At 36.9% G+C, this 144,179-nt stretch overlaps 1 protein-coding gene and 1 pseudogene across 1 annotated transcript; one reads left to right on the forward strand and one right to left on the reverse strand.

Moving 5' to 3' along the window:
* Nucleotides 1-31,611: 31,611 nt before the first annotated feature.
* Nucleotides 31,612-97,509, reverse strand: SYT10 (synaptotagmin 10). The gene is made up of 7 exons (XM_003277808.3): nucleotides 97,059-97,509; nucleotides 83,759-84,116; nucleotides 63,687-64,254; nucleotides 42,536-42,656; nucleotides 39,732-39,903; nucleotides 37,223-37,352; nucleotides 31,612-34,260 (listed from the first exon to the last, which is right to left on the reverse strand). Exons 1-7 carry the CDS (start codon nucleotides 97,207-97,209, stop codon nucleotides 34,189-34,191), a joined length of 1,572 nt encoding a protein of 523 aa, XP_003277856.1. The 5' UTR covers nucleotides 97,210-97,509; the 3' UTR covers nucleotides 31,612-34,188.
* A 14,518-nt stretch (nucleotides 97,510-112,027) lies between these two features.
* On the forward strand, nucleotides 112,028-113,136 carry LOC100581554 (annotated as a pseudogene).
* The last annotated feature ends 31,043 nt before the right edge of the window (nucleotides 113,137-144,179 follow it).

A 144,179-nucleotide genomic window follows, 5' to 3' on the forward strand; every position in this document is an offset into this window, starting at 1 on the left:
AAAGTGGCCAACTGGGCATGCTTTTGACATGTCCTCCTGGTGAATGAAAGTCCCAAGGCAACCCCTGGAGAGTGGAAGTTTGAAGGCAACCCCTGGAGAGTGGAAGTTTGAAGGCAACCCCTGGAGAGTGGAAGTTTGAAGGCAACCCCTGGAGAGTGGAAGTTTGAAGGCAACCCCCCGGAGGTGAGAGTGCTGTGGTGGGTGTGCTTTGGTGTGCAAAGCAACTGTCAAGTCTCAAGGACAGACCTGTCTTGGAGCAGTTTCCCTCTTTCCTGCCCTGGCTCAATTTCCCCTCTTACCTTATAAAAATATCCACTTTCTGCTCCAAAGGTGAAGTGGTACATTTAAAGGCAGGACATTTTGTGCCCCTTCCTCCAAGTTAGCTTCAGAATAAATTCATATTTTTTGCACGAGACCTCTGTCTTGTTAATTGGACTCTACATGCAGTGAGCAACTAACTTGCATTTTGGTTACATTCAAACATCAAAAACTTGCATTGCAGGAAATGTCTGGTAAGGGAGATGAGAAAGAATATATTTGCATTTTTAAAGGGCTAAGTAGGAAGTGGGGAACCAGAAAACAAGAAGAGAAGAGAAAGCAAATAATAATTAAACCACATCTTAGAAAAATGAGGGATACTCAGTTACATGAATAGGTTAAAATGTATGCAGTTTTCCCAAGAGCCACAAATAAAGTTACAATTAGCAGCCAACAGTTAGCAGATATCTTCCCTGAAGAATTCATCTAGGGAAAATCTAGTTTTGAGATCCTATGGATATAGATCAACTCTGTCTTTGAAAAGGTACATCTGTAATATCAAAGTTAGACCTCATTCTATTCTGCTGATGGATCTGTCAAACATAATTTCTCATCTAAATTGAGACACTTGAGAGTGAAGGGTGCCCTGTAAATAAACACACAACAGTCACAGTCATATCCCAATGCTGTCTCAAGGCATATAGGGCCATCACACCAATAGAAATTCTCATATTATGCATGGTTCTATTACCACCTGTGTGAACCCAACGTATCTGAGACAGGTATCCATCAATTTATGAAGTTTATTTTGCCAAGGTTAAGGAGGTGTCTGTGACACAGCCTCAGGAGATTCTGATGACATGTGCCCAAGGTGGTCGTGGCACAGCTTGGTTTTATACATTGTAGGGAGACAAGAGACATCAATCAATACGTGAAGATGTACTTTGGTTTGGTCCAAAAAGGCAGGACAACTTGAAGCTGGGTTGGAGGGGGTGCTTCCAGGTCATACGTAGATAAGAGACAAAGGTTGTATTCTTTTGGGCTTTGATTAGCCTTTCACTAAATATGCAATTTACATGTGAGAAAGGGTTAGAGTAATGTCACTTATGTCTTAGTCTGGCTCAGTGAATCTGCATTTTTACATAAACAATAGGGCAGAGGAAGCAATGATACACATTCGTCTCAGGTGAGCACAGGGATGACTTTGAGTTCTGTCCTTTGTCCCGCACCTGTGAAGATAAGCTAACAATTGACATCACAAGGGTGAAGTCCAGCAGAACTGTTTTAGGGTAAAGATCTTGAGGCCCACAAGGAATTTCCTTGTGGGTTAATTGTGAGGGAGGTATGTAGCTTTTTAAATCTTTGTAGCTATCTTATTTAGAATAAAATGGGAGGCAGGTTTGCCTGATGCAACTCCCAGCTTGACTTTCCCTTTGGCTTAGTGATTTTGGGGCCCTGAGATTTATTGTCCTTTGATATCCGAATCCTTCTTTATTTCTTTTCTCTCTTCCTCCCTGCTTTCTTCTTCTTCCTCCTCGTCCTCCTTCTTCCCTTTTTCCTCTCTCTATTTCTCTCCTTTTGCTTCTTTCTTGTCTAGAGTCTAGACTAGATACCATATTGGGAGGTTTTCAAAAAAGAAACTCTTTTTTTTATTTGAAGAAACAGTAGAATACTGTCTTTTACTTATTCCACATACAACTATGTTATAGAAATAAAGGAAAATATATAATTATTTTAAGTATTTTCCTTTCATTTCTACTTCTATTGCATCCCTAAACTCCTTCTCCCTTTTGCTCTGGGTTCACAGTCATATTTTTGTGCCTATAAGACCCTCAATATGCTAGGTATAGCAGAAGAGAGACTGCAAGAATCTGAGAGGTTCTGATCATCAACATAAGAAATGGCAAAAAAGGACTTAGAGATTGGAAGAGTTTAGTCTGACAGGGGAAAGGGAAGTAAGAAGAAAGTCAGGAGTTCTGTTAAACTTTGCAAATAGAAAGGTTTAAGAGATGTGGGTAGTTACTTTTGAAAGTGAAACTTTGAGGGAGTTAGGAAAGTTTTACTCTCTGACATGCAAATTAATTCTAATACATCTTTAGGTGAACTGCAATAAGTGCCAGCAATATTCTCATTGTTTTATGAAGCTGGAGTTCTACATTTTTTTTTTGATTGTAAGAAGTAGCACTAGTTTTACTAGATATACCTACTAAGCACATATCAAATAACAGGCATTCAATTTGGAGAAGTAATGGTGAATAAAGCATACGTAACAGATGATGCTTGTGGAATGAATGAACAATGAATGCATAAATCAATGATCATACTTGAAAAGTCAGAAAGTTTTTCTCCTCTGAACAGTCTGAGGGCAAGTGGCATACCTCAGCCCTTTATCCCTAAATATTGTAATGTGTATTTTTGTCAGAGTAAAAAAATCATATAGTTTTAATTACTCTTTTAATCAATGTGATGGCTTTCTAGAGCGAATGTGGGGAGATTCAGAACTGGGTGGTTGCTATTGTTTTCCTGAGAGTTGTTTATTAATAATGTATTTTCTCATACAGATATGACCAGAACAATACACTGGGCATATGCCTATGTGCCCCTTCCTTACCTCTCCAGAAATCACAATTTGCCGGAGATCAACCTCTCACGTTCATCATATTGTTTCAAATGTGCTAGTGGTATGAGCAGACTATGAAAATAGTTCACAAAATTTTTTTCCTCATGTGATATTAATAATAGTAGTGGTTCCCTTCAAATCGCAACTCCTTCTAGCAGAAATATGCTCTCATTAAGCTATTCTCCACAAGTTAATTACCTCCTGTATCCAGTTCATCACAACTGCCACTCATTCCCATTAGCAACCCCTACTGTGTTCTCCTGGGCCTGGGAATTCTGTTCTCTACTCTCTTCCCCTCTCTTATACATGGGTCACTAGGGTATTGCCGGAACATTGTTCTCCCTACATTTCTCATGTATTAACTTTAGTCACATTTTTACAGTTTCTATTTTCCTACTTTCCAACATTGTGTTAATTATTCCTTCACTTTCTTTTTTATCTCAGTTCTGATTTTGACTCTTGTTCATTCTCTTTTATTTTTCCTTGCTTATGCCTATGCAGTTTTCAAGAAAGGTGTTTAATATTAAATCCCTGAGGACACCAATGTATTGTTTACCAGCTCTTCTGAGAAGTTTTTCCAAATCTCAGAGGACTCCACTGGTGCTTCAGGAAAACAGGAGGAGGCCTGGAAGGACTGAAGTTTGTGTGAGTTTCCAAAGGTACCTTACAGGAGAATTTGCAAACTCATTACTGGCAGGTCAAATCTAAGCTGCAAGACTGACATTTCTTCTTTTTTCTTTTCTTTTTTTTTTTTTTTTTTGAGACAGAGTCTCGCTCTGTCGCCCAGGCTGGAGTACAGTGGCGCAATCTCGGTTCACTGCAAGCTCTGCCTCCCGGGTTCACGCCATTCTCCTGCCTCAGCCTCTCCGAGTAGCTGGGACTACAGGCGCCCGCCACCACGCCCGGCTGATTTTTTGTATTTTTAGTAGAGACGGGGTTTCACCGTGGTCTCGATCTCCTGACCTCGTGATCCGCCCGCCTCGGCCTCCCAAAGTGCTGGGATTAAAAGCGTGAGCCACCGCGCCCAGCCTCTTCTTTTTTCTTTTAAAAAAATTGGCCCACACAGTAACTTAAACAATTTTCAATTAGTTTCCAGCATTTAACATAGAGATTTTGGCTTCTCTTTAAAATATGTATCTGTAATCCTGCAGGGTAGCAATAAGCGGCAGCTGAGAAGCTCCTGACCTCTTTAGATGGGGTATATAATTCGGAGTTTGCCACAGTCTCCATCAGACCCATTTAAATCATTTCTATTCCCTTCCTGACCCCTGTAGTCAGTTGAGTTTTTCGCATTTGTATTAAGGCCTTAGGAGCAGCCTGTTTCGAGAGGTGGTGAACACAAAGAACCCACAGTATTTCCACTGCGCTCCTTTGCCTTGCTCCCTACTGTTTGGTGATATTTTGTTGAAAATGACTGACTGACTGAGATATCCAAAATCACGGTGATACCATAATTTTATAAATCTCTGAAAACTCAGCAGACTTAGTGTGGAATCTGCAATCCTTTCAGCCCTCGACATTAAGAGTTGTGAGGGAGGAAGCAGTGGTCTGGCTTAGGCACAGTATTCTCGCATGAGGCCAGGGCCAGACTCAAACACTTGACTTTACAGTCTGGGTTAAAACTCTTCTTGGACTCTGGTTGCATTTGAGGAACATCACAACTCCTTGTTAGGTGCCCTCTGCCTCCTCACTTCCCGCATTGCAGCTCCAGGATAATTTCATACCCCCCTATCCCGTGCACTTCACTTCACGCAGACCTCCAGGCTGCCTTCAGATTTTTGGCATCTATGTAAAATGCTTGGAAGCAGCCTGTTTGGGGAGGTGGAGAACAGGGTTATGTCAAGGTAATAATTTATCCTAAAAGGACATAGACCCCAGAGCAGGTTCCTCCAGGACATAAGTCTCTTCCCTGCCTCAGAGACTGGCATTTGCTGTCTGTCTTCTTTCATTTTTTAGCTCATCTCTTGAATTGTTCTTTTCATCTTTTAGGTCTCAGCTGAAATGTGTGGTCCCCCAAAAGATATGCTCTGCTTATCTTATTCAAAATAGGCCCACTCGTTTACTCTTCATCAAATCACCTTATTTTCATCATAGCATTTATCATGATCTTTTATTATATTCTTTGTTTTTCTTCCTCAGACAGGAATGTAAACTGATGACAGTGACCTTGTCTGCCCACTTAGTTATCTATTTCTACCACCTAAGCAGTGTCTGGCTCATAGCAGTCATTTGACAAAGATAATAGAATAAATAAATGAGGACTGGCTGGGCATGGTGGCTTACACCTATAATCCCATCATTTGGGGAGGCTAAGATGGAAGTATTGCTTAAGGTCAGGAGTTTGAGACCAGCCTGGGACACATAGTGAGATGCCGCTCTCTACAAAAAATAAAATAATTAACTAAGCATGGTGGCATGTGCCTATAGTCCTAGCTACTTGGGAGAATTGCTTGAACCCAGGAGTTTAAGGGTGCGATGAGGTATGGTCATGCCACTGCAGTCCAGCCTGGGTGACAGAACAAGACCTGCCTCTTAACAACAACGACAACAAAAAGTGGACCACATGTTGAATCCCTTTTGTGCCTTTGGTATTTCTGCTTCCAATTATATAGTTTCTAGAGACAAATGATACTATTGGAGTATATTAATTATTTTCACCATACATATAAATTAACTTAAGAGTGCCAAAGTATCAAAGAAGACTATAATTTACTGTAATCAAATACTGATATACTTTCCTTAAAATATGAATCAACAGTGCCATCTACTCCAATTTCTAGTAATCTTCTCCCTTGACTCCTTTTGGAGGTGTTAATAAGTTTAAAAACAGGAGAGTACACCCCTCATGCTAAAAAAAGACCCAAAAAACTAGGTATTGATGGAACATATCTCAAAATAATAAGAGCTATTTATGACAAATCCACAGAAAATATCATACTGAATAGGCAAAAGCTGGAAGCATTCTCTTTGAAAACTGGCACAACACAAGGATGCCCTCTCTCACCACTCCTATTCAACACAGTACTGGAAGTTCTGGCCAGGGCAATCAGGCAAGAGAAAGAAATAAAGCATATTCAAATAGGAAGAGAGGAAGTCAAATTATCTCTGTTTGCAGATGACATGATTGTATATTTAGAAAACTCCATCGTCTCAGTCCAAAAACTCCTTAAGCTGATAAGCAACTTCAGCAAAGTCTCAGGATACAAAATCAGCATGCAGAAATCACAAGCATTCCTATACATCAATAATAGACAAACAGAGAGCCAAATCATGAGCAAACTTCCATTCACAATTGCTACAAACAGAGTAAAATACCAAGGAATACAACTTACAAGGGATGTGAAGGACCTCTTCAAGGAGAACTACAAACCACTGCTCAAGGAAATAAGGGAGGATACAAACAAATGGAAAAACATTCCATGCTCATGGATAGGAAGAATCAATATTGTGAAAACGGCCATACTGCCCAAAGTAATTTGTAGATTCAATGCCATCCCCATCAAGCTACCATTGACTTTCTTCACAGAATTGGAAAAAAAATACTTTAAATTTCATATGGCATCAAAGAAGAGCCTGTATAGCCAAGACAATCCTAAGCAAAAAGAACAAAGCTGGAGGCATCACGCTACCTGACTTCAAACTATACTACAAGACTACAGTAACCAAAACAGCATGGTACTTGTACTAAAACATATATACATATAAATGGAACAGAACAGAGGCCTCAGAAATAGCATCACACATCTACAACCACCCGATCTTTGATAAACCTGACAAAAGCAAGCAATGGGGAAAGGATTTCCTATTTAATAAATGGTGTTGGGAAAAACTGGCTAGCCATATGCAGAAAACTGAAACTGGACCCCTTCCTTACACCTTACACAAAAATTAACTCAAGATGGATTAAAGACTCAAATGTAAGACCTAAAACCGTAAAAACCCTAGAAGAAAACCTAGGCAATACCATTCAGGACATAGGCATGGGCAAAGACTTCATGACTAAAACACCAAAAGCAACAGCAACAAAAGCCAAAATTGACAAATGGGATGTAATTGACTAAAGAGCTTCTGCCCAGCAAAAGAAACTATCATCAGAGTGAACAGGCAACCTACAGAATGGGAGAAAATTTTTGCAATCCATCCATCTGATAAAGGTCTAATATCCAGAATCTACAAGGAATTTAAACAAATTTACAAGAAAAACAACCCCAACAAAAAGTGGGTGAAGGGTAGGGAAAACAGACACTTCTCAAAAGAAGACATTTATGCGCCCAACAAACATATGAACAAAAGTTCATCATCACTGGTCATTAGAGAAATGCAAATCAAAACCACAATGAGATACCATCTCACACCAGTTAGAATGGTGATCATTAACAAGTCAGGAAACAACAGGTGCTGGAGAGGATGTGGAGAAATAGGAACGCTTTTACACTGTTGGTGGGACTGTAAACTAGTTCAACCATGGTGGAAGTCGGTGTGGCGATTCCTCAGGGATCTAGAACTAGAAATACCATTTGACCCAGCCATCCCATTAATGGGTATATACCCAAAGGATTAGAAATCATTTTACTATAAAGACACATGCGCATGTATGTTTATTGCAGCACTATTCACAGTAACAAAGACTTGGAACCAATCCAAATGCCCATCAATGTTAGACTGGATAAAGAAAATGTGGCACATATACACCATGGGATGCTATGCAGCCATAAAAAGAATGAGTTCATGTCGTTTTCAGGGACATGGATGAAGCTGGAAACCATCATTCTCAGCAAACTAACACAGGAACAGAAAACCAAACACTGCATGTTCTCACTCATTAAGTGGGAGTTGAACAATGAGAATATATATGGGCACAGAAAGGGGAACATCACACACCGGGACCTGTCAGAGGGTGGGGGGCAAGGGGAGGGATAGCATTAGGAGAAATACCTAATGTAGATGATGGGTTGATGGGTGCAGCAAACTACCATGGCAGATGTATAACCATGTAACAAACCTGAACATTCTGCACATGTATCCTAGAACTGAAAGTATTATTAAATAAAATAATAAAAGGAAGAAGCTGGCTAAAACCCACAGAAACCAAGATGGTGACGAGAGTGACCTTTGGTCGTCCTCACTGCTACAGTCCTACCAATGCCATGACAGTTTACAAATGCCATTGCAATGTCAGGAAGTTACCCTATATGGTCTAAAAAGGGGAGGCATGAATAATCCACCCTTGTTAGCATATAATTAGGAAATAACCATAAAAATGGGCAACCAACAGCCGTGCCTATGGAGTAGCCATTCTTTATTCCTTTACTTTCTTAATAAACTTGGTTTCACTTAAAATAAATAAATAAATAGGTAAATAAATATTGCCATCTTCCAAAGTTTTTGTTCCACTGAAAACACTTGAGAAAAAACTGTAAGAGTTTGGGATATTCTCATTTCAAAAATTTATCATTGGTTTTAAGTTTCTTCGAAGCATGTTTTCCCCTATTGTTTCCACCTGAATTTGAATATTCCAGAATTCCTTAAGAGAATTATATAGTTAGGAAAATCCATCAGTACTCTAAACTTAAAAACAAAGACGAAAAAAAAATACATGCTGGCCATATATCCATATAAATGTATGTATTTCAACTTATCTGTGATTTTTATTTCTTTGCCTTAATAATAGACATTGGTATAATTAAAAAAAACAGGAGAGTAAACTTTTTGGATAAGGTTATGTCAAGGCAATTTAATTTGAAGCATATTTATTTGAGGCATACGAGACTGTGTTCATCACATGAACTGTATAATTATCAAATAGGTTTTAATATCGAACTAAAATTATTTTAATGCAATGTACTCTTTGTGATGATAATAGCTTTATTTCCTTGTTGTCATAGGCATTTTTCACTCTATAATTCTCACTTATTTATTTTGAAAAACTAACCAATTTGACTTTCAGAGAATGTAGTGGCTCTTGGAATTTACATCTTTATATTTCTCCAAGCATAAAATCTGAAGTCATTCAATGCCTGCTGGAGGTGTGGACATAGTCCAAATTTCAGTATAAATCCTAGCATAAGGCAAAAGAACTGTGAGAATCCATGTGTATTAGGCCATTCTTGCATTGCTATAAAGAAATACCGGAGACTGGGTAATTTTTAAGAAGAGATTTAATTGGCTCAAGGTTCTGCAGGCTGTACAAGAAGCATAGTGCTGGCATCTGTTTCTGGGGAGGACTCAGGAAGCTTACAATCATGACGGAAGGTGAAAGGGGAGCAGGCATCTCACATGGCTGGAGCAGGAGCAAGGGGTGGGGGAGATGCCACACACTTTTAAACAACCAGATCTTCTGTGAACTCAAAGCGAGAACTCACTCACGACCAATGGGATAGTGACAAGCCATTCATGAGGGAACTGTCCCCATGATTCAAACACCTTCCACTGGGGCACCACCTTTCAATACTGGAAACCACATTTCAACGTGAGATTTGGAGAGGACACATATTCAAACCATATCACCATGGCAGTTGCATATCCACTCAGTAGGCCCAGAGATTCCCAACCATAATGATGAGCTTTGCTGCCCATGAGGTCATAGAGCACATCTGTAGTCAGTCAGGCTCTTACTGGCTGTTAGCCTTTTTGGACCCTCCATTTGTTGCTTTCCCCACCATTGTTCTAGATCTTGTCCTTTACTCTTGTTTATATTAATGTACAACTTATTCTATCCCCCTTTGGACACGCACCATGTATATGAAAAAGATTGGTTCTAAACACATTGGTCCTTTCATTGTGTTTCCTGTGATTTTAGTCACTGCATCATGCTTTGGATTTCTTTTACAAATAAGCCCAAATGAAAAACACAGATATCATTGCATTTATATGATTCACTTTGATTTTTGAGTCTCATTTAGAAATAGAGCTTTGACATTTTTAGGTGTTCTTATTTTGATGATAGTTCTCTTGGTGAGTTACTCCATAGTTACCTCACCTCTTATTGAGATATCCTTCTCGTTTCTAACTTTCTTAGGCCCACAGAAATGTCATTAGTATCTTTATTTATACTCACAGCATTGTCCAGTACCAGTTCCACAGGGGATCTGATCTAAAATCTAGCCAAATACCAGTGATATCCTATCTCAAACTATCGATTTTCCCTGACTTCATTATGATTACCTTTGATTTCCAGTTTTAGCAAATCTCTATTCTCTGTGGTAGTGCTGACTACCAAGCTGAGAGGGTTATTTCTGTGATTAAAATTTCATGGTTTCTTGCATCTAAATTCTTTGCTAGAGAGAACATTGAGTATTCTCTGGAAGGAAAAGAAACACAGCATAACAATTTTTTGTTGCAGAAATTTACCATTACAAATTCTAGGGAGTGCCCTTTCATGAGTTCTCTCCAGGAGAAATCAAATAATGGTAATAAGCTGCACAGCAAGGTTTTGACAACGTATGTTTATAATAATAAAACAATACATTTTGCATATACAGAATAATATTTTATCCAGATTTTTATTTCCAGGACCAAATAGAAAATAAAACATTTGAAACAATTAAAACAAGAACATTCTATGAAAAATTGAGTCCTACATTGTGCTATTTCTGGTCCCTCTATGGTTTATTGACCCTGCTAATATAATCATGTTTTTTTAGCATTACAAAAATAAGCCATTTTTTGTGCAATTAAGAATTTAGAGGGCTATTATAAATTGAACTAATAATCCTCAATTTTCAAATCAAAGCAACAATAATTTCTTATAATCCTGATGTGTGGCTAATTCTATGTTATATACTCTAAAGAAATACATGGTCTTTGTTGCTGCAAATTTTATAACTTTGACAAGAAAGCAAGTAGAGAAGTCATACACACACACACACACACACATATAAATAAAGTTCTTATTTTATAGCATAAAAACAGCAAAATTAAAAATATTCTGCATGCTGGAATCCTATAGAGACATTAATGGAGGGGTGTGAGATTTTTTTGGCCTTAGAGTATAGGAGTTAAGTTAATGGGTGGGTGAAGAAGGAAGAGCAGAGGACACAGTTCCTTTCACCCAGGACTGTAGACCTTTGTCTAACCCTCAAATTTTGTTGGACAAACTCTCTGTGATATGTATAGTGTTCTCTTGAGAGCTGTAGGATTTTAAGTTTCTTGTTTTCCTTAGAAATGGACGGGCTTCCTGAGGTGATTTATGCCAAGTGAATTAGACCAAGTTCAGCGATGTTCAATTTTGCCACACGTGTAGACACAGCCATAGCTCTGGAAGTTATTTAGATTTTGTGTCAATAATAGGAGGTTAACTGGTAAGGTCACTTTGTGACTCAGAATAGAAAGACAAAATGTTCTGAACTGGATAATAAAATACAGCTGGACATGTGACCAAGATTGTTCTTGGGTACTGACATCTGAAACATTTTTTGTAATATTGGAGAAAAGCAACAACATCGTATGGTGAAATACGCCACAGATAAGATTTAACATCTGATGTTGCCATTGTCTGCTTATAGCACACATCTGACTTCAAGTAGCTGCAAACAAGAGGAGATTTTGGGAATTGAATAGAGATATTACAGATCCAGTGTCTTCTGGGTAGTCAGAAAACCACTATTTTAGGCTCTTGAATTTTGCTTTTTTTTTTTTAACCAAAATTTTAGGAGCTAAAGACACCTTCCTCGTACTGCAGTGCAGCTAAGAAAGAAAATAAAAAATAGAAAGGAAGAGATACAAAGAGGATGGAGCTAGAGACAGACAGAGATATAGAGACAGAGAGAAACAGGGAGAATAAGACCAAGGGAAAGACAGAGACTGGATGATACATATGTATGGGCTGTCAGCTCCCTTCCTGAACCTAAACCTAATACTCAGTTCTATGAACTGAATTGAGTTCCATCTCCCCTAAATTCATATGTTGAGGCCCTAACCCCCATTGTGATTATAGTTGGAGACAGGGCCTTTAAGGAGGTAATTGAGGTTAAATGAGGTCTCAAGTTGGAGCACAAATCCATTAGAACTGATGTCCTTTGTCTAGAAGAAGAGGAAGAGACACCAGGAGTCTATTTCTCTGCACAAGCACAGAGGAAAGGCCACATGAGGACACAGGGAGGAGGCGGCAGTCTGAAAGCCAAGAGGAAAGGCCCACCCTGAAACCTACCCTGCTGCTACCTTGCTCCTTGGACTTGTAGCCTCTAGAACTGCGAGAAAATCAATGTCTATTGTTTCAGCCATCCAGTTTGTGGTAAAGTATTTTGTCATGTCAGCCTAACCAGACTGATATACTCACTATGCCAGTAAAGGAACAGTGCAACTACCTCATCCTTGAATAGCCAAGCCATTTTCTCTGCCAAAAGGGGAACGAGGAGTACATCTCGGGTTGTGTCTAAGTGAGTTTGAGGGGCCATCACATTGGAGTTGGCTCCAACTTTGCTAGCATAAAATAAAAGTGTTAGATGATCCAGCAGCTCAGGAAGACCTTCAACTGCATCCCCATCCGAAATCAGTTACAGAGACTTTCCTTAACGTTAATTCTATTACGTGTCTAATCTCAAAGACTGCAAGTCAGTTGGTGGTGGTTGGAATATATCAGTAGAGGTCCAAGCAGCAGTACAGGATAGGTAGAAGCATTGCCTGTCGGGTGATGTGTAACTCAGTTTAGGTTTGGCTGTGATCTAAGGGAAGCCCTCTAATCAGCCTGAAGCTTAACTGCTGGAGATGGGTTAATTGATGGGCAGGACGCTTGGAAGAGTGGGAAGGGCAGACTTCCCCTACTGCCAGGTCTTTGGATAAAATGCTCCATCAGCAGGATCCTTCGCTTTATAATTCCTCATTCCTGACCATATGATTTATTTGTGGCCAGCCTTCTAATCCTGCACTCAACTCTCGTACCACCCAGTCTACAGAAACTTGTAGTCTCATAGGATATGAAGTGCCATGAAGTTCTTCCTCAATTTGACTATGTCCTCTCCGTGCCTCAATGAGCACGGCTTTTGAAACAAAAAGGCCAAGAAGCAACTCTTGTTTTCCTCTGTTATATTCCTCCCCTGAGAAAATAAGCATGGAAAATCCAGCTGCTTTGACTGTAGCAACTGGAAGAAGAAAGGGATGGAGTTAATTCCAAGGAGGAAGAGAGAAAACGGGATCATATTGGTAAATATCTAAAAATATTATTCTTTCATACTTGTTATGCCACCTGCTATACACATGCATGTAAATTGTCATAAGCTCCGCTTTCTAGCTCCTTAAAGAGGAATTTAGAGAACCAGTGTCCAATAGGTGCTACTACAGATATGTCACACAGACTTAAGCCGTGGAGAAAGAAGTAATGTCATTAGATCAGTGGTTACATATTTTCAGGTGTTAGAGTCCTGTCTCATTTAATGAGAAAGAATGAGGGATGCTAGATGTTCTGCAATATTTAGGGCAGTCTGCACAAGAAAGAATTGTTCAGCATTCTGCATGACTTTCATATCTTAATAATTAAAAATTTAAAAAATTGTTCAAATAGACAAAAATTCTATTTGTGGCGTACAGCATAGTGTTCAGATATACGCACATATTGTGAAATGACTAAACCAAGCTAATTAACATGCATTATCTCACATACTTATCTTTTTTGTGGTTAGAACACAAAAATGACTCCAGTAATTTTCAAGTATAAAATATATTGTCATTAACTATAGTCACCCTAATGTACAATAGGTCTCTTGAATTTATTCCTCCCGTTTAAGTGAAAATTTGTGTCCTTTCACTAACATCTCCACCATTCCCCAAATCGCAGACTCTGGTATGCATCATTCTACTCCCTACTTCTATGAGTTTGGCTATTTTGTATTCCACATATAGGTGAGATCATGTGGTCTTTGTCTTTCTGTGCCTGGCTTGTTTCACTCAACATAATGCCCTCTACATTCATCCATGTTGTCACAAATGACAGGATTTACTTTTTTTTTTAAGGCTGGATAGTATTCCATTGTGAATATACGGCATTAAAAAAATCTGTTTAATCATTGATGGCTACTTCAGTGGTTTCCATGTCTTTGCTATTGTGAATAATGCTACAGTGAACACGGGAGTGCAGATGTATCTTCAACATATCAATTCCAATTCTTTCATATGTGTTTACCAGAAGCGGGATTGCTGCATCACATGGTAATTCTATTTTTAGATTTTTGGGGGAACCTCTATACTGTTTTCCACAATGGCGGCACTAATTTACACTCTCACCAACAGGATACAAGAGTTCCTTTTTCTCCACATTTTTGTCGAAACTTCTCTTTTGTCTTTTTGATAGTAGTCATTCTAACAAGTGTTAAGTGATATCTCACTGGTTTTAATTTGCATTCCCCTGATTAGTGATGTTGAGCTTTTCTTCATATACCTGTTGTCCATCTGCAAATCTTTTGAGAAGTGTCTATTTAGGACCTTTGCCCATTTTTAAATTGGGTTTTTTGTTTTCTTGCTATTGAATTACTGAATTCCTTATGTATTTTGGATATTAACCCTTTATCAGATGTACTGTTTGCAAGTAGTTTCTCTCATTCAGTAGCTTGTGTCTTTACTCTGTTGATTATTTCCTTGGCTGCGCAGAAGCTTTTTAGTTTGATGTAGTCCAATTTGACTATTTTTGCTTTTGTTGTCTGTGCTTTTGGGGCCGTATACAAAATTATTGCCAAGACTAATGTCATAGAGCTTTCCCTCTATATTTTCTTCTAGCAGTTTTACAGTTTCAGTTCTTAAGTCTTTATTTTGAATTGATATTTGTATATGCTGTGAGATAAGGCTCTAAATTGTCCCAACCTATTGGCTAAGGTACAAATGAGGCAGAGGTTTCGGGCAGAAGTTCAGTTAAGTAACAAACATTTGGCTGGAGTTTTTTTTGTTGCTGCTTCCCTTGAGAAGCTCAGAGCATAGCCTTTGTTTGGTACCCTCCGCATGCAGGTTAGCAGTTATCTAACAGCCTAACTCATATAACTTTTCATATCCAGAGTGAAAAAAATCACATTACATAAAGTGATTTTGAAGTGTTTAGTCATTGCTTTCATGATATGGGTACAATTTATGAGAGTATGCACATGATTCATTTAGCCAAAATGGATTGTACAAATTGACTTTTATCAAAAACAACTTAAAAGAATTGGTTAATGGAAGACTGTATGATACCTTAGCTGAAGAGTCTCCATTTATGGTGGAGGTACATACCACTTTATCCAAAGTTAAGTGAAATCAAGTAACAGAAAATGAAAATTCATACTTTACATTAGAGAGTTTGTTTTTCAGATCTGCCCACAGGGCACAGGGGTGGTCCTTGGGGATGAAGTGACTCATGCACCCAACCATAACTAAAAGCTGTTAATCTTTCTTCTTTTCCAGAAAACTGTTAACTTTTTTAGAGAATTAAAGGACAGTTCAACTTGTTGGATAATGCAATTCAATACAATAAAAGCTTCCCAGGAGCTTCCCACAGCTGTCACCCCAAGAGATCAAGAAAGCATGCTCCCTGCCATATCACAAAGAACCAAGCATCCTTTCCAGACTTCAGCAGCCCTGGGGAACTGAGAGCCCACCACCCTCCAGAGTCTGCTGGGGTAAAAATCTGCTGCTTGGCATTCCTGCTATTCTCAGACCTATATTCATCCAACCACTCCCGAGTGTTTCTCATAATGCCCTGGGGCTCCTCTCCACTCATCCGGTTTCTTACTCCCCTTACACTCCTCTAAACCCTTTCACTGTGCTATTTGGTATTCCTGATCTATGATCAGGAAATTCTTACATAGTCTCAGCTTCTTCCACATATTTGCCTTAACCAGACCTCCTCCTGCAGAATTCTCAAGCAGAAGTTGCTCATTTACTCACCTCTGGCCAGGTCATGTGAACCATGCAGGCTATTAATGACTTGACCACTTGTCTGAAATGGTGTTCTCCCATCTACCTGACATTCTCGTGTGTGTGTCTTGTACCTTTTCTCATCCCCAACTGTTCCATTTTAAAATCCCCAGTGCATTTCATTGAAAGGCCATAACTGTCTATATTTCTTGTTGACTTAAATAGCCTATTGGGATAATTGTTTTATTTTTATGCTGTAGCTCCTCAGCACCAGTCTTAACTCATGTAGCTTTCTCATAACTACTTCAGAATTGTACTCTTCATCTGCAAAGACCTAATCCCTTTCCTTCTTTCCCCGTTATTCTTAGCAAACGATTTGGACTTTCATATTTATCTATTTGACATAGATATTTAGATGTCTCAGTCGCTTCAAACTCAGTATGTAGAAAAATATCTTTTGAACTCTCCTCCTCCATCAAAAGTGCCCCTCCTATCCCTTGAGCCCAGGAGTTCGAGGCTGTCTGCAGTGAGCTATGATCATGCTACTTTTCTCCAGCCAGGGTGACAGAGTGAGACCTTGTCTCTATAAATAGATAAATAAATAAATACCCCTCTTTCAGTGTTCTCTGTCCCTCTCTCACTGTTGCACACCTCTGATCTAGTCACTCAAAACTTTAAAATTGTAAACTTGAAATGTTCCTGTCTGCAGGCATCCCATTGCCCCTATTGGAAAGGTCATCTTCTTGGTAGTCATATCACTACATGGGCAGGCTCCTACCTATTTCTCTCCAGCCTCATCTTGGGCTAGCTGCTCCTCACTCTGTGAATCTTTTTGTTCCACTCATAGTCACCATCTTTCATTTCTTCTAATGCACTCAGTGTCTTTGCACAGGCAGTTTTCTCTGTTTACCACTATACCAGCTAGTTAGCTTACCCTTTTCATTCTTCATGCCCCGCTAAAATACCCTTTCCTCCAATGAAACCTCCACTGACCAAGCTCTCTACAAGACTAGGTTAAGTCCTCCTATGATAGAATATGATAAAAAGTTGCATGTCTCAATTAGAATGATTGATTATTAATATTGATTTCCTACCCTCGAAGTAAGCTTCATAGCACCAGGGTCTGGGAACATTGGATTCACCTATACAGATTTTCAATAACATCCATGGAAAAAAGAAACAGATGACTTTGAATCAGTCTGGTCACTGTGTTTTAGAAAGTGTAAGATTCTCCTACCCCCTCCTTTCTTATCCTTGGAATCCTTCCCTTGCGACCTTCCTTCACAACTGCCATTCTTCCTTCTCCACTAAGAACACTGAAGCATGCAGAAAGGGAGAAATTAGCATGGGAAAAGTAACATCATGCTTGTGTGGTGTTGGAAGTAACAGTGAAATAAGGACAGTATGATGATACGAGAAAGGGGACGGAATTTCTGGAGCAATGTCTTTACATGGGTGAGCATAAAAGCACAATGTTATTTTTCCCATCTTAGTTTCTCTTAAAAATCTATAAAATAATATTTTGATACAATTATTTTCTGAAATGTGATTTTTAAAATGCAGTATGTCATAATTTATTCTGGCAAAGTCATATTGTTGAAAATATATACTGTGTATCTAATAGTATTTGCTATAAATATGTAGGGTTTTCTACTTGTTTATATTAACTAATATTTAATCCTATGTTATCTTTTTATATAATGTACTGTTTTTAGTGGTTTCTTGTTGTTTTCCTTCTTTTTGTGTTTTTTTCTTTTTGCTATCTATTTTGTTTTTAACCTCTATTAACTTAGTATATTCATTGTTTTCATTGTAGATATATGCTTTTAGGTAAATATAGTGTAACTATTATTTTAAAAAAATATTAGTGCCAATTAGCCACCCATGTATTATAATAAATTCAACCCCCTTTCTTTTCTTCCATCTCTTCACTCATTTCATATTTGCTTTTTTGGTGAGGAAATCTAGAATTTTAGTTCATGTTATCATTTCATACTTTTTATATTATGTTTTCTTTTTCAAGATTTTTCTACTATATTTTGTAGTAAATTAGTATTTATTTGAACAATTTCTATTTCAGTAGTTTTATTTCATAGAGAAAATTTCTTTATATGATGACTTTTCTATTATTAAAATCTTTGTTTTTTTATTCTTTTCTCATTTTGTTGAATTACTTCTTCAATTATCTTGCATTTAGCGTATGGTATACTATACTCTGAACACTTGCACATTTAAAAATATATTTTCTTATTCTTATAGTTGAATGCAAATTTAGCCTTGTGTAGAATTCTTTCGTTATATCTGTTTTTTATAACACAGTAACAACAAAAATAACATTGAAAATTTTCAGAATATATGACATTAAATACATTAGAAATTAATGTAATTAAGGACTGATTGCCAATTTCATGATAGAACTGTTACTAATAATTATAATTATATAATTATAATTAAAATGAAATTATCTAATCACTTACAACAGGTTAAACAAATAGAACACACCAGAAATTAATAGCAAACTATATTTATTCAGGCAACCACGTTTATGTTTAAGAAAGATAGGCCAGATGTGGTGGCTCAAGCCTGTGATCCCAGCATTTTGGGAGGCCAAGACTGGGGGATTGCTTGAGCCCAGGAGTTTGAGGCCAGCCTGGGCAATATAGTAGGACCACATCTCTACAGTTTTTTTTTTTTTCAATTAATTAGGCATGATGGCACCTGCCTGAAGTCCCAGCTACTTGGGAGGCTGAGGCAGAAGTGAGTTGTGACTGTGTCACTGCCTCCAGCCTGAGCAAAAGAACAAGACTCTGTCTCAAAAGGAAAAGAGAAAGATAGTATATTTTATTGTGAATACACTCCATAAAAGGAGAATTTTTTCAAAGTATTAGTTCATAAGCTGTTCCTACAAAATTGTGCAAATTCAAAATAGGATTATAAGGATTAGAATGCTGTATGACATTGGTAATTATATTCTTGTTGGCTTATTTAGTAGTTTCTGATGGAAATATGGATGTACAAATAAATGACAGCTGTCAGTTCAGGTAAGACGGCTGAATATAAAAATTTATTTAAAAAGAGATTCTTAAATTTTATTGTTCTGAAAAGACAGCTGAAAACAGTATCGATAGTTTCTCAGAATGAATCTTTAACAAATCAACATTCATTTGAAATAAAATCTGTGCTTATATTGAAGGCATTTACATAGGTTTGCATTTTAGTAGAGATGTAGAAAATACATGTTTTGGATTGAACAATGGTGAGGCTTCGTAAGCAGTGAAACAATTCCAAAATGTTCCAAACTTTAAGTTTATTTTTTTTTTTTTGAAACGGAGTTTCACTCCTGTTGCCCAGGCTGGAGTGCAATGGTGCAATCTCGGCTCACCACCAGCTCTGCCTCCTGGGTTCAAGCGATTCTCCTGCCTCAGCCTCCTGAGTAGCTAGGACTAGAGGTGCATGCCACCACGCCAGCTAATTTTTGTATTTGTAGTAGAGACAGGGTTTCACCATGTTGGCCAGGATGGTCTTGATCTCTTGACCTTGTGATCCGCCTGCCTTGGCCTCCCAAAGTGCTGGGATTACAGGAGTGAACCACTGCACCCAACCCATTTTTTCTCTTTTTAACAGAATTAATTAAGTACATTTGATTCACTGATCTAGTTTTGTAAACTGAGATGTGATACGTAAAATATAACAAGGTAGATGTTAATTATATCAAAAATGGACCTCACTTTTATAGAATTGTGTTCATCATAATGTTTGGTTTGTAGACAAATTATTTTCATTGGTCCATGTAAAGAAAGTCCTCTTTTGGCCGGGCGCAGTGGCTCACGCCTTTAATCCCAGCACTTTGGGAGGTCGAGGCGGGCGGATCACGAGGTCAGGAGATCGAGACCATCCTGGCTAACATGGTGAAACCCCGTCTCTACTAAAAATACAAAAAAAAAAAAAAAAAAAAATCAGCCGGGCGTGGTGGTGGCAGGTGCCTGTAGTCCCAGCTACTCAGGAGGCTGAGGCAGGTGGATGGCGTGAACCCGGGAGGCAGAGCTTGCAGTGAGCCAAGATCGTGCCACTGCACTCCAGCCTGAGTGACAGAGCAAGACTCCGTCTCAAAAAAAAAAAAAAAAAGAAAGTCCTCTTTTATTTTATGTACACAGATAAGAGTGTACGTATGTATTTGTAAATATAAAGAGCAACCATGAACTCAAACCTTAATAATTAACTATACTGTAGCACATGCCTGTAATCCCAGCTGATTGGGAGGCTGAGGCACGAAGAATCGTTTAAACTTGGGAGGCGGAGGTTGCAGTGAACCCATTGTGGCACTGCACTCCAGCCTGGGTGACAAAGCGAGCATCTGTCTCAAAATAATAATAATAAAAATCTAGACCATTCTAGTTATTTGTATGAATATATTTATTCATCTTCATTCTATCATTCCAGCTACCACCTCCAAATAAACTCTGTCCTTAATTTTATGTCTATCATTTTCTTGCTCTATTTTTGATAACAGCATTATTCAAATATTTGTATAGGAAACAATTTACATATATATATAATTAGTGTTGTATTCACATGGTTATACAACTATCACCACAATCAATTTTAGAACATTTTTATCACCTCAAAAGGTAACGCTATATCCTTTGCAGTCATCCTCAATCTTCTCATCTACTGCAACCCCAGGCAACCACAAATCTACACCCTGTCTCAATGGATTTGCCTATTCTGTATATGATATTTCATATAAATACAATCCTAAAAATATGTTGTCTTTTGTAACCAGTTTCTTTCACTTAGCATAATATTTTCAAGCTTTGCATGTTGTGGCATGTCCCAGTATTTATTCTAAATAATATATTCCATTGCATGAATGTACCGTATTTGAGTTATCCATTCGCCAGTTGTTGGGCATTTAGATTGTTTCCTTTTTTTGACTATTATCAATAATGAAGGTATGAACATTCATGTACACCAGGGGTCCCCAACCCCCAGGGTACAGACTGGTACCAATTCATGGCCCATTAGTAACCAGGGTGCACAGCAGGAGGTGAGTAGCAGGCAAACAGCATTACTGCCTGAGCTCCACCTCCTGTCAGATCAGTGGCAGCATTAGATGCGCATATGAGCTCAAACCTTATTGTTAACTGCACATGTGAGGGATCTAGCTTTCATCCTCCTTATGAGAGTCTATTGCCTGGTGATTTGAGGTGAAATGGTTTCATCCTGAAACCATTCCCATCCCAGTCTGTGGAAAAATTGTTTTCCACGAAACCAGTCCCTGGTGCCAAAAAGATTAGGGACTGCTGATGTACACTTTCTTTGGTGGACATATGTTTTTATTTCTCTAAGGTGTATATTTAGGAGTGGAATTGCTGGTCATATGTAAATTTATGTGTAACATTCCTACCAACAATTTATGAGGTTTCAAATTTCCCCATATAGATGTCAATGCTTGTTATTATCTTTTTAATTATAGGCATTTTAGTGGTTGTGAAGTAGCTACTCATTGTGGTTTTGATTTCCCTGGTGACTGATAATGCTGAACATCTTTTCATGTGCTTATTGGTCTTTTGTATCTCTTTTTAGAGAAATGTCTTTTCAGATCTCTTACCTATTTAAAAATTGGATTCTTTGTCTTTTTATTATTGAATTACAGAGGTTCTTTGTATATCGAGACACAAGTCTCTAATAAGATATATGACTTACATATAATTTCTCCCATTTGGTGGGATGTCTTTTCACTTTCTTGATGGTGTCCTTTGAAGCACAAATGATTTTAATTTTAATGAAGTCCAATTTATCTATTATTTCTTTGAAATTATCGCCAAATTCAAGGTCATGAAGATTTACGCTTATGTATCCTTCTAAGAGTTTTATCATTTTAGTTTTTACATGTAGGTCTTTGATTCACTTTGAATGAATTATTGTTTATGGTGTGAGGTAGGGGTCCAACTTCATTTATTTGGATGTGAATATCTAATTATCCTAGCATCATTTGTTGAAAAGATTATTGTTTCCCCATTTAATTGTTTGACGCCCATGTTAAAAAATGATTGACCATAAATGTGAAAGTTTTTTCCTGAATTCTCAATTTTCTTCCATTGATTTATATGCCTATTCTTGTTCTATTATCAGTCTTTATTCTCTTGCTCTTTCAAATTAGTTTATGTGTAGTTTTTGTTTGCAGTGACACACTATTCTTTAGAGATTTAAAAAAAATTGTATTAAGGTATACCTATACATATTCTTTAGGGAGAGTGTTTTCAGTCAACATTTTCTAAGATTTATTAAGAGTTTAAATTAAGGCCAGGCACGGTGGCTCATGCCTGTAATCCCAGCACTTTGAAAGGCTGAGGTGGGCGGATAACTTGAGGTCAGGAATTTGAGACCAGCCTGGTGAACATGGAGAAACCCCATCTCTACTAAAAATACAAAAAATTAGCTGGGTGTGGTGGTGGGCACCTGTAATCCCAGGTACTCGGGAGGCTGAGGCAGGTGAATTGCTTGAACCCAGAAGGTGGAGGTTGTGGTGAGCCGGAATCACGCCACTGCACTCCAGCCTGGGTGACAGAGTGAGACTCCATTTAAAAAGAAAAAAAAAGAATTTAAATTAAGATTTATCCATGTTGTAGGTAGAAATAATTAAGTGATTCCACTATCATTTAATATTTTGTTGTTGAATATACCACACTTTCTTTATCCATCACTCTTTTTATTGGCATGTGAGTCATTTGTTCTCTCTCTTCCTTGATTTTGTGCAGTTTTCCTATTAAAATTTGGTGTGTATCTCCTAATTCACATGGTTGAAAGTTTCTCTGGGTATAGACTTGGGAGTGGAATTGCTCCTTCCCATATATGCGAAAGTTTAATAGATACTTCCAAATTGTTTTCTTAATATCACTCTCCTAATAGAAATGTATTAGAAAGTCTATCGGTTTACCACCTTTTTGGAGTTAGTGTTGTGAGACTTTGTGACATTGTCAATTAATATTATATATTGTTCTCATTGTAACCCTGATTTGCATTTCCTTGATTCTTAATGAGATGGAGTACTTCTTTATGTGTTTACTGCCCATAAGCATTCCCTCCTCCATTAAAACCTTTCATGTGTTTTGCTCACTTTATACTGGGTTACTTAAGCTCTTCTTATTGATTTGTAAGATTTGTTTACATAACATGCTATGGACTCTTTATCAGTTATATGAGTTGTTAATATCTTATCCTCAATTTGTAGCTTGTTTTCACCCTTTTTTTGTTTTTAAATTTTTTCTAATTTTTAATTTTTTAGAGATGGGGTTCTCAATCTGTTGCCCAGGCTGGAGTGCAGTGGCATGATCATAGCTCACTGCATCCTTAACTCCTGGGCTCAAGCAATCCTCTCCTTAGCCTCCTGAGTAGCTGGGACTACAGGCCCAAGCCACCACATCTGGCTGCTTTTTTACTGTAAATGTTTGTTTTGATAATGACAAGTTGTTTATTTAATGTAACAGTATTCATCAGCCTTGTTCAATGTAGAACACATTTTGTGTGTTAAGAAACCATTTCCTCTTTCTAAATTATTTATACTTTACAATAGAATTTTGAAAAATTTAACTTGACATTTGAATGCCATTCGAAGTTGAATTTAGTATGTAGACTGAAAAAAGGATCATGTTTATATTTTTCCCATTTAAAAATCCTGCAGTTATTAAATAGTTCCATTGTTTTCTCACAGCTTAATGTGTCCCCTCTGTTATAGATCTAATTTCCATATCTATGTGGCATGTTTTTACTCTCTTTGTCAATTTGCCTAACTTCATACTGTACCACACTGTTTTGATGACTGTAGCTTCAGGATAAGACTTTTTTTTTTTCTTAGGTGAAATCTCAACTCCTCTTCTTCATTTTCAGCAGAATGTCTGCTCATAGACCTTTGCTTTTCCATATCATGAGGTCAGGAGATCGAGACCACGGTGAAACACCGTCTCTACTAAAAAAACACAAAAAATTAGCCGGGCGTGGTGGTGGGTGCCTGTAGTCCCAGCTACTCGGAGAGGCTGAGGCAGGAGAATGGCGTGAACCCGGGAGGCGGAGCTTGCAGTGAGCCGAGATTGCGCCACTGCACTCCAGCCTGGGCGACAGAGCGAGACTCTGTCTCAAAAAAAAAAAAAAAAAAAAAAAAAAAAAGAATCATTTTGTTAGGTTCCATTAAAACAAAAATGAACAGAAAACTCGTTGCAGTTTTAATTAGAGTTGCTTTGAAACTCTGAGTTGTTTTGCAGTCCATTTGGAGGAAATTTAAATCTTTACTTTTGTGTGTTTCTATAATTGTCTTTGGTCAGTTCTAAGAAACTAGAAAGTTTTGGCCAGGTGTGCCTGCTCCAAGGTCACAAAGATATCCTGCTTTGTCATCCAGAAGATTTATATATCCATTTAAGTGGATATATAAATGGATATCTTAAGGCTTAAATGGATATCTTAAGGCTTAAGATATCCATTTAAGTGTGATGTAGATGAAGTTAATTTTTATGTATAATAAGAGGTAGGGGTCAAATTTTATTTTCTTATGTATTTCAGTTGTTCCACTACCACTCTTTTTTCTTTTTAAGATCCATGTAGGGTTTTTGAGTAAAAGTATGGGATGCTCAGAGATGCATTTTCTGGAGATGGAGCTGTATAGTGGAGAATGAGTGGACTTTAAGAGAATCTAGAGATTTGTAAACCAATTAGCAAGATTTATAAAATGCAGAAAATAGGTTTCATGGCCTGAGCTACGGTAGTGGCAATGGGAGAGATTTTTTTTAATTGAATACGATTAACAGGAGTCTATAGAACTTGAGCCTATTGACTAGGCTCCTTCTCTACTCTTCATTGCTTTTTTTTTTTTTTTTTTTTTTAATCCAGGTCAGGGTCAATTTGGCATTTATTCCCTTCTTAGCTACTTCATCTGCACAAACACCTATCTTATGGCTTTAAAAAACATCCCATCTGTGGGTTCTTCCTATTAATGATGGGAATGAAGTCAGTGCAAAAACTATTACCAACTATAGTTTTGCAGAATATTTTACATATTACAAGATGGCACATACATGAAGTGGTAGGTCAGGCAGAAATAACTAATCTCAATTTATAGATGAGTAGAGTTAAGTGTTGATGAGGTTTATGTAACTTTCATCTTAGTGATTTATCTAAAGAGGCAAATTACCTTTAAATCTTATTTTGTTTCATAGTTTGAAGGCAACTAAAAAGCAACAGGTCATAAAATGTGCATGTAGTTTGAGGGCCAGAGACCTAGATCTGAGGCCCAGCTCCATAGTCTACTACAAGACCCTGGGCTTTCATTTCATCTCTGTTAACCATGATTAGCTTATCTGTTAAATGGGTGGATGAAATCCACATGCCTTGTGGTAAGAATTAAGAAACAGTGTACGTAAAAGTATTTTAAAACTGTATCGGTATGAGTTGTTATATTTCATGCCTTGTAGAGAATAAAAACCCTGATTTAGGAATGAGTTTGCCATGTTTGCCAGGTTGTGCTCTGCCATTAACTACAGGTGTATCCACTTAATCAATCTAAGCCTCAGTTCCTCCATCTTTAAAATGTTCACAATAGGCCGGGCCACTGTAATCCCAGCACTTTGGGAGGCCGAGGCGGGCAGATCATGAGGTCAGAAGATCAAGACCATCCTGGCTAACACTGTGAAACCCAGTCTCTACTAAAAATACAAAAAATTAGCCAGGCTTGGTGGCGGGCGCCTGTAGTCCCAGCTACCCGGGAGGCTGAGGCAGGAGAACGGCATGAACCCGGGAGGCAGAGTTTGCAGTGAGCCGAGATCACACCACTGCACTCCAGCCTGGGTGAAAGAGCGAGACTCCTTCTCAAAAAAAAAAAAAAAAAAAATAGTCACAATAATACATCGCAGACATTTTGTACACAGAGATTAGGATTACGAGAGGTAATGAGCACAGTGCTTGGTGCATAGCACATATTCTGTATATTTTAGGTGACATGTCCAATAAAAAACAATTTCTCCTTTAATTCTCAACTCTAGCTTTCAATTTTAGCTTCTGGTTGAGTTAACTTTGTACCTATTAGTGCTACTTATGCCTTGTTATTTACTAATTAGAGGTGGTTAGAATTGTGTTCCTGGAAGCACCATTTACATAGACCACAGGCTGTTCTCTTCCTCCTGGAGATGTACAATTTTGTGGCCTGTTTGTGCCTTGTGTTCTCGGTATGATTTTTATCTATTAGCTCCTTCACTTTTTGGGTTGAGTTTCTGTTATTGACTCAGGTCTAGCTTCCCATTTAAGGTAAGGTTTTGACTCATGTATGTTCTAAAATTAATAAAAAAAGTACTTGCTTATGAAAATGCACACAACCTAATCAGTCTCACTAAATGCATCCATAGTGAGAATGAATTCATTTCTGTTCACATAATTTATACTCATAGTCGGAACTTGATTTTTTTTCACTTGGAGAAATTTTTTTTTTTTAATTCTAACTATAGCATGAAAATGGAAACTGCTTGTCAAGTGTCCTATTCGTGGTTTCTGTTTAGATTTTTGGTTTTATTCTCTGTGAACATTACCGGATACAAGTGGATAGAATCAAAACTATTCAAATGTAGCACAACAAGGGATTTTTAAACAACAGCATAAATAATGGGTTATCCATGAAAAGGATTTTTTTCTGCTTCTTTCAGACACACTGGTGGGTGACAGTCAAAATCATCCTGGAAATTGTCAGGATAAGAACTTGTGCTTTTCAGGGGAAGACAACTTTTGTTTAAACTTTGCTTTACATTTCATCACACATATATTTCAATATGTACTTTTTATTTATATATATTGTATAAATGTCCTTTATAGATTATAACCTAACATTTTGACATCTGCTTTGAAGAAGTTTGAGATATGCATATATGGAAAATTTATCTGCATTAAAAAACAAAATAAAAACCTCTAAAAATAAATAAGGAAGAAAATCCTAATGGAAGAATGGGAAAAGACTTAATGAAATCCAAATTGCCAATCATTATGTAAAATATGACCAATCCCACTAGAAAAAAAGGAAATAGAAATTAAAACTTTTTTCATGTTCAAATTGGAAGATTCAAATAATAATGCCAATTGTGGATGAGGGTACTTGGAAGCTCTCATATATTGTTAGTGGGAATATAAATTTTAAACCAGTGTGAATATGAACACTTCCTGGGGAGAAATTTGGGAATACTACTAAGAAAATCTTTAAAAGTGGCAATCTGGCTACTTTTTTAAAACAGCAACTTAGATTTCATTCAGGCTCTTCATACTGTTTGGATATAGAGATTTCAACAAGGCCAGACAGGTCAGATCATTGAGTTTTTATCCTGCCTCATTCTGGGAAGAGGCATATATATATATATATATATACACATATTTGTTTGTTTGTTTCTTTTTTTGAGATGGAGTTTCACTCTTTGCTCTTGTTGCCCAGGCTGGAGTACAGTGGTGCAATCTTGGCTCACTGCAACCTCTGCCTCCTGGGTTCAAGTGATTCTCCTGCCTCAGCCTCCCAAGTAGTTGGGAATACAGGCGTCCACCACCATGCCTGGTTAATTTTTTGTAGTTTTAGTAGACGGGGTTTCACCATGTTGGCCAGGCTGGACTTGAACTCCTGGCCTCAGGTGATCCACCTGCCTCAGCCTCCCAAAGTGCTGGGATTACAGGCATGAGCCACCACGCCTGGCCATATATATATATATATATTTTTAAAATAAACAATGACTCTAGGTATAGAACATCTTATTTGCAAACAGTTATGATTTTCTTTGAGTCAGTGCCCTGTTTACTGTCTAAAACTAGTAGCTATGCCTATACTCTTGATGAAAATGTTTTGAAAATTGGAGGCAAAGCACAAGAAGACAAATGACCCAGCAAAATATCTGATACACCCCTACTGCTGAATCACCTGCTAAGGTATTTCTAGGGGCTTGGAATTTTTTGGGGGAGCTAAAACAAATTTAGCTAATGTGTGTAAATGGCATTTGCCGCTTTTAACACTTGAGTCATGATTGTTTCATTGCTTCTTGTGGAAATAATCAAAAAATTTAAATGAATAATTTTGTGATAAAAATGGAATATATTACAGAAGACCTTTAACATATATTCAGTGCCTGAATTATTGGATTATTGATAAATATGTCATTCTGCACTACTAGTGAGTGCCACAAATAATGTCTATTAAAGAAAACCTTAATAATATAAAGGTCACAAAATTAAATCTGGAAAAGATATTTTCTATAAACACAGACAAAAATAATTTATAATCACTTTATTTCTTTTTCAAAGTACATATGAAACAGAGTAAAATTATATTTCAAATGCTTTCCATTTTCTTTTACAAAAGTAATCATAAACTGTATACTTCATAACAGCTTTGAGGTTTAATTGTTACGTAATTCATCTGAACCTGACAAATATAGTCACACGTTCTAAAGAAGACATTGTAAAAATACTGCATTGTGTAACATCTTTTAAAGGTGGTTGCAAAAACACTTGTTCTAAGTAATACAATTATATGCTGTCAAGTTTCACAAATGACTGTTTACCATGTACAAAAGCCAGAAACACAAATTTCAAAAGATTTTAAAATTTCTGTTCTATAATATGGAAATCAAAGATATTGATTTGAACAATGGCCAAGTATTAAATCACAAAATTCAGCTGAAAAGTCACCTTATGAACAAAGACTAAAGGTACAAACAAATCAGATATAATGGATCCGAATAATTTGATGTTGTATGTGAAATGACGAATTTTAGTGGTTCCTGGCAGTTTAGAATAATTGGCAACATCTCGGACTATTCGTTAGTGGACTCATCACATTTACAGTGTGAGGCATTTCTTTTCGACTTTGACTTCTTTTTCCTGAAATAAAGGTTTTGCTTCATTGTCCATAATTTCTCCATATTTTGCAGGTGAATCCAATCCCTTCTGTCAGTTGGAAAGGTCAATAACAAGTTAATGTGAATGACACCACTTGGGCTGGACTTTTTGTCTACAAAACAAACTATAAATGCAAATATTTTGCATATTAGAGTCAGTCTACCTGCTTCTTATTTAGACAGTGATAATTTTTTTTTTTTTTTTTTTTTTTGAGACGGAGTTTTGCTCTTGTTGCCCAGGCTGGAGTGCAATGGCACGATCTCGGCTCACCGCAACCTCCGCCTCCCGGGTTCAAGTGATTCTCCTGCCTCAGCCCCCCGAGAAGCTGCGATTACAGGCACGCACCACCACGCCCGGCTAATTTTGTATTTTTAGTAGAGATGAGGTTTCTCCATGTTGGTCAGGCTGGTCTCGAACTCCCAACCTCAGGTGATCCGCCCACCTCGGCCTCCCAAAGTGCTGGGATTACAGGCGTGAGCCACTGTGCCTGGCCTATATACAGTGATGAAATTTATGAAGCTATTCACACTGGAGATTACTGTGTTCTTTAAGTGGAAAGTTTCAAGGGTATTTTTAAAGAAAAACCAAAATTATAATGAAACTCACAAATTGATCTATATAAATATAAATAGAACAAATCATGCAATTTTTGTACAGAATAATTTAATGACCAGTTTGTACATAACCTAGGGATTATAGGTTGTTTGGGGTCCACAAACTTTATTCTATGGAAAAATCATAGCCGAATATAATTCATATATTGATGCTCAGATTAGGACAATTAAAAAAAAACAATTTTGAAAGAGATGATGAAATAAACATCTAATGCATTAACCTTCCAACACTGAGATTTATTTCTCTTAACACTTTTGGCTTATATCTATAATATTCATTAATATCTAATAAATTATTTTTGAGGGAACAAAAACATGAAATTGAGTAACTGAAATCCACCACACTGTGCAGTAAATAAGGGGATCTGTATACATACAACAGATCACACTTACAGCAAAATTTCAGGAGAAAATGGCTTATTTTTCCCCTATGCCTGACAAGATCAGGCATCACTTTGCTCTTTGGAGAGGGCTCTCATGGTACAGGTGAGTTTAGAAGAAATTATTGTCAGTTTGAGATAAAAATATTTCCATACAAACGTATCTAGCAATAGCAAGTCATTTCTAGTGTCTCAGCATAGAATCATCCTAATAATTCCTCCTGGCAGGAGTGTATTTAAATCATTTCAGGCATGAAAAAGGCTACCGTTTCTCTTAAACATTGTCTACTTATTTTTCAATCACCACTTCTAGTATTCAAAATGTTTGCATTCAGTAAACTGTTAAGTCACACTTCCACTTCAGCCTTTAATTTAGTGCTTTATTCTTCTAAGTCTCTGTAGCACGATGTTATTGTGCCATCAAATCATACCCTGGTTTCTTATGATGAACAGGATGAAAGTGAAAATAACCTTTTACTTTGATGAGAAGACACTTGAACTGAGTATTAATTAACTGCCACTGTTCAAATACACATCTTTTTGGTTAACTGTTAATGGTAGATGACAACTAATTACTAATACATCTTTTATTACATTACCATTCACTTTAACAGAATATTGAGTAATAAAACATAAAATTCTTACCTAAAAGGGTGTCACTGAATAATGTATTGGAAACAACATTTAGTTTAATTAGCTGTTTCTCATATAAAATATAAACTCATTCTTTTCTTCGAAATAATGGGTCTTTACAGCAGGTTCAGATGAATCATATCCTGAGCCATGTCACTGAGTTAACGATTAAATGCTCTGTCATAGGTTTTTTGGGAACAATATTAAATCATATACATTTCTCTAAAAGTTAAAACACATGTCTTTTGATTTTGCATCTCAATATCGTATTTCCATATGCTTTAACTTCTTTGCTCAACTGTCATTTAATTATTTTACTTTCATTCTTTGTATCATTTCTCACTGACAGCAATACATTTTTAGCCTAAAGTTTATAAAAATTTAGATCAAGTAGTGTACCTCCAAACAACTAGAGTAGCTTCAAGAACAAGTGAAGAAAAATCTGCATTTTCTTTTTATTGAGTAGAGGTCAAATGATGTTCTCAAATCCTTAACAACTCCAGGTGTTTTTATTAACAGGCAATTAAATTACCTGGTAAGTATTACAACTAAGGTGGCAAAAAAAATCCGACCAAATTCTATAAAAATATACGTTCTTAAATAATTTCAAGTACTCTTTTTGAGGAGGTGAAGAAATTACCACATGTTCAATGTTAAGATTTAGTGTTCCTTTATTTGTAATAGTCTTTGGCTCTTTTGGTAACTGATCCTCAAATAAGTTATATATTTTCTTATGGATAGTAAAAGTTGACCACAGGGTTGGAAGTTTGGCTTTTTCAATTTTCCAGTAATTAATCATTAAATGAATTCTTTAGGAGGTTGATACCTCATCATTGAGTTGCAAAATTTTCAAATAATAAACATTAGAGGAGAATAAACACAGTTGGGAATGTCAATTAAATATCACCACCAAATAGGTTCAAATATATTTGCTTTTATTTATCAAAAACCTGAGTCAGTATTGATCAGTTGTGATCTCCCTGCAGTAACTACAATGTGCACACACTTCCCAAAACTGCATAAGAAAGTGAGTGCTTGGCTCTGCTTTCCTGTCTTTATTCCCCTAGCACTAATCCTCACGATATTTGTTGCTGAACTGTGAATATATTCAATATGGAAATTTTTACATGTTAAATGAAGTATCAAAAACACAGGGTTGGCCTGACAAAAACAATTGTTGGGAAAAATATTATTAGGAAACCAGTGTGAAAAAAACAGTGTTCTGAGTTTTATGAAAAGATATACTTCACAAACATGAGTGTTCTTTTCATATTCAATTCCCTCACCTCCCGATTGCCTGGTGAATCCGGTAAAAACAACAACAAATCCCTCTCCGAAAACTAAAAAGAATATCAATGTTATTATGCTAATGAATCAACCCTTACTCTTTTTTTCCCAGACTTATATTTCGTGAGTCCCTGAAGAAGTCCCTGAACTTAGATGTTCATTATATACCTGAACTACAACTTCATAATGTGTCAGTATTGTCATTAAAATGTGATGTCCCACACAAATGAGAGGAGATTTGTAATATCAAACCTTACTTTAAATACTGAAACTAAAAATATTTCATCTTCAGTTACAAGCAGAAAGATGGTAAGTTATGTGTATATGAATGTGTGGGCTGTGTAGAGTGAGGGTGTGTTATATTAAAAGTGTTAGGATTACATTTTAATAATATGAACTGTCATTTTTAACAATCATGCCTTATTAATCTGAGCATAAACCTACCTCCTGAATTACATGAAAGATGAGTTGTGGTGAATTTCCTCTCCCTGATCTCTTTCTCAGGATTAACACATATCCTTGCATGAAGAGTTTATTCTAACTTCAAGGAAACGTTTAAAAAATTATTTTAAAAACTTATTTTAATCTACAATTCCCATATTAGAGTCTTCTGATTGGCCAATGGTTCACATTTTTTCATCACAAGCATTGGCTTTTTCTCCTTAGGGAGTAAAGAAAAGTGAGTTTCTAAGAATCAACAAAAAGTCCTTAAAATGTGTTTTTGGGTGAAAATAATTATACTCACTTAGGAAACGTAATTGCTAATTTACTTTAAGCTGCAGTTATATCTACTAATAAAACAATTGTCTCCAAAAATGTCATTCTATTAATAGTATAACTTTTTGTCTTCCTATTTGAAAAGTTTTATTTCCCAATAAAACAAATGATTTCAAAATGCAAGTGTCATCTTTCATTTTACCTATAGCAAATAATTCTTCTAGGCTTGACAAGGTAGCCACATGTTTTCAAACAGCTTTCTTCTATTATTTTCAATGAGAAAATGTTAGCTAGGAGTACCTGTTTTCCTTAGGGTGGTATAAGCATTTTTGAAAAATCTGAGGCAGAACTGTGTTTGCCTTTAAAATGTTAACATGCAAAATATTTACCTCTTAATTAATAGTAATGCCATCACTATAAGAGATGTCAACAAAATTTCAAGGCTTTTAAAACTTTTTTTTACTATTTAGAAATAATGAGAGTTTACAAAAATAAAAATTTCATAACCGCTGATAAAATTTTCTCATCCAGGTAAATATGTTTTTATTTTCTTGCCTTTTTTTTTAAAAAAAAAAACACTAATTTTGAAATAAGCTTGAAATATTTACTATCTATACCACACATCTCAAAAGTAAGGTTGGGGTAATTCAGTATAGATACCTTCCAACAGGGCCTGAAAATGGGACGAAATATGTTGACCTGATTTCAAAGAAAGTTCTGTCTTGTAAAAACACTTGCATAGTTTTTACATGTAGTGGCCTGAACCTTGATCCTTATGAAGGCAAATGCCTTTCATGCAAGGACTGGAGGCCTGGGCCTTTAGAATTAATTTGTTTATTATTATTAAGCATTGAAGTTGTATTATTAATATTTATAGGATATTTCTATATGTTGCTGAAAATAAATCATCCTTTCTTTAAGAAAATACTCAATTCCAACGATTAGCTTCTGACTGGGTTTAAGAGTCACCATTACTGTGTACAATCTAAACGATGATGAACACAGACAGTGTTGTTCCTTTGGTGTCTGTTAGTATGGTCTATCAGAAATACAGGATCTATATGATAGCTTCAAGTCACAAAAAATACATGTCACAGTACTCGAGAACCTTATGAACAAAAAAATGAACTTCTGATTCTGTTCACTTAGAAATACTAATGCTACATTTGAGATGAAGATTATTCGAATTTTAAAAATATCAGTTAAACAGTGCAACAGATATTTGAGCCAACGTTACAGCAAAACAGCATAAAATGGTAGCCACGACGGCTCAGCCTCCGTTTTTCAGCCAATAAGTGTTACTTCTTAAATTTATATTCAAAATGATTCTTTAAATTTACAGCTTTGTCTGTGTATTTTAAAGAACAAGCTTGACAGACAAAGTTTTGAGTTTAGCAGAGCCAAACCTCACCAAGAAAGTAATTTTCTGAGAATGAAAGAAAAGTATTATCAGATAAGGAACATTAATTTGATTGCGCAAGGATTTAATGTTGTGTAAGTTAAGTTCAAAATCTCCTTTTAAGTTTATATAGAACCAAGTGCACAACTAGAAATGAACACAGTATAACAAAATCAAACCCACACATATATGACATGTGCTACTTTATCCAATAGCAGCATAAACTACATTTAATTTTAGGTAAGTATGAACTGTTTAAAAAAACATTTCTTATGCAAAGAATTACAACATAGTAAAACACTCTTTGTGCTAACAGGCATTCGACACGAAGGCTAAAATGCCTTATGCAACTAAGGACTATATGTATTCAAGTAAAATGTATTGATGTTCAAAGTTAAAAAATCGACAATAAAAGTAAATAAAAAAGTGCACATCAGGTTTGTTCATTACTACAGATATACTTTAAATGAGGAAACCAAACCTTCCACATTTTTTTTCTGATTCAATGAGCACGTGATCCTGGGTTTTTAATATCATGGTCTCATTTTGGAGGCATTATGGTGTGGAAGGTGGTTTAGGAGAAGGGCAGGATCCTTGACTATCAAAACTGGTTGCCCGGCCAGGTAACTGAAAGACAAAAATTTCATAATATATGATCTAGTACAGAAACAGAACATAGTGGTTAGTTGTTGCTCCGTTTTAATAGTGAATATTCAACCATAATATGCGAATCTCTGAAGAAAAGAAATACATAACTCCCTTTGCCCTTCAGAACTTACCTTCTCTGCTACCATGAGGGGACACAGATGTCTCATAGAATGTAGGCAGAGCATGGTACACAGAGGTACATGGAGCAGCCCTGCGTGGACAACTATTTATGACTGCAGAATAATTTCAAATTTTACAACAGAGTTTTAGCTCTTTTCTATAAGAAATAAATGGTTTACTTCAGTAAACCATTCATCTCGGCTCACTGCAACCTCTGCCTCCTGGGTTTAAGCGATTCACTTGCCTCGGCCTCCCGAGTAGCTTGGAGTCCAGGTGCCCACCACCACACCTGGCTAATTTTTGTATTTTTAGTAGAGATGGGGTTTCACCATATTGGCCAGGCTGGTTTACTTTGGTGAGGGGCAATTTCTAGGAAAGAGCATAAGAGGTTCCAAACACAAGAGACTGCATTCCACTTGCTCTAAGGCAGGAGCTGATCATGGAGGCAGTTAATGAGATGAGAACTGCGTTTGGCAGATGGGAACCCCAAGTGACAGAGATACTTTCCCATGATCCTTAAATGCCTGTGTGTGTTTAAAAAGTTTAATTACAACAAAACGAATGATTATCTAGATAAAAGGAACCTGATTTTCTTTTTCTTTTCTTCTTTTTTTTTCTTTTTTGAGATGGAGTCTCACTCTTGTTGCCCAGGCTGGAGTGTAGTGGTGCGATCTCAGCTCACTGCAACCTCCACCTCCTGGGTTTAAGCAATTCTCCTGCCTCAGCCTCCCAAGTAGCTGGGACTACAGGCGCCCGCCACCAAGTCTGGCTAATTTTTGTATTTTTAGTAGAAATGGGGTTTCACCATGTTGGCCAGGCTGGTCTTGAACTCCTGACCTCAAGTGATCCACCCGCCTCAGCCTCCCAAAGTGCTGGGATTACAGGCGTGAGCCACCACGCCCGGTGGAGGAACCTGATTTTCTACATGATACTTTAGTCTTTGTTGTACCAATGGACACAACTCTCGGATAACTGTTCCCTACTCGTATTTATGCCTTCTGTGACAATAACATATAAATTACATACTTAATTTTCCTATAATGCACAATCCAGCTAGTTCTTAGGTCCCTAGTCCGTATATTCTGTTTGACCAGTGAATGTAGGAGCAGGGGTTAAAAGGAGCTATTTTGCTGGAGAATGTACATTTACACAATCTTGTTCTCAATAACTATCTGGGATCTTTTTCTGATGACTCTATTGTAGCTTATATATATAACTTCCTGTATATTCAGTTATGTATATAACTTCCTGTATATTCAGTTATGTATATAACTTCCTGTATATTCAGTTATGACAAAAGTGTCTACACATTCTCAAACACAAACGTGTGCCTATTACACAATTCCCTTTCATCAGAGAAATGTAAAGCTGCTTACTAAGCACTAATAAATAATTAATATGCCTTGGGTCATAAAGCACCTTTCTCTCATTCCTTGAGAGTTCTTGCTCACATTATCTCACTTCTCCCTGCATCATCCCTGTGAAGCCGGTAGAGGCATGCAGTTCTATTTTTGTTAAACATGGAGAAGTGTAGTTGGAGACGGAGTGAACAGGCTGCTCAGAAGTAGACAGTCAGAGAAACAAAATTAGAATCCACCTCTCCATTCAGAGTGAGTTCCTGCCCAACATGGCTTTACTCTCCTTTTCAGATTTTTGGAATTAATATTCACTTTTCATACTTAAGATCAGAACCAGGAAAATAATGCTAATTATACAATAAGCAGTAAAGTGTACTTTAGACAACATTCACTGTTGAAACAAATAATAACTTTCCAAGCCGTGAGCTACTCAGAGAATATACGTCTATACTTATAAAGTTCTAGGGGAAAACACCAAGTGACTGGGTATCTGTGTGTGTGTGTGTGTGTTTGTAGATGCATTTGTGTGTGTGTGTCTGTCTTTCATGATTTATACTAAATTATGAAGTCAGATAAAGACTTGACGTATTCACATATAAACAGATATTGACGATGACAGTTCACCTGTGTGAGCATGCAATGCTCATTTGGTGTTCATCCTATTTCCCTATGTCCTGAGTAACACAGCCAAGGTCACTTTTTTTGTGACTAAACTGAGATTAGAACCTCGTCCCACTGATAGTTAGTCAATTATACTGCACAGCCTCTCCCATTCAATCCAGTCCCTAGTGCCAGAACAAGAAGCACTAAGCACTTAACATTCAGCATTTCTTTAGTTTTACTCTGAGTTTACCACTATTTCAGAGTCACAGCAGAAACACAGAGGGTAAAGTAACTTGCCCAAGGTTTCACAGTAAGCAGTCACACAGCAAAGCCAGGCCTTGAACTCGACTAAACTGACATCTCAATATTTTAAAAATCTGTGGGCAACTTTACTTTCTGACCAGAGCTGAGGGAGACATATCTTTCTCCTTACACAGAAAAGTTATATTAGCTGACAGCACCTTTATTTAGGGATTGTTGAACACTCTAGGTAAGGTGGCTTTTTTTTATGGAAGAGAAGGACAAAAATGCAGTTTCCAGTTAGTAATAAACTTACTAGATTGCTCCAGCACTCATTGATGTAAGTTTTCAGGCTATGCAAAAAAAAAAAAAAAAAAAAAAAGACTTGCAAATTGCTTACTGTCCAAAAGAATATGAAGCCCAGAAAATGTAGTGTTTTTTAAAATCCAAGAAGGCACACAGAACTTTGAATATTAAATGTTAGAGAATGTGGGACAAAAGCAAGAACAATCTTTTCTATTTTTTTTTAACAAGGGTGAATACATAAAATATCAGATAAAGGTTAGCAGATAAATAATATTTAAGTAAAAGAGACAACAAAAAGGAACTCACAAGCTTACCTCCAGCAACGGGTGCCAGTGCGTTATTGGTTTTCGATGATAGGCCAGCATTTCATTCCAGTGGTCTCGCCCAAGACCTTCAGCATCCAGTCCTGTTCTGCACACTCCTATGACCTCGTTGTGTCCTACCCTATGATTTTTGGAATATTATATTTTCATTTCCAACATTCAAAGATAAAGGGGGTTTCACAAATATTAGTAGAATTTTAAAAATATGATGAAAACATTAGATTCTGTAATTTTGCAGATTATACTACTTCAGACCGAATGAAATCTCTGAAGTAAATCAACATTTACTAAACAGTATCAACATTCAAAAAATGAATGTGTATAAGAGGCACCCACAAACCATTTCGGTGCTTTGTAGTTTAAGCACATTTCATCATAATAAAAATGGCATGAATGAGAAATACCAGTAGGTCCTTACCTATATGGTGAGTGTCTTTCTTGGAAGCAGTCTTATTTAATACAAGTCATGTAAAACAAATCTTGTTCTTTCCACAAAGCTTAATGTTTTATAATGATGTTTAGATTTCTCACCAAGAAATACAGTACCAATTTTCTTTAATTGACTCTAAATGATATGTCAGTGTGTTACCACTTGTATTACAATTAAATAGGGCAGGCTTATGTTCAGTTGCGTGGCATGTGATTTATTTTTGCATAACAGAAAACATACTGGACAACATTTGTATTTTCTGTTCAGGTCCTGCTTTCATAGCAATGAATCAAGATGATAATAATAACAGTTAATATTTTTGAGAGCTTATTATGTGCCAGTGTTCTAGGTAGTTTAAATGTACTGACCCAATTAATTCTCCCACCATGACCATGAATATCATTATTATCATTCTCTCATTTTACAAATAAGCTAAATGCCCCGAAGGTTAGGAGCTGGCCTGACTTTACACACTTAGTAAGAGGCAGAGGCAGGAGCTGAATCAAAGGAGTTGTTGACTCAAGGGCACTTGTGGTTAAGGTGCTTCTCAAGAATGGAATGTCATTGAAAGGAGTTTCAATTTTGACAGACATCTCCAAAGATACTTTTGAGATGATTTTAGAACAATTTCATTACTTTTTTTTCCCATCATTGATGTAGATATGTATATGTAGTATTATTTTCTTTAATATGAAATTTCCCAAACAAGCATGTTTTTAGGTACAAAAATTTTGTCTTCCTGTGTATATCTTGTAGCATCCATTTCCCTAAAATTGCCCGAGTGACAAATGCTCAGTTGTATCTACCTGCATTTATTGCTGTGAGAAATCAATAGGGGTAATTGGCAAAGCAGAATAGGGCTCTTGATGAAAACATCTGCAACTTTTTTAGTTTGAAATTTCAGTGGATTCAAGAGTTCTCTCTCTCTTTCTAAATAGTAGTCACAAGTTAAATTTTTTTTAAAATTATAAATTCATTTCTAGTAGACAGTGCTTGCAAATGTTATTTTTCAGTGTTTTTCCCCCTAGCTCTAAGCCAGAGGAGAGCACATTAATTTCTCTCAGTTATAGGGTCCTGGTGATGATACTATAAAATGGACACTTCGCATGTGTTTGTGTGTTTTAGAACAAAATAAATTTACTAAGGTACTGTTTATGTGCTGATAATTTTGTAGGTTAAAAACACAAGTATTCATTTCCAAAAATTTTATAAATATAAAAGGCCAAATAATAAGAGGAAGTATATACTAAGGCCCAAATAAGAGACATAAACCATTGATGGGACAAGAGTTCAGAGGAAGAAGAGGATTGGTCAGCAAAGCAAGACTTACGGAGGTGCTGACATAAGCCAGGCTGTGGGGTGTTGGTGGGACAAGATATACAAAGCTGGAGGACAGTCCAGGCAACGGGGAGAGAGGGAGGGCAAAGGTAAGAGCTACAGTGGGAAGGATCTTCAGAGCTGCATAGGGGAGGTTGCAATGTTTTCATGAAAGCAGGAGTGACTCAAAGAGTGTGATCTGGAAGAACTATCCATAAAGCAATGCTTTAAGATTGATGTGAAGGCATCAAAGCTGTGTCCTTATGACTGCTCATTCACTTTCCACTCTTACTCCTCGTTGTTCACAGTTCTATATGACAAAGTTTTACAAATGGGAAAAGTGATTCTCAAAGTGATTATGTAACGTGTCCTCTCATGCAGCTAGTTGATGATAGAGCTCGGGTAAGCATCATGATATTTATATTCCAGCCTAGTTGGTAAAACAAATTCTGTTGATTATAATCTCTGTTGTTACTGTAAAAAGACTCCAGAATAGCGCTTTCTTGAATATGTTCTATACTACTTCTGGACCCATTCTTTCACCAGTCCCAGGTGAATTTTAATTTAAAGATGACTTCTCTTGGAAATGAAAATCCAGAACTATAACACAGAAAACAATGAATTTTGAAGGAATCCTTATTCCCTCCTCCAATTTAAATTAAAACTGTTGTAGCAGTAAATGACCTGAAAAGCTGAGTTTGGCCTGTGCATGAAGACATGGCTGCTCTTCAGTGAGAAGAGAGACACACATACCTATCGTAATCCATGACCGCAATGGAGAGGCTGACCTGGTCCACGTTCTCTGGAGGGATGTCAAAAATAATGGCCTCATTGTACACGGGGTTTAGAGTGTTTTTCTTTGTAGTTGTTTTCCTCTTTTTTAATCTTCGACCTTCACACATCAGGGACACTTTGACATAAGGATCTAGGAATAAGAAGACAACTTTACTAAAATAAAAGGAATAGTACAAAGCATACATAAAACTGCAGTTTATTTTTAGTAAATAAGACCTATAGTACTAAGGCCTATATTAAGACCTTTAGTATTACCAATTTTAAATTGGTCTCCAAAAAAAAGAGTAATTGTAGTAAGGTTAGTTTCTTTCAAAATGGTCTAGAGTAAGAAGATCAAAACTTGTGAAAGACTTAGCAACACTGTACCTAGACAGATAGAGACGATCACAATAAGCAGAAATTAGAAAGCAAAAGCTATACTTGGAATTTCCTTCAATTACTGGAAAAGAACCTAAAATTAAAAATATCATTTGCTTGATAAGGAACTTGGATGGAAAAAAATGATACTTACAAGTGACTTATTGCATGCACAACAGTAAATGATAAAAGGGGGGATATTTGGTTTAAAGATGGCCACAAAAAGAAGGCTCCTGATATGACATTGTCTACATCATGCCAATTACAGGGGAAAAATTTAGTTGGGCTACATTTTTACAGGCCAAAGGGATCAGATAATTGATAACAAGTTCTGCTACAGCTGACTTGATATCTATCCTATTACCCTTACCATCTTAAATTGTAAAACTGCTATAGTATTATAGAAAATTATATGATGGTTATACAAAATTTCCAACAAGCCTTACTTTTGCACCTTTTATTCAAAGCAGGCACGGTTTTGGGAGGTGATACTGACATTGGGTTGAGTACACTAGATAGTTAAACAATCGGTGTCTGCTATCTTAATTTTTTTTTTCATTCTGACCATCCTCTAACCGTAGCACCAATTTTTTTTCCTATTTCCATAGTAATACATTTTATTTCCATAGAATAAACCAAAATGATGGCAATATTAATTTATTTGAGCACGTGAATCCTTCTTAAACTCTTGAAATGTGTATCTCTGTATTTCCAAAGTATTCCCATCAAGAAGCAAGGTATTCGTGGCTGGAAATACGGTATGTAGAGGAAAACAAGATAACAGGGTAATGTTAGTGTCTGTTTCCTATTTATTTTTAAATTTTTAAACAGTAGGAAGTACGTCCTAAGGAGAAGCTCATTTCTGTGATGCAGCTTTGTGTTTACGACCACAGGCCTAGGCCTTCTAATGAACAGTGAGAAGAGAGGCATGGATTACCCTTTGTAACTCCCGTCACGTCTCTGACTACATTTTTCTGCTTGTGACAAGGATAATTTACTGGCTCTTTAGTTGATTCACAACCCTGTTGTGAGGATTAATGAGGAGGTGCTCTCAAAGCATGCGCTCCTCCGATGAAAAGTTTCATATAAATAAAATGTAATCTTGCACTTAATTATAACTTTGATGTTGTTTTCTTGACTCAAAATTTGATCTCTTTTCATACACAGTAAAAAAGAGTAGAATAAACAATTTGCAGAGTACAGTTTATTTTAAATTCTTCAACATTTACTGACCCAAGACTTTTTCACCAAAATTAATGTAGAATTTACTCGTTCTACTTTCACATACACACGGTGTATCGCAAATTTTAAAAAACGAACATCATGACATAGTTCAAAAATCCATGATAGACAGAGATACAATAAGTAGTGTCTCTCCCATTTGTCTTCATCCCTTAGTTTTCGTATATCACTTCAGTATTTTTAATACGGATATTAGCAATATGAATATATATTCCAAATTTCCCCATTCTTACACAGAAGGGTGCATAATATTCATAGTAATTTTTTACCTCCTTTTAAAAATTCACTTGTACATCCTGGAGCTATTTCCACACCAGAACTTACAGTTCCCTTATGTTTTTTTGTGATGCAAATTTAGATTTTGTTGTTGTTCTGCAAAACCACAAATTATAGATCTTCCCCAAATGTCATCCTTTATTTCCACCACTATTTCTTATTTCTGTTTAATACAACAAATACCTACCAGTCTCCCTACTGTTCCCTTACCATTTTTCTTCCACAGAGCTGTGCCGGTGTTTACGTATTAAGTTCTAAATAACTACCCAGAACTGCAGTGAATTAAATAAAAGGATGAAGAAGCATGATGTGTCTTTATCTTTTTATCAAAGTTAGCACAAGAAGAATTTCCTTCAAGAATTTCTTTCAGAATCTTCAAGAAGCATTAATTTATTTTATTATTTATTTCAGACCCTACAGATGCACAAATTTTTAGTTAGGTGGCAAAAATGCAAATGCAAATGGTAGTCATGGAACATGGCTGTTTCTCTGCAGATCAGGTGAGGGGAATAAGTTCAGACTAAATATATCTTCACATGGCCTCACTCATGGCTTAAGCCTAAGAATCTTCCTTTATAAACAACTGACTAGCTGAAAGTAGGGGAGTAGATGGTAAATTATGTATCTTTGAGACGGTACTAAATTGATAGTGGAAGAAATAGAAACAAGAACCCAAATTCAGATCTATTTGATAACAGCTTTCAAAAATTTCATAATGATAATGTAAATAAAAGAGGTGAATTGGAACATGTAGATGTGTAATCTTTTTTTTTCTTTTGTAGTACCCCCATTATAGACAAATAATTCAGTAGTCATGTATCATTTTAGATGCATGAAATATTTTACTTGGGATTGTGCCCTCGGTCCTATGGCCGTTGTGTGCATACCTGATGAGCCAGTAATATCCATCGCCTTCAGATTCCTGCACTTAATGACTGTCAATGTCATACGCCCGGCCGTCGGCAAGTAACAAAGGGAAAACATGATTTCACCCAGGTCTATACTTTCCTAGAAAGGCAATCGGAATGTCAGCAATTTCAAACATTGAAGGGTGAAAACCAAAAATAATGAAAGACGTTGAATACAAAATCACTTTAGTAGAATACTGGAATGTCATTTTAAATTGTTTTATTGAGGATAATACAGATAACATTGCAAGAAAGCTATTCTGAATGCAGTAAGCAAAAAGAGTGTATCCCAGCTGCTTATTTGCTATCTCCACTTGTATTTACAACAAGAATCTCAAACTTAACATAGTCAAAATCAGACTACTGATTCCACCCATGCCCCATCATCTTCCAAAACTGATTCTTCTGTCAGTGTTTCCATAATCAACAAACGGCATCACAATTCACCCAAAGGCTGAAGCCAAAAACCCAGTGGTGACTATTATTCTTTTATCCTCACCCTATGAGCAACCCATGGGCAAGTCCTGTCTACACTGTCTACAAAACATATCCCAAATCAGTGACTTTCTTTTCAGCTCTACTACTGCCATTCAAGCCACCATCACCGCTTGTCAGGATTACCTCACTAGCCTCTAAAACCAAACTCTCATTCCAGAAGTTAATCTTCAAACAGCAAAGTGATCATTTATGAAATGCAAATCTCTTGCTTAAAACTGTTTAAGGGATCACAACTGTAGTGGAATAAAATCCAAACTCCTTACCCTGGCATATAAGTGGAATAACTTCAAGTCCTGGTGTGCTTGGGACATTCCCGGTTTATACCTATTATTATGGTGTAATTATTAAGAACATCCCCGTCCACATTTGTTTTTTGAGACAGAGTCTCGCTCTGTTGCCCAGGCTGGAGTGCAGTGTTATGACCTCGGCTCAGTGCAGCCTCCACCTCTGTTCAAGCGATTCTCCTGTCTCAGCCACCTGAGTAGCTGGGATTACAGGCAATGCAACACCACATCTGGCTAATTTTTGTATTTTTAGTTTTGACTGTTGGCCAGTCTGCTCTCAAACTGTTGACCTCAAGTGATGTGCCCACCTCAGCCTTCCAATCTGTCCACATTTAAATGTGTCTTTGTTTGGCTAATACATTAGAACATCACACACATAAGGTTTATGTCATCTGGGCCCTACCTTTCTCTCCAACATTTTCTCATTCCTTTCCCCTCCGAGGTCGGATGCAGACACAAATGTCTTTCTGTGTGTGTGTGTGCATGTGTGTGCGTTACTCAAACAAATGAAGTTTGTTCCTGCTCTGGGGCCTCTGTGTGTTTTTTTTCCCTTTGACTAGTACTTCTTTCTCTTAAATCTTTATATGGCTGACTTCTTACCACGCAGAACTCAACTCAAAGAGCATCTCTGCAGTGGGGTCTTCTCCCATCATTCATTCTGAGACTGCACATCCTTCATATCCTATACTCACCCCACTCCCAGACCCTTCACATATTTTTTGTAGTATTTATTGTCTGATATCATCTTTTACATTCTTTTTTGTTTGTTTCCCTGACTCCCAGATATAACACCCAGGAGAGCAGGGTTTTTGGCTGTCTTACTTTCTACAATGTACTGAAATGCATGGTGCATAGCTGATACATATCAGTACATATTTTTTGAAGAACTGAATACATTATTTAATTAATCTGGATAAAACTTGACCTGTTTTTTTTTCATTTTTATAAAGCAGAACTGTCCACAGTACCCTGATATCGATTTATATGTGGTCTTTGACTGCAGAGGTGGTGGACAAATGAAAATGAATGTGGATAATGGACAATTTAGGATGCTCCTTAAAGAGTTGTTTACAGGATTCAATGAAATCATGCCTGGTAAGAAATTTGTGGCAGGTTTACTTCTGGGGGAAATAACTCGCTGATTATGCTCTCAGGTCCACAGAGCTGGGGTCTTAAACATTTTTCATGATACACTATTGACATCTATTGGGCTCACTCATATAGCTCAGGTTCTGATTGACATGATTCTCATTTCTTTATTCATGGTCTAGAAGTTGTACAGACCAGTAATTCAGAGAAAAAACTAATTAAATTTGTGTTCGACCCCCAGTTTTCTACTTTCTAAAAGTGAGGTCCTGGGAAATTCAATTAAGTTTTTAATCTCCAAAATTTCATTTTCAACTTGAGAATAAGGCTCACTTCACAAGGGTTGTAAGCATTAAAGGAGATAATGTAAATAAAGCATAAGGCACTTTATGCAGTGTTTGGCATGTGATAAGGAATGATGTTTTGTTCACTACTGTATTGCTAGCACATGCAGCAGTGCCTTAGATAGGCATTCAGTAAGTACTGGATAAATGAAAAGCTTAATAATGGAAGTGATTAGTATTGCAAGAATATTAGTAAACAAAAACTATTTTGAAAGAAAGGTATATCCAACTGGGTGTCCTTTGGGCTAGTGGATTGCTGTAGACCAAAAATTGTGAGGGGTGAGGAAAAACAGAAAGAGCACAGCCTCCTGCTGAAGAAGGAACATCCTTCTCTTCCTTCTAACATGTTTTTTTTATTTTTTGAGACAGGGACTCTTACTCTGTCACCCAGGCTGGAGGGCAGTAGTGCAACCACGGCTCATGGCAGGCTGAACTTCTGGGGCTCAGGCGAACCTCCCACCACAGCCTAGCTGGGATTATAGGCATGTACCACCAAGCCTGGCTAATTTTGGTATTTTTGTAGAGACAGGGTTTCACCATGTTGGCCAGGCTGGTCTTGAACTCCTGGGCTTAAGCATCTACCTGCCTTGGCCTCCCAAAGTGCTGGGGTTACAGGCGGGTCCAATCTCACACATGCAGTGTGGAGATGGGGAAATTAATAGCAGTAAGTCTAGTGAAGACAGCAAGAAAAAATAGCTACAAAGACACAAAACTGCTTAAAAAAAGAAGCAAATATTCTAAAAAGAATAGCAAATTGGAATCATTTTGTATTAGGGGTATTAAACAATAATAGTGCCTCAGTAACTTAAACTCAATATTTTATTACAGACTTGAACAGTAATTAATATTTAAAGTAATGACCTGAGTCATCAAGATAAGGAAATATACCCTATATGTTCTGTTCAAGAAAATAGAGACACGTACACTATTTTTCAGGATTATTTTTATCCAAAATGCTTAAAATGTTTAAAGTGGTATTATAATTTCAGCTTAAAATGAGTAAGGCTTTGAGGTTCTGAAATTGTGGGTAGTCTCATTTTTCTACAATTTTATATAAACATGAGTTTCCCATATCAACCTCTGAAAAATTCTTGTATTTTGGGGCAAATAACCATTTGAAAGCCTGTTACAAAGTCTAGGATGCAGTGTTCCACAAAATTTATTTCCAGTAAGAAGACTTTTATTCCATTCTCATACACACTAATTTATTTGGCTGAACAATCACAATAATAATCTTCAGAGTTCCTACTTGGAAAAGGGGCATATGAAAAAAGGGCAACACTGAAGCTGGCTCAGAGGTTCTAAATTTGATTTCTTCATGCTGGCTCCACCAGAATGGAGCTGGGTAGATAAAGACCATTTTTTGATGATCAGCTATAGTCAACCTCACAGACTGAGTCACAGTTATAAAGTTTGTTCCGTGTAGTCTCTTTCCAAAATAAAAGTCACTGGAAAGATAAATTGACATGCAAATATTTGTACTGCACATCCTATTACAGGACTAATAGTAAAATCAAGCTGTAGCAATGGAGTGTAAGAGATGGAGAGAAGGCAGATTAAAGGCTCCATAACTACAAGGTTTATGAACCAAGAGAAGTATTCCTGGAGGGAAATAATCATTAGGTTGGGCTTAAAGAATTAACCAGATGGGATTTCACAGGGTGATGAGGAATAATGCTGTATGTGAGTACTATGATTATTCTCAGAAATAAAAATGGTCAGTGTGCATTGAGAAATAGGGAGTTTGGAAACATGTTAGAGGACAGTTAGGCTTGATGTAGTTGTTTGATGTCTTCTATGGGCAAGGTGTTGGTGACATGAAAGGGTGGGAGCTTGGCAGAGTGGAAAGGGTGTAGGTTCCTGGGTCAAAAAAACTGGAGTTAAAAATACCAAATCTTCCGCGTTCTATTCCCAAGCACGCGGCAAAAATACTTGACCTCTCTGAGCTTGAGTTTAATTGCAAATAAAATGGAGACTATAATAAGTAACTCGAAAGGTAGATATCAAACATGTAAAGTGCCTGGTGTAAACAGGTACTCAAAAACAATAATGATGTTAATGAAAATAATATTTGAAAAAAAAATTTCTTTATCTTGAGTAGGCTAGATTAGGATGAAAAAAGACATAAGAGAGAGAGGTCATTGAAGTAAAGTTGGTGTGGGAAGATGTTGGCTGAGGGAAAGTTTGAATTCAGTGATATATTAGGAAGTAAGAATCATTAACACGTATTGAAAAAAACTAAACAAACAATTGGTTGCTGTGGTGATAGCAGTCATCACATCAACTTAGCACCTTAAATGCAGCCTGTCTTCCACATTTCCTTGGTGGTAAGAAAACAGATGGTTTTCTTCCCACTGTTAAAAGTGAGATGCAGAACTAGATCAAATGAGCTTCTTCATCAAGTTACTAGTCCTTCATCCACCTGCCCACACAATAAGCTACAACAAAATACAGACCCAGAGTGGGTCTACTGGATTCAAACTACTGTAAAATGTATTTCTCCCTGACCTACACTTCTCATTCACCTGAGAAAATCATGGAATTTAACCTTGAACAATCTACTTAACCTCACTTGACCTCAATTTCCTTGGCATAACATGAGGTGCTCAAAGAGGTGAGCTAATTTATTTTCCAGCTCTAAAATTGTGTAATTTTAAGCACCGGTAAAAAATGAGAACTAAATAACACATATAGTTTAGGCACGTTGGAGAATGTGTGGTCAAGCCCTTTCAGGCCTTGTTTGCTATAGCCCTGGCGGAGCCTCCTTGAAAAGACCACAGTCACTGATGTGAATAGATAAATTTAAAGGTCAAGAACAAGTGGTCCTAAAAAGTGGCTACCATTTAAACTTCCAGATGATATGCTAGAGGAGGAAGGATGCAATCCTCAAGGCTGACAGTATCAGGCTTGAACTAGTTGGGGATTCATGAGGAAAGGCCATACAGGATAATAAATGTGCAATGTCATTTCTGTTATCTTCTGGCTCTGCTAAAATTCTCAAGAGTATTATCTGATGTGTGGTGAACACTCAGGATACACAATATGAAGTCCAAACTATTTGACATGACACATGTGGCCCCTACTAATCTGGTCTCTACCTTTTTTTTTCTGCCTTCATCTCACAAATTTTTTGTTATGCTCCCACAACCCAAAAACTCTGCCCTCCATATATATAAAATAAGTAATTTGCAAGGTAGATATCCAACATGTAAAGTGCCTGGTGTAAACATATTATATATATATGTATGTATATATGCATATGTATACACACACACACACACACATAATGATGTCTGGTCAATCTCTAAACTTTCATTCATTCATTAGCACGGTCATGTCTACTGAGTGCATAAAAAATGCCAGGCACTCTTCCAGTCATTGAAGAAACACTGATAACTAAGACACAATTTTTCTCCTCCTAGGGCTTATATGTGATTTTGGACAAGTTACTTAACCTTGAAGAACACCACACAATTAATTAGGGGACAAGCTTTGATGATAACACAGGTCTGCATAATTTTAAATTACGTTTTTTTGTTTGTTTGTTTTTTTGAGACGGAGTCTCCCTCTGTTGCCCAGGCTGGAGTGCGGTGGCAAGATCTCAGCTCACTGCAACCTCTGCCTCCTGGGTTCAAGCAATTCTCCTGCCTCAGCCTCCTGAGTAGCTGGAATTATAGGCACGTGCCACCATGCCTAGCAAATTTTTGTATTTTTAGTAGAGACGGGGTTTCGCCATGTTGGCCAGACTGGTCTTGAACTCCTGACTTTAGGTGATCTGCCCACCTTGGCCTCCCAAACTGCTAAGATTACAGGCATGAGCCAACGCCTGGCTGCTTATTTTTTTATTTTATTTTTTATCTTGTGTTGTAAATGTTTTCTAGAGAGATACTTGGATTTTAATTATGGGAAGAGCGATGAAAGATATTTGATTCTTTCCATGACGATCTAGGAGGGCATTAGAGGTGGGTGACAACGTAAATGAAGAAAGATGAGTAAAGGCAAAGGGAATTAGAAACAGAGGGGTCAGCTTATAGGGAGGCTGTGAGGGGAGGCTTAGAGTGCTCAATGAAAGCACGGGCTCTGGCAAAGCCAGAGTATGATTTGAACGGCAACACAGTGGCCTTATTCTAAATGGCCTCTCCTCAGAAGCCCATAATCAAATCACCTCTGACTGTCTCTGCAGTCAGGATGAGATCCATTTTTATGGCTAATAACAATTACGTGGAGGGGTTGCAGTTATATTTAAAAGGGATAAATACAAGGACAATATATGTCAGAGTGCAGTTTGCAGCCTGACACACAGTAGGTGCCAGAAAACATACTACTTTTCTTTTTTGCTCAAAACCATGTTTCTGAGGTCAGTGATTATCATAAGGTGAATGTGCATACAAAAGCTTACTAAATGAGTAAATAAATAATAAGGTATCGGGCCAGGTCATGACTTCTGTTAGTTGCAGGAGAGGCAGTGAAAGCTACCAGCAACCAGAAAACAAGTGACAAAGACACTTTTTACGGGTGTTGTGGTTTGTGTGAACAAAATTTCCTGAAATTGTGCAAGTGCTTGCCCACATAGGATGACCTTGAGAATACAATAAACCAGTCATAACAGTTTTGAGCCATTTAAAGATACATGCAAGGTTTGGGGAGCTACAGTTAGAAGATACTTATCTATTAGTTTTATTGGACCTTATTTCTCTATAGATCTCTCTAGTCTTGTGTGATATGGGATTATGTTTGCTGTAATTCTATAGCACAATAAAATTTCAGAATCAAACGTATTCCTAAGGTCTGAAAATTGCTCTTTTTCCTTACATATCTGGTAATTTTCCTCAAACAGCCAGCACATGCAGTCTAGTGACTCTAGATGGCAAATGGGAGGGAGGAAGAAGCAATTTGATGGAGTACAATTAGGAAATGTAATTAACATGGTAACCCTTTTCCAGTTTCTAGCCCACTTTCCCCTTTTCTTTCAAAGAACCACAACTTTTGCACAACATGCCCTCCCCGCCTTTCCTCTTCCTCCCAGTGATTCTGATTCAATCAGGTTTCACTGTGTTCCATAGAGGTCAGGGAAGAAACAGGAAAAGGAGGCTTCTATCACAAAACCTAGTGAGAGTCCTGGATTTTTACATCATATTTTCATTATTCACTCTTTTCTGCCTTCTCTACTTGAAGATAAAATGGTCACCAGGTGCCTTTCAGCAGGACTTCCTTGTATTTCTGCACAAAAGAAGGAATGAATTTTACACTAAGCACATAATCTTAAGCATTGTGCTCGGCCATGGCACTAAATCCAGGTGAAGCATAGCTGAGGTCAGGGCAGGAACGGGCCAGAGAACATGGCTGCGTTAGAGGCAGGATAATTACAAAACCCCTCTGGGCATTAAGCGATTAACAGCAACAACCCAGAGCTAGTATTGCCAGGACACTGTTTAAGAGTGCCCATGTTTCTGCTCAATGGGAGATCCATTTTCAGTTCCCTTCCAAATGCGAAATAACTACTAGTTTGGTGCAAAAATAATTGTGGTTTTTGCCATTAAAAAAAAAAAATTGCAAAAACCACAATTACTTTTGCACCAACCTCATAGATGCCAGAATGGTTTAGCTCTTGTCCTATCCAGCACAACCATGGACTTTAGCTACCAGGAGCCACAAAGTGACAGAGCTGAGGCTTTAAAACAATCCTTCCTTGATTTAACTTTAATTTAATTTTAATCAAGTCTCAAAATTAGCTGTGTAATGAAGACAGTGAAGTAAGAGGGAACAGCCCAACATAGATACTGAGATGAGCAACTTGAGACACAAAAAGAGGATACAAATTTCATAACAACTCTTCCCTTCATCATACTGGTTAAGAGATAATCATAAGCTTCTGGGTGCAAAAAACCAGAGACTTATTCTCAAACTTCCATCATCATTTACAGATAGGGGCATGAAAACCTGTGCAATAAACTATATACAACTCTCCTTAGAGTGTTCGATGCTTTTAAATATCTTTACAAAATTCTTAATTAAAGGAGTCCCTGTAAGAATTGCTGTATATAGACACCTAGACGGGATGAACTTGGCTTCACTATTTTAGAGTCTATCTTAAATTGATTGAAATTGTTCCACTTCTTGCTCTCAAAGTTTCTTCTCCACGTAATAGCCACACATCTTACTGATTCTAAGGACGTCTATGGCTCACTTCTCAACAAAAGCCATCAATAGCCTCAGATGTCACTCAGAATAAAACCCAAAGCTCTTTCCATGGCCTGAAGACTCTAGATGACCCGACCCTCGGCTATCTCTCTGATTTCATCTCCCATCACTCTCATCAGAGAGTTCTTATCTGAGCACTCTATCTAGGGTGGCCCCAACTCCACTACCACTGCCTACTTCCTGCCCTGCCTCATGTTTCATAGAGTACATGCCTTCATTCATGTGCATATTGTATATTTCCTTCATTATTATCTGTCTTCTTTTCTAGAATGTTGGCCTTACAGAAAAGGAACACTTTATGTCCTAAGATGCTGGGAAGAGTGTCTGGTAAACAGGAGAACTAAACAAAAGTTTGCTGGGTTGACGGGTGTAAGATCCTTGCTCCTTTCTATATAAGCAGATTGTACGTTACAACATTAGCAGTCTACTGTTATGATAACAGTGTGTTTGGGCACAATTTCCTGTGTCCAGTTATCTACACTCTTCTGTAGACTGGTATTTGATAGATGCCAGCTTCCTTTTACTTACCGTAGGGTGTGAGATGATAGATATTGAAAAATCTAAAGCACTGTAAAAGCATGAATACAATGGACATCCAGTCAGTAAGGTCTCTGGTTTACTGAATTAAATGTGCAGGACTTAATGCAATACATGTGATGGCATAGTCTTGTATAATATTGTCACATTTGGTTCTATTTTTAAGATTTAGGAAAAGAGTTAAGGCATCAGCATCTCTCATTCATTTTTTCAAAATATGAGGGTAATACATTTAAGAAATCTAAATATTAGGGCAAGAACTCTAGGACGTGGAAGTAGCTGGGATATGAGCAGTCGAGTGGATGACAAGAAGGTGTTTTCTCTATGTGCAACGTGATAGCATGTCGGGGATAACTGACAATTAGAAACTTTAAATTTACAAACATTTTACATTTATTATCTAATTTTACTTTCAAAATATTCCTGTTGGGTTGATATTATTATAAACCTCTTTTTGTGGATGAAGAAACAATTTCAGAAATGTTAAGCAACTTATTGTAAGTGATACAGCTAAAGGTAACCATCCCGGGATTCTAATGAAAGTATACTCATTAGCATTTTAATTCCTGTACTTTCCTGCTTCACTCTGTGGCTTTATCTAATAGAAATAGTGCTTACACGGGCACAGTGGCTCACGCCTGTAATCCCAGCACTTTGGGAGGCCGAGGCGGGCGGATCACGAGGTCAGGAGATCGAGACCATCCTGGCTAACATGGTGAAACCCTGTCTCTACTAAAAATACAAAAAAATTAGCCAGGCGTGGTGGTGGGCGCCTGTAGTCCCAGGTACTTGGGAGGCTGAGGCAGGAGAACGGGGTGAAGCCGGGGGGCGGAGCTTGCAGTGAGCTGAGATCCCGCCACTGCACTGCATCCTGGGCGACAGAGTGAAACTCCGTTTCAAAACAAACAAACCAACAAAACAAAACAAAACAAAAAAAGAAACAGTGCCTACAATTTTAGTGGCCAGAAAAACAAAATTGTTTTTGTGGTCTTAGATTTCAAAGCCAGCAGATAAAGTACTATATTTCTTTGAAAAAATTTTTTAGAAATTAGAAAATCAGATACTTGATTTATAGCAAACTGCTTAATGCAGCCTGTTATAGAGGAGGAGAATTATTCTGAACATTTACATTTAAAAAGCATCTGCATATTCTTGTCACTCTATAAGGGTGTGTTAATAACTAATAATAGTTATACTGGTTAAATGCAAGGAAGAAATAGAACAACTTTAAACAGCATCTTTGGAACTACATACAAGAGGCCCAGCTATGTTGCTGGAGCGTTATGGAGCTAAATAGCTTCTCTTTATTTCCTACAACCTTCAAGCATTAAAATATACCAGGACACAGCTGATAGAATAATAAACCAAATATGGATTTTTTGTTAATTCCATCTAAGAGAGAAAAACTGCCTGGACGTTTTCTGAAATAACATTGAATCCAACTGATTTTTAAAACAAGGAAAAGAGAAGCATTGCTTAGTTCTCTATGCATATCAGTCACAGTTTTACAAGACAGATTTGACAGGATTATAAGTTTTAAAGGCCTTATGCATATGTTTTTGCCACAAGTGTTATGTTACAAATTTCTGTAATTCAAACTATATTAGCTTTGGCAATTCCAATTCTGTAAGCCAATAGTTGGACTTCTGTGTTTCACAAGAAAATTCATTTCTTTTCCTTCCTCTTTAGTGTATTTCAAGTATGGTAAAACTCTAATATCATGCAGGGCGAACAACTGAACTAGGAATGAAAGATTTAAAACCTAGTTCTGGCTCTTCTACTAATCAGCTTTGTGAATTTTAATTATTTTCTTAACATTCTTGGGCTTCAGTTTTCTAAACTATAAAAAGAAAGGATTAAACTTGGACTCTCTACCAATTCTAAAATAATGATTATGTGATCTAGACATGAGACTCTCAAAATCCTGCCCAGAATATACCCATGAACTTTTAAGGTAGTATGAAAAGACTTCTGACCTATTACAAATCTTACATACTTTACTCTGAGAACAAGATCTCAGGTCATGATTTAAGATATTGATTTTATTTATATACAATTATATAATTTGGGTATTTGATTGTTCAACCTGAAAGCAACAAATTGGAGCAGTAAGGAATGCAGGAAGCATGCAGACTTATAACAGAGATGAGATATTTTAAATATAAGAGAGCATTGGACAGAAATGAAAATCTGCTTTTTAAGTTTATATAATTAATGGTCACAAAGATCACTACTGTTAATAAAAGAATAATTTACATTCAGAATATTCTAATTAAAAAGCAGAAACATCTGTGGCATTTTATAAGTATTTATATTTTAAATTTCTAAGGTAAGAAACTGGGAACATAAAAATATGTTTTGGAACCTATAAAATTAACAGAGCTATTTTTTCCAGGCTACTCTTAATAAATGAAATATAATCTGTGTCTGAAATCTTAATTCTAAGAGGCAGAAATTCTTACTTTTTCAATTGCAATGAAATGTGGAGTTCCACTTTTTTTTTTTTTTTTTTTTTTTTTGAGATGGAGTCTCGCTCTGTTGCCAGGCTGGAGTGCAGTGGCGCGATCTTGGCTCACTGCAACCTCTGCCTCCTGGGTTCAAGCAATTCTCCTGCCTCAGCTTCCCAAATAGCTGGGACTAGTAAAGACGAGGTTTCACCATGTTGGCCAGGATGGTCTCAATCTCTTGACCTCATGATCTGCCCGCCTTGGCCTCCCAAAGTGCTGGGATTACAGGCGTGAGCCACCGTGCTGGGCCCAGAATTCCACATTAAGGAGATCCTTTGAAGTTCTTTATGTAATAAAGAGTAGAGTGTTTTAGCAATGATCATGGCTGTTTCTAACTTTCTGTGGTTGAAGCCGTGTCTTATCATCAGCCTTTGAAGGACTAATTTGATTTCTCCTAAGGTAATGCGCACGTAGATACACAGTCAGATACACAGCATGGTCCAGAAAGGTTATAGGAAATTAACCTGTTTGTAATTAGGAAACATTTTCTTTCTTTAGAGAATCAGTGAGGGATCCAGCAGGAAACAGATGGCACATACAAATCAGAGTAATTCCAGAGGGCTTCATGAAGGGCTATTCACAGAGATGTGAGCTGGGAGGAGGAACCACAAGAGACAGCTACCCTGGAGTGGTAACAGCAGAGGCTGTCATGACCACTAAGACTTAAAGAGCAAATGGGGACAGTTACCTGGATTCAGAAAGAAAGTGGTCAGAAGAAAAGCCTGCTTTGAGAAAAACTGCACCCTCAGATGAAGGGCATAGACAGCCTGGGGTTTTCGTGCAGGGGAAGAGAGCAATGGATAGAAATATATTTCCCAAGGTCATTCTTCCGCCCTAATATTTCTTGCCAGTTACATTACAACTATTGGCTTACAATAGGAGAGTGGCAGAAATGAGTAGGGAAAGTTAGAACTAACTGCCAGTTCATAAAGAATAGGTAGAGTCAGAAATTGGAAGGGATGGGAAGGATAGGCAGTGGAATAGGGTGTTGTTCAGGGGGGTGATACCCAGAGTGGAAGTGGAGAGAAATGAAGATGCCAAAATCCTCAATGAATGTGTGAAAAATAATTGGGATACTGTCTCCAGGTCGGAGATGAGGTCCAGGCCAGATGGCATTATGAGTATACACATCATACATTATAAAAAGAAGCAATAGTATCAGGCCGGGCGCGGTGGCTCACGCCTGTAATCCCAGCACTTTGGGAGGCCGAGGCGGGCGGATCATGAGGTCAGGAGATCGAGACCATCTTGGCTAACACAGTGAAACCCCATCTCTACTAAAAATACAAAAAATTAGCCGAGCATGGTGGCGGGCGCCTGTAGTCCCAGCTACTCGGGAGGCTGAGGCAGGAGAATGGCATGAACCCTGGGAGGCGGAGGTTGCAGTGAGCCGAGATCACGCCACTGCACTCCAGCCTGGGCGACAGACTGAGACTCGGTTTCAAAAAAAAAAAAAAAAAAAAAGCTGTAGTATCTACTCACTGAATGACAGCACACAGTATTAAAGGAACTCTGAAAACTTTCCGACTTGAACAGAAAAATGTAACACTTAAAATTATGCCTTATGATACTACTACTATGATATAATTTTTAGCATCAAGGTCTTTATTCCTATTTAATATGATAGCTATCTAAACAATAACGAAAAACCTACCATAAAATATATCCTATGGCATATATGGAACGTTTACAAATATCTGACTGTGCTAATCACTTATGTTATTTAGTCCTAACAAACTATGGTTAGCCTTCTCATAATTCCCATTTTACAGATACTATAATTAACACTTAGAGAGATTTAGTAACTTGGTCAAGCCATACACAGATAAGTGACACAGCAGGAATATAAAGCAATGTGGGTTTGTTACAGAGACTTCAGTGCTTCATTAAGCACTTAGAGGCTACATTGCCTCTAACTACAGACACAGAGAAGTCTCAAGGATATAGTGGGGAAGCTAGATGGGAGTTTTAATCTTTACCAGTACAACCATGTAGGAATTTAAATGGGAAATTATGTACATGTGATGAATTTAGGCAAAACATCATCCTTTTGCTTTCCAAACAACCCCAAATATTATGACTAAAATACGGTTGGGAGCTATTCCTTAAGGGGCTGATTGATACTCATTTTTGAATGACACCCTTTCAATGAGTCTAAATATCATACTGTGCTTACCCAGCAATTCTAGATTTATCTAAAAAGTATGGCATCAATGCTGAATTACATTTAAAACTGGTGGCACAAATTTAAGTTTCAGATTTGCATTAACTTTGACTTTTTTATTCTGTAAAACAGAAGCCTGTAATCAATGTTACAGGAAGCTGCTGTTTAAACTGCTAATAAAAGGCTAATATGATAATTGTTGTGGGCTATTTCATAGCCGCTTACCTACAGTCTTTCCCATGAAAGTAAAAGTAGTCAAAACACACTGATTAGACAACAAAACCTTGTTCTCTAAATGTGCATAGATGTGATCTAACATGAAAATAACAATAAATTATGATGATTTACTTAATATTATTCATGAGACAAAGCTCCTTTAAGTTGGCTGGCTGAGTTAGGCAGATATTAAGGCCAAGAAAAATCATACTTTGGGAACTGAACTCTCATGGTCTTATGATAGTATATGAAGGACTCTACTATTTTTAAACTGAAGTTAAATTTAATTTTAAATTAACATAGATGCTTCCTATCAATTCTAGCAAGGTAAAAGACCTTACATACAGGTTCATGGAATTTACTTTCACCATTTGAGTTAATCTATAATCAGTTACTGGTGGCCCATAAGCAGATGTGTAATCTGTGACACACCAAGGCCAGGTTTATTGCAGAGATGAAACAGAAAACTAGGAATGTTCATAGAGGAGCAGATGTGGGTTCATTGTCCCAACCTGCAGGTTGGTAGCCACAGTACTGTCTGTTACACCCCAGGAGACCTGGTAAGACAGACAGCCCCTGACCAGAAAGGTTAGCTACCTACTGTCCCACTTTCCATCATACCCTTTTCCTTAAAATAAAACTGGAATTTTGCCACTCTTTAAAATGTTATTAGCTGACACATATTTCATAGTGAATGAACTTTAGAAGATAATTCATTGATAGCTAAATGCGAAAAATATATAGTATTATTCTGATCCTATGATTGATCCAGGATGATTGGGGGTAGAATTAAAAAGACATCTCTAGATTAAAAAGAATTTTAAATATTAAAAAATTTTAGTAATGTGTAAGATGTTATTTCAAACTGAAGCTCAGCAGGTACATCCAATACTCTGGATTGCTGACACAATGAATACGACAGTTCCTTTGTACCTGTCCTGTCAAGGTCTACTCTTTCAAACAATACCAGACAGATGCTTAGTTAGAATATAATAGATTCATTTTATACCTGTAACCAGGTCAATGTGATATACACAAGCAACTTCCTTACTTGCAAGAATTTTAAAGTGTGTAGAACACAGTTGGTGCAAAAAAAAATTTTCATTGAATAGGTAAGTAAATAAATAAATATGCAAATGAAGGTAGTTCTGTTAAAAAAAGGAAATCTTTTCCTTGTCTACCTATATTTTCAATGGCTTCTTGAGTATGCATAGGAAAACTACATTTAAATATTCAAAATACATTAGTCTTGGTCGGGTGTGGTGGCTCACGCCTGTAATCCCAACACTTTGGGAGGCTGAGGCAGGCAGATCACTTGAGGTCAGGAGTTCGAGACCAGCCTGGCTAACATGGTGAAACCCCATCTCCACTAAAAATACAAAAATTAGCTGGGCATGGTGGCACACGCTGTAATACCAGCTAATCAGGAGGCTGAGGCAGGAGAATTGCTAGAACTTGGGGAAGTGGAGGCTGCAGTGAGCCGAGACCACACCACTACACTCCAGCTTGAGGGATAGAGCGAGATTCTGTCTCAAAAAAAAAAAAAAAATAGTCTTTATAGTGATTGACTTTCTAACAAAATTCAACATGATGTTATGCAAAATAGCTTAAACATAAAATGTATATAAAGCCACATGCTGCAAATCATTCTTTTTCTATAGTCATTCATCCAGTTTCTACCATATATTCATTCTATCCAGTTGCCAATAGGTGACTCCTACTACTAAATTCCTGTGTGTCTTTACATAGACTTTTTTGTATATATAACTGAATATGAATATATATTTCTCCTTTACATTTCAGAAATAGCAGCATAGGGTATACACTGTTTTTTAATAGGATTATTCCTTATGCTGGAGATGTTTCTGTGCTAGTATTAGAGGTGGCTGGCTTGCCAGATATGTGATATACAGCAGGGTGATTGCTAAAGTGAAAACTAAATTTTTGCACAGAATAAAGATTCACCTTTATTGTTTCTTTTGTCAGTATCAAATTGCAAAACAATTGCTACTTCCTAAAAAATATTAATCCTTCATATATAATTTATTATTAATGAAATCATAAATGCAAAATATATGCCTCTTGTTTCAACCTGATAACATTTTTGTTAATAAATTTAAAATGTTCCTGCTTGATTTCATGTATATATGGGTGCCATGCCCTGAATATTAAAAAGAATTTGTCTAAAAAAAGTAGTTAACATTAACAAAGTACACCTAAGCATATCCTTGTTTACTTGCAATCAATAGGGTACGACATCATATTGTTTTTTCCTCTGGTAGTGGTAGATCTGTATTTATACATCTCTACACTTAATCTCATAAGAAAATTTGCTATGTTATTTATTCAAAAAGCATTTATTCATTAACCACTAAGCACTCATATTATGTAAGGGATGCAAGAGATATACAAGATAGTTTCTGCTTTCCAGAAGCTCAGAGTCTAGTGGCAGACATAAGACAAATACCTGCAGAATGTTTAAATTAAGTGCAGCAGACAATGCTTCCATTAGCATATATGAGCTTCTTTCCATTCTCATTGTCACCAGCCTCAGTAGGCTTTGTCCATTTCATCTAGTCTGTGGTGTTAGATTCCTACCTGAGCACTACATTTCACAATCTCCCACTTTGATCCATTGTACACGTGGCTTGCCATATGAGATAATGGCTTCAGTGATTTCACTCTTCTAACAAAAAACAAAATAAATAGAAACTCCCATGACATTAAATGTCCTCTTGATTATAGATTAAATATACCATTCTGGTTTGGGTTCCCTTTAGTCTCTTCATTTCACATTCACAGTTTACTTTTCTGCCCCCTGAAAACATGCTACAGTCTTGATTTATTTCCTTTTCCTCATGCTGTTTTTTTCTTCAAGAATCATCCAACTCTTTTCTTCAAAATTCTGTCATCATGGAAAGGCAATCTGAAATGTTTTCCTATGGGATATAGTCTGTACCAAAAAGTGTGTGTGTAGACAAGACCACATTTGTGGGGGCTATCAGGAAACGATTATATAATTTACACTGAGGCATATACTTTATTTCTTTGTTATTTGTCTCCTTTGTTAAAGTCCTTGAGTAAAACTTGTATTTTACTAGTGTTTCTTTCAATTTTAGAACTAAACTTTGTTCATAGAAAGTTCTCAGTAAATATTTATGTAATAAAATTAAAGTTATTTGAACCAAATGCTGTAGAACAGAAAATTTTAGAGAACGAACTGTTCTAGGAAGATTTTTTTGGATAAGACCTTGCACAGGCCTTTGGACCTGTGGAAAAAAGTATGACAGAGACACTGTAATGAAAATTTGTAGGAATGAGACACTTAAGACCCTTAAAAACAACAATCACAAAAGCTGCTAGTCTGATTTTCATGGAGTCTTATTTTCTACAATTATGAGATATAATTATATAATTAGCATGAAGAAGGAAAAAGCCATGGCATTGACAACAATATGATAATAAAGCAGGTCTTAATGATTCTGAGAAGAATCATTAAAAATTAAAGATACACCAGCTAGTGCTTTTCAAACTGATAGCAAAATGGCATTTTTTTCCCCAGTAAATTTTGGTCTAAATTACATTGGAGATTTGCAATTATATAAAGGTACTCTTTAAAAATCTCATAAATGATTATTTCAAATAAAAACTTTAGTTATAAGAGTTCTTACAATTATAAAGTTATAAGAATTATAAGAATATTTATATTTGTCATCATTGCATCATTGTCTCTTAATCTGATACATTTTTTTTTTTTTTGAGACAGAGTCTCACTCTGTTGCCCAGGCTGGTGTGCAGTGGCACCATCTTGGTTCACTGTAGCCTCCACCTCCCAGTTCAAATGATTCTCCTGCCTCAGCCTCCCAAATAGCTGGGACTACAGCTGCGTGCCACCATGCCCAGCTAATTTTTTATTTTTATTAGAGATGGGGCTTTACTCACCATGTTAGCCAAGCTGGTCTCAAAATCCCGACCTCAGGTGATCCACCCATCTCGGTCTCCCAGAGTGCTGGGATTACAGGCATGAGCCACCGTGCCCGGCCGATAGCCTTTTAATCCAGTATTTATTTTATTTGTTACATAAACTCTTTTATATCTGTGTCTGCATAGTTTGATTTGCCTTTGTAGGTTTCCACAGGACTTAAACAAGTGAGAGCATATACTACATTTCTTTTTATTTATTTCTTCTTATTCTCCATTTTTCTAGAAGACTCAATAATTTCTGCACGAAATTCTTAAAAATTAATGACGTGTGAATAGAAAAAGAAAGTTTCTTAATGAAATTTCCACCTACATCATTTTTTTTCATTTTTACCAATAAGAAGATGTAACATTGCTTAATGATTTTTCAAAGGCTGAACAGAAATTTTAATTAAATACTACCCTAACCATAACATTTGGCCACATAGTCTAGAAATTCAGGTTTCATTACTATGTTCCCAAATAAAAACCCAGAAGCAATATTCTGAACAATGTGTGGTTCAAAGTTCTAGTTAAAAGAGAATGCCCTTTTATTAGAATAATCTAAAAATACATTTTATTTTCTGCCTACTTCTTTTTATATTCAGAATTCTGAAATGAGAATGTCTGCAGATATGACAGGTGGAATAAAGGTAGCCCCAAAGATAGGCTTGCCCTAATTCCTGGAATCTGTGAATAATATTACTTAAATGGCAAAAGGGGCTTTGTGGATGTGATTAAGATTACGGATTTTGAGATGGGGAGATTTTCCTAGATTACCCACTGGGCCCAGTATAAGGCAGTGAATGCCTGTGGCCTCTAGAATCAGGAAAATGCAAGAAAATGGGTCTCCCCAAGAGCCTGCAGAAAAGAATGCAGCCTTGTCAACCACATTCATTTTATTTAAGTTAGTAAGATCCATGTCAGATTTTTATTTTTATTTTTATTTATTTTTTTGAGACGGAGTCTCGCTCTGTCGCCCAGGCTGGAGTGCAGTGGCTGCGATCTTGGCTCACTGTGACCTCCGCCTCCCGGGTTCAAGCAATTCTCTGGCTTCAGCCTCCCAAGTAGCTGGGATTACGGGCATGTGACACCATGTCTGGCTAATTTTTTGTATTTTTAGTAGAGACGGGGTTTCACCATGCTGGCCAGGCTGGTCTTGAACTCTTGACCTCGTGATCCACCCACCTCGGCCTCCCGAAGTGTTGGGAATTACACGCGTGAGCCACTGCACCTGGCCCCATGTCAGGTTTCTAATCAAACTGTAAAATGTTTGTGGAAGACTAAATTTGCGGTAATTTCTAACCAAACTGTAGAAGATTTCTAACCAAACTGTAAAATGTTTGTGTAAGCTAAATTTGTGGTAATTTTTATAACAGCAATAAAAACTAATATACAAGGCACATGGGAGAGTTGAAAATAAATTTAAGTAATTTATTAATATTTACCAAACAATGAATAAACATTATTAGCAATGAGAAACTACAGTTTCCACAAGGAACTCCTGCTTTTTTCTAAGTAGAACCAGTTTGGAAAACGTATGAATGTTAAAAAAAAAAAGTCATTGTCAATCTCCTAGTTGGTTATACCAATTTTTAGATTTTATTGGCAGATTATTTACCTCTGAGCCTGAATATATGTACAGAACATACTTCACTTTTTTATAGAAATGTTTTTGTTGCAATCCTAGCACTTAGAGCATGCCAAGCATATATAGGTAAATATTTGTTGAATAAATAAAAAGTAATAATAAGACTGAGGAATCAAGAAAAATAATCTAACAATTAATTGCCATCTGCCTTTGTAGAATTCTAGAAGGTGTTATTTTTAAAAACAATAAAAATTAGTATTCATCATATTTTCCCTGTGGGAATATAGGTAATAAAATGAACACAAATGTGAAATCAAAAGAGCCCCACTGTGCATTTGAAATATGAGCCACTTTCAAAATTCCTTCTTTGTTCACTAATAGATATCGCAATAGAGATTATGACACAAAAATCCAACAACTAAAAATGTTATAATGCTGGAATACATATTGAACTGGCAGCATAAATTTTTAAATTAATTTATCCACGTAATTTACAATGACAATATAATTATCCCACATACTGACTGTAATTAGTAAAACATTCATAACTGGAAAAACACAAAAGGAGATATTTTGAATTAAAAAAGTATGCTTATATTTTAAATAATCCCTTGTCTCTGTTCAAAACTTCCACATTCTAAACTTGTAAGTTGTGATACAGCTCAAACAAAAGACGGTTAATATGTAAAAACAACCTGATGGTAAAAAATTAAATGTCCCCATTTAAAAACTAATAAACTAACGAAAACAATCTAACTTAAGAGATCACTTCTCTAATTCCACTTCTATAATTCTATACCGGACAAATAATCTTGAAAAAAAAAAACAGATTTACAAAAAAAGAACACAATTTTTCATATAACAAAATTTATCCCTAACTTAAATGTCTAACAGTAAGAAAATGGTTAAGTAAATGGATCATGTATTTCAATATCATGCACTAAAACAAATATAGAATGAAAGAAAATTGGCATGAAAAAATTAAACTTAGTATGGTCTTAATATTCTAAAATATGCATAGCAAAAAGTTGGAAGGCAATATGCCAAAATATTAAATATAATTGGTAGCATTGTAGATTATTTTAATTTTATGCTATGTGTTTTTACTCTGTTTTTTAAATTTTCAATACTAAAGTTGGTATTATTTTATAATCAGAAAGTGTTTTGTAATGAAAAAGAAAAGTTTTAATGTAAACAATGATTACTTCTTGATCACTGATCATTTCATACATTGTAATTGTGTGTGAAAGCTTCTGAAGTAATGGGTTGTTTCCGATCAAACCAAGGACTTTTCCAAATAGCATCAAAGTACATTTTAGGTTTGATCTGATGAATTATCTTAAACAATGAAATCATTATTCTTAAAGAGTGAAATAATTTCTAAAATAATGAAATTAACAAAATTACCTTAAATAATGAAAGTCAATACTAACTTTGAGGAAACTGGGTGCTGCAGATAGGATATTTATATTACAGATGAAGAGTTTAAAGGAGAAATAGCCTACCGGTTCTGCTAATTTATAAGAGCTATGTTTTTTTATTTACACAATCACTAGGGTTACCAATATATTCAGCATTAGGTGCCTGAATTATTATTAGTAGAAATGAAACCCTACCTTTGCAGGATCTTAGACATAAATTCCATAACTCTGTAAGACTTATTCCGGCAATTTGGGTAATAATTAGTCACATATCATTGTAAGTCAAATAAAAAACAATATATTGGTGGAATTACTACTTACTGTGGTAGCACAATGAATATCTTTCCATACTGTGGCTTCCCTGGAGAGATCAGAGACTTCAAACAAATTATCAAGAATCACTTCCCCAATCATGTCATGTCTAGAAAATCTGTCAAAATCATACACACTGAAATGTAGTTTTCGGTTGCTTAGTTGATCATATGCTACAGGAAATTGAAAAGTTTCATCAAATAGAGGATTTAAAGTCTTTCTGTGCACGCGGGTCTGAAATTTCTTTTTCCTGTCTGGAAGAAGATACATCTTCACATAAGGGTCAGAAGTTCCCGTGAAGTCTTTAGCAGGGAGATCTAAAGCTTTGATGATGTTAACAACTAGAAGTTCATTTTCATAATCATACTGGAGGGTAAAGTTAAGTTTCCCACAGATTTTGACATCTTCTTTTTGGCTGCCCTCAGAGTCAACTGATCTCTGTTTGTAGAGTTCTGGCTTTATCCTCCCAATGCTGGTAGTTGTTCCTCCTCGTTGTAAAACAGGTTCTGTGCCCATGCTAAAGTCAACACTGGAAACCTGCATTTGCCTCGGCAGGTGTCTTCGGAAGGAATTGTGGCTGAACACACACACATATACACAAAATCATTGAGGGAGATCATTTCGATGAGAATGTTATGCAGCGTCATATAAACTCTCCCCCACCCCCAGAATAGTGAAAAGATATCTATATCTACATAGATAGACACATACATATAATCAAAGAGGTACTTTTGAAAAAATAAAGAAGTACAATATTCAAAGAGAAGTCTCCTAAAATTCCAGAACACCGGAAACACTTCAATGTTCTTTTTGTTTGTTTGTTTTGTTTTGTTTTGTTTTGATTTTTTGAGACAGGGTCTTGTTCTGTCACCCCAGCTGGAGTACAGTAGTGCTGTTACAGCTCACTGTAGCTTAAAACTCCTGACCTCAAGCCATCCTCTGGCCTCCGCCTCCTGAGTAGCTGGGACTACAGGCGTGCGCCACCACACCTGCCCAGTTAATTTTTAAATTTTTTGTAGAGACAGAGTCTTGCTATGTTGCCCAGGCTGGTCTTGAACTTCTGGGCTCATGCAATCCTCTCACCTCAGTCTCCCAAAGTGCTGGGATAACACAAGTGAGCCACAGCACGTGGCTGGCCAATGTTAATTTTCATATGCTTTTGGAATTTTGTACTCTCAATCATAAGCACGTAATTAAAAACAATTCTAAAGAAACATGATTAGCAAAAAAATTCAATATTCCACAGAAAATTGTGAATGTTATCTATCATCTGGGTCTATCTAGATGTAAGTATTATACAGACAAATTCATTCAGATGTCTGGTTTCTTTTCATCTGGATATTTGAGTCTCATAAATTTCACATTTTAGTGACTATAGTATTAAAATTAAAAACATGTTATAGGTCCATATTTTCTTATAATGAGTTGCTTCTAACTCTTAATCTAACTAAATGAATATTTACTTTTAAAAAGAATATATAGTTGTGGCAGCCAAAAATGAGTACATTTTCTTTTTTTCAACATGCTGTGGTCTTCAGAAACTCTAAGGATAAAAACAAATGTAGAATTTTAGAATTTGAGCCCAACAAAACAAGTTTTTTAAAAATTCAGACTGAATTTCCTATAGTCACTATTACTACTCATCTAGTCAACATTTCCAGAATATTAAATATATAAGCTTACTAATGTCTTCTACATGTGACTTGCATTAAAGATCTGCTTCTTTTATACTTCCTCCATGCTTTCTGGCATGAACTGTGCCAACCTACCCATCTCCTCAAATCTTAGTTCCAGGTCTTTTGTTGTATTTCTTGTCAGTCTGTCCATCAGACTAATCATCAGTTCTTGGACTATAATTATTGTCTTGAATCTGATGGCTTCTCAGATAAATCCCAGCTACATAAACTTCTAGTCTTGTATCTCTAAATTTCTAAGGAAGATTTCTAAACAGATGTCTTCATTTCTCCCCAAATGCAAGCAAACTCATCATTTTCTCCCTTTTGCTTGCAAATCGGTTCTTTATCCCACAATCTCTGACAATAGCACTAATATTTTTTATCAGTCACTCATGCTTCCAAGAATGAAGTATGCTTTGAATCATTCTCCCTTTACCCGTAGGATTTACTCAGTTTTCTAAATCCTGTTGCTTTTCCTTTGAAACATCTCATATAGTTGTTCATTCCACTCCTTTTCCATTGCTATGGAGTCCAGATCCTTATCTCCATATATTTTGCTTTCTCTAGTCACCTTCAACTGGCTTTTTGTTTTCCTTCCAGCTCTGTCTTATACTTAATACCCAGTCAGTACACCCTCAGAACACTGATTTCAAAATACTTTATTCACTTCTGTTGTCTATTGCAGCAGGTCTACACCTGTTACAGCACTAAGTAATATGGATGACATTGCATGATTAATATTTGATTCACTGATGCACACATGAAGCTCGATTTCTTTTCTTTTGAAATGGGTTCTCACTCTGTCACCCAGGCTGGAGTGCAGTGACACAATCTTGGCTCACTGCAACCTCGACCTCCCAGGTTGAGGCGATTCTCCTGCCTCAGGCTCCCAAGTAGCTGAGATTAGAGGCTCCTGCCACCGCACCTGGTTAATTTTTGTATTTTTGGTAGAGATGGGGTTTCACCATGTTGGCCAGGCGGGTCTCGAACTCCTGACCTTAAGTGATCTGCCCACCTCCACCTCCCAAAGTGCTGGGATTACAGGCGTGAGAAGACTGATTTCTTTTCTTTTCTTTTTTTTGAGATGGAGTCTTGCTCTGTCGCCCAGGCTGGAGTGCAGTGGCGTGATCTTGGCTCACTGCAAGCTCCACTTCCCGGGTTCACGCCATTCTCCTCCCTCAGCCTTCCGAGTAGCTGGGACTACAGGTGCCTGCCACCACGCCCGGCTAATTTTTTGGTATTTTTAGTAGAGATGGGGTTTCACCATTTAGTAGAGATGGGGTTAGCCAGGATGGTCTCGATCTCCTGACCTCAAAGAAAAGTTTACAAATTAGTGACCATCCAGAAGTGAGATGCCTGGGCACAATACCATTTGAGAAGTAGTGACAGGAGCTGAGGATGTTGAACCTAGAAAGGAGAAGCAGTTGAAGAATAGGGTAAAGATGGATTAAGGCTAGCTGTCTTCTAATGCTCGAAGGACTGTCATGACAGCATTTAGGAATTTATGGAAGGTGCAGGAAGATAAACTTTAGCTTAATATAAAGGAACGTTTAAAATAATCTGGAGCTATCCAACACAGTGAAGTAGTGAACTTCTTCAAGCTGGAAATGTAGAACAAAGGTTAGATGCTGAAGAAAAATATTTCTGCCTCAAGTACGATTTTGGCTTCAAGTCTAGCATCTCACTTGAGGCAGGAAACATTAAGTGTTTTCTAACCTTAAGTTTATTCTGTGATTCTCTGTCATTCTATAGTCCTTCAGTAATTTTACGGGCCTAAATGTTTACAACGCAGCATCAATATTATGTGCATTAATAAAATGGAACTTGTTAAAATCAGAATTATAATCTAAAGTGTTGCCAAGTTCATTCTCTTATGTTTAATTTGCTTATTTACTTTAACTGGACTGAACTGTTGATCAGTAATTCAAAAAACACCATAAGAAATGCTTAGGGCTGTATTGAAACTAATTCAACCTCTCTGTATGGTCCCCTTTCATACAGATAAGGAAAACAAACCGAAATGAGCTGTGAGAGTATCAGTAGCTCTGCTTGTTTCTACTGTACTTCTCAAACATTTGTTTAAAGGACCTATAGTTCAGTACATATATTGCAAATTAAAGACTCAAACTAGTAAAGTGGTGGAAAGGTGTCACAGGTGAAAGTAAACCGCAGTGTTTTTGAAAGTTCTCGTCCTCTACATTCTGCTCAGCTTCACCCCCAGAATGAGAAGTTTTTAGTGTGCTGTCACAGAGAATTACATGGATAAAAGGAGAAAGCCTATGGAAAAATGATATTCCAATATCAGATTAGTGCTAAAGTATGCCAAAAATTAGAATATGAAAAAAAAATGTCCAATACAATTTGGAAGAAAATTAAAAAGAATAATAAAAGATAGGAAAAATATGGAAATATACACTACAACATTTTCACAATAAAAAGTTAGGATGCCTTTGCTCTTCAGATGTTGCCAGTAAAAGCTAACATAGGAGTACTTACGATGTTGCAGGTATGGGTGTAAATTCTTTATCAATTCAACTGAGCCTCATGTAAGCCAATCAGGTACTTACTATTATGTTCCCAAATGAGGACACTGAGGCACAGAGAAGTGAGTAATGTATTCAAAGTCTTGCTGGTAAGCAGGTGCTAAAATTAAAATTTCACTGAGGCAGTCTGGGTCTAGTGGCCACACCCCTAACCACCATGCTATATATACACTGTCATATTAATGGTTATCCTATTTGATTAAATTACTTCAAAAATCAATAATTCTACTAAATAACCATATAAAATATTAAAGTATCATTTTATATGCTTTTAAATGTTTTCCACTTAAATATTATATATAACATAATTATGTAATCCACTAAGATCTAAAGTTTATTTGGTTAAGATAGCTTGATATCTTAGAGTTTTTGGAGGTGCTTTTAACTTATTTGACTTGTTACCAAAAATTGGAAGGGAGCACAAATGTTTAATTTGTAAATGAAATTATGATCAGACCATTGTGTACAAAATTCTTATCGAGTTTATGGTTATGATACATTTTATCGGAAATGACATATTTTGAAAATGGCAGCAAAGTAAAATTTGTGGGGTGATTTGTGGTATATCACTGATTAAAAATGACTATTTTGAAATTTGACTATAATTGAAAAACCGTTACTATATAGAGAAACATACTAGAACTACTTTATCTCAAGTGAGAGAATTAGCCCCTAATTGAAACTACACTGACTTTATGACTCAATATTTTAGTTTCTGTATCTAAGTGAGTATACATGTAAAAAAGTCTTTGCTAACTTAAATCTTGAAGTGATTTGTTTCTTCAGATATATGCCACTCTAATGCATTAGGCATGACATGAAATGTATTTTGACCTTGAATCTACCCCAGATGTGAAAGATCAGGAGCTTAAATTAGGGTTAGCAAAGGTCAGAGAGAATTTATGAAAATAAAAGGAATATAAAAAGGAATATAAATGGTATGCATTACCATGAAATATTAAAAGGGTCTAGTATAATCTAGTTTGCATATTCAATATTCTTAAGATATTTAGGATATTTTATTGAATAGAAAATCTAACATTCTTGCTAAAATCACTTTCAGTTATGCAACAAGCTTTTGATTTTTGGGAGCAAAACCCCTAAGAAGTTAATTCTTTATTTTTGTATGGATTTATTCCATCATTTCACACTCCCTTGTGCTTTTCAGTATTATAAAACTTCAATTTTCTATCCTCTGTGCCAAAATTAGTAATTTCTTCTTTATGACTCTGATTATATTTTTGTAGCTGTAAAGTCCCTTTGAGAATAAAAAAGTAGTAACATTTTTGTTCTAGTAAGTCAGTGTCCTAATTATAGGGTAAATAGCACATATTCTAAGTCACAGTTTAGCTAGTCAGTTAAGACAAGCTTTAATTATTACAATGTTAAACTATTGCCATGACAACACAGATCTTCTTTTTCTTCTGGCTTTTTTTTTTTTCTCTTTTAGAATGACAGTGATTAGTGGCTATATAGTCTTAACACAAATATCCAACCAATCACAGTGCAAGTCATTTGACTGTTACTAACCCCATTCTTATCCTTCAAATCTAGTATTAGGTTGGTGCAAAAGTATTTTTTGCTGTTGAAAGCAATGGCAAAAACCGCAATTACTTTTGCACCAACCTGCAGCTGCGGGTCCTGACTGTTAGAAGGAAAACTAACGAACAGAAAGGACATCCACACCAAAACCCGATCTGTACGTCACCATCATCAAAGACCAAAGGTAGATAAAACCACAAAGATGGGGAAAAAACAGAGAAGAAAAGCTGAAAATTCTAAAAATCAGAGCACCTCTCCCCCTCCAAAGGAATGCAGCTCCTTGCCAGCAACACAACAAAGCTGGATGGAGAAAGATTTGGACGAGTTGAGAGAAGAAGGCTTCAGACGATCAAACTTCTCCGAGCTAAAGGAGGAAGTTCGAACCCATCGCAAAGAAACTAAAAACCTTGGAAAAAGATTAGACGAATGGCTAACTAGAATAACCAGTGTAGAGAAGTCCTTAAATGACCTGATGGAGCTGAAAACCAAGGCACGAGAACTACGTGACAAACGCACAAGCCTCAGTAGCCGATGTGATCAACTGGAAGAAAGGGTATCAGTGATTGAAGATCAAACTGATGAAATGAAGCGAGAAGAGAAGTTTAGAGAAAAAAGAGTAAAAAGAAATGAACAAAGCCTCCAAGAAATACGGGACTATGTGAAAAGACCAACTCTACGTCTCACCGGTGTACCTGAAAGTGACGCGGAGAATGGAACCAAGTTGGAAAACACTCTGCAGGATATTATCTAGGAGAACTTCCCCAATCTAGCAAGGCAGGCCAACATTCAGATTCAGGAAATACAGAGAACACCACGAAGATACTCCTTGAGAAGAGCAAGTCCAAGACACATAATTGTCAGATTCACCAAAGTTGAAATGAAGGAAAAAATGTTAAGGGCAGCCAGAGAGAAAGGTCGGGTTACCCAAAAAGGGAAGCCCATCAGACTAATAGTGGATCTCTCGGCAGAAACTCTACATGCCAGAAGAGAGTGGGGGCCAATCTTCAACATTCTTAAAGAAAAGAATTTTCAACCCAGAATTTCATATCCAGCCAAACTAAGCTTCATAAGTGAAGGAGAAATAACATACTTTACAGACAAGCAAATGCTGAGAGATTTTGTCACCAGCAGGCCTGCCCTGCAAGAGCTCCTGAAGGAAGCACTAAACATGGAGAGGAACAACTGGTACCAGCCACTGCAAAAACATGCCAAATTGTAAAGACCTTCAAGGCTAGGAAGAAACTGCATCAACTAACGAGCAAAATAACCAGCTAACATCATAATAACGGGATCAAATTCACACGTAACAATATTAATCTTAAATGTAAATGGGCTAAATGCTCCAATTAAAATACACAGACTGGCTAATTGGATAAAGAGTCAAGACCCATCAGTGTGCTGTATTCAGGAGACCCATCTCACGTGCAGAGACACACATAGGCTCAAAATAAAGGGATGGAGGAAGATCTACCAAGCAAATGGAAAACAAAAAAAGGCAGGGGTTGCAATCCTAGTCTCTGATAAAACAGACTTTAAACCAACAAAGATCAAAAGAGACAAAGAAGGCCACTACATAATGGTAAAGCGATCAATTCAACAAGAAGAGCTAATTATCTTAAATATATATGCACCCAATACAGGAGCACCTGATTCATAAAGCAAGTCCTTAGAGACATACAAAGAGACTTAGACTCCCACACAATAATAATGGGAGACTTTAACACCCCACTGTCAACATTAGACAGATCAACGAGACAGAAAGTTAACAAGGATATCCAGGAATTGAACTCAGCTCTGCACTAAGCGGACCTAATAGACATCTACAGAACTCTCCACCCCAAATAAACAGGATATACATTCTTCTCAGCACCACATTGCACTTATTCCAAAACTGACCACATAGTTGGAAGTAAAGCACTCCTCAGCAAATGTAAAAGAACAGAAATTATAACAAACTGTCTCTCAGACCACAGTGCAATCAAACTAGAACTCAGGATTAAGAAACTCACTCAACGCCCCTCAACTACATGGAAACTGAACAACCTGCTCCTGAATGACTACTGGGTGCATAACGAAATGAAGGCAGAAATAAAGATGTTCTTTGAAACCAGTGAGAACAAAGACAACATACCAGAATCTCTGGGACACATTTAAAGCAGTGTGTAGAGGGAAATTTATAGCACTAAATGCCCACAAGAGAAAGCAGGGAAGATCTAAAATTGACACCCTAATGTCACCATCTTATTCTTCAAAGCTAGCACTGTCCAAGCACTCTACCAGAGAAAGCAAAACTTTCCCCATCTAACCTGGAACACTGAGGGTAGCTAGACATAATCAACATTAGTTGATGGCACTGGAATATAATGTATTAATATGGTCACTTTCAAATATTTACTACAAATAGATCCTTTCCTTCCAATAAAATCTGAAGCCAGAAGTTGACTATGTAAAAAGATGGAGCTGCTGTGGTTGACATGTGGTTAGAGTCCTGGAAACTCACTGGAATACGAGCAAATTCTTCCCACCTATCAGAAGAAAGTGTTTAAAGACCTTTACAAAGAGATGAGGTGGAAAAAATGTTGGACTAGAGTCTAACTACAGTTTGGTTCCAGCTTCCCTATGTAGTGAGGACAAATTTAGGCACATCACTTAACTTGTTTGAGCTTTATTTTTCTCATTTATAAAATGGTTCTTTTACAGTTTTTGAGAAGATTAAATGATATATTATATGACTTTCCCAACTATCACTTTTCATATTAATATTAGTTATTACTATTATAATTCAGGACAGAAGGAACCGAAGTGCAAATGCCATAATGGTTTTGACAAGCTCAAATCTAGGCTTCCTGGGGACGCAGAGACAGCTGAAAGTGATTTCTATGTGAGCATGTCGTGGACCACCTCCCTGGGCTAAAGAGACCCCCTGACTTCAGATCTCAGCATCTAATGGGAAACCTATATCCTCTTGCTCTAATTTGCAATGTCTTTACTATCTATTAAATTAACCTTAGATATTGCTTAAGAAATCACAGAAGAAAAGTAAAAATATCGTTAGCAGCTTTCTATTTATTTAATAAATCATTAAATGTTTAAAAGAAATTTATCTCTATTTTAATATTAAAATCTGCATCAGAAACTCTCATCATATATTCAGTTAGATCGCCATTTCATAAACAGGCTTGAATAGCAAGACTAAATCACGTTTCCGGTAAACAAAGTTTTTATTCTGTTTCCTATTTTCTCCTGTTCAATTTGAAACAAAGACAAGAGTGATTCATTACACAAATATCTGAGCATATACCATGCAAAAAACCATAGGGAGAGTAAACTGAATAAAATGCCACAGTGGATTTTTTAAAATAATCCATTGACCTCTATATTCTTAATCCCTTTTTGGAATGTTTCTCACCTTATTACCTGGTAGAAATCTGGCTCTTCCCCAAGGACATCATTTCGTATATGTTCCTCTCACATGGTGGCTGTTATTTCCATGGCCCTTATTCCACCAGCTTGCCAGTGAAGTAACTGTTTCCTCTTGACCCCCATTACCACTTCACACCATTCTCTTTTATTTGTTGTTGTTGAGACAGAGTCTCACTCTGTCACCCAGGCTGGAGTGCAGTGGTGTGATCTCAGCTTACAGCAACCTCCTCCTCCCTGGTTCAAGCAATTCCCCTGCCTTAGCCTCCCAAGTAGCTGGGATTATAGGAGTGTGCCACCACGCCCCGCTAAGTTTTTTGTATTTTTAGTAGAAACGGGGTTTCACTATGTTGGCCAAACTGGCCTCCAACTCCTGACCTTAGGCAATCCGCCTGCCTCAGCCTCCCAAAGTGCTGAGATTACAAGTGTGAGCCACCACACCCGGCACGCGCCATTCTCTTTTAAGCTACCACACCCATCTCTGAAGCTCAAGTCAAGAAATCACACTTCCATTACCACTTACTGCTAGTGATTTATTGATATCGAAAACCCTTTCTATAAAGTCTTCATTATCTTAGTCTTCTGGTTCATAAACATTCTCTTTTACAATGTTTCTGCTGTAATTCCGACAATCTAAGTGCTTCTTCCAACCCTTTGGCCTCTAGGTTCAGTGAACTCCTCTCTTCCAATGATGTTCTCTACTTAACCTCAGTCAGTATCATGTAAATAGCCAGATTTTGTCATCATCAACTGCAAGCTGTCCACAACCACAATTTCAGGCATGCTTCCCTCTGATCAACACTTCCTACCTTTTCAGGTTCCTTTAAGATAGAAGAAATAATGGTATGCTCTTGTGCTGAGGATACTAATAAAATAGAGAGGGAGAATTAATAATGCAAGCATCAGAGAGGAGGATTCTTAGAAGTGACAGGAGGTAAAATGGGATCTAACATGAAAGTGGAGGGATTTGTTATAGACAGGAGCATTGATAGTTAACGTACTATCCATCTGGAAGGCAAATACATGGGATAGATCCTGGTAAGAGGGTTGATGACGCAGTGGGAGCCTGTGGAAGGTTTCTGCCCTTTGCTTCAATTTTCTTAGTAAAATGGGAAGTAAGGTCATTAATTAAAACTGAGAAGAGGAAGAAGGTGATAGAAGTTTGAAAAAAAGTGAGAAGGTATAAAATGGTGTGGTTTGAATGCCCCCTCCAAAACTCACGTTGAAACTTAATCCCTGATGTGGCAGTATTGAGAGGCAGAGCCTGTACTGTAAGACATGACTAGGGCATAAGGGCTCTGCCCTCATGAATGGATTAAATCCATTCATGAACCAATGGATTAATGAGTTAATAGATTTGCGGATGATCACGGGAGTGGAGCTGCTGGCTTTATAAGAAGAGGAAGAGAGAGCTGAGCTAGCATATTAGCATACTCTGCCCCTTTGCCTCGAGATGTTCTGCACCACCCTGGGACTCTGCAGAGTCCTCACCGGGAAGAAGACCCTTGCCAGATGTGGCCCCTCAACCAGGGACTTCAAAGCTTTTCTAACTGTAAGAAATAAATTCATTTTCCTTATAAATTATCCAGCTTCTGGTATTCTGCTATGAGCAACAGAAAATGTATCAACACAATAGTCTTGTGACTCTCAAAAGATTGAGAGGGGAAACAGATTGCTGTGCAGCATTAGCTAGCTAAATGAGGAATGTGGTCATGAATTTCAAGTGGATCCATGAGAGTTGTTTATATTTTTTCCAGTCATATTCATTTGCACATGTGCAAGTGTAGAGATGACAGAGCAATGAATTCAGCTAGGGCTGTGGTTTTGCCCTGCAAATACAAAAACAGAAAGCAACAAGAGAATTGAGGATGTACACAAGAGAGTGGCTCTGATTGACCATGGAATTGAAACTGAGTAAAGAAGGAAAAGAAAATAGTGTCAAAGATATAGGAATTATGACATAGTGACAGAATCTATGGATTGGAGGTTTTGGTGAGCTGGAAGGGTTGTCTGAATTGGGATGTAAAGTTAAAAGAACTTTCTATTCACCCTACTTTCTCTGTGCTGCTCTGTTTCTCTAACATGTTTGCAGCAAAACTCTTTGAAAGAGTTGAGGACAGTATATTCACTGTTCAGATTCTATTTAAACTTACTCTAATCAGCTTTTCATATACTGTACCACAATCGCTCTTGAAAATGTGAACGTCTCCCCCACATTGCTAAGTTCAAACAGGTCCATTCACAATCCTCATCCCACCCGGCCTTAGCACACTCCCCTGACAGCTACTCCCTCCTGGGAGCTTACTTACTCTCCTCACTTGGCTTCCAGGTTCCGCCCTCCCGGCTTCCCTCCTACTTTACTAGCCTCTACTTCTCAGTCCACTTGGCTGTTCCTAACCTCTCAACACTCAGAAATGTATCCTTTTTCTTCTTTTTCCCATCTACTCTCAACTATTTGGTGATATCATCTCCTGGCTTAGGACATAATCTACAAGCTGAGGATCCCAAATTTATATATGCATCACAGATCCACTTCAGAGTTCCAGAGTCATTACCTAGTTGCCCACTGAACTTGTCCACTTAGATTTTTAACAGAATCCTTAAATACCACAGCTCCAGATCTCCTCTTCTTGCCTCTCTAACTCACTCCATTCACAGCCTCATTGTCTCAACTTGATTTTCCCAGATGCTCAGTCCAAAATCTTCAGGTCATTTTTGACTCTTCTTATTTCACTCACATGCCCCAGCTCATCTATCAGGATAGTCTGTTTCTTACACCCTCAGAATATATCCAGTCAGTTCTCATGAACATGGTAAACTACCCCTTCCCTGGTCTGAAACACCATCACCTCTGGCCTGGATGAGACCTTCCTTAGTGGACTTTCTGCTTCTATCCTTGTGCCTTCCTCAATGTCTATTTTCAATACAGCAGGCAGAATCATCTTTTAAAAACAGGTCATGCCACTCTTTTGACTTAAAACCCTCTAGTGGCTTCCCATATTACTCAGAGTAAAAGCCAAATATAATGTAGCCCCCTCGACCTCTGCTTTTTCTCCTAGATTTCTCTTAGTGGGAACATGTATCACAGGTTCTAGCTTCAGGGCCTTTGCAGCGCCTGCCTCCTCTACGTGAAAAGCCCTCCCGGACTCCTCAAGGCCCACCTCTCTACCACTTTGAGTCTTTGCACAATTTACCTTCTCAGCAAGATCTGTCCTGACTACAATGTTTAAAATTGCAACACTGCCTCCCATTCAGACTTTCCAATCCCTTTATTTTGTGCTATTATTTTCCATAGGACTTATTACCTTGTAATACATCATATAACTTATAAGAATGTGTGTGTGTGGGGGGGCTTTTGACAGTTTTGTGCCAAATTTGTATCAAATTTCAAGAAAAATGTCTATGACATGTGTTCAATAAATATTGTTGAATAAAGAAAATATTTTCTCTGAAAAATTTGGCCATGTGACTAAATAGCAATTGAATAATAATAATAAAAGCTAGAGAAACAACTAGTTTTCTTCTCAATTATTTAAAGGGATGGCTAAAATCCATTCAGTAATGTACCTTTATTCTGTTCAAAGAATCTACAGGCAATTGGTTCTTTACTAAATTTAATGAAATAAATGCTCAGTTATTCTGAACTTAAAACCTTCAGATTATGAGAACATACTGCCTACTGTGCAAAGGAGGCAATTCAGTTATTCTCAAAATACTTACCTTGACTTCTCTCCATGTTTAAAAAAAGATATATAAACATCATAAAAAGAGATGATAAGCAATTGCTTTTGATCTAGCATATATTTAAATGAATGTATACGAAGTAATTAGCTTGGAAAATACTTCTTCATAGCTTTTGATCTACAGATAACGTTCTGAGAACATAACATATTATATTACAAGAAAAGAAGTAAATATAGACTGAAGACTTAAACATTAAAAAATTCTCAATAACAACTGGTCAAAATAATAAATCCAAGAACTTATTTTTTAGTATTACTTGATTCCTAGAAGGTCATTTGACCATAATTCTAGCTCTGGATTTCTATGCTCAGTGTGCAATTTTATGCCTTCCCTTACTTTTTAATGTGTTTCTGACTCTCATGCGCTTACCTCCTGGTGAGCTCAGCTAGGTTTTGGAGAAAAATAGTCATAGCTCTACAACCGGGTTCATGTACCACTCTTGATGACCCTTCATCTGTGCCTCCACATCTCCTTGACCTTACTGCAAATAGTGTATTGAAATTACCTGTTTTCAGATTTGTCTTTCACTCTCCAAGACTTTCTTCTAAATTGTGGTCTTTATCATGGCAGAGAGTAAGTATTATTCATCTTTTAATGTGTTTCATCATAAACATTTGCTAGGAACTAAGAAAATGTCTGTTGGAGTTTGTATGAAAATAATTTACCCTAAGATTCCTGTGACTAATAAAATCAAACTTCCCTAGCATCTATTCATATTATATAGAAGACTAGGAGGCTGAGGTGAGAGGATTACTTGAGGCCAGGAATTCAAGACCAGCTTAGGCAACATTTTGAGACCTCATCTCTAGAAAAAAAAATAATAATTAGCCGGGCCTGATGGTGTGTGCCTGTAGTCCTGGCAACTTGGGAGGCTGAGGCAGGAGGACTGCTTGAACCTAGGAGCTCAAGGCTGCAGAGAGGTGTGATCATGCCACTGCACTCCTGCCTGGGCAACAGAGTGAGACCCTGTATCAAAACAACAACAACAACAACAGCAAAAAAGAACCAAATCAGTGTTTGTGTATAAGACAATATTTATAACTGCCAGAAAACAAACTTCAAATTTCAATCATTTTCTAAGGATGTGACTCTGGCCTTAGTTCAAAGAGTCATGTCTTTTCAGAAAAGAAGCAAGTGTGTACACCTAATACATTTCCTTCATGAAGGGAATTATTTAACCACCTCAAGTTCCTGCAAAGTATGTTTTATGACCTTCTATTTCAAGGAGACAGATCTCAAGTCTTTCCATTGTTCTGGGCAAGTGTTGCTCCTTGGTACCCTAGCTAGCCATGTATCTTTTAAACTCCCCCTTTTGATAATATCTCATTTTTCATTCCTTACAGTGTTTTAGCATAGATAATTTCAATTTTTGCTATCTTCTCAGAGAAATTTAATTTTTTAAAAACATTCTTACAGTAAACTATGGAGTCTCATTTTATGTATTTTTACATAATTCTTCATTTTTCTTACAATAATGCACATTAAGCATTCTTTTGGATACTATGCATGATGATTTTAAGCATTACTCTTCTAATCAACCATAGCTAATTGTAAATATTGTAAATTCATCAGCACACGTAAGTCAGTGATTTCTTCCCATGTACATTTTCCTGCTTTTGTTTCATGTTCAATTTGTTCTGCTATTATGGTTCCTAATTATTTTCAATAGGTACTTAGAGTCCTAAAGGTGATAAATCTATATAATTCCTCATCCTCAACAAATTATTTTGCCAGTTACTATTCACCTCGTCTTTGCACCATTAATAAATGCAAAGAAAATTGGTTCTCATACTCATCTCTGTGAGAATACTATCATTAACCTCTTTCTAATAGGAACACAGCATTATCTCACCACTCACCATCTCGTGCAGCTTTTAAAGATGATGTATTTAAAAGGCAAAATGAAGTGGAGGATGATCAATCAATCAAAAGCATTCAATTGACACTTATGTGCCTACACAGTGGTGGAATAGGAGGGCATAAAAGTGGGTTACACACCCTTAGATGCTGAAAATTTAGCATCTAGTTTGGAAACAGCTGGAGCTCAATATTAAGATATAAAATAATTGCTAGATTGTAATAACAGCTTTAAATAATAAAGGATAATAGTTAATAATTGGGCAGAGAAAGTGGACTCTCAGATGCATTTTCCTTAAAGATTTTATAGTACATAAAAACGAGGTTGTTATTCCACGCAAGGAAAGCAGCATGAACAAAAGCACAGAGGCAAAGAGAGTAAAGTCTTTAGGAGGATGGTAAAAAGACCAAGCACCCTTCTAGTGAGCAACCATGGAAGATCAGTGGGATAAACAAGATGAGGTCATTGAATTCATTTATTGATTCTTTCAATTCAGTAAGTTCACTTTGAGTTCCTACAGTGCTTTGTTAAGGCATCAAAAAGCAATATAGAAGTGAATACGGCAGATTTTCTGCCTAAGAAAGCAGCACAGAACTCTGTATGTGGGGGTATATGGAACAAAAATGCTAATGGTAGCTTGGTATAATCATAGTATAACAGCTTTAATGACTTTTAAAAGATTTGGACTAGACATGGAATTACTGAAGTGCCACTTAATATTTTTTTACAAGGGATCTTATATTTTCCTTTACACATTTTCTTATGATTCTTTTTGTTGTTGTTTTCTATTTCCTGATTTTTATTACACTTGAACATAATAAAAAGTAATCACAAAGTAGATGTCTTCTCCTACAGTCTGTCTTATAAAGTGTTGCCAAGTGAATTATCCTAAAACATATAACACTTATCCACAGAACTCCTCTGCTACAAATATTTTATTTTGACGAGAGACTCTCAACATATTGGCCATGATTTCAAGGTTTCACTATACTTCAATTTCAGCTGATTTTATCTTCCATTATTCCCTCACTTTACTCTATTTTTTTTTATCAAAGTACCTTATCTGCTGTTTTCTTAGCAATTTCCTACTCTATGATTTTTCACGTAAAATATTTCCATCTTGGATGCACATCCTCTCCCAAATGCCACTTATCTAAATTTCCAGTTTCCTTCAACTCAGCTTAATGGCTCTTCTCCATGCCTTAGCTGGAAATAATGTCTCAATATTCTGAATTCCACATTCTCCATCACATAGCTGGCACTTGTAATTCCTTATATTGGTATTACATGTATTGTCTCCACATTATATTATAAATTTACAGAAATTTTCACAGATCCTTAGTTTTCAGAGTCGAAAGAGTGAAGGATACATTGACTATACCCAGGATTAAATATATGTTGAATAAGGTTATTGGATGAATAAACAATCAATCAAGATGATGCTTGAAGAATATTAGTAATGAAGAAATACACAAATGCCAGCTGGGTTGTTTGGTTGCCTGGCAGGCTGATAGGGCAAAATGTCCAGGTATTTGAAGAAGGAGATGAGAACTTGAAAAATGTGGGAGTTCCCAGCAATGCTGCCAACTTCTAGGCCCATCAGGATGCTATTTAAATATAGAGACAAGTAAAACTTGAAACACTACGATGTCTGAGCCAAATTATAAAGGAGTCCCAACAGACTGGAGCTGGGGCATACTAATAAGGTGAGGAAACAAAGTGTTAAATTCAGTGTGTGTGTGTGTGTGTGTGCATCTGTGTGTTGTGTGTGTGTGTGTGTGTGTGCGTGCCTGTGCATGTAGGTTTGATTTTGCTATATCTCAGTGAAAAGCTGGCATTTGAGCAGAATAATTTGACTTATAATAATGTACCCTTGATCTCTGTGTTCATGTGGACTACATAATGAACTCAGCAATTTCCTCTTCCTCGCTCTATAAAGGTAATTTCTAGTATGATGAAGTAATTAATGTAGATAAGGGTTTTGAGAACTAGAAATAATCATGTTTTCTGCAAGGAATTCATCCCAAGGCTAAACAAGTTCAAATAATGACTCTAGTCATTCATAATATTCATATACAGTTCCAGATTTTTAATTGACTGGATGAACAGGAAGATGCTCTTATTCTCCAGCCTCCAAACTACCTGTCCTAAGCATACTTGGTAACCAACATATTTAATTGCAGGAAAACTTCATCCCCTTGGCGTTTATGCTTAATATGTGTTCATCCATCTGGATAAATTTGAATTCTTACTCTTCCCAGGTGCATGACTTCAGGCAAATTTTTAAATCTCTCTGGGTTTCAGTTAACTCACATGTAATGGGGGTAATTAATAATACTTACACCATGCAGGTTGGTGAAGGATTATCAGGAAGGGTGCCTTGACAAATAGTGACAAAATTGCAAGTGCTCAAAAATTCTTTTCTTCTTCTCTCCCCAACCACCCACATAAACAATGAAAGTCAGAGGCAGGTGAAATGATATCAAAGTTCTAGCAAAACTCTGAATGTGTGTTGCAGTTTTTCCTCTTACAAAATATCAGATATATACAATCTGATTTTTATGATTTTAAGGTTGAAATTTTTATGTTTTTCTGATTTGTTCAATTTCACATAATTACTGAGAAATCCATAGGGAGCAAAAAGAAGTCTTTGCTCCCGTGTTTTCATTCTCCTCTAGCTAGGGATAATCAAATACGTGGTCTCTTTATATTCAACAGATAATATTTTGGAGATAGTATTTTGCTTTTCTGAGGTTCCAAAAAAACATTGATTACCTGAATTTGTCTTCATTGAGTATCCTCATATAATCTGTACATATCAACTAAAGAGTCGAATGATTCTGAATGCTAAGCTAATATATATTCACAGTGGTTAGTATTTTTTAAATGTTTTGCAGATTAACTGAAGAGTTTTACCTTGAAATTTCTGAGTGTCTTAAGTCTTTGTGGCTATAAGATATCACATGTGGCCAAAGTGTTCTGGGATGGTAGTGATAATCAAGTAAAGACATGAGGTAATTTTAAAGCAGTTTTCCCCTATAAGTATAGTGAGACCAATGTCTTGGAAGAAAGGAAGTTCCTTCCAAAGACATTTTTCCCCCTATTTGTAAAACATGTAAAAAAAGTGGTTTATTGGACAATTATTTTATAGTTCAATAAATATATATGTCAATAAATATATATATATAGTTCAATAAATATAAAAATTAACATGGATATTTACTGAGTTCCATTACATAAAGATCATAAATAAAAAAATTTAAAATGAGCCTAAATGTCATTGCTCAGGAAAACTTGTCAAAATAAAAACAAAATATGAGGCATTCCTTAGTTATAAAATTTAAGTAGCACAGAAAACTGTAACATGAAAAAGACACTTCCATCCGTCCTCCTTATCTCCAAGTTCCTTATCTCAAAGGTAATAATTATTCTTACTTATCCCTCTGGAATACATTTAAGTAAGACTTGGATTTATTTGTAGGTATAATTCTCCTGTTTACACAAAATACATATTGAATAGCCTTTCAATTCTAGTAGCCAATATGACCCAGTTTTTCAATTTGATCGATTTCTAAACCCTTAAAAGTATTACCATGTTGGAAAACATGGATGCATCTTCGGTTTAGAGAGATAAAAAGGTAAGATTAGGAAGTCAATCAGTTTGCACGAAATAGCAGTTACCTCTCAATAAGAGACCATCGATTTTACCCTGCCCCAGAATGAAACTAGTTGCTACTTTTGGCAACCCGAGAAAAACTGCTATCAGGCAATTTGTTTTAAGAACTGATGCCTATACTTAGCAGAAAAAAATGCCTCTTTACAGGAATCATTTCTTCCTTTACAGTTAATGCAATTAGAATATACCGTGGTTAATAATTTTCAACAAAGTTTTGTTGATTTTCCCAGGCTGAGTTAAAATGTATTTCCTTAAGGAAGTCCTCCTCTTCCTCCCTTTTATGTACATTCCTCCATATGCACATGATATTTTGGCCTCTTGTGGAACTTATAATTTGCCCAGTGTAAGAATCTGGTCTACATGAGCTCAAACACACAATGAAGTTTCATGTTTTTGGTAGATGTGCTAAACAGTTGCAGACTAAATATGAATCTGTTAGTTGTGATTGTGAAATTCTAGATGATTTCTGATTGTGTAGAGCCTCCACGATATGCATTTCAAATGACTTTCTATTTTTTTATTTATTTTTATTTTTTATTTTTAGAAATATGTTTTTAATTTTTTTATTATTGTACTTTAAGTTTTAGGGTACATGTGCACAATGTGCAGGTTTGTTACATATGTATCCATGTGCCATGTTGTTTTGCTGCACCCATTAACTCGTCATTTAGCATTAGGTGTATCTCCTAATGCTATCCCTCCCCGCTCCCCTCACCCCACAACAGTCCCTGGAGTGTGATGTTCCCCTTCCTGTGTCCATGTGTTCTCATTGTTCAATTCCCACCTATGAGTGAGAACATGCGGTGTTTGGTTTTTTGTCCTTGCGATAGTTTACTGAGAATGATGATTTCCAGTTTCATCCACGTCCCTACAAAGGACATGAACTCATCATTTTTTATGGCTGCATAGTATTCCATGGTGTATATGTGCCACATTTTCTTAATCCAGTCTATCGTTGTTGGACATTTGGGTTGGTTCCAAGTCTTTGCTATTGTGAATAGTGCCGCAATAAACATACGTGTGCATGTGTCTTTATAGCAGCATGATTTATAGTCCTTTGGGTATATACCCAGTAATGGGATTGCTGGGTCAAATGGTATTTCTAGTTCTAGATCCCTGAGGAATCACTACACTGACTTCCACAATGGTTGAACTAGTTTACAGTCCCACCAACAGTGTTCCTATTTCTCCACATCCTCTGCAGTACCTGTTGTTTCCTGACTTTTTAATGATGGCCATTCTTAATATTTATTGGTTGAATCAAATTAAGTTGGAAGACTACAGGTAGCAGCTATCAACTAATGATATTTCAATGGAAAGAGTTTAATAATAATCTGTAGTTACACGATTTTACTGAGACCTCACATTCTGCTAAGCCCCGTTCATGGTCCTCCTCCCTATTTGGCTTCTTTGTCCTTAGTTTCTCTCTTTCTGCCCCTATGTATTCTGTCCAACCCTTTCTGTCTTTATTTAATTATCTGTTTCCTATGTATTTCCCATTTCTCCTGTTTCTCTTTTCTTTTCTCCCAAGTAAAGTTTTTCTCTCTTACGAAATTTCACACACACACAAACACACACACACACACACACACACCAGTTTTATATATTTAATCTTTCCTTACCGGGATGATGACGTAGGCTCAGTAATTTGTCTTTGCACACGTGCATGTTTAATTAAATGTTCTTTTAAAGCAGTTTGGACTTCTGCTGGGATGTCAGGGGAAGTGTGGCTGATTTTTATTGCAGGCTCAATGGCTTTTACGGCTGGCTTTTCATTTTCCTTAATTTCTTTTTTCTCTTCAGTCTCAAAAACTTCAGTAGGAGCACTTGAAATGCTCTGTGGAAGGGTAGTGACGTTGGTAGTCACAGGTTTGCTTTTCCAGCATGGCCAACACAGCTTCCAGAAGACAAAAAGTGAGACAACCAACAAGGCCAGTCCACAAAAGCTGACAACAACTGCTAACAGGCTGACCGAAATATCTGGAAAAATTACAATGTAAAAATGATTAATTACTATTGTACATAAAAAAGCAGAAATGGAAAGAAAATTTTACATCATAATTGTTATTATTTCCTGATTCAGAATTTCAAAAACTCAATTTTAAGTTATCTTTGTAGGAAGAAAAGGTTAATAATCATTCCTGGAAATTCTCAAAGGAGGTACTTGAAAAGTTCCACCCCGGTAAAAATTCTAATTATATACAGGAAAATTATGATGTATGCATATTATTTCCAAGTACACTATGATGGGTTCAAGATTTTGCAAACAAAGATTGAAAAACTGCAACCTGCCATGAAGCCATGAGGCAAGACATTTTAAAAATGCACACAATAGGAAACTCTTGTTTGCTTCATCTTTGATCTAAAGATGCAAGCTTCTCATTCTCTAGGCAGAGAATCATATTAAATATTTGTGTAAACTGTTTTCAACAGTATAAATGAGAATAGCACATTACTAATAGAGAATGAGACACATTAGTTACATTTTCAAACTCCATAGATTCTTTCTGATAATTTTGTATTATTTTTGTTTCTAATTTCGCTTAATTTCTTGAGTCCTAAATTAATTAATGAATTGTGCTATGGCCTGAATTTTTGTATCACCCCCAAAATTCATATGCTGACATCCTAACCCCAAGGCCACGGTATTAGGAGGTGGGACCTCTAGGGAGGGCATTAGGTCACGAGGGAAGTCTTCATGAGTACGATTAGTGTTCTTATAAAGCAGGCCAAGGGTGCTCTTTTGCCCTTCTACCATGTGAGGGCATAGCAGGAAGGTGTCATGTATGAACCAGGAAATGGGCCCATGGGACTAGCACAGGCATTCTCCATGGGGACTTGATCCTGTACATTTTACAACATAGAGAAGCAGAAAATTGTTGTTTCCTGAAGATGTCAAGCTTTTTCCTCAAAGAAGAGGGAAATTGATATATCATTTCTTAAGGATGGGGATGGGTCAAGATTCCATCATAATTACAATGTTGTCGCCCCTTGAGTCCAGAGACATAAGGCATGGGAGAAACGGAATTCCACTTAATAGAAAACAGTGCAAGAAGTTAGATTAAGTAGAATTTTATCCTGAAAAATAAAACAAAAATTATGCAAACAAGCTTATTGTATTTTATTTATGTTTTTGCCTTGCTTGCCATAGCAATTATGACTAATCATTAATAGTATTAAAAATGAAATCAAGTGCTTCATGCATAGGTCTTCGTGACATATTTTTCCCCCAATAACAAGCATTGTTTAACAAAAGAAGAATAACCTATCAAAAGATTGAGTGAGGATTTAGGAGAATTTATAAAGTCATCGAACAATTTTAAATGACTTTTTCATGTTTGTGATTCATTTAACTATGACATGAAGTGCACTATGAGTTTGGATTTAATTCAAAGAAAAATGAGTAATCCCAGAAACATTTTAAATCAAGGTGTTGAAATGAAAATATGCATTTCAGAACTAACATTTTGGCTAAGGAGAAGATAGAAGCGAAGGCAAGACTGGAAGAGGAAATACTAGTTAATAGATTACAAGAGCTATCCATGTGAGAGACCAGTGGTTCTGAACCAGGGTTGCTGAAATGGGAAAGAAAAGATTCCAGAGAAAATCAAAGCTCTAGTGAAGGAGTGTGAAGACTAAAAAGGACAAGAATAGGACTCACTGGGATGATGAAGTAAGGAAGACAATGACTTCAGTTTTGCTCGTATTGAGTTTGAAGTACTTATGGTCATGCAAGTAGAAATTTTGAGTAGGCTATTGGTCTTGCATAAATGCAACTTAAATAAATTGCAACTAATTTAACTTCCTTAAGTAGTGGGATCTGAATCCGTAGAAGATAAATGTTCCTCAACAGAATCCTGAGTATACCAATATTTAAAGAAAGAGAGTTTCAAGGCATAAGAAACCTGCACAGAAGAATGGAGAAAAGGAGAAAGAAAGATATGCAAAAAAATCAGGTCAGTGGGTATTCACAGAAGCTAGGAGAATATTTTAAGAAATGATAGTGTAAATCATTAAAATAAGTTCAATTGAAACAAGAGTTGAGAAGTGACCATTAACTTTAACAAGTATATCTTTAGTGAATTCTATGAGACCAGTGAAGCAGATGTTGTGTTAACCAGATTACTGTGGATTAAGAAATGACTGGCGGCCAGGCGTGGTGGCTCACGCCTGTAATCCCAGCACTTTGGGAGGTGAGATGAGCGGATCATGAGGTCGGAAGATCGAGACCATCCTGGCTAAAGCGGTGAAACCCCGTCTCTACTAAAAATACAAAAAATTAGCTCGGCATGGTGGAGGGTGCCTGTAGTACCAGCTACTCGGGAGGCTGAGGCAGGAGAATGGCATGAGCCCGGGAGGTGGAGCTTGCAGTGAGCCGAGGTTGCGCCACTGCAGTCCAGCCTGGGCGACAGAGCCAGACTCTGTCTCAAAAAAAAAAAAAAAAAAAAAAAAAAAGAAATAACTGGCAGTGCAGAAGTGGACTCTGTGAGAGTAGATAATTCCTTCAAGAAATTATACCTAGGAAAGGAGGAGAGAGAGGGAGCAATAACTACGGCAGCACATGGAGTTGATGAAGGTGTTTTTATTAGGATATGCAATACTTCAGCACGCTTCAGAATGATGAGAAGGAATCAGTGGACAAGAAATGATAGGCAATTAAGCAGAATAATTAACAGTGAAGTCCCACAAAAGGTGACAATGGATGAGGTCTGAAGCAAAGATCAAAGAATTGGATTGCTTCTTTCTTTATAAGAAAAAGAGAATAGTTCTGGATGCCAGTAAGGTTATAGGTCTCGAGGCAGGAAGTCAAGTGAATTCTTGTTTATAACTATATTTTTCTCTCCAAAGGAGGAGTTAGGGTTAACTGTCAATTATATTGGAATATTTGGGAATAGTTTGGGATATTTGAAGAGCGTGAGAAAAGTTTGAAATAGGAACTATGGAGAATAGGAGAAAATTGAATAGGAAAACATTAGATGCCTGGTCAGAATATACATTTCTTTCAAAATTGGAGACTAATAAAGTGATACTAGTCTGCCTGGTTTTAAAACCTTCTAAATATTCAGCAGCTTTGGTGTGGGGGCAAAGAGACAAATAAATGCATCCATGCATAAGGTTTTTGGTTTGTTTATTTTTCCAGAAGAATGTGATAGACCCCAAAGGAGAGAGTGTATTGGGCAGATAAAATGATGCATCATAAGTATGATGTCATACTTACTGAAAGAAAATTCAGAGATAAATAGAAAAGTTAATAGACTGGAGTTTCTAAATGAGAAAGATGAACTCATAGGAGATTTTGGTTGGGGACTGAAATATTTGGATTTACAATGCCACGGTAGTATTGTTCACTATGATGACAAGGGTTTGTGTATGATCATAAAACAAAAGAGGTAAGGTGAACTAGAGGAGATCACTGGAGGAAGGTGGCCAGTCACTGGGAGGCCAGGGAGATGAATCTGAATGTCTTGGTTTTCCTACACGGGCTTTCAAGTTACCCATTCCAATGGGCAGACTCGGTGACTAGGCTCTCTAGCTCTAATTTTCACTATCTATCTCCGGATAATTAAAAAGAATCCATTACATAACATTCATCCTATTATATCTGGAAAGATTAAGAGTTAATGAAATATACAGAAATTAGATTAGGCTCTGAGATAATTAGGTTTAAAATTGCTCAAACTCTGGTTTGATTACATACATACGCATAAACATTATTCTGCCACTGTCTGTCTATATGTCTGTCGGTCTGTCTGACTATGCATCTCTAACTAATTTTAGTCAGAAACATTTTACTCTTCTATCATGTTTTAATATCCCAAACTAAAGTGACATAGTTCGGAAAAACTGAGAAAAAGATCACTGTCATCAGAAAATACAGGGAACTTCTAAACTGCGAATTCCTCAGAAACTTTTAGCATAGCCGAACTTTGTTAAAGTCTGTATAACCAGGCCATAACATTTGCGTGATCTTGTCCACTGAAACTTATAAATACTGCTGGGTCCAATTACCTACTACCCATGCAGCTAACACGATCATGCGGAAAAGCACAGGCCAAGCGTCCTGTTCTCAATTGAATCATTCATTCTGAATCAATTGAGAACAGGACGCTTGGCCTGTGCTTTTCCGCATGATCCTGTAATCACTACTGCTTGAATTGATACTCTCCTCTGTGTCTTTCTGTATCTTTTTAAAAAGTTTAAAATTCTAGTTCATTTTTAATTTTTCAAAATGTACAAAAATGTGATTTCCAATAATTAATCAGAAATTAATATAATTTAGTTCGTCAATATTCCAAGCCTTTTGTTTCTCTGCTGCTTCCTGTTGTTGCCTGACCACAGTCCATATTTGCTTATGGCACCATTTCATAGAGAAAGAGGGGGAATAAAACTCAAATCAGCAACTCCTAGTCAAAGATGAAATTTTGGGATTATCTTTGAAGTTAATTTATTTATACTATTCATCTGATATTACCATTATAATAATTAGGGCATGCTTCTGATTTCTAGAACAAGGGACCAAATTAATAGTGACTGAAACAAGATAGTTTATTTCTCTCTCACGTGAAGCAAGATTGTCCCAGCATAAACAGGTCACCGCAGATTTATCAACTCTAAGGTGCCTGGAATTCTGGTTTGCTTTACATTTTTGCTCTACTATTCAAAGGTCTTTGCTTCTCTTTCAAGTCCAAGATGGCAAGCTACTACGTTCATATTTCAGGCAGCTGGATGGAAGAAGCAGATGGAAAAAGGGAAGGTGAGGGTATGTCATTTCATTTTAAAAGTACAAATTTGAAGTTGTGCACATCACTGCTAACTTCCCAAGGGTCAAGACTTAGTCATGTGGCTATACCAAACTGGAAAGAGACTGAAAAATGCTCTTTTAAAATTTTTTATGCTGCCATATTCTTAAGAAAAATAAGAGATCCCATTGCTGTGAAGTAGAAGCGGGAGATGAACACGGGGAAGCAACTAGTAGTTGCTTTCTCATCTATAATTCTAATACATAGTATCATCAATCAACAACAATCCTTGCACGTTGCCTCTTATAATGTCCATTTTAGATTTATTGACCTTTGCCTTTCTCTTGAGTTTCAATAAATGATAAAAATTATATTAATACTATATTTCATCCATTATAAAATACATACTTTAAAACATTCTGCATTTTTGAAATCAGAACGTTATCTTAGTATTGATGGCTTGTTGCAATAGCTAATAGCCAGGCAGTAATTGTGTCATAATTTTCGTTATTTGTGTATGCACTAAAGCAAAAGCATCAGCATCAAAATTCACAGAATAAGTCCAAGTGGCTTATAAGAGAATATTGGAGAAAATAGTGAAGCATATCCTTCAACCTTATAAGCCAAATTTTTGGAAATGGGTGGTGAAGGTGGTGAGTCAGATGTATTTAGAAACACTGCCAACATCCCACATACTTGCACAGTTAGCTTTAGAGCACAGTATCATTGGCCTGTATATCTTTTATGAATTCTTTTAAGAACAAATGCATCATTAACACTTTTTATGGCATAGAATATGATAATGTGTGGAAAAACAAGGGCATCATTCATTCTGAATCAAAAAGCCATTCAGAAGAATCAGACTCTGAATTTTAGTTTTAAAATTACTTTAACCTATTTATTTCTTTTATGTTTTCCTTCCTACTTTTGTGTCAGAGTGATATAAGATTTCTTTAAAAGTCTAAGTTTTAAAAGAAGTATTTCTATACATATAAAATAAAAATTCCATGTGATTAAAAAGCATTGTGCCATAGTTTATTTGGCAATATTCTCTTTCTTCTCTTGGTGCCACATAAAATAATGGTGCATCTTATAATCAAAGGCATCTTCGATTTGATAAAACATGCTACCAAATATGGTATTCGAATATCTAAATTTATTAAAAAGCTTTACATATGCTCATAATTGAGTGAATTATTTATAATTTGTGACTGTATATCACTCATATATTTACATTAACTTGAACATCACACATAGCATCACATACATTTAATTAATGGCACTAGTACATTTAATGCTTGGCACGGTGGCTTTCACATAGTAAGTGCTCAATAAATATTGCTTGAATAAAAGCACAATGCTAAAACCACTTCTCAGGTACATTAACAGCTTATATTGTAACAGATTAGAAATTGTAGGCTTCTGAATATTGTTTTGTCCATTAGTCCAATAAATCCATGACTACTAAAACATCACTAAGGGAATAATATTAATAAATACTGAAGAGAAAACAATAGTCCTTGTTTAATGAAGACAATATTGCGGTATGGACAAATTGACATTGACAAGGTTTTAAAAATTGACTGTTATGTTATCTAGTCAAAATGGAATAATAAATTAGACAGTAGATCATAACATACATCAAGGTCCAGCTAAGGAAAAAAAAAGTCATTAATATCGATTCCTTTCTATTCCCCTTAGGATGATTTCCCCCTTCTGGCTCCAAGGCCATTACAGCACAATTCCATGAAGGAACAAAGGTGTAAAGAGTTTTATTAATTTCTGGTAATAAACCCATAAGAGCTTCTACTTTTTTTCCTCGATAGTCTACGTGAGGCATGTTGATGCCAGCTCTTATAGCTTCAGTGACTACTTAGGATGTATTTAACATTATGAAGAAAAAGAAAATTACCTTATAAAATAATAAAAGAAGACAGCTCTTTAGTCAGGAATTCTGCCTGTAAACTTGGTCAGTGTTAGATATTCCACCAACAGAGGAAATTGGCATTGTGCCAGTTAGACAAAAGACCTATAATAATAACACTCCTTATCTGAAGGTTCAGTTTCTTCGATAGATTCATACTAATGATGCTCTGAGATCTTTGAGTGGGTGACTCTCAGCTCTTTTTCAGTCACATTTTGTCTCCAATGCCTCATAGTACTGAATGTTAATAGTATACACTGTTAATTATTTAACTTGACCAAAATATGGCAGGAAAATACAGCACACAAGATTTTAATGAATTATTTTTTCTAATTACAAATTAACAAAAACAATGTAACTGGTAATTTAATATCTGTTTTCACTACAGACTTATTTATAAACATATGAAAGGAACTATATTTGGGATTATATGAGTTCAAAGTTGTGCATTTCAAACACACTAAAAATCTTTTATGTGATTTTACAGTTGACACAAATCAATTATATTTGGCCAAGAATATGTAAACACCTACTCGTGTACACTGAAGTACACATGTGGGCATAGTCAAGTAAGAAAAATGAAAAACACTGCTTGTTATATTTGGATGACAGAAAATCTAATAGACAGGTTTGAGATATGGGTCATAATTGCACACTAATAAATTTTATTGGCTAGTAATTATAGCCAATAATGTAATAATATTAATAGCTTATCTTCACAGACATTTTTTCCAATGCCCTTCAGCGCTAAGGATGCCCCCAGAATCTCCTCTTCCTATTCCTACTTTTTGTTAAACCTAGGCTAAAATCTAAGAAGCCCGGGTTTCTTAGCCTATCTCCATCACTAACTGGTGATTTGAAGGGAAGTTATATTTCTTTGCCTTAGTTTTCACATCTGCAAAGTGATGATTCCTACTTTCAACTGGAATGATTAACAGCAATTTGAATAATGAGATAGTTACTTTTCCCCTGCCACTTTCTACTTAGCACACTAACATGCTTTCCTTTTGCTGCCATACGCGAATATATCGAACAGAGTCTAGAACTTGTAGACTCAGTGCTTTAGGCAACACTTACAAATTTAGCCATGGAATTATAGCTCCACCTGAACACACTCTGAAGAAAGTCAATGGATACCTATATCAAGTTCAGTTGCTTTTTCATGAGTATATTGCTCACTGAATTCTAGCTTTTTGATGTCTCAAGTGCTCTAATTTCTGCTATTATCATAAACTAGATATTTTGTATGTCTATATAGGATATTGTATTAGATACTGGTGACACAAAAATACAGATATATACAATTTAGTTGCAGAAGGGATTTGGAGGTTATTAAGAAAGACTCATTATTTTACAAATAATAAAGTTGAAGCTTCTTGATAATAAATCCCTTGATTCATTCATTCATTTAAAAAATATTAATTGGGCCGGGCGCGGTAGCTCATGCCTGTAATCTCAGCACTTTGGGACGCGGAAGTGGGCGGATCACCTGAGGTCCGGAGTTCGAGACCAGGCTGGCCAACATGGAGAAAACCCCCGTCTCTACTAAAAATACAAAATTAGCTGGGTGTGGTGGCACATGCCTGTAATCCCAGCTACTCGGGAGGCTGAGGCAGGAGAATCGCTTGAACTTGGGAGGCGGAGTTTGTGATGAGCTGAGATCCCGCCATTGCACTCCAGCCTGGGCAACAACAGTGAACCTCTGTCTCAAAAAAATAAAATAAAAATAATAAATAAATAAAGTAGCTAGTATGAACCACAGAGTTTCCAAGGCACTGAGGATAAAACAATAAACAAGCCCCTGCCCTCAAAGAGCTGACATGCTATTGACTTAAAGTGTACAACGTTAGTGGAATAAAATGTAGATAGGGAAGAATATAATCATATGTTCAAAATAGAAATGATTTTAATTGGCATTGGAAATTACATTAAACATTTATGGTAATGATTGTCTTCTGCCGGAATTTTGTATTTAAAAAAGCTTGTAAATGAATGCAGGTGCATCTCAAACAATTACCAATTTTTTTCAAAAGGCCAAAATTACAGTAATGACTGTTTTTTTAAAATGTGATTTGAACTTGGTATACAAAATCACTCATAAGAATTAGATGTCAAGAGACTCATAGTTCATAGAAAAAGGAAATACAGCTTTTAATTTGTCACAAAGGAAAAAGAAAAGGTTAAAGCAAAAAGAAATTCCCGCCAATGCTGCTGACATACTGGGATTTAAGAGGAATAAATGTTTGCTGAGACCTTGGCTTTGAAGACAGGTCTCCATTTCCGTTTGAAGTAAATCAGACCAAGCACAAGGTGTATTGATGATCATGTGACAATGAGACTAGACATAGTAGAAGCTGGCCACTCTTCCATGGAGTGGCAATGTGGAGGAAGGAAAAACATCCTCTCATATATTTTTCTTCAAATGGGCCTATCATTCTGAATCCACTATGGCTCCATTATTCTTTTACAGACCTACAAGTCTCAAGGAAAAAATTCTACTGAGAATATGTCTGTAAACTGGAATTCTTTATACAATCACTAGGATGTGTAAAACTCTGTTATGGTGATTAAAAAATGTTAACTCAATTAATCGGGTAGTCATTTGCTTTGTCCCTCTACTATGAAGTCCCTCTACTAATTTTAAACCTTTATCATAGACCCACTATGCCTTGACCTTAGAGGGAAATCATGATGTAATTCTTAAAATTTTACTTAACTATCCCTTTTCTTGTCCGTTAAGTACTTTAATAAGATTATTTGCCATATACCTACTTATTATCCCTATGTCTAAGAAACTGAAAAACATATGTATGAATTTAGAAGAATTTGTCTAAATTTTTATTTTAGAATTTTTAGTCCCAAATTAAAATTGTGTAAAGATGCAAAATTGGAACACTGACGAATTAAATGCTTATGAAAATCTTTAAATTAAGGTTAGATCTATACAATTGTGATGGGAGCTCAAGTGACTGTGAGCTTAAGTGGGTTTGATTAGCTGTGATTTATGAGGTCTGCCTTTCAAGCAACATAGGTTCCTTGAAATTGATAAGCATTTGAGCAGCAATTAAGGAGTAATCGGAAATTAAGCTAAATCCAGTTTAAAAATGATTATATATATTCAGTCACAGTATGCCTGAAAAATAACTTTTGGGCCCAATATATTGCTTTGTATTTTCCCTAAGCATTCTAATATTAAATCATATTGTGCACTCAGATTGATTTAGTGGGTGACATACCTATTTCGGGAGAGGGAAGGAATCCATGGTAAAAAGACACAAAATATCTGATATTCTAGAAAGTGCACATGGTGAACTTTCTAGAATATTAGTAATGCTGGCACATATAACGACTCTGATAAACTACGCCAAAAGAGTAAATGAACTTGCGTTGGCAACTTTAGTGTAAGTCTTCACCAATTTTATTAAAGGATGAGATTGGTCATATTGTGATCCTATTGTGATTCTGAGATCCTCAATGGCAACAATACTGCTGCTGCTTCTGCTACTGCTGATATGGTCACAAGTAACGGTGATGCTTGCACTTCACTGGCATTTACAAAACCCATAAGATAATATCTTACATATATACATGATTTGTAGCTCCCTTCATGTAGAATGACTTTAACCGGAATTATCTGAATTTCTCTCCCTCTATCTCTATGTGAAGGAATTGAAAATACACACAATTTTGGAGCTTGTAATTATCACTGTAATGTTAGAACAACCAATACCATCTGGGCAGTGCTGATTAACTTTCAAAGTAAATAAGCACCGTGCCATTCAACATTGTTGATGTCTTCCTACCAAAAATGGCCTTCTCATTAAACAGCGAGTAGAAGGATCACTGGAAGTGCTTTATTCAGGAACCCATAATAAAAAGCGTGAGAGCACAAGTTATAAGAAAATCTACTTTAAAGAACAGTGTGACGCTGGGTGGCTACGAAATATAATTAAATATTTGGCAAACAATCTTTAAATCCACTTCATAGATACCTATTAACTTTGAGTCTATTTGCAGATTAAAGTATTTTACTTCTAACTGTTGCTTAGATTCGCAAATGAAAAATGTATAGCAATCTTGTTTGTCTTTATACGTCATACACGACCTAGTAGAATATCTTTCCTAGTAATAGCCAATAAATATGTGTGTTCCTATATTATAAATCGAATACCTCATATATTATGTAGTCTATTTTTCCTCTTCAGGGGAGGAAAATATCCTTGCAATTGTTTTAGGCTAATTTTTCTCACTTTTTATTCCCAAGGGGAGAAGTTCAAAAGGAATTCAGACTACAACTACTTCTTGCAGTGATTAGGAAAAACTGAGAACCATTTCTATAATTCACATACCATAGTTTATCTGAAGCTGATATAGTTGCGCATTTTGGACAGATTTCAAAGCTGGGACTTGGTTTCTAACTTCCGCATATTTTCCTTATTACCAGCCAGTCTGAGACCCGGGAAACCACTATTTGGTGTGTGATCACAAAACGGCAGGAAAGAGGAAAATCAGTAGTTTTATTCACAGCATCAACTGTTCAATTACCAAAGCACAATCTTCAAACTTAAACACTCTCACTTCGTCCAGTGTACCCCTTCTCTGAGTGTTACCTTTAGCACGTGGGTCACTAAAGACGTTTCAGAAAAGCTTATCTAATGTCACCACAGACGACTCTGAGGTCACACTACTCTGGTCTTCACCTCATACTTAGCAACGACACGCACGACACAGAATACAACATGCCCACACAGTGCCTTCCGCTGAGTTTCATACACTCCTAGGAATTTAACACCTACTGGACGAATGGAAATGATTCTCAGTTGTGTTTATACACTGAGAAAATTTTAAAGTTTTCCGATCCGGGGTCCAAGCAGCGGCATCTCTTCAAGCTCTGCCAAGCGCAGACAGAGCCCCCTTGGCTCACGTTGCCCTGAATCAGAGGATTCTAAACCCTGCAGCTACCCATTTGAACAATGGAATGTAAAAGCTAAACTAAACCCACTCCCACGCCCCGCTTGGCTTTGGCTCAGGGGTGGTGGTGGAGGGGATTCACTAAGTGTGCCCCGCTTTGCTCCCTCCCAGCACGCAGGGCTCCACGTTGTCCTGAGCCGGGCTGCCCAGCTCTCGTTGCCCTGACTACCTTCAACTCTTAAAACCCCGCCAGGAGATCAGAATGACAGGAAAAGCAAAGGGAAAGAACCTAGAGAAGGAATGGCAACCTTCCAGCCGAAAATCCCGAAAGCAGTGTGTTTTGACTCCTAGTGCAACAAGTGACCCTCTCAAGCGGCTCTTGAAACCACGCAGCCCGCAACTCGGGGATCCACCTCGCGTGCGCCCGAGCCGCACAGCAGGCTGGACACACCAGCCTTTTCCCCAGCCGTGACCCAGTGGCTCGGATTCGATCCTTTCCACCCCCAAGCCTGGAGGAAAATCCACTTGACACCTTTTTCCATCTCCAGATTTCCGACGGTCGATATCCTCCTGCATCCAGCCCGTTTCCTAATTTCCTGAAGGGTAGGGAGGACGTTGGATGTATGAGAGCGTGCGTGTGCTAGGGATTTTAAACGTTTCCCCTCTCTTCCACTTCTTGGATATGTGCTCTGAGCTTTAGGCGTCGCCTCACAAATGGGATCGATAATCCCCGTTTTACCCATTTTGTCATGAAACCCTACAAAATCACATATATTAAAAGGGCTTTAGAAACTGTCAAGTGCCCGACAGGTTGCAGCCGCGAGTTACCTCGGAGGCCGAGGCAGCCACCTCTGCAAGCGAGTTCTGCGTCCGAGCAGAGATTGTCCGTCCCGCCCGGCCCCCATCAACAAGGCCGGGACCAGCGGCCGGTGGAACGAGCGAGAGCAGCCCGAGTCCCACAGGTGAGCCGCCCCCACAAGCAGCCAAGCCGCGAGCCGTCCCGGCGCCGTCACCGCCCGCACTCACCTCTCGGCTCCGGGAGGGCGATGGGAGGCGTGGGAGAACGCCGAGAGGCGCGGCGAGCCTGGGAGCGGGAGACGGCGCCGGGAGGCGGGAAGCGGACCACGGAAAGGGAGAAGCCCGCCGGGTGGACGGGAGGAAACAAAACCCAAACGCCCCACCCTCGAAGTCGCCAGGAGCTGAGCGAAGGAAGGAGCGAGGTAGGAAAGCGCGGCGCCCCAAATATGCTCCGGGAGCGGCGCGGGAGGCGCAGAAGGCCGGAGCTTGCAGCCGAGCGCGCGGGGTCCCAGCGGAGCGCGAGGACGCGAGCGGAGCCCTCCCGGTTACCTGTGCTGCTCCCGCCCTGGCTGCCCCTGTCCCGAGGGAAGATGCCCGCGCACTTCTCCCACTCCACCTGGCCCGCGAAGCACAGCTCGGTGACGATGTGCAGAGCCTTCTGGCACAGACTGTTCACTCCGTCCTCCTTGTGGAAACTCATCGTTTGGCTTTTCTTTCGTTTTCTCTTTTTTTTTTTTTTTTTCCCAGTTAGCCGTCTTTTCCTCTTCGTCTAGACTAACTCCTCTGGCGCCCTAAGCCATAGTCCGCCCGCGGTGACTTTGGCTGGACGGCGCGCCGCTGAGAGCCGGCAACTCTTAGGAGCCCCACGTTAGCCCCATGGCGGGAGTGGAGCGCGCAGGGAAAGGAGAGGCGCGCGAGGAGGCTGCGGCTGCGGCGAGGTTTGCGCCAACTCTCCCGCCGCGCGAGCGAGCCGAGTCGCGCTGGAGACCCGGCATGGAGTGCTGAGGGGAGGGGGGAGCCGTAAAAAAGCCAAAGCAAGCCCGCAAGCACGCCCCCCTCCTCTCCCCGGCGCACTGGTGTTTCTGGCGGGTGCCTGGCGGCGACGCGTCCAATCGCAGCCCGGCGCGGGCGCGGGGTGACAGGCGGCGGAGCGCGCAGACCCCGCTCCCCGCGTCTTCTGGAGAAGGGACTCGCGAGGGAGGCGGGGCGGCCCGGCGCCCCTGCCGAGGCCGGGGATGCTCATCGTTGCCCAGAGCTGGCCCGAGGAGCCCTCTGCATTTCCCAATGCTTTTCCCTGCATCAGCGCAGCCATCCCCGCCGCCTTTTGTCTCTCCAACTTTTCCACGGATGTATTCTACTTTCTGTGCGATCTGCTTGTGCCCTTCTGGAAAAGTCATCCCAATCGAAGAAAAACTGAAAAAGTTAATGAAAAAAAATGAATGCGTGAATAAGTTAGGTAGATCACAAAATAAAATGTTATTTGTACTAATAATCAGATAAGATTTTGTCGATTAATCCGTAATTGGCGATTGAGAATGCAAACTTGACTCCCTCCATCTCCTTTCTTAGCGACTTAAAACAAGACATGGGTGTTAAAGGGAACAGGATTAAGTTCAAATCTGTCACACATCGCAGCCTAACCTTGAAGTTGCTTCCAGGTCTTGGCGATGCTTCCACTTCAGCCTCCCTAGCAGCTAGGACTCCAGGGACTTCAGGCGCTATTTTTTTTTTTTTTTTTTTGTAAACTTACTGTAAAGACAGGGATCTCACTATGGTGCCCTGGCTGATCTCGAACTCTTGGGCTCAATCAATCCTACAGCCTTAGCTTTCCAAAATGCTGGTATTCCTGGCACTGGGCACCACGGCCGGCCTGCTTTCGGGTCTTTGCCTGAGTCTGTAAAACGGGAGATTTGGACTCGGATGTCTTAAGCTCACCTGTTTTTATAATTCTTTAATGCAAATGGGTGCAAATCACTAGAACTAAAGCGACAAAATAAAATTAATAAACGTGGGCTTCAGGATATAATAATGTGTTTATACGGTTTTTAAACTTTTTTTCGGGCAGAGTTTGATCCCATGTCGTAACCTGAGGATTGATTTAACCCTCTTGTGATGAGGGATTCTTTATTTTTGAAGTGCGATATATTGAACTTGTTAGCGTGTCTATACTAGTAGAATAAGTAGTCTTTTTAGAAAACAGCTAATCAGTTCATGGTAAATTATTTGCTTTGCACAGGCACTATGGTAAACCTACTATAAATATTAGGCATAGCACTCCAGTAGGGAAACGTTCATTAGTTGAATCATTTTGACCTGATCCATAGGACAATTGGTTTAACTAGGACTATTTTTACCATGAATTAAGACAAACTAAAATCTGCAGGCCTCATTTGATTTTTGTCTTTAGGCACACTGACTTGGGTGGTTTTTAAGTCGAATTGTCTAAAGAAATAATTTCACTGTCAATAAAAAAAATTAAACATCTACTGCATGCACAAAGCTGAATAACACACTTTAATAAGGCCCTTTCCAATTGCCTTTTGCCCCCCATTCTGCTACAGTCTACACAGACAGATCGGTAGAAAACAAACTGCAATGCAATGCTGTGCTTTCATATTTACCATATGAACTAATTGCTGTGTAAGAGGACCAAATGAGTAATTATCTTTATACTACTTACAGATTCTAATTGCTTAAGTGGAGTAATGCGGAAGGTCTCCCTAATGATCCTCTTGTGTTTGATTTCAGTGTTAAACATTAAGTAAACAAATTCTGAAGATAACTTTCCTGGTATTTGTTTATGCTGTTCCTGGCCTGTTGCTATTCTTACTGCTGTGTTTTCACAACAAGCAGAGCTAATTTCACTTGGATATTCGTTTTTCTGAATTCATTTCTCTGAAAAAAATTTTCTTTAATCGAAAATGAATACCACAGGTTTTGATTTTTTTCTTTGTTCTCTGGACCATCACACAGTTCATTAGCAGGTGAATCAAAACAGTTTTGTTTGTCACTAACTAAAAGCTTAGGTAAGAATTTTGGGCAAAGTAAAAATGGCATTGAAGGTCATCTTTTTCAATGCTGAAGGATAAGATGACAAGAATTTCAATTTTCAGTCTTTAAATTTTTTTCCAACTATTTCAGCTACCAAGAACCTAAAAAGTAAACCAAGCAATACAGATTTGCATTTACTTCCCCACTCACACTCTGAAGGAATTGGTGAAACAGTAAAAGGAGAGGAGTGCAGGTTAGACTGATACTTACCAAGCACCGTCGGCTGTGGTGAGTATTATAGCAGCCATTGTTAGTCAAAAAAATACTGGCTGTAATGATCTCTGTCACAGCTTCCTTCTGGATGACCTCTACGTTATGTAGAGGAGGGATTGGTTTGGAAATAAGGAGCCCAGGAAAAACCCGTGTGAACTAAGCATACCTGTTAAGTGACAATTTTAAACATTCAAAACTCTGATTTCCCTACTTGCTCAATCCTCTTTCAATTCCTTCTTGCCCTTTCTCGTTCATATCGTGGGGGAGGGAGCGTTAGCTTGTTAGGCAGAGATCCCTCTATGGTAAGGGGAACTTGGAGATCACTCTCAGACTATAATTTTAAATATTATTTGACCTCCAAGACAGGAACTAAGAGAGTAGGTAAATGAAGAAATCTCAGAGCAGCTGAATGAAGATCACAGAAAATTATTAAATTTGAACTTACTTCAAGTGTTACTACTTTCCTTTTCTGTATTCTGTTGGCAGCTCAGATTCATAACAGCCCAGTTGTAACTTTCTGTATACACTTGGGGCTGGTCCTGCATTCCTCAATTCAGAAAATGGAATTGCCACTCACTCCCACCTGGTGATGGTGATGACCAAACTTCTGGCTTGCACAGAAGAAACGAGAAGTCCAGTTCTGACTCCGGGTCCTTTTCTTTTCTTTTTTCTTTTTTTTTTTGAGACGGAGTTTCGCTCTTTTGCCTAGGCTGGAGTACAATGGTGTGATCTCGGCTCACTGCAACCTCTGCCTCCCTGGTTCAAGCGATTCTTCTGCCTCAGCCTCCAGAGTAGTTGGGATTACAGGTGCCCGCCACCACGCCCATCTAATTTTTTTTATTTTCAGTAGAGGTGGGGTTTCACCCTGTTGGCCAGGCTGGGCCTAAACTCCTGACCTCAGGTGATCAGGCCACCTTGGCCTCCCAAAGTGCTAGGATTACAGGCATGAGCCACTGTCCCCGACCCTCCAGATCCTTTTAATACAACCGAATTCATCACTCTGGAAGATTTGGTGTCTTCTCTTTTTCCATTATGTTCAATTTGTTCATTTTTCCTGATGGATACCCAGTGAGCATTTCCATCCGAGACTCAGTGTTGAGTTCTTCAATTCCGAGAATTCTATTGATTTATTCCTTCAGTAATGTTCTAACTTCCATTTTTTTTTCTGTGCAGTCCCTTACTAGAACTCCATTTTTGTTGGATTTTTGACTGCTAGGACTGAATCGCCAATTTTCAATTCTCTTCTATTTTCCATTTTTGTCACCTTACTCCTTGTGCTGTAATTTTGGGGAGATTTCCTTTGACCTTGTTCTCTGAGCTTTCTATTAAACTACTATGATTTCATCTTTTAGAGTTCTAAGATCTGCATACTTTTTGGTTTAGTGATTCTTTTTTCTTATTTCATGAATGAAAATCTCTTCTTATTTCTCTGACCATATTAACTATGTATATTTAACACCCTTTCACCCTCGTTTCAGTCTCGTCATCTTTTTCTCTGAATAACTCTTTTTTTGTTGTTGTTGTTTTTCTGTTCTTTGTGCTGGAGGATTTTTTTCTCAGGTATCTGCTGATCCCTGGATCTCCATTTAAAAGCACTGTTATATGGATTTGCAGGACCAAGTGCATCAGTAAGACATAGAACCAACGAGCATCACTGAAGGGCAATTCAGAACTGAGCTGTACTTTTAATTGGAACACCCCAAATATCAGTAGCAACAGCTTTATTCTCTGGAGTGATTCAATTCTTTTCAGAGAGGGACTATCTAATCTCTCACCAGGGACGTAAGGTAGTAATTAAAATCTGCCCGCTTTTACTTAATCCTCCTTCTTCAGTCTGTCGCCAGACTCTGTCCTCTTTTGGGTCTGTTGTCCAGCATCTAGAGCCTTTCAAGGTTAATATTTCTGGGCAAAGCAAAACATAAAACAAACTTCTTTTATTTGCAATTTGGGGAAGGATAATAATTGAGGATGTGTGGGTGGAGACTTGAGCTTCAAGACATCTTAAGAATTACATTGACCCCCAACCCCTGCCTTTTTAGCCTCTTGTCTTACCCCCACCTTCTGCAGAATAAATATGAGGTGTTTCCATCTCTGTTTTTTTTCTGGGCCTCTCTGGGGTGAGTCACTAGCTTCTCATTGCTGTCTGCCTCTAGAGGTTTAAGCTCTCTCTGCCTAGCAAGTCAGTGACTGCTTCTTCACCAGCTTCCATCTTCTAAACCTATTAACATCTTTTGTCTTTTTTGCCTTTTTAGTCTTTTTGTTCTTTTGGGTTTGTAGCCTTTTATAGCTTTACTGTCATTGCAGTGTCATTTCAGGAGCAGGAACACAAGTACACAAGTTCTTCATTTATCATGTTTAGCTGTTTAAAAAGGGAATTCTCATTGTGCCACTATTTAAAACTTTCCAGTGGCTTCCAACTGTGCTTTAGACTTATTGAATACCTTCAGTGTGGTCTGTAAAGCCTTACCTGATCTGACTTCTGTCTATCTTCTTTATTGTTTTCTGAGTTGACTGTGTACTTTCTTTTCATCTTCAATTTCTCCTTTGCAGCACAAATCATAATTAAAGTCAAATAATTTGTTGTAAGCTCTGGAAGGAAGGAAACATTTCTTGCTTTATCACTGCTCTTTTTCTAGTGCTTCACACTGTGCCAGCAGTAATAGCTATTCAATAAACATTTGCCGATGAGTAGATTAATCTGTCACTTCTTAACCCTATCTCTTTCTCTGTAGTTATCATCAGTAATAAGAGCCATTAGTTACTTGTTTCAGAAATATATAGTATATTAGTCTGTGTTCACATTGCTAATAAAGGCATACCTGAGACTGGGTAATTTTCAAAGGAAAGAGGTTTAATTGACCCACAGTTCCACATGGTTGGGGAGGCCTCCCAGTCATGGTGGAAGGCGAATGAAGAGCAAAGTCATGTCTTACGTGGTGGCAGGCAAGAGAGCTTGTGCAAGGGAACTGCCATTTATAAAACTATCAGATCTCATGAGACTTACTGGCTACCATGAGAACAGTATAGGGGAAACCACCCCCATGATTCAATTATCTTCACCTGGCCCTACCCTTGACACGTGGGGATTATTCCAATTCAAGGTGAGATTTGGGTGAGGACAGAGCCAAACCATATCACCAGGGTATGTAATAGAAACTAGTAAACCATTCTATTCCCAGGATGGAAGAAGGACTACCAGGAAGAGCAAGTGGCAGTAGTGCAATATGTCCTTTCAGAAGGAAAAAGATGGCCATTTTGATCTCAGGAACAGTCACACACCCTTGATACCTGTTTTGTGTCATGTCTGTGTTATATGTTTTACATCTATGCTTAATAATCATAACCATAATCATTATTATTTGATATATAAGCTATATAAAACTAAGTAGTTTTCAAGCTAATTGTTATAGTATTAATATCTTATATATTAGCTCATTTAGAATAGTGACAGACACAGTTCTAAGCTTTTTACATACATTTACTATTTAATTGTCACAATAAACTTGTGTAATAGATATTTTTGTTCATATTGTATAGGTAAAAAAACCACTTCAGAGAGTTTAAGTAGCCTTTCTTAGGGTATATAGCCATTAATAATGGAGTCTGGTTTCCAACTAAGACCTTAAGTTGCAGAATTTAGGTTCTTAGCTATTGTATGTTGCTGCTTCTCATCTATCCTCATAAGGTATCTACAGAGTAGGCAGAAAGGTATTAAAGGATAATTCAGCCAGGAAGGTGAATTGATAAAAGCGTGAAATGATAGAAGTATGGCCTTTATCTACTTCTCCATTCACATTAGCAACCAATCCATGACCCTACTAGTTATACCATCTAAGAACCTAGCATGAACCTTGTCATATTCTTTTCCTCTCCCATATAAGTAAATAAGCATATGGATAGACACATGTATAGATGTTATGCTGTTGTTGTCTATTTTCCAAAATGGTGCAGTTCTTACCCAACTGTAACTAATGAAAATCCCTTCAGTTTGACTGATGCAGTTTTAATGAATTATTTTTTCTTGCTTTTTTGAGGTATAATTGACAAATAAAAAAAGTACACATTCAAGGTGTGTAATGTGATCACTGGATATAGCTATACATTGTGAAATGATTACCACAATCCATTTAAATAATATATCCATCATTACTCATAGTTACCATTTTGTGTGTGTAGGGTAAGTTAGGGAACACTACAGATCTCCAGGAATACCTGGGAGATATTGTGGGTTTGGTTCCAGATCACCTCAGTAAAGTAAATATCATAATAAAGTGACAAAATGTCATCAAAAACTCATAGCATATTTTTGGTTTCCCAGTGCTTATACAATTTATCTTTCCACATACTGTAGTCTATTAAGTGTGCAATAGTACTATGTCTAAAAAGCAATATACATGCCTTAATTAAAAAATACTTTATTGCTAAAAAATGCTAATGATCATCTGAGCCTTCAGCGAGTTGTAGTCTTTTTTGCTGGTGGAGGGTCTTGTGTTGATGTTGACGGCTACTGACTGATCAAGGGTGGTTGCTGAAGATTGGGGTGGCTGTGGCAATTTTTTACAATCAGACAGCAATAAAGTTTGCTGCACCAGTCAACTCTTCCTTTCACAAAAGATTTTTCTGTGCTTTCTGATATCATTTTACCCACAGAAGAATTTTGTCCAAAATTGGAACCAGTGCTCTTAAATCCTGTTGCTGCTTTATCAACTAAATTTATGGAATATTCCAAATACTTTGTTGTCATTTTAACAGTGTTTCCTGCATGTTCATCAGGAATAGATCCCATCTCAAGAAACCACTTTCTTTGCTCATTTATAAGAAGCAACTCTTCCTGCTTTTAGGTTTTATCATGAGATTGCAGTAATTCACATCTTCAGGCTCACCTCTAATTTTAGTTCTCTTGTTATTTGCACCACATCTGCAGTTGCTTCCTCCACAGAAGTCTTGAACCCCTCAAAGTCATCCATGAGGGTTGGAATCAATTTCTTCCAAACCCCTGCTCATATTTATATTTTGGCTGCCTGCATGAATCATGAATCTTCTTAATGGCATCTGGAAGGGTCAATCTTTTCCAGAAGGCTTTATATTTACTTTGCCCAGAACCATCGGAGGACTCACTATCTACGGCAGCTATGCCCTTATCAAGAGTGTTTCTTAAATATTCATGTCCTTTGTAGCAACAAATATGCAGCTGGAGGCCATTATCCTAAGTGAGTTCATGCAGGGACAGAAGACCAAATACTGCATGTTCTCGCTTATAAGTGGGAGCTAAGCATTGGGTACTCATGGACATAAAGATGGCAACAATAGGCACTGGAGACTACTGAGGATGGGGGAAGGAGGACAGAAAGGGTTGAAAAATGAACTGTTGGGTACTATGCTGAGTACCTGGGTGATGGGATCATTTGGACCCCAAACCTTAGCATCATGCAATATACCCAGGTTACAAACCTGCATATGTACCCCCCGCATCTAAAATAAAAGTTAAAAAAAAAAAACCTTGAGAGCCATTTATAGGAAATGTATCAAAATGGAATAAGAACAAAAGCTTAATAAATCATCATTTATAAAAGCCCCAAACAACAACAACAACAAAAAGTACTTCTGAAATAAAGGACTGGAAAATCAAAATTACTCCTTGGTACATGGGCGGCAGTCATGAAAACAACATTAATCTCTTTGTATATCTCCATCAGAGCCCTTGGATTTCTAGGTGCATTGTCAATGAACAGTAATATTTTGAAAGGAATCTGTTTTCTGAGCATTAAGTCTCAACAGCGGGCTTAAAATATTCAGGAAACCATGCTATAAACAGATGTGCTGTCATCCAGGCTTTCTTCTTCCATTTAGGGAGCACAGGCAGAGCAGATCTAGTATCATTCTTAAAGGTCCTAAGAGTTTTGAAATGGTAAATGAGCGTTGGCTTTCACTTAAAGCCACCAGCTGCACTAGCCCCTAATAAGAGTCAGCCTGTCCTTTGAAGCCAGGCACTGACTTCTCCTGTCTCCTATGAAAGTCCTAGATGGCATCTTCTTCTAATAGAAGGCTGTTTCATCTATATTGAAAATCTGTTGTTTAGTGTAGCCACCTTCATCCATGAGCTTAGCTAGATCTTCTAGATAACTTGCTGCAGCTTCTACATCAGCACTTGTTGCTTCACCTTGCGCTTTTATGTTGTGGAGATGGCTTTTCCCTTAAACCTAATGAACCAGTCTCTGCTAGCTTACGAAGTTTCTTCTGCAGCTCCCCCACCTCTCTCAGCCTTCACGGACCTGGAGTGAGTTAGGGCGTTGCCCCGGATTAGAGGTTTGATCTTCTATCCAGACCAGTAAAACTTTCTTCATATCAGCAATAGGCTGTTTTCACTTTCTTAGCATTTGTATGTTCACTGGAGTAGCGCTTTTAATTTCTTTCAATAACTTTTTATTTGTATTCATAACTTGGTTAACTGATGCAAGAGGCCTAGCTGTCAGACTGTCTTGGCTTTAGACATGCCGTCTTCACTAAGCATAATCATTTCTAGCATTTTATTTAAAGTGAGAGATGCGGCCAGGTGCGGTGGCTCAAGCCAGTAATCTCAGCACTTTGGGAGGCCGAGGTGGGCGGATCCCTTGAGCTCAGGAGTTCATGAGAAGTCTGGACAACGTGGTGAAAGGCCATCTCCACCAAAAATACAAACATTAGCCGGGAATGGTGATGCACTCCTGTAATTCCAGCTACTTGGGTGGCTGAGGCAGGAGAATCTCTTTAACCCAGGAGGCGGAAACTGCAGTGAACTGAGATTGTGCCACTGCACTCCAGCCTGGGTGATAGAGTGAGGCCCCGTCTCAAAAAATAAATATATTTTAAAAATAATAATAAGAAATAAAATAAAGTGAGAGATGTGTGGCTCTTCCTTTCACTTAAACACTTGAAGGCCATTTTCGAGTTAGTAGTTGGCCTAATTTTAGTATTGTATCTCAGGGAATAAAGAGGCCCGATGAGAGGGAGAGAGATAGGAGAATGGCTGGTTGGTGGAGCAGTCAGAACACACAAAATGTTTATCAGTTATGTTGCTGTCTTTTATAGGTGTGGTTTATTGTACTTCAAAACAATACAGTAATATCAAAGATCACTGTGTTAGGCCATTCATTGTTGCATAGCTATAAAGAAATACCTAAGACTAGATAATGTATAAGAATAGATTTAATTGGCTCACACTTTTGCAGGCTGTAGAGGAAGTATAATGCCAGCATGTGCTTCTGGGGATGGCTTAGGGAAATTTTATGGTGGAAGCTGAAGTGGGAACTTGCATGTCACATGGTGAAAACAGGAGCAAGAGAGAGGGGATTGGGGATAGAGGTGCCACACCCTTAAACAACCAGATCTCACATGAATTTAGAGAGAGAGCTCACTTATCACTAAGAGGATGGCCCAAGCCATTTATGGGGGATCTGTCCTCATGATCCAAACCCCTTCCATCAGGCCCCAACTCCAACACTGGGGATTACATTTCAGCATGAAATTTGGTCAGGACAAATATCCAAACTGTATCAATCACTGATCACGTATCATCATAAAACACATAATTATGTTTTAAGTTTCATAATTTTCAAATATTTTATGTGTTCTGACTGCTCCACCAACCGGCTGTTCTCCTATCTCTCTCCCTCTCATCGGGCCTCTTTATTCCCTGAGATACAATACTAATTTTAATAATAATGAAAATGTTTGAATATTGCAAAAATTATGAAAATGTGACGGACATGAAGTAAGCACATGCTGTTGGAAAAATGATGCCAATACACTTGCTCAAGGCAGGATTGCCACAAACCTTCAACTTGTAAGCAGCACCATATCTGTGAAGTGCAATAAAATGAAGCACGATAAAATGAGCTATGCCTGTCTTCTCAGCATATTTCAAGTAAACAATATGGTATTGTTAATGATAGTCACTATGCTGTAGATTAAATCTCCAGCATGTACAGCATGATGAATAATTATTTTTATTGACTAGAAACATTTCAAGATGATGATATACCATAATTTATTCAACTATTTCCCTACTGATGCAGATTTTTTAACTTTAGCTATTTATTACAATGGGCCATGTTGCAGTGAATTTACTTGTAATATTTACTTAAATACTGATAATTTTATTTACATTATCTATATTTCCAAGGAAGAGAATTCTGCTATATGAAATTACATTTAAATTCACATTTCTACCAAAAACATGTAAGATTATCCTTTTTTGCACACCCTGCTTACAAAAATAGATGTTAGTACTTTTAAATTCCTGCCATTATTTTGAGTATATTATTTTCAAAGACTGCCCTGTGTTTATATGTAAACACTTATGCAAATTTTTATTTATATAATGTATATGCCTATCAGTGAAATTAAGATTAAAATGTAAAATATATTTATTTTTAATTAACAAAAAGGAATGTGAGACTAACCATTGCTTCTTTTCTAAACTTGTGATCCCAAACCTTAGTATGTGTAAGAATCATTTGGAATGGTTGTTAAAACATAACCTGCTTGGCCCCACTCCTGGAGTTTCTAATTCATTTGATTTGAGGTGGCGACTGATAATTTGCATTTCTAAAAATTTCCCATGTGATACAGATAATGCTGGTCCCGGGACCACAGTTTGAGAACCACCCTTCTATATGGGCTCTTTAGACCAAACAGTATCCTTAAGAATGTACGTAGTATACCTACTTACTTCTGGTGTAATATCTGGTCAATTCAAAATAAGCAATCTAAAATAACGAAAGATTGAGGGCATTAATTGAAATTAGGTAAAAAAAAAACCCCACATAGTTATGTTTTAAGTTTCATAATTTGCCAGCTGTGTAATGATAACTTACTCAAACTCTTTGAACTTAGCTTTTCTTTTTTTACTTTTAGAATAATATCATGTTTTACTTTCATCAAAGGATTGCCCTGATGCTCAAAAAAAGCAGTGAATGGGAAAGTACTCAAAAACGTTATGCAAATATAAATTATAATCATCACTCTGTGGATTAGGATTATTTGATATATAAAGCAGTTATAGCTCAGCCTTTTTTACTCTGTGTCAAAGATTTTTCTCAAATTTGTATCTCATTCATAAGTAAAATAATTGGGCCCCCTAAAAGTTTTAAGAAGTAGCAAAATACCTTTCTCAAGAGGCAACAAGTGATGAATTACCTCACGTAGCACATGATTAACCTCCCTAAAATTCCTATTTACACCACATTCTTCCTCAATTCTCACTCACAGAGGAAGTTCCAATCATTCTAAATCATACTAGAATATTCTATTATCTCTACAGCAGTGGCCTTTCCCTGAAATTATATTGCTGGTTTATTTATGTGTTTACCATTTATCTTTTCCCTACTAGATTACAAACTCCCTGACAGCCAGATCTGACTTTTTCACCACCGCATCCCAGAACTGAGAATAATTATGGGCACAGAGCAGGAATGAAATGGCAGTTTAGTTCCTCAGTGACCATGTGAAGCCCTATAATAGCTCTTAAGTAGGAGTTATCTGGGACTGACAAGTTTGAATTAAGAGCTTAGAAGTTACTGTGTCAATTTTTAAAGACCAAAATCACATAAACGTTACTGGTTATTTTGAGAAGTTCAATAAAGAGGATATATTGATTAAAATGATTCGTAAATCACTAGGATTACAATTCATTCATTAAACAAAGTTATATAATTAATACATGATGATATAAATAGTATGTAAGTTCTCAGGAAATTTTTATTCTCAGCTTCTCTCTTGGCAGAAAGCTGGCCTAGAAAATTTCAATTTAATTTGTTAAGTAAGTTTTCTGCAGAAGAATTTGTAATATTTTTTATTGTAAACATTAAAGAGTAAGTGCTAGAATATGGAATATGCCTATAAAGTAAAATATATTGCTTTTCTGCATAGTTACTTTTATGGACTCACCAACAATTTAAAAATGCTGCATTTAGGCAAACTTTTTTTGGAGCGCTTCTTTTGGTATTAACTTCAAAGCCAATTCACATGCTACAAAACACAAACAAAAACAAACAAAAAGCAGCCAGATTGGAAAGGAAGAAGTAAAACTATCTCTATTTGCAGAGGACATCATCTTATGTACAAAAAATCCTAAGGAATCTATATTAAAACTACAACAACTAATAAATGAATTTAACAAAGTTGCAGGATTCGAGATCAATATAAAAATATTGTTGCTGTACAATAGTAATAAGCAATCCAAAATGAAATTAAGAAAGCAATTTCATTTATAAGAGCATTAAAATAATAAAAGACTCAAGAATAAAGTTAACAAAAGAAATGTAAGATTTGAGCCTTGAAAACTACAAATATTGCTGAAAGAAATTTTAAAAGATCTTAATAAATGAAAGATATGTTCATGAATCAAAGACTTACTATTGTTAAGAAGGTAAAATCCCAAAGTTGATATACAGACTTAATGCCATCTATATGAAAATCCTAGCTGCTTTTTTTTTTGCAAAAATTAATGGAATGATCTTAAAATTTAGATGGAACTGTAAAGCATGCAGAGTAACTCAAACAATCTATTAAAAAAGAAGAAATTTGAAGGACTCATACTTCCAATCAAATTTACTATAAAGCTCTAAAATAATGCAGACAGTGAGGTGTTAGGATAAGGATAGATATACAGATCAATGAAATGATAGTCCTGAGAAAAAAAACCCTTATATTTATGGGCAATTGACTTTTCAATAAGGTTACAAACACAATTCAGTGGAGGAAAAATCGTTTCTTCAACAAATGGTGCTGAGACAACTGGTATACACATGCAAAAGGATGAAAGTATACCTCTTCCTCACACCATATATAAAAATTAATTCAAAAGAGATCATAGACCTAAATGTAAGAACTGAAATTATAAACCTTTTTGAGAAAAACAGGAACAAATTTTCATGACTTTCAGTTAGACAATAATTTCTTAGGTATGACACCAAAAGCACAATAGACAAAATTTTAAAAAATAGGTAATTTGAACTTAATGAAAATTAAACCTTTTTTACTTCAAAAATGCATCAAGAATGCAACAAGCTAACCAACAGGTTTGGGGACAATATTGCAAAACACTTACATAATGAGGGACTTTTATCTAGAAAATATAAAGAATGCTTACAAGTCAATGACAAAAAGACAGATAACTCAATTTAAAAAAAATGGGTAAAGATTTGAATAGATATTTCCCCAAAGAAGATATACAAATGGTCACTAAGCACATTAAGATATTCAACATCATTAGCCATTAGAGAAATGCAAATTAAAACCATAGTAACATATTACTTCATATCAACTAAGATAACTATTATTAAAAGACAGATATAACACATGTCAGTGAGAGAGTGTAGAACACTTATGCATCTCTGGTAGAAATAAGAATGGTACAATGACATTGGAAAACCAGGTAGAACTTCCTATGAGTTATCTACTAATTCACGTCTTAGTATTTAGCCAGGAGAATTGGAAACATATTTTCACACACAAAAAACTGTACATTAATATTCATAGCAGTATTATTCCTACTTTGCAAAAAGTGGTAATATCCATCAGCTGATTAATGGATAAACAAAATATGATATATTCTGTACTATAGAATATTATTTGGCAATAAAAAATAATAAATTACCGATACAAACTACAACATAGATGAATCCAGAAAATACTGTGTTAAGTGAAAGAAGCCAGTCACAAAAGACCACATACGTGAGGCACCATTTATGCAAAGTCTCCAGGGTACCTAAATTCTTAAAGATGAAAAGCAGATTAGTGGCTTTCAGGATCTGGGGAAGGGGGCAGGAAAAACTGGGGTATGGGCAGTGGCTACTAATGGAAAGGTTTTTTTTTTTTCTTTTGGTAATGAAATGTTTCAAAGTTAGTAGTGATGTTTACACAACTCTGTGGATACACTAAAAACCACTGAATTATACACTTTCAAAGATTGAAATTAAATGTGAATATCTCAATAAGCTATTACCTTTAAAAAAAACAACAACAAATGCTTATTTATCACCACACAGCATTTAATTTTGAATGCCTTATATATTTAAAATTAATTCTAAAATAAAAATATTTAGACCTTTTTAATGTAAAAATCGAAAGCATAACACAGGATAAGAATATAGTGGAAAACATCATAAAAAATGAACTGAGGTCATTCATGTGGAAACTGAGGTCATGCTGAGCCAGGGCCTGGCCTGGGAACCCAGCGGCAGCCCCTCAGCTTCACCCACCACCTACCGACCATGGACCCCCGCTAAGTGAACAAGCTTCCGGCCTTCGTGAAAATATGTAAGCAGGATCCAAGCGTTCTGCGCATGAGAAAATGCGCTTCCTGAGGGAGTGGGTGGAGAGCATGCAGGGTAAAGTGCCATCTGCTACTCAGAAAGCTCAATCAGAAGAAAATATCAAGGAAGAGAAAACAGTAAGAAGGCTGAGGAGATTTAAAGACAGACAAACCATCAAGTGAAGAAAGTGATCTAGGAACTGATAATGAAGGTGTGATTGAACCAGACACTGATGCCCCTCAAGAAATGGGAAATGAAAATGCAGAGATAGCAGAGGAGATGATGGATCAGGTAAATGATAAGAAAGTGGATGCCACTGAAACCCTAACTGATGATGAACTGCAGAAAGCCATCGACTCATTCACAGATTCCATCAAGCTGAATCCTCCCTTGGCCGTTCTGTATACCAAGAGGGCCAGTGTCTTTGTCAAATTACAGAAGCCAAATGCTGCCATTTGAGACTGTGACAGAGCCATTGAAATAAATCCTGATTCAGTTCAGCCTTACAAGTCATGAGGGAAATCACACAGGCTTCTTAGACCATTGGAATGAAGCAACCCATGATCTTGCTTGGCCTTGCCTTTAAATTGGATTACGATGAAGATGCTAGAGCAATGCTGAAAGAAGTTCAACCTAGGGTGCAGACAATTGCAGAACATCAGAAAAAGTGTGAGAGAAAACATGAAGAGCGAGAGATCAAAGAAAGAACAGAAAGAGTTAAGAAGGCTTCAGAAGAGCATGAGAGAACCCAAACAGAGGGAGAAGCCAGAGGACAGTCAGGAGTTCAGTATGGCCCTTTTCCTGGTGGCTTTCCTGGGGGAATGCCTGATAATTTTCATGGAGGAATGCTGGGAATGGGAGAGGCCATACCTGGGGTGGCGGGAATGCCTGGACTTAATGAAATTCTTAGTGATCCAGAGGTTCTTGCAGCCAAGCAGGATCCAAAAGTTATAGTGGCCTTCCGGTATGTCGTTCAGAACCCAGCAAACATGTCAAAATACCAGAGCAACCCAAAGGTTATGAATCTTATCAGTAAATTATCAGCCAAATTTGGAGGTCAAGCATAATAATGCCCTCCTGATAAATAAAGCCCTGGCTGAAGGAAAAGCAACCTAGATCACCTAGGATTCTTTGGATGGGTGTCACAATAATACCAACCAGTGTACTTCTGACCTTCTCATCAAGAGAGCTGGGTCGCTTTGAAGATAATCACTACCCCTCAACCCCAAATGCAGCTGAAGCATTTTACAGTGGTTTGCCATTAGGGTATTCATTTAGATAATGTTTTCCTACTAGGAATTACAAACTTTAAACATTTTTTAAACTTTAAAAATATTTAAAACAAACAAAAAAATGAACTTAGAAAAATGTGTGTGGCGTATATGCCAAAAAGGTTAGTAACAATAGTATCTCAATAATAAAAGATTTCATAAATTAATTAAAACCAAAGTCAAATTTTAATACTGAGGTAGGCAACAGGAATTTTAAAAAAATTTAGCCATGACAAATTAACACATAAAACAACCTCATTAATAGTCAAGTAACTGCAGAATTTAACAATATAATCAGCTTTAAAAAACAATTATAAGAGCCAGTGTAGGCAAGATAACTGGGTAGTTGTGTACACTGTTGGTAAGAAAATAAGTAGATGTTCTATTTCTCTAAATTACTTAATAGCATTACATTTTTGCATGCTTTACTTAGAAGTATACCTCTAACAATTTATCCTAAAGGAAATATCATGAGTGGATTAACTGATTTAGCAAGAAAAATATTTATCAGAACATTGTTTATAATACTAAAAATGTTAGAACAATTTACATTTCCAAAATGGGGGATTTATTAGATCACATGTGGCATATTGGCAAAACTGAACACCATTCAGTTATTCAATAAAGAGCTATTGGTGAGAGGAATCTGAGAGGATGGAAATCGGAAACACCAGGAATCTGTCTCCCCACCTAGACAACAATTGCATTAGCAAAATGAGTCTGATGTAAATATTTTGGAACTCTGGAGTCTGTTGAAGGCTTGTAACTTCCAGGGATGGCTTGGATGGTAAATTGCAGTTAATTTAGGTTGATTTTAGCTCTTACCACCGTAGAATCTGCCTCCCACCCCCAACCCCATGGCAGGCAGCTTGCAAGTGTTCCTGGAACAACCTGCCCACAGTTTGCAGGAGCCACGTTGGGCAAAAACTATCCTGTCTTCCAAATATCAGGTTCTGTGTTCTCATTACCAATTGCTATTTCTGATCACAGAGGTGCAGACAGAGATGGGGGCGGGGGGTGGGGGTGGGATAGGGCGGCATTGTTGTTGCCTCTCCCCCAGTTGTTGCAAGCCCTCCCTCTACGACTGAAACAACTTCCAGGTGATTTAAAGGGCCAGTGATTCCTGCCACACCTATTTTTCTCCTTTTCCCCTTTTGGAGGCCAGACATTAAAGACTAGGACCTTAAAAAGCAATTGCATACCTGGGGAAAATTAGAAAGTTACCATGCATGTGTAAGGAAAGGTGTGGGCTCAGAAAAGACTTGAGAAGACCTGAAGTTTACACCACAGGCTGATATTTGGCACAGAGACAGCCTACAACAACAGCAATAAAAGCTATAATAAAACTGCAAGCCCTGGGAAAGGGAGAGGATTTGATTTCCAGAGTTAACCATATTATTAGATTCAAATGTCTAGTTTTCAACAAAAATATCAAAAGACATACGAAGAAATTGGCAGGTATGACCCATTCAAAAGAGAAAAATAAATCGACAGAAATTGCCACCGAAAAAGACCTGATGGTAGATCTACTAAACAAAGATCCTAAAACAACCATTTTAAAGATGCTGAAAGAACTAAAGGAAGATGTGGAGAAAGTCAAGAAAATGATGTGTGGAAAAAAATGGAAATACCAAGAAAGAGATGGAAAATGTAAAAGGAAACCAAAGAGAATTTCTGGACCTGAAATTATAATAATTGAAATGAAAAAAAATCACTACAGGGATTCAGAGAGATTTGAACAGAAAGAAGAAAGAATCAATAAAGTTGAAGATAGGACAATGGAAACTATTGAGTCTGAGGAGCAGAAAGAAAAAGGATTGAAGGAAAGTGAAAACAGCCTATAGGACATGTGGGACAGCATCAACCAACATATTCATTGAGAGAGTCCCAGAAGGAGAAGACACAGAAAGAGAAAGAGATAATTTTTGAAAGAATAATAGCTGAAATATTCCCAAATGTGATGAAAGACATTAAAATAATTATTTAAGAAGCTCAATGAATTCCAAGTAAAATGAACTAAAAAAGACTCACACTGAGGCATGTTATAGTAAAATTTTTTAGAGAAAAAAACTAAGAGACTCTTGAAAGCAGCAGGAGGGAAGGAACTTGTCACATATAACAAATCCTCAACAAGACTATCAGCTGATTTCTCAGAAAATTTGGAGGCCAAAAGTCAATATAGTCAAAGTGCTAAGAGAAAAAAAATACTGTCAACCAAGGATTCTATATCTAAAACTTTCTTTCAAAAGTGAGGGAGAAATTAAAATGGTCTCATAAAACAAAAGCCAAGGGAATTCTTTACCAATACACTTTCCCTGCAAAAAATACTCAAGGGAGTCCTGCAAGATAAAATGAAAGGACACTGGTCAGTAACTCAAAGCTGTATGAAGAAATAAACATCTCAATAAAAATAAGAGTGTGAGCAATTATAAAAACTAGTAGTAATATAACAATGGTTTGTAACTGTACTTTTAGTTTTCTACAGAATTTGAAACTTTAAAAAAGTAGTCTAAAGGTTAGTATTATTGAAGCTTTCCTTTATAACTCCAAATTTTGTTTGTTATGTGATTTAAGAGACTAATAATTATTAGTATATGTTTTGGAACACATAATGTATACAAATGTCATTCTGTGAATGACATGAAAAAGGGTGGAGGCAGAAATGTTGAAAGAGTAGAGTTTTTGTATGTTACTTAAGTTAACCTGGTATAAATGCCAATTACAGTATTATAACTTAAGGGTATTAAACATAATCCTCATAACCACAAAGAAAATATCTATAGAATATATACAAAAGGAAATGAGAAATGAATTTTAACATTCCACTACAAAAATTAAACTAAACCTAGAAGACAGTAATAAGGATATGAAATACCAAAAAGTTATAAGCCATATAGAAAACAAATAGTAAAGTGACAAGTCTACCCTTATAAGTAATTACTTTAAATGTAAATGGATTAAACTTGCCAATCAAATGACAGCCATTGGATGAATGGATTGAAAAAACATGGTCGAAGTATATGCTGTCCACAAGAGACTCATTTTAGATCAAATATACAAATAGATTGAAAGTGGACAAAAGGAAAAAGATATTTCATGCAAATAGTAATCAAAAGAAAGCAGGGGTAGTTATAGCAGACAAAATAGACTTTAAGTCAAAATAAACTTCAATCTTCCTAAAGACAAGAAGGAAACTTTATATTCATAAAAGGTTTAATACAGGTAGGAAGATACAACAATTACAAACATTTAGACGCCTAATGGGACTAAGAAATAAAGAGAGAAGACTCAAACTACTAAAATCAGAATGGAAAGTGGGCATATAACTACTGATTCTACAGAAGTAAAAAGGATTATGAGAGTGCAATGACAAATTATATGCCAACAATTGGATAATTTCAATGAAGTGGACATATTCCTAGAAACATGAAACAAAACAACACTAAATCATGAAGAAATAGAAAACATGAATAGATCTATTACTAATAATGAGATTGAATCAGTAATCGAAAAATCTTCCAACAAAGAAAAACCTTAGACCTAATGGATTCACTGGTGAATTCTGCCAAATATTTAAAGAAAAATGAGCACTAATCTGTTCAAACCTTTTAAAAAAAAATGAAGAGGAGGAATTGAAGAGGGGGGATCTTTTCCTGTCTCATTCTATAAGGTCAGCATGAACCTGATACCAAAGCCAGACAAAGACACTACAGGAAAAAAAAAAATTACAGGACAGTGTCCCTATAAACAATGATGCAGAAATCTTCAGCAAAATATTAGCAAATGGAACTCAGTAGTATATCAAAATGATTGTACACTATGATCAAATGCAACTTATTTCTGAATGCAATGATGTTTAATATATAAAAATTGCTCAATGTAATATATCACATTAACAGAATGAGAGAAAAGCCTACATAATTATCTCAACTGATGCAGAAAAATTATCCCACAAAATTTAACATTCTTTTATAATTAAAACATTCAACAAACTAAGAATAGAAGGAAAGTACCTCAATATAATACAAGCCATATATAAAAAGCCTACAGTGAACATTATACTCTACTGTGAAAGGTTGAAAGCTTTTCCTCTAAGATCAGAAACAAGGCAAGGAAGACGCTTTCACCACTTCTATTCAATGTAGGACTGGAAGTCCTATTTAGGGCAATTATGCCAGAAAAAGAAATAAAAGGCACCTAAGTTAGAAAGAAAGAAGTAAAATTATCTCTGTTCACAGATGATATGCTTTTATGTGTAGAAAACCCTAGATTCCACAAAAAAACCTGTTAGAATCAATAAATGAATTCAGCAAAATAGCAGTATGCAAAGTCGACACATAAAAATCAGTTGAATTTTTATACACTAACAATAAACAATCTGAAAAGAAAATTACAAAAATAATTCCATTGCAATAACATCAAAGAAAAGAAAGTACTTAGGTATTAACTGGGCAGCTGAAAAATTTGTACAATGAAAATGATAAAACATTGCTGAAATTAAAGAATACATAAATATGTGGAAAAATGTCCCACATTCCGAGATTGGAAGACTTAATACTGTTAATATGTCAACACTACCCAAAGCAAGCTACATATTCAATGAAATTCCTATCAAAATCTCAATGATTTCTTTTTGTAGAAAGAGAAAGCCCATTTAAAAATTCACACGGAATCTCCAGGGACCCTGAATAGCCCAAAATATATTGAATAAAAGGGAACAAAGCTGAAGCACTTACACTTCTCATAAGGAGAGATATGTAGACCAATGAAATAGAATAAAGAACCCAGAAAAATAGGTGGGTGTGGTGGCTCACACCTGTAATCTCAGCACTTTGGGAAGCTGGGGCAGGCAGATCACCTGAGGTCAGGAGTTCGAGACCAGCCTGGCCAACATGGTGAAACCCCGTCCCTACTAAAAACCCAAAAATTATCCGGGTGTGGTGGCAGGCGCCTGTAATCCCAGCTACTCAGGAGGCTGAGGCAGGAGAATCACTTGAACCTGGGAGGCAAAGATTGCAGTGAGCTGGGATCATGCCACTGCACTCCAGCCTGGATGACAGGGTGAGATTGTGTCAAAAAAAAAAAGAAAAAAAAATCTTCCCACATATGGTCAAATGATTTTGATGTGGTGCCCACACCATTCAATGGGGGAAAAATAGCTTTGGTGCTAGAAAAATCGGATATCGACGTGCAAAGAAATGAAGTTAGACTCTTACCTAGCACCGTCATTCAAAAATTAACTCAAAATGAACCAAAGACCTAAATAAATGTAAGACCTAAAACTATAAAACCCTTAGAAGACAATATAATGCAAAAGTTTCATAATATTAAACTTGGCAAAAATTTATTGGATATGACATCAATGTCACAGACAAAAGAAAAAGAGAGAAGTTGAACATTATTAAAATTTAAACAATTTTATGTATTAAAGGAACAGAGTAAAAAGGCAACACACAGAATGGGAGAAAACATTTGCAATTTGTTCTCTGCAATTGAACACTGATATGATTGGATTATTTTAATTTTTGTCCTTTAGCTTACATACCTATATCACCTAAATTTTATATGACAACCATGTGTTACTATTATAATATGAAAGAACTACTTAGATAATAATAATTTCAAATAAATCTAAAGTTTAGAAAGGGATTTTTTAAAAGATTGCAATAATTTTTGGAACAGGTAGTCTTAGTCTGTTAGGGCTATTTATACCATAAAATGGATTAACTTACAAACAACCTAAGTTATTTCTCACAGTTCTGGAGGCTGAGAAGCTCGAGATAAAAGTGCCAGAAGATCAGTGGTGAGTAACCACTTCTTAGTTCACAGAGAGAAGTTATCATCTTGTGTCCTCACATAGGAGAAGGGCCAGATATGCTCCCTTAGCCTTCTTTTATCAGACCAAATTACCTCCCGCATCCTAATACTATCATCTTTGACGTTAGGATTTCAAAATATGAATTTTGGAGGGACACACACATTCAGACAATAGCAAAAGTATTATAGTTTAATAATTTTTATGAGCTTGGGTCTGGAGTTAGCATAGGTTCAAACCCCAACCCTGCCATGTCTTCCAACATTTTAAGCAATAACTATGCCAAAAGTTCTATATCTTCTATTAATTTAGAATCATAACACTTTATGGTATATGGATTAATGATGTAATATATGTAAAGCTCGGATTCCAATGCTTAATATTTTGCAGAAATTCAATAAATGGTGGTAATCTCCCTTTAAACTTTCATAGAGTTCATATTTCTCTATTTTGATCCTAAAAACATTTGTGCATATCTTTCTTAAATGCTTTGCTTTGAACTTCATTATACTAAATCAAAATAAATATAGAAAAATGTAATCTCATTTAAATTAGATGCAAGGAACATTATAAAAATATTAAATGAAAATTGTTTCTCCATGTGAGCTTGTATTTCATTATCATTCAAATTATTTAACAAAACAAATTTTTAAGGTTTAAGTGATTTTGGATTTTTTTCAGCTGGCTGATTGTTTCAAATTGAAACAATTGCCAGTCTGGTGTTCAAAATACAGTAACATATCAATGTCTGATAATTAAATTAAAGAGTCTGTGCTTCCTTGTATTCACATGCATAAATAGCACTTAGTAAACTTAATAGTAAATGAGGGAGTAATACAATTTTCCTATGAATTTAAAGCAAGAACATGCTTCTGAACTGTTTTCAAGTATCCAGAGTGCATAGGGTAAATATTACTTTTAAATGAACACTTTAATGTTGTGTACTTACACTTTCTGTGATACACACAGATAATTGAAAACTGTCAATGAACTCAGAGCACTTTGTCCATAAATCTAATGGTTTCAGCTGATTTAGTTGTAGTCACTTTATTCTTTTGCTATGTTAAGTTGCCTAGAAAGAGGAATGTGGGATTGCTGGCAAGATGGCCGAATAGGAAGAGCTCTGGTCTGCAACTCCCAGTGACATCGACGTAGGAGGTGGGTGATTTCTACATTTCCAACTGCGGTACCCAGTTCATCTCATTGGGACTGGTTGAGCCGAAGCAGGGTGGGGTGTCACCTCACCAGGGAAGCGCAAGGGATTGGGGAACTCCCTCTCCTAGCCAAGGGAAGCCATTAGGGACCGTGCTGTGCACTCTGACTCATATACTGTGTTTTTCCCATTGTCTTTGCAACCCACAGACCAGGAGATTCCCTCCAGTGCCTATACCACCAGGGCCCTGGATTTCCAGCACAAAATTGGGCAGCCCTTTGGGCAGACACCTTTGGGCAGACACCTTTGGGCAGACACCGAGCTAGCCGCAGTTCTTTTTTCATATCCCAGTGGCGCCCAGCGAGACAGAGCCATTCCCTGGAAAGGGGGCTGAAGCCAGGGAGCCAAGTGGACTGGCTTGCTGGGTCCCACTCCCATGAAGCCCAGCACGCTAAGATCTACTGGCTTGAAATTCTCGCTGCCAGCACAGCAGTCTGAGCTCCATTGGGGATGTTCAAGCTTGGTGGGGGGAGGGGCGTCCACCATTGCTGAGGCTTGGGTAGGTGGTTTTACCCTCACAGTGTAAATAAAACCACTGGAAGTTTGAACTGGGCCCAGCCCACCTCAGCTCAGCAAGGCTGCCACGGCCAGACTGAATCTCTAAATTCCCTCCTCTCTGGGCAGGGCAGCTCTGAAAAAAAGGCAGCAGCCCCAGTCAGGAACTTATAGATGAAACCCCCACCTCCCTGGGATAGAGCACCTGGGGGAAGGGGCACTTGTGAGGACAGCTTCAGCAGACTTAAACGTCCCTGCCTGGCAGTTATGAAGAGAGCAGCAGATCTCCCAGCACAGTGTTTGAGCTCTGATAAGGGACAGACTGCCTCCTTAAGTGAGTCCCTGACCCCCACGTATACTGACTGGTAGACACCTCCCAGTAGGGGCCAACAGACACCTCATACAGGAGAGCTCTGGCTGGCATCTGGCAGGTGGTCCTCTGCAACAAATCTTCCACAGGAAGGAACAGGCAGCAATCTTTGCTGTTCTGCAGCCTCTGCTGGTGATACCCAGGCAAACAGGGTCTGAAGTGAGCTTCTAGCAAACTCCAGCAGACCTGCAGCAGAGGGTCCTGTTAGAAGGAAAACTAACAAACAGAAAGGAATAGCATCAACATGAACAAAAAGGAGGTCCACTCAGAGACCCCATCCAAAGGTCACTGACTTCAAACACCAAAGGTAGATAAATCCAGGAAGATGTGGAGAAACCAGAACAAAAAGGCTGAAAATTCCAAAAACCAGAACACCTCTTCTCCTCCAAAGGATCACAATTCCTTGCCAGCAAGGGAGCAAAACTGGACAGAGACTGAGTTTGACAAATTGACAGAAGTAGGCCTCAGAGGGTGGGTAATAACAAATTTTTCCAAGATAAAGGAGCATGTTCTAACCCAATGCAAGGAAGCTAATAACCTTGAAAAAAGGTTAGATGAATTGCTAACTAGAATAACCAGTTTAGAGAAGAACATAAATGACCTGATGGGGCTGAAAAATACAGTATGGGAACTTCATGAAGCATGCATAAGTATCAATAGCCGAATCGATCAAGCAGAAGAAAGGATATCAGAGATTGAAGACCAACTCAATGAAATAAAGTGAGAAGACAAGATTAGAGAAGAAAAAGTGAAAAGAATCGAACAAAGCCTCCAAGAAATATGGGATTATGTGAAAAGACCAAATCTACGTTTGATTGCTGTACCTGAAAGTGACAGGGAGAATGGAACCAAGTTGGAAAACACTCTTCAGTATATTATGCAGGAGAACTTCCTCAACCTAGCAAGGCAGGCCAACATTCAAATTCAGGAAAAACAGAGAACACCACAAAGATACTCCTCAAGAAGAACAACCCAAAGACACATAATCATCAGATTCACCAAGGATGAAATGAAGGAAAAAATGCTAAGTGCAGCCAGAGAGAAAAGTCAGGTTACCCACAAAGAAAAGCCCATCAGATTAACAGTGAATCTCTCAGCAGAAACCTTACAAGCCAGAAGAGAGTGGGGAACAAAATTCAACATTCTTAAAGAAGAATTTTCAACCCAGAATTTCATATTCAGCCAAACTAAGCTCCATAAGTGAAGGACAAATAAAATCCTTTACAGACAAGGAAATGCTGAAGGATTTTGTCACCACCAGGCCTGCCTTACAAGAGGGCCTGAAGGAAGCACTAAACATGGAAAGGAACAACCGGAACCAGCCACTGCAAAAACACACCAAATTGTAAAGACCATGGTTGCTCTGAAGAAACCGCATCAACTAATGGGCAAAATAACCAGCTAGAATCATAATGGTAGGAACAAGTTCACACATAACAATATTAACCTTAAATATAAACAAGCTAAATGCCCCAATTAAAAGACACAAAGTGGCAAATTGGATAAAGAGTCAAGACCCATCAGTATGCTGTATGCAGGAGACCCATCTCATGTGCAAAGACACATATGGGCTCAAAATAAAGGGATGGAGGCATATTTACCAAGCAAATGGAAAGCAAAAAAAAAAAAAAAAAAAAAAAAAGCAGGGGTTGCAATCCTAGTTTCTGATGAAACAGACTTTAAACCAACAAAAGATCAAAATAGACAAAGGAGGGCATTACTTAATGGTAAAGGGATCAATGCAACAAGAAGAGCTAACTATCCTAAATATATATGCACCCAATACAGGAGCACTCAGATCCATAAAGCAAGTTCTTAGAGACCCACAAAGAGACTTAGACACCAACACAATAATAGCGGGAGACTTTAACACCCCACTGTCAATAAAAGACAGATCAAGGAGACAGAAAATCCATAAGGATATACAGGATTGAACTCAGCTCTGGACCAAGCAGACCGAATAGACATCTAGAGAACTCTCCACTGCAAATCAACAGATTATACATTCTTCTCAGCACCACATCACATGTATTCAAAAACTGACCACATAATTAGAAGTAAAACACTCCTCAGCAAATGCAAAACAATGGAAATCATAACAAACAGTCTCTCAGACCACAGTGCAATCAAATTAGAACTCAGGAATAAGAAACTCACTCAAAACTGCACAACTACAGGGAAACCGAACAACCTGCTCTGGAATGACTACTGGATAAATTACAAAATTAAGACGGAAATAAAGATGTTCTTTGAAACCAATGAGAACAAAGACACAATGTACCAGAATCTCTGGGACACATTTAAAGCAGTGTGTAGAGGGAAATTTGTAGCATTAAATGCCCACAAGAGAAAGCAGGAAAGACCTAAAATTGACATCCTAACATCACAATTAAAAGAACTAGAGAAGCAAGAGCAAACAATTTCAAAAGCTAGCAGAAGACAAGAAATAACTAAGATCAGAGCAGAACTGAAGGAGATAGAGACATGAAAAAAACCTTCAAAAAATCAATGAATCCAGGAGCTGGTTTTTTGAAAAGATCAACAAAATAGATAGACCGCTAGCCAGAATAAAAAAAGAAGAAAAGGGAGAAGAATCAAATAGATGCAATAAAAATGATGAAGGGGATATCACCACTGATCCTAAAGAAATACAAACTACCATCAGAGAATACTATAAACAACTTTATGCAAATGAACTAAAAAATCTAGAAGAAATGGATAAATTCCTGGACACATGCACCCTCCCAAGACTAAACCAGGAAGAAGTCAAATTCCTAAATAGACCGATAACAAGTTCTGAAATTGAGACAGTAATTAATAGCCTACCAACCAAAAAGAGTCCAGGACCAGAAGGATACACAGCCAAATTCTACCAGAGGTACAAAGAGGAGCTGGTACCATTGTATCTGAAACTATTCCAAACAATAGAAAAAGAGGGAACCCTCCCTAATTCATTTTATGAGGCCAGCATCATCCTGATACCAAAACCTGGCAGAGACACAAGAAAGAAGGCAGATTTCAGGCCAATATCCCTGATGAACATTGATGCAAAAATCCTCAATAAAATACTGGCAAATTGAATCCAGCAGCACATCAAAAAGCTTATCCACCGCTATCAAGTTGGCTTCATCCCTGGGATGCAAGGCTGGCTCAACATATGCAAATCAATAAACCTAATCCATCACATAAACAAAACCAATGACAAAAACCACATGATTATCTGAGTAGATGCAGAAAAGGCCTTTGACAAGATTCAACAGCCCTTCATGCTAAAAACTCTCAATAAACTAGGTATAGATGGAGTGTATCTCAAAATAATAAGAGCTATTTATGTCAAACCCACAGCCAATATCATACTGAATGGGCAAAACCTGGAAGCATTTCCTTTGAAACCTGGCAAAAGACAAGGATGCCCTCTCTCAACATTCCTATTCAACATAGTATTGGAAGTTCTGGCCAGGGCAATCAGGCAAGAGAAAGAAATAAATGGTATTCAATTTGGAAAAGAGGAAGTCAAATTGTTTCTGTTTGCAGATGACATGATTTTATATTTAGAAAACCCTATTGTCTCAGCCCAAAATCTCCTTAAGCTGATAAGCAACTTCAGCAAAGTCTCAGGATACAAAATCAGTGTGCAAAAATCACAAGCATTCCTATACACCAATAATAGAGAGCCAAATCATGAGTGAACTCTCATTACAATTGCTACAAAGAGAATAAAATACCTAGGAATACAACTTACAAGGGATGTGAAGGACCTCTTTGAGAACTACAAACCCCACTGCTCAAGGAAATAAGGGAGGACACAAACAAATGGAAAAACATTCCATGCTCATGGATAGGAAGAAACAATATCATGAAAATGGCCATATTGCCCAAAGTAATTTATAGATTCAATGCTATCCCCATTAAGCTACCATTGACTTTCTTCACAGAATGAGAAAAAAAACTACTTTAAATTTCATATGGAACCAAGAAAGAGCCCATATAGCCAAGACAATCCAAAGCAAAAATAACAAAGCTGGAGGCATCACGCTACCTGCCTTCAAACTATACTACAAGGCTACAGTAACAAAAACAGCATGGTACTGGTACCAAAACAGATATATTAGACCTCAAAAATAATGCCACACATCTACAACCATCTGATCTTTGACAAACCTGACAAAAAGAAGCAATGGGGAAACATTCCCTATTTAATAAATGGTGTTGGGAAATCTGGCTAGCCATATGCAGAAAGCAGAAACTAGACCCCTTCCTTACACCTTATACAAAAATTAACTCAAGATGGATTAAAGACTTAAATGTAAGACCTAAAACCATAAAAAACCTAGAAGAAAATCTAGGCAATACCATTCAGGACATAGGCATGGGCAAAGACTTCATGACTAAAACACCAAGAGCAACAGCAACAAAAGCCAAAATTGACAAATGGGATCTAATTAAACTAAAGAGCTTCTGCACAGCAAAGGAAACTATCATCAGAGTGAACAGGCAACCTACAGAATGGGAGAAAAATTTTGTAATCTATCAATCTGACAAAGGGCTAATATCCAGAATCTATGAAGAACCTAAACAAATTTACAAGAAAAAAACCAACCCCATCAAAAAGTGGGTGAAGGATATGAACAGGCACTTCTCAAAAGAAAACATTTGTGCGGCCAACAAATATATGAAAAAAAAAACTCATCATCACTGGTCATTAGAGAAATGCAAATCAAAACCACAGCGAGATACCATTTCACACCAGTTAGAATGGTGATCATTAAAAAGTCAGGAAATAACAGATGCTGGAGAGGATGTGGAGAAATAGGAATGCTTTTATACTGTTGGTGGGAGTGTAAATTAGTTCAACTGTTGTTGAAGACAGTGTGGTGATTCCCCAAGGATCTGGAACCAGAAAGACCATTTGACCCAGCAATCCCATTACTGGGTATATACCAAAGGATTATAAATAATTCTACTATAAAGACACATGCACACATATGTTTATTGCAGCACTACTCACAATAGCAAAGACTTGGAACCAACCCAAATGCCCATCAATGATAGACTGGATAAAGAAAATTTGGCACATATACACCATGGAATATTATGCAGCTGTAAAAGAAGATAGGTTCATGCCCTTTGCAGGGACATGGTTGAAGCTGGAAACCATCATTCTCAGCAAACTAACACAAGAAGAGAAAACCAAACACCACGTGTTGTCACTCATAAGTGGGGGTTGAACAATGAGAACACGTGGACACTGTGGGAGGGGGGCACATCACACACCAGAGCCTGTCGGGGTGTAGGGGGCTAGGAGAGGGATAGCATTAGGAGAAATACCTAATGTAGATGACTGGTTGATGGGTGCAGCAAACCACCGTGGCATGTGTATACCTATGTAACAAACCTGCATGTTCTGCACATGTACCACAGAACTCAAAGTACAATAAAAAATTTTAAAAAAAGAAAGAGGAATGCAGTACGTGGCCACTGCTTAGACAGAAAGAAAACCACCACTTTTGTATAAGCTAAAACTTATCACCTTGGTTTTGTTGACATAAATATCAACCAAGCTGATCTGTTTTAAATGTGAATAAATTGTGATATATCTGCTCGTTACTTTGCGTAATCCCTGTATATTTGAAAAAATTATGTTCATAAGGATTATTCTTTGAGATGAATACTTCTGAGCTGTAGGTAACTATCCTGAGATTCCTTTCTGCTTTAGATGATGATAATGAGATCAGGGATGCCTCCTTACAACTTCTTATTTTAAATAAGTGGTTGACATTCATTTGTTAGAGTGAGAATTTGTTAATACGTACAAGAATCATGTTTGCTATTCATTAATTAATTCAATATATATTTATTGAAACCAAGTAGACAGTGTTCTAAATGCTGGAGATATAACATTGAACCAAATAGACAAAGAATATAAATAGTGCAGTTACTTTGGAATGCAGTTTGGGAGTTCCTCAAATGTTTACCACAGTGTTAACATATCACCAGAAATTCCACTTCTAGGTATCAACTCAAAAGAATGGAAAACGTGTTCGCACAAAAGCCTGTACACACTAATAATCACAGCATCATTATTCCTAGTGGCCAAAAAGTAGTGACATCTATCGACTGATGAATGGATAAACAAATATGGTATATCCTTACCCTAGAATATTATTCAGCAATAAAAACGAGTACATATTGATGTATTTTACAGTATGAATGAACTTTGTAAATGTTATGTTAAGTGAAAGGTGCCAGTGACAAAAGACCACACATTGTATGATTTTATTCGTGTGAAATAACCAGAATATGTAAATCTGTAGAGACAGAAAGTAGATGAGTGGCTTTCAGAGTCTTGTGGGAGAGCAAACCAAGGAGATGAGGAGCAACCACTAATGGATTTGGGGCTTCCTTATGGGGTGATGAAAGTTTTAAAAAATTATGTAATGGTGATGTTTGCACAATGTGTCATTTACTTAAAATCCACCAACTTTATCTTTTAAAGGTTGAATGTTATGGTATGTGAATTACATCTTAATAAAGCTGATATATGAAAAAATCAAAAAAATTAATTGAATATCCTTTTCATGCTAAGTAAGGTCTCAGGAACTGGGGATACTGTAACTGTCAAAAAGTAGCAACCTTTGCTTTCACAGAGCTAAGCAGTTTTCAGTAAGTGTTTATTGAAACTGAAAGGCTGCTCTATGTTTGAGCAAAAGCTTATCCAAGATGAAATTATTACTGGTTATTATAATTGGAGGACCATTATATAGAAGTGGGAGGATCTTGCTTGTGTAAAGTTATATAAAGAGTTTAAAATAAACAGGATAGGTTGGAGCATGACAAAAGAAGAACATTTCCTTCATTTAGGATGAAGCCTAAAATAATCTGGGAGCTTTTTGAAGTATGCTTTTCTATATTTTTACATCAGAATTTCATGGAAGATGGCTGTGACTTATGGAAAGTTTTGGGAATTAATTTAGCAATTAATGTCACTTTGTGCCTGTTCTCATATTGGAATATCAATGTCCCTGCTGATGACATTTTCCAAAGTTTTTGTTTTGGGATAAAACGACCTACAGTGATTTTCATAAAATATAACTTGTCTGTGGAAACAGATTTAACATTAATGATAAATTAGATGGAACATCTGAATGATTTAAACAGAGTAAGTTAACTTATTATAGCTATAATAAGTTAAAGCAATAAATTAAATATTACATAACAAAGAAGATATAGACCTTATGAAGATGTTGAGGTTGATTTATGGTTCGCCCATAAGTTGTTATTTTCACTTCCAAATGTAGGGGTCTGCATTGGTTAGTTTTCTGTGTCAACTTGGCCAGCACATAGTACCCAGTTATTAAATTACACACAAATCTAGTATTGCTGTGAAGGTATTTTTGTATATGTGGTTAGGAAATTATCATCAGTAACTTGGAGTTAACTCATCCAATCAGTCAAAAGGCCATAAGAGCAAAACTGAACTTTCTCTGAGGAATAATAAATTCTACCTATGGGATGAAACTTTAGCTTCTGCCCCAGAATTTCCAGCTTGCCAGCTTTCCCTACAGATTTCAAGCTAGCTAATCTCTACAATTCCATAAGCCAATTCCTTGAAATAAACATATTTATCATATCTATCTTTCTGTCTAGATCTATTCTAATTTCAGGAGACCCAAAATGTTGTGTTCTACCAGTCAGAGTAGTGGCTTATGGAGGCCAAGTTAGGGGCTTATGGAGTCAGAGTAGGAGATTATGGGGGTCAGGTTATCAATGGGATTTTAGCTCAAGCCTGTGTCTGAGTTGAGCAGGTCCACAGACCAATCCTGTGGTTATTTCTCCAGTTCCACAATGGGTAATTGGGATAGATGTACTCAGCAACTGGTAGAATCCCAATATTATTTCCCTGACCTCTGCAGTGAGGGTTATTTGGTAAGAAAGGCCAAATGGAAACCTCTAGAACTGTTTCTACCTAATAGTAAACAAAAGACAATATTGCAATCCTGGAGGAATTGCAGAAATTTGTGTTACCATCAAGGACTTGAAAGATGCAAGGTCGGTGATTCCTACCATAACCCCATTTATCTATTTGGCTTGTGCAGAAAAAAAAAATTGGTCGTGTGTGTGTGTGTGTATGTGTGTATAAATATATGTGTATGTGTATGTTTATAATGTACATATGTTTATCATTAACGTATAGAATTAAAAATAGAGACACAGAGAGGTTATGCAACTTGCCTGAGGTTACCCAACTGGTTAAGTGTGGGGCTGGAATACAAAGGTAGTTTATTCAGACTCTAAAACCTTCATGCAGTTTACACTGCATGAACAGTAGTTTTGTCCTCTAAGAGTGATAGGTATCTGCAGCCATTCCTTGGAAGTCCGCTCTTTTTCGGTGAGAAAGTCTAGGAGTCATTGTCAGTCTATTCAGGGAGTGACTGTTGCTTCATCATTACACTGATGCCCTTCCAAATGGTCTAGAATTAAGGTTACCCTTAATTCTGTCCCAAGTGGCTACTCTTAAGCTGTTAATAGAGTCAAAACTAGATTTTAATTTCATATTTATATTCTTATTTGTTATCAGGAGGAAGAAAGGTCCTGGTGCTTATAATGAAATTATACTGAGAAGCCCAAGCAGGCTGTGACAAAGGAAATATTGCTTCCATGTCAGAAATAATAGGAAATAAATCTGATGCACATCAAGTTTTGACTTTTTAGGGAAAGACTCTGAGGTTGGGGCAAACTTGGTAATTTACAATAAGTAGTTACTGAATGTTAGGGTTGACGAGATGCATTTATACATTACCTAGTTTTCTACTTTCTATTTAATCATTAAATAAAAATTTAGCCCACAAAATAAATATATTAAAATTCATGCATTTATTACTATTTTGGAGTCTGCCAGAAGAACAGAGATTAGAATTTTGCCTAATGAAATGGGTTCAGATATATAAAAATAAGGACATCTATCTATCTATCTATCTATCTATCTATCTATCTATCTATGTATCTATCTATCTAATTTACATGCAACATCCTAACAGCTGAGTCAGCAGTATACATTCCTGGTCATGCATCAGAGTTGCCTGCAGGGCTTTGTAGAATACCCATGTCTGAATCATACCAAAGACCATGATTAAGAATCTCCCAAGGGAGTGCCCCCAAACTTGGATTTTCACAAAGTGATACAGGTGATGCCAATCAATTCATGGCTGGGACTGAAAACTATAAAAGTTGGAAAAAAGACTTTAAGATTGCATCAGTTAGTTGAGTCAATTGATTTTCTAGCCTGATCACTCTTTAGGAGCCCAATCTCTCATCCTACACATACATTCCTAATCATTTTTTATTGGATTCACCTTTGTCTACACTTTTATTTTGGACTTGCTGTTTAACTTCATTCTCCTTCACCGATGGGAACATTTTCTTTAATTCTGGCTTCTTGCTGTTTGTAAGGATTTTGTAAAGCTCTGACATATATTTGTTCTGATTTGGTTAATCTATTTTTTAAACAAATATTTTTTATTTTTATATATGAGCATATAAATTTAATGGGTCAGATTAGATTATTTTCTTGAGTTAATTTGTTAGCTTCCTGGTTGGAAAGGAACAAACAGCATTTTTGAGAACAAATACAAATAGCTTATGTTCCATCAGCTGAGTCCTGGAAGAACGCCAAAAATCGGTTGTGCAGAGCCACTAAATTGAAGAAGGGCACCCATTCTGAATGTTTTTATTTTACACATGTATATAATTATTTTTGAGTTGTATTTTTATTATGTGTAAATAATGAAATTTAGACATGAACAACATGTTTCCCATGCTTCTTTTTTTTTTGTAATGAGAATGTTGGTAAATAGGAATGTCATTAAGACATAATCATGTTTATAGTTTTAGTCAGATTTGGCTAGCACTAGAAAACAAAATAGAATATAATTTTAAAAAATAACTAAATAAAGTTCTCTTTTTGAGCTTATTTATCATTTGAATTGAAATAAGATGTAGAGGAAAAAGAATTTTATGGTTTACTAGTCTGTGTTGTGTGACACTACTATTCTTCAGGTGGGTCTCTCATGTCCCCTGGAGGAGTGGTATGATTTTTTAGGAAAGCCTTTAAATGTTAGGCTATAATCACTTACAACCTAAAATTTTAAGATGGCCAATCTTGGTCTAATCAGAAAAAAACGTGTATTCATGATGATATTAAAGAAAATGGTAAATTTCTTTAAATTTTTTGCAATGAATATTTATATGATACTATATTCTTAATTTCAATAAAATATACTAGAAAACATCAGATCCATTTGAAAAAAACCTGCTTGAGGATATTACTACTTTTAAATTCTACTGGATACATTTTCAGAAAACGTTGTTAAAAGGATAAGCATGGAAAATAGCTTGATTACATTATTGAGATCCAATAGTTTAGCAAAGTTTATTGATCACCTAGATCCTAAAGGTAATATGTTTCTAAGTAAGTTATGAATGGAATTAAAATAACTATTTCCATTTGTAGCTCATGGAGTCTGCCTTTTAGTTTGTTAAACTTTTTTTTTGTATGAAACAGTTAAAAAACACAATTCAGGAGGGACAACCTAAAAGATGGAAGAGTAGGGAGCTCTCTCTACTGAAACAAACATTAAGATGAAAAATAGCTAACTGAAACAACTTTTCAGAACTCTGGAATCTAATAAAAACTAATCTAATAGGAAATCTAATAGGAACCGGAGAAGTGCTTAATGAAAGAAAACACTGCTAAATTTCAGCATTTAAGGAAATCTCTGTCAAGTCACTGGCTGAATGCTGTAGTAACGGAACAGAGATTTCAGTGACTACACACATCAAGGAATAAGTTTTTGGAAAAATAGCTTTAAGAAGTCACTAAACAATTGGATAACAGCAGCCCTCAACAGGCAACAACAATAAAGTTTGGGGAGGGAGAATATGATTTCCAGATTTTCCATGTTATCATTTTTGAAGTTTTGATTTTTCAACAAAAAACTAAAAGGCATACAGAGAAACAAGAAAGTATGCCCCTCACAGGAAAAAAATGTTGATTGACAGAAACTGTCACTGAGGAAACCCAGACATTGGACTTACTAAACATAAACTTTAAATCAACTGTATGCTCAAAGAGCTAAAAGAAACTATGGACAATGACTAAAGGAAACCAGAAGAATTATGTCTCATCAAATATGGAATATTTATAAAGACATAGAAGTTATTAAAAAGGAAACAAATAGAAATTCTACAGCTAAACAGTAAAGTAGCTAAAGTGAAGGATTCACTAGAGGAGATAAGCAGTATATTTGAGCAGATAGAAGAAAGAATCGATAAACTCCAAGAAAGGACAATTGAACTTATCCACTCTGAGGAGCAGAAAGGAAAAATAATGAATTAAAATTAATAAAGCCTAAGGAATCTTTTGGGCACTCTCAAGTATAACATAACATTCTGGGATTCTCAGAAGTTGAAGAAAGAGATAAAGAAGAAGAAAGAACATATAAAGAAATTATGGCTGAAAACTATAAATTTGATGAAAGTCTGAATTTACAAATCCAAGAATCTTAATGAACTCTAAGTAGAATCAACTCAAATATAGTCATACTGAGACACATTATAATCAGTCTTTGAAGTAGCGAAGTGAAGTGACTCATCACCTACAAGTGATTCTCAGTTAAGATTAATATTTGTTTTCCTATTTGAAATTATAGAGGCCAGAAGACAATGGGGCAATATATTTAAGGTGTTGAAAGAAAAAAGACTCTCAATCAATGATTTTATATTTGACAAAACTCTTCTTCAAAAATGAAAGAGAAATAAATACATTCATGGATACACAAAAGCTGAGAGAGTTTATTGCTAGTAGGCCCACTTACAAGAAATGTTAAAGGATACTAGATAATAAATCAGAAGCACACAGAGATAAATAACTAGTAATGATAACTACATACGTAAATGTAAAACTGTTGTTTTGGTTTGTAACAATTCTTTTATCATATATGATTTGAAACACAAATGTATAAAACAATGATTATGAATATTCAATATAGACACAAGGCATGCAAACATAACTTTTGACTATAAAAGCATAAAGCGGGTGATGGAGCTAGATAGGAATAGAGTTTTTTAATGCTACTGAAGCTAGGTTGGTATCAGTTTAAACAAGCTATAAGTTTGTGATTTTAATTGTAATAGAGAAATTACTAAGAAAATTACTGAGACTGTATAGAAAAGAAAATGATGAGGAATTAAAATGATAAACTGGAAATAATCAAACACAAAAAGAAAGCAGTCTTGGAGAAATTGAGAAATCTTAGAAAACACAAAGCATAATAGCAGAAGTAAGTCCTTAGTTTTCACTTATCATGAATCACTTTGAATGTAAATGGATTAAGCTTGCCAATTCAAGGCAGATTTTAGCAGAATAAATTTTAAAAAACATAACCTAGCTATATGCTGTCTACAAGATATTCATGTTAAATCCTTACCCAGTCTCAGATATTTTGTAATAGCAGCAAAAATGAACTAAGACAAATTGGGACTGAGAAATGGGGTGTTGCTATAACAAATATCTATAAATGTGGGAGCAGCTTTTGAACTCAGTAATGGGTAGAGGTTGGAAGAATTTGGAGGTATGCACTACAAAAAGCCCAGATTTTTGCCCAATATGGAGTATTAAGGGCAATTCTAGTGAGGGCTCAGAAGAAGAGATCTGTACAGAGAGCCTGAATCTTCTTAGATATTATTTAAGTGGTCATAATCAGAATGCTTGTAGAAATATGGACAGTTAAAGGCCATTCCCATGAAGTCATAGACAAAAATGAGGAGTACCTTATTGGAAACTGGAGGAAAGGCAATCGTTATTACCCACAATGTGGTAAAGAACTTGGCTGAATCATGTTCATGTTCTAGTACTTTGTAGAAAGCAGCTCTTAAGAGCAATTAACTGGGATTTCTGGTAGAAGAAATCTCTAAGCAAAGGTTCAGGGTGCTGCATTGCTTCTCTTAACTGTTTATAGTCAAATGTGGGAAGAGAGAAACACATTAAAACTGGAATTTATGATTAAAAGGGAACCAGAACTTAAAGATTTGGAAAATTCTCAGCCTGGCCAGATTGAAAACACATGTTTGGGAGAGAAAAGCAAGGGTGTAGCCAAGTGACCATTTGATAAGGAAATCAGTATTGATGGACGAAAGCCAGATATTATCCATCAAGACAATGGAGCAATGACCCTTCAAGGCGTTTCAGAGATTATTGGTGTCTCTCTGCACTTCCCATCAGAGGCCCAGGGTGCCAAAGCCTAGGAGACAGAACTGTGTCCAAAAAGGGGTCCTGGGTGCCCACAGGGGCGAGGTTGCCATAGAGAGTCCCCATAAAGGCAGTCCTCAGTAGAGCCATGGGCTTGGGGCTACCACAGAGAACCCCTAGTAGAGTGATGTCTAGTGGAGCCATAGGCATGGGGCCACTCCCGAGATCCCAGAACTGTGGAGCCACCAGAATGCAACTTCAACTCATGAAAGCTGTGTCATGGGCTGTACTCAGCAAAGCCAAAAAGATGGGGTCACCAAGAGGCTTGCTGATCCAACTCCTACTCTAGTATGTCCAGAAGGTGGAACATGAAATCAAAGAAGATTGTTCTCAAGCCTTAAGATTTGCCCTATTGGATTTTGGACTTGGAACCTGTATCACTTTCTTCTTTCCTATTTCTCTACTTTGTCATGGGAATGCTTATTCTATGCCTATCCCACCATTGTATTTTGAAAGCATGTAATTTGCTTGATTTTATAATCACATTGCTAGAGAGGAATTTGCGTCAGCATGAAACACACCTTTGAGTCTCACCCATATTGGATTTAGATGATATTTAGATAAGACTCTGGACTTCAGACTTTTGAGTTAATGTGGGAACAAGTTAAGAATATTGGGGCTATTGGAATGGAATGAATGTATTTACATCTGAAAATAATTTTTGGAGCCAGAGACAGAATGCTATGGTATGTGCCCCCCCCAATTAATATGTTGACAATCACCAATATGATAATATTGAGAGATGAGATCTTCAAGAGGTGATTAAGTTGTAAGGGCAGAGCTTTCATGGGTGGTATTTATAAAGGGGTCTGAGGAGGCAAGTTCATTTCTCTCATCTCCACCCCTATGTGAGGACATAGCACACATTCTCTCTGGAAGAAGCAGAATTCAAGGTAGCATCTTAGAAGCAGAGATGGAGGCCTCACCGGACACAGAATGTGCTCTTTGACTTCCAAGCCTCCAGAACTATGAGAAATAAGTTTCTATTATTTATAAATTACCCAGTCTAAGACACTTTGTTGTTGTAGCACAATTAGACTGAAACCCAAAGACACAAATAGGTTGAAAATTTAAAAAGACGCAAATTTCAATCAAAGAGAGCTGGGGTATATCAGAAACATGCCATTTAAGTAAAAAATTGTTAAGAGAGATAAAGAATGATATTATATATCGATGTCAGTGTTAATTCAGCAAGAAGTTATAATAATTAGAGGCATCTACTGATCAAACAACAGAGCCCTAATATACATGTAGCAAACATTGACAGAATTGAAAGGTGAGAGAGTTCTACAATGATAGTTGGAGATTTTAATACCCTACTTTCAAGAATAGATAGAACATCTAGACTGAAGATTAATAAAGAAGTGGAGGACTTGAAGAACCCTGCAAAACAACTAGATCTAACAAACATATGTAAAACATTCTATTCAACAACAGCAAAATATACATTATTCTGAACTGCACATAATGTTCTCTACAATAGATTATAAACTAAGTCACATATCATGTCTTAATAAATTTAACAAGGTTGAAATTATATGAAGTATTTTTACTGACCACTTGGAATAAAGCTGGAAATTAATGGCAGAAGAAAAACTGGAAAATTCACAAATACGTGGAAATCAAATGACACGCTCTTTTTTTTTTTTTTCCTTTTTTGAGACAGTCTTGCTGTCGCCCAGGCTGGAGTGCGGTGGGGTGATCTCGGCTCACTGCAGGCTCCGCCTCCCAGGTTCACGCCATTCTCCTGCCTCAGCCTCCCCAGTAGCTGGGACTACAGGTGCCCGCCACCTCGCCCAGCTAATTTTCTGTATTTTTAGTAGAGACGGGGTTTCACTGTGTTAGCCAGGATGGTCTCGATCTCCTGACCTTGTGATCTGCCTGCCTCAGCCTCCCAAAGTGCTGGGATTACAGGCGTGAGCCACCGCGCCTGGCCACACACTCTTAAACAACTAATGGGTCAGAGAAATAATCATGAACGAAATGAGAAATTATTCAGTGATGAATGAAAACAAAGTCATAACATACCAAAACTTACAGAATGCAGTGAAAGCAGTGCTTAATAGAAAATGTATAGATTTAAATGAATAAATTATAAAATTATAAAGGTCACAAACCAATATTCTAATTTTGTACATAAGGACTTAGGAAAAGAAGACTAGACCCAAAATTAATGGAATGAAGCCAAATTAGAATGGAGATATACAAACAGATAATAGAAAAACAACAGAGAGAATCAGTGATATCAAAAGTTAGTTTTGGGAAAATATCAACAAAATTGACAAAACCTTAGCTAGGCTGACTAAGGAAAAAAGCAACAACAGAGAATGTGCAAGTAACTACCATCAGAAATGAAAATATGGATATTACTGCTGACCTTTACAGATATTGAAAGGATTATAAGGCAATACTGAAAAGAATTGTACAGAAACAAATTATATATTATAGATATAAATTAGAACAAATTCCTAGAAACACACAAATTATCAAAATGGACTGAAAAAGCATTTAAAAATCTAAGCAGATGCCTAGAAAGTAAAGAGATTGAATTAGTAATCCAAATTCTGCCTACAAAAATATTTTGGGTCTGATGCCTTTACTGGTGAATTCTACTAAACACTTAAAGAATAATTAACATCAATTCTTCTCAAACTCTTCCAAAAAATATAAGCAGAAAGGATAATCTGTAGTGCATTCTATCGGACAGCATTACATTATTATCAAAGCCAAAATAAGACACCACAATAAAAGAACACAATAGACCAATATCCCTTATTAATAAATATGCAAAAATCATCAACAGTAAACTAGCAAATCAAATCCAACAGCATATGAAAAGGATTATACATCATGACCAAGAGAGATTATCCTAGGAATGTAAGGATGGTTCAACATAAGAAAGTCAATATAATAAATCACATTACTAGAATGAAGGGGAAAAATTCCATGATCAAATCAATTGACTGAAATAAAGCATTTGACAAAATTCAACCCTCTTTCATGATTAAAATACTCAGCAAACTTAAATAGATGGGAACTTCCTCAATATGAAAAGGACATTTATTAAAAACCCATAACTAATATCATACTAAATGGTGCAGGAATGGAAGCTTTCTCTCTAAGATTGAAAATAAGACAAGTATGCCTATTCAATGTTGATATTCAACTTTGTACTGGAAATTAAGTCAGGGCAACTAGCAAGAAAAAGAAATACAAATTAGAAAAGAAGAGGTAAAATAAATGACATAATCTATATATAGAACCCCCCCTAAAACTAATAGAGCTAATGAACGAATTCATCAGAATTACAGGGTAGAAAATCAACACATAGAAATTAGTTGTGTTTTTATAGAAAAGCAATAAACAATCTGAAAAAGAAAGTAATAAATTTATTCCATTTACAGTATTATCTAAAAGAATAAAATACCCACAGGTGAATTTAACCAATGAGGTGAAAGAAGTTAAAGAAGACCCAAACAAATTGAAAGACATCTTGTTTGTGTGGATTTGAAGACTTAATATTGTCAAGATGGTAATATTATTTAAATTGATCTACAGATTCAATACAATTCCTATCAAAATTCAAACATCCATTTTTTTTTGCAGAAAATGGAAACATCAATTTATGAATTCACGTGGAATTGCAAGGATCTCTGAATAGTGAAACCATAATGAAAAAGAAAAATAAAATTGAAGGACTTACACTTTCTGATTTCAAAACTTACTACAAAGCTAAAGTTAATCAAAACTGTGGTACTATTATAAATATAGACATTTAGACAGTAGAATTAAGAGCCCAGAAGTCAACTCATACATCTATATCCACTTGATTTTTGACAGGGGTGCCAAGTGCATTCAATAGGAGAAATAATAGTCACTTCAACAAACGATGCTGACACAGCTGAATATCCACATGCAAAAGAAAAAAAACTGACATTTACCTCATACTATATACAAAATTGACTCCAGATGATCAACGACCTAAATAGAAGGGTTAAACTGTACAACTATTATAAGAAAATGTAGGAGTAAATCTTCATGACAGGGAATTTGGCAGTGGATTCTTCAATATGAGCCCAAAGTATGAGCAACAAATGAAAAAGATAAATTGGACTATGTAAGAATTTTAAAACTTTTGTCCGTCTAATGACATTACCAGGAAAACAAAAACACAGCCTACACAATGGGAGAAAATATTTGTAAGTCACATATCTGAAAAAGATCTATTATCTAGGATATTTAAAGAACACATACCTTAACAACAAAATGGCACACAACCCAATTTAAAATTAGGCAAAGAATACATATAAATATTATATATCTTTACAATTTTTAATAAATAAATAAAAGGTAAATCTAAAAAAAGGCAAAGGATTTGAAGACAGATTTCTGTAGGGCAGATATGAAATAATCAACAAGCACATTATGAGATGCTCAATATCATGTGCGTTAGGGAAGTGCAAAACGACAATGAGATACTGCTTCACATCCACTAGAATGGCTATAATTTAAACAATGGAAAATAACAAAAAGAACATGGAGAAATTAGAGCCCTTGTATATTGCTGGAGGGAATGTAAAATGGTGCGTCTGCTGCTGAAAACAGTTTTGTGGTTTGTCAAAAAGTTAACATATAATTAGCCTAAGATTCAGCACTTCTACTTCCGGGTATATATCCTAAAGAATTAAAAACAGGTACTCATACACATGCTTGTACAGGAATATTCATGGAAGCATTATTCATAATAGCTAAAATGTACAAACAACCTTAGTGTCCTTCAGTGGATGAATGGATAAACAAACGTGGTGTATAAAATAGAATGTTACTCAGCATTACTGATACATGCTGAAATATGGATAAACTTTGAAAACATTATGCTATGTGAAAGAAGCCAGAAATAAAAGGTCACATATTGTATGGTTCCATTTATATGAAATAATCGGCACCTGAAAAGACATAAAGTTAGAAAACAGATTGGTGATTGCCAGGGACCTGTGGGGCAGGGAGGGGAAATAGGGAGTGACTGCTTAATGAGTACAGGTTTATCTTTTGGGGTGATGAAAATGTCTTGGAACTAGATAGAGGAAGATGGTGGTTGTACAACATTGTGAAATGTTAAATGCCCTGAATCATACACTTTAAAATGGTTAATTTTGGCCAGGCGTGGTGGCTCACGCCTATAATTCCAGAACTTTGGGGGGCCCAGGCAGAGATTGCTTGAGCTCACGAGTGTGAGGCTAGCCTGGGCAGCGTGGCGAAACCCCATCTCTACAAAAAGTCCAAAAAAATTAGCCAGATATGGCAGTGCACACCTGTAGTTCCAGCTATTCAGAAGGCTGAGATGGGAGGATCACTTGAGCCTGGGAGGTTGAGGCTGCAGTGAGCCGAGATCCTGCCACTGCACTCCAGCCTGGGTGACAGAGTGAGACCCTGTCTCAAAAAAGGAAAAGGTTAATTCTATGTTACATGCGTCCTACCTCAATGAGAAAATCTATAAAGAAGCCATACTATTCTGGTAACATTTAAAAACAGATGGGGTGAAATGGAAAGTTGTGTTATTCACTGACCAATTAGGACACAGAAACCACACAGTAATTTTAACAGGGGAGGTTGAATGTAAAGCATTAATTATAATGGATTACCTACTAATGGAAAAAGAAACTTTTGAAGAATACAGGAAGAGCAGAAATAGGGAGGAGCCCCTGCCTTTATAGCTGAGGCAAAGCGACCCAGGAAGGGGCATAGATGGAAGAACCTACCTGTCAGGACTGAGATCCAGATCTTGTTGGGGAGGATGGCAGTGGTCTGAAGGATGGTGGAAGTGTTTGCTGAGGTCCCACATTGTGGAACTTACTGGTAATACTCGGCAAGGGTCATGCATTGGGAAGCTCCCTTCCACCACCACCCACTGTGGTGTGTTTGAAAGGTGCCTTCTGGGGGAAGCTGCTCATAGAGAAGTGCTGCTGACTGCTGAACACTGCAGAAGTTTACATTCACTAACAAACTGCAGAAGTTACACTGCACTAACAGACTTAAGATTATGCCACTGAGAAGACATTTTTACAAGGTTTTCCTCCGTTATTGTATAGCAGGATTAAAAGGGGGGTTTTCAACTGAGAGACAAATAAATTGATAATTGGCACAAAATTATTCTAATAAAGTGAGTTTAGATAAAACAGTTTACACAAGGATCTCTGGCTGCTATAGTAGCTTCCTATATTAATTCATGTGATTACTGAATTGTCACCTTGGTTTGTATATTACCTTCAATCATCTGGAAGTTGAAAAAATACATTCCTTAGAAGAAAAAAAAGTTATTAACAGTCGTTTTCAAAAAACAGGCATATCAAACTATAATGCTCGATTGAAGGTACTAGATTAAAATGTCACAATTAAATTAAAATATTTGTGTCAGTGACATGTTTATTGATAATTAAGAATATAACCTGCCATTCAGACTTTCATTATTTTCAAGTAGAGCTTATACAAGGTGCCTGTATAAGTAGTAAGATGACAGCTAGTTTTACTGGAAAGTATGCTAAAATAATTATCTCTAAAATGCTAAAAATAAAAACATCCAGATTTTGATCCAGTTGACTACGCATAGCGTTAACTATTATAGCAAATAAATGTTAGGGCATAGCATCCCTATTAAAAATGATTACTTTTTCTAACATTTTTCGAGCAAAGTATACTGTATCAGAAATACATTATTGCAATAGAACATTGTTTAAAGGTTAATATTTTACGGGTTAAAAGTTCCTGTCTCAACTTTGACATTTGTTTTCGAAAAATGGGCTTCGGTTCAACATTTATATAGCAGCAGGAGACCGTTATCTTGTGACAACACCTCATCGCATTGACATTATCTGTTAATTATCTTTGCCACCACTAATTTTGAGCCTGGTGTGCTGTATATGCTGGCTCTTACTGTTGTATGCTTGCTCTTTCTTTTCTCACTGATGAGTCTGGAAAAAATAGAAACCCTAAGAGTGAAACTCAGACAAAGGTTATACTTTGCACGAGATTTCTGGAGACACTACGATCATCCAGAGTAGTTCAAAATAGTCTTCAATATTCAAAATTGCCTCTACTATGCACTGTCTAGGTTGTACTCTATAACTCCTCTCTCTCCAATACATTTTTCCCTTTCAAATGACCTCTAAGTGTAATTCCATGTAGCCTGTACCTAAATGTCTCCTATTTCATGATTATTCTCTACAGATATTTAATAAGCATTTATTCTTTAGGAGTAGAATCAATCATAGGTCATTTTGGGGGATGATAGACCACATCAAAAATAGAAAAATGGATAAGAAAAAGCCTGTTCTAAGAAAATTACAGCCTTGTAGAAGAGAGACATCTTTTCCAAAGTATATAAATAAATGTATATTGTCCTTAGAATGGTCACCTTGCTTCTGGCAGCCTCTGCTTTAATTCCCCTATCCCGTCTTCCTGTCTCTTCAGCCCAATTTGTTAGTTCAGATCTTCTTGTTCTCCTTAGGGGAGGATACACTACATCCTTTCACCTGTCATGCTCTCTAAAAGGGAATATATTGTACCATGTTTCTAAATTCTCCCTTCTTAACCACTCATCTCTGCCACAGGTAGCCATCCTTGGTGCTCTAATTCTCAACTAAGGGGAAGGGAATGTGATTCTGAGCCCAAGCCTTACACTTGCCAGTGTGTCCCTCCCTTTATCTTCCTGTGACTGTGTCCTTACAGTTCTGTCTTCTCAGCTGACATACCCTATCCTGAAAGAGGCATTACCCAAACGCCCTATCTTAAGTAGCTTATTTTCCCAACACCCAAGTTTCAATCACTCTCAACTCCACTGTTCTAACTTACATTCTTCATAACGTTTATGACTCTCTGAAATGGTAGTATCTTTTCAAATACTTACTGATTAATGTCTGTGTTCTTCCATCACAATGTCAACACCACAAAGATGAAAACTTCTCTTACTTGCCTGCTGTATTCCCACTACCTAGAATTTTGCCTGGCACATGATAAAAACTCAAATCATATTTGCCAAATGCATGAGTGAATGAGCCTCATCCTAACTCCCTGAGGGGAATATTGCATATTTGGACACATAACATCTTCCATGGGTGACGGTATTCCTTCATGGATAATCCTTCCCGTTGATTGGAGATCCCCAGAATTGGAAGTCTTTCTAATTAGCACTCACCAGGGGCATTACTTGCAGGGCAAACAATCCTATCTAAGTCACATGCTGTTCCCGGATTTTGTGGCTGTACATACAGGCTTCACACATTAACTCTTTTGGGTCCTTTGGAGTACTACTGCCCGGCTGTTCTTTCTGAAGAAAGCCTTTAATAGTTCTGCTTTGGAAAAAAACAATACAATGAAAGCTGCTGGAGACTGGCAGAAGATAAAGAAAAATTGACACATGTACTTGCAGACTAATCTGAAAGAAAGCTGAATGCATGGCAGAATGGATTTAATTTCTTCAGTTTATAAAAGTAGCATTTCATACACTAAAATTTCCTTTTTGCATTACTTCCTAACTTACATTAATGATCACTTTCTTGTTCTTTCATTCAACACACACAAGCAATGTAGAATTATAGAACATTTTATTTTTAAGAAACACACCTCTTTCCGGGCACGGTGGCTCACGCCTATAATCCCAGCACTTTGGGAGTTCAGGGCAGGCACATCACAATGTCAAGAGATTGAGACCATCCTGGCCAACATGGCGAAACCCCATCTCTACTAAAAATACAAAAATTAGCTGGGCGTGGTGGAGCGCGCCTGTAGTCCCAGCTACTTGGGAAGCTGAGGCAGGAGAATCACTTGAACCTGGGAGGCGGAGGTTGCAGTGAGCCGAGATTGTGCCAATGCACTCCAGCTTGGCGATAGAGTGAGACTCCGTCTCCAAAAAAAAAAAAAAAAAGAAGAAACACAGCTCTTTTTTCATTGTATAATACTCATTAGCAGTTCTACAAACAATAGTCTAACTTTATTTCCTATTTTCTTACTTTCATGCATACCTCTTTAGATGAAAGCTAATTGGTTACTGTGCCTAAGTAACTGTGGCTCTTGAAATTCCTTGTCTTTTTCAAGCCTTTGCTGAGTCATTATCTACATATCTAAAGCCTCCCAAACTGCTTATTTACAATTTCAAAAATCGTATATTGTGTATTTTCTAAGACTGTCGATGTTGGATATGGTATGGTAAAGTAACCACGGCTACAGGAGGAAATGAGAATGAGGTTTGGAAGGAAGAACTATATTACACATACAAGTCCCAGTGAGGGGGTCACTGTGTGCCTGAAGGGCCACCACAGAAGTGTCAGATTTTGGTTGAGGTCGTGGAAGACAGTGAGGGGAACATTGACCAGAGCCTGTATTAAAACTAAAATATAAAGGAAAATGCCTAATTACCAGTATACGAAAAGATTTAGTAAAGGAGGAAAACTCTGTAAATACAGTAATAAAGCACAAATAAATGATTGGTGTAAAAGGAGATTCATTTTAGCAGACAAGTAGTTCAATAAAATCCTGGCAATGAGCCCATTAGTTACTGATGCTATTAAATTGCCCTTTTACCAGTCTCCTCATTACTTGGAAACAGGTTTAAAGAGGAAATTCTAAGTTTTGTGTGTGTGTAATA

This window comes from Nomascus leucogenys, chromosome 23 (assembly GCF_006542625.1).
Source record: "Nomascus leucogenys isolate Asia chromosome 23, Asia_NLE_v1, whole genome shotgun sequence".
In the NCBI taxonomy this organism is placed as follows: domain Eukaryota; kingdom Metazoa; phylum Chordata; class Mammalia; order Primates; family Hylobatidae; genus Nomascus; species Nomascus leucogenys.

Coding starts and splice junctions, on each gene's coding strand:
- SYT10 (XM_003277808.3), bottom strand. CDS start 97,209: ATGAGTTTCCACAAGGAGGACGGAGTGAACAGTCTGTGCCAGAAGGCT. Junction 64,255..83,758: donor GAGCCTACGTCATCATCCCG/GTAAGGAAAGAT, acceptor GTGTGTGTTCAG/CCACAATTCCTTCCGAAGAC. Junction 42,657..63,686: donor ATATTCATTGTGCTACCACA/GTAAGTAGTAAT, acceptor TTGCCTTTCTAG/GAAAGTATAGACCTGGGTGA.